The following is a 114,392-nucleotide window of genomic DNA, read 5'->3' on the forward strand; positions in this document are numbered from 1 at the left end:
CGCAAGCCAGCAGCCACGCTCGGGTGGGTTTGCGGCTGATGGGAGACCCGAGCTCACTGCAGCCATTCCAAACAAGGCTCTATCCTGAAAGCAGCCTGTTTCTTTACTGCCCTGCCTGCACATAATCGAGGTGTTTTTACCCCCATCTCATCTCTATCTCTTTGCATCACCACCCTACAGCTATTATGAACTTCTTCAGTTATTTATATCGTTCAAATTTACTGACACTGCCTAAAAAAATCCTCAGGGCAGAGTTTTAGGAAATTGGTCAGAAATCTCAGAAACTGAGTCATTCGGGATGGGTTGAACTTTGCTTTTTTTTCTCCAGCTGCCTGCTGTGTGTTTGTCAGATAGGGATTGAACTGAGGAAGGGTCTTGGAGTTCAAACGCCTTCCCTGCTGCAGCGAGGTGGAGCATGGCACAGGATGCAGCTTATCACAGAGAGCAGCTGTGTGTATCAGGGGTCTCCGCTTCCCTCTCCCATGCTGTTTGCTCGGCTCCCTGCCTCTCCCGTGCACGCTGAGTGAGAGGCTGGGGTAGGGGATGAATTTCAGACCCATTAACAGCTTTCCAGACAGCTAAAGTCAGTGTCACGGGGCACATCCTGCTGATTCAGCAGCGGGGCAGTTCCTATCTCAGGGGGAAGGAGAATAAAAAAGAAATAAATCTGCTTTGCCTCAGGAGCCATGAGTTGCACCTTTCAACCCTGTCTGGGTGAAATGTGGACTTAGATTACAAAACTATACTGCTTCTCTTGCATAGCTAAACCAGTGTAATTTCTAAGCCATTAACAAAACTGTACCAATACAAATGCAGTCCCCAGCATTTACCAACCACTGAACTTCAGCCGGAATGGACACTCCATAGAGCTGTGTCCACACCAGGATTTGGTGATTTGAAAGTCTGAGGGTTGGGGGGAGTATTCAGGTACTCAGATCAAAACCATTAATAACTGCTTCTGGGGTGGGGGGGAAAAGGGGGTTTGCAAAGGCCATTTCTGAAGGTTTGAAATCAATCCACCATTGTTTTGTTATTCCCACTCCTCCCAAATACTCTTTCTAAATCTTAGCAAAAACATTATCCCAGGATTATTAAAACACCAATGACATACCAAATAATATTTTGATAATAAAACTGCAGTAAAAGGCACAATGCTCTCAATGAACATCCTCTTATTGCATGAGTTGACAAAATTCCTGAATTTTGTTTTTAACTTCTCCAGGAAAATAAAGGATGATTTTTACATAAGGAATGTTTATGTTTAAAAACCGTCCCAGGAGCCTGGTGGCCTCTGTTTGCCTGTCCTGAATCACCTCCCTGTTGTGCCTGTGACCCTTGGGGGCAGGGAGAAGGGCTCTGTATTTTTGGCACAGTGCTGATATCCTTCAGGGAACCGTTGGCTGAAGTGTCAGAATTGTATGAGAGCTGCATAGGTTAAGGAGGATGTTGCAGGAACACGGAGATGTGTGTGCACTGAGAGGGAAAAGGAGCTGGAAAGTAATGCAGAAGGCAAAAAAAATGGTTTGTGGATACTTTTCAACCCCAGGCACTCAGGAGGAGGATTAGAAGGGAAGGAAATAAGAAAAGCAGCATATCGTGAACTGAAGGGAGCAGTGACATTTTACAGCAGCCGAAGATCCCCTCCACAGTGTTTGTACCCCTTTCATGTGCTGTTATCAGAGCTCTTTGGAAGAGTTTATTATCGTATTCCCTCAGACAGCAAGCAGACAGCCATCCTGTGACCCACATCCTGAGTTTTACAGCCCTCCTTGTCCTGTGCCATCTGGGGTATTTATAGTGTGACCCACCACTGGGAGAGCAGAGGACTTCCTTTATACTCTAAACATTACGCTACAATAATAACGAGAAAATGGGACAAATGACAAGCTTTCCTGCCCAAAAAATGTCATAACCCCCTGCCACTTCAAATGACGTGAGCTGGCCAGGTCACCACGCTCATGGCTCTGTGGGTGTCAGGGTACTGGTGGTGTGACTATGCTGAAAGGCGGAAGGCTGTACCTGCGGCAGTACGTGGAAGGAAAGTCTAAATATGCTGCAGACTAAATCATGTAGGGGAGCGTTAAGATGAGAAGCTGAAGCTCCCTGGTTAGGGCAACATCTGCCCACCCCTTCCCAAGGACTGGCTGTGAGCCATGGACATGGCAAAGTGAGCTACAGCTGGCCTGTAAATACACTGCTTCAGAGCATGGTATAGCACCTCAAAGAGGTTTTAGAGCTTTTTCCATTTTTTTTTTTTTTTTTTCCCCAGGAATTTGCCTTGATCTTAATTATTGTTACAATAAGTGATCTTCTTTTAAGGGATAAAAGGAAGGTGTTGGCTTCCTTCCTTTCTGCATCATCTCCTGAGGTATCACACTTCTGCAGGCTGGTGCTAGCACCTCACTGCATAAATGGTGCAAAGGGAATCCCCAGGGGGGTGTTTTTCTTTCCCCCAAGAAAGGGACGATTTTGAGAGACAAAATAGCTTTAACTGAATGTGGTAACATACCATTGTTGCCCAGAAAGGTCAAACAAAGGGGCTGTGAGAGGTCAGTGGGAGAGATAAAGAAGATGAGGTGTGTGGAGAGTAAGATAAGAGCTGAGGGTCTTACATGATTATCAAGGGTCAGGCATGTGTGGGCTAGAGTGGCAAAGGGCGAGTGAGCTTGTGGCTCTCCCAATTAGAGCTGGAGAGGGGGTGAAGGGAAGCCTTGCATCTGGGAGGGTTTTTGATTGACTTAGCAAGGAAACTTCTGAGTGAGAGCTGAACAACCTCTGCCCATCCTTAGCCATCACTACACTTTCCCACTGATGTGCTTTGCAGGCCAGGGTGGGGCTGAGCACCGGCAGATTTGCTTGGCGAGAGCGCAGAATGTGTTGGCCAGCCCCAGTCCCTGTCTGGTAGCAGCAAGCAGAACATGTGCCCCCTGAAGCATGCCATGAGAGTGCTGGCCAGGTGACATCCAAGAGAAAAAGTGAGAAATGGCTCCCTTCTGGAGGGACTGGCATCAGCCTTTATACAGCTGAGAGGGGGGGTGGTAGCAAGTGCAGAAATGGCTCTGCTCTTATGCTTTCACCTTTCCTATGGGGCTGTGTGTGGGTTCCCCAATATATGGCCAGCCTCTTTCTTCAAAATGTTGGGTCTCAATGGAACAGGAAAGTTTGGACCCTGGGCTTCTGCCTTTTGGAGCTGATAGCAAATGGGCCCATTCTGTTAGGTACATCTGCAAAAAGTAATGAACAACATGCTTGGATTGATTCAGGGATCAAAACTAAGGTAAAGAGTAAAAACAAAAACTCCCATATATCAGCAGTGGAAAAGAACTGCAAGCATTCTCCTAGCAGCAGAAAAAAAAGTAGGAAAATTGGTTTCTAGACTTGAATTGGGTGGAAGGTGGGATTATGCTGGACTAGAGATTCTTATAGTTCAAGCAGGTGGGGAAGGAGGGGGTATAGTGAGATCAGGTTGGCTGGATGATGAAGAGGACAGCAAAACTGCCACAATGATTTCTATCTCCAGCCTCCCCAGATGGGTTGGGTCTTTTTTTCCACAGGTTGGTTGGTGACACATGAGAGGTACTGGGATGAATCCACTGCTTCTACACAGCAATACATGTGAGTGTGACAGTGAGGTCTAACCTGCTAATGAGCCAGTGACAAAAGACAGAGCTGCACGTTCTAGCCATGAGCAACCTACAGGTTTGCCTGGGGGAAAAAAAAATTGTATTAACTTGATAACTTAGCTCTCTTGAAGTCCTATCAGCACAGATACAGAACATGCCATTCTTTACTGCAACACAGCCAAAGTAAACTATCCCAGTGCCATATCAACTTTTGCAAAGGGAGGCGAAAACACTGACATGGAGTGGAAAATGCTCTGCTGGTGTAGGTTTGGCTGGTGCACATGGCTGGTTGCCAGGCAGTAAAGGAGGAATCCGCCCTTGCACAGAGGCAGAACATACCCTACAGGTAGCAAACAAACAGAACCCGACCTGGAAATGAATGTCTGTGCTGGTCTGAGACAGTGTGGATGTAGAAAGAAATTCTTAAAAAAAAAAATAAATAAAAATCTGTACCTCATTCTGCAGACACCAGGTTTGGAAGTAGCAGACCCCTGGAGAATATTGCAGCCTTTTAACACTTCACCAATACATTTATCTTTCTTGAAGGCAGTACAAACATCAGAGCACATGCTCATGATAACAACATCAACAACATCACTGAGTAGTGTACTCATGCAAAATCTTTATTTGGAAAATGTTTTGTCTTGAATAAAAGCACTCCTCTTGTTTACTTTTAAGCCCAGAAACAGTATTTGCATTGTGCAGGAAAAAAAATTACTAAGAAAATTCTTAAAACACATTCATCTTCTGATATCATATAAATAGTGTCATAATTGCTTACATCTATTTCCTCAATTTTTATCCCACTAAATCTTCTTGTGGACTAGTGAGAGAAGAAAACCAAGGCAATGACATAGTATCAGTTTTGGAGAAAGGCCACAGTATCTTAAAGACAGAGTGGAGAATTATCTGTATTGTATAAGGACAAAGACACATGGATACTGATTCACTGTCTAGCACACATGTCTCCTTGTTTTCCTTCCAGGTCAGGAATGGCTTTCAGAATGGTTCTGATTATGTTCTCTGCTGATCCAGAGCTCTAAAGAAAGCTGAAATTATGGCTGTAAAGGGTAGAAAGTTCCTCCTTCATTTTATAATTTGTATGTTATTGTGGTTTCTCTTGGCTGGGAAATTTCATTTCTATTTCTAATCTCAGCCATGTGTCGGTCAATTCTGATTTAAGTTCCCTTCACCCTCTCCCTGCTGAGCAGCTCTGCATGCCATATTGCAAACATATTTTTCAGCATGGGTGGGAGGCAGCACTGTGGTTTGGGCTTTGCTATTGGTATTAGGATTTCCCTTTCTCTTTGTTTGATTTTTTTTTTTCTTTGAAAATAGAATTGATGGTAAACAGGTTTCATTTAGTCCACAGGGGAGGGACAGTGAGCATTTTCATGCAAATTTGAATAAGAAATCACAATTTTCCAATTTTTCTAATTAATTCAGTGATATATTAATCATCTCATAAAATCTTCAGCTTGAACCTTTATTTGGATTATGTAGAAGAATAGAAGTCTAAATTTTGTAGACTCCACTTGTAATTAAAACCCACTCCAGTAAATTAGGGCTCCTGCACTGTGGCTTATTGCCAGTGGAAGGAAATTAGGGGATTGTTTGATCCTCAACCAAAAAAATACCAATGTCTTCCAAAAGGACAGCTTCACACAAAACATTCAAAAGTCTAACAAGCTGTCAGTTCTCTCCATTCCTTTTAGCACTGTTTTGTCTGTCTTCTTTGAGCTGAAGGCTCCTGCCAAGTAAAGATTCATTTCTCACATATACTTGCCTATCAGATTTTGAAATTGGACAAAAGGACTCACTTAGCAATTGCAAGAACTTTCATCATTTAAAATGCAAGAACATTGGATTTCTGCATTTCTCCCAATCACTCCACTGTTGTTGTTTTTTTTTCTCCTTTGAAAAGAGACAGTAAAGAACATATCAATCTTTTAACCCAAACAAAAGGTCGAGCACTATAAAACTAATCTTCAGCTGGCTGTCCCTGTGGCAGAGGCAATACAATGTTGACTCTGGATCTTTATATTGATTTCTGATACTAAACAGAAATATTTTGCAAAATTCCAGTATTTATCCTTAAATAAGCTTCGATAGGAATGATTATTTTCTAAGAGTTAGAGGTTACTTCCGTTACTTTACCAATTTAAGCATTGCTGTCCTTCCTGTCTTCCCGGAGGCATTGGATGTTTCAGTACAAAGACTTGCTCCCCACATCAGGAGCTGAGTCAAGGAAACTTGATGGTTTTGATACATGATGCTGGTGTTTTCAATAAAGACAAACCTGTGGTATGAAATACAACAGCCCTTCTTATGCCTGGAGAAGGTTTCTTGAGTTAATATCTGATGAGTGATGCTTGGTCAGGTGCACTGTATCACTGGGCATTTCTGTCACCGGAGGTCTCAAGTCATTCAGAGGCATTTCTCTCCTTTGCCTTCCCATCCCCTCCTTTAGCTGCGGTGGTGGTGGCATTTCAAACACTGAAGAGCTCTGCTCAGACCGCACTTTGTCTAGCTCCAGGCGACTCTACCGAGGAGGATGGCGTGGGGCCCGCCAACAGCGGTTCTTCAGGGAAAGCAGCTTCCTGCTGGCTCTCGGGAACCGCAGGAGGGAGCGCGCTGCCCTCCCCAGCCGCGCCGGCCCCGGGCACAGCCCGCCCGCTCCCCGCTCCCCGTCCCAGTCCCGATCCCAGTCCCGCTCCCCGATGCCAGTCCCGCTCCCCCTGCCTCTGCCGCACCGGGAGAGGCCGTCCTGCCCCGTCCGAGGGCTCGGGCCGTTCGGCAGCCCCGGAGTTCACGGGTGGCTTCTCTTCCTCGTACAGGAGACAGGAGCCTGGAACGTCGTGTTCGTTTTTATCTCCCTGCCACCAGCCTCTGTTACTGGTACCAGCCCTCAGGATGTGACTGTCCCTTCTGGATTTCAACAGAGTAAAGGGAAGGAGATGACAGGCCCTCTTTAGCCAGCCAGGTCCCGAGTGTCCCCATTAAACATTGTTTTAAATGTGCGGATCAGTCATACATTTAAATTCATTTTTGCATGAATTTCTGAGAATGCTCATGAAACCAGTATCTTCCCCTCACCTCAGCTTCCTCAGCTATAACAGCATAGCAGCAGCATGAGCTGGATACACAGCACGTTGTAAAAACATTTTTGAGGTCTAGCTCTGCTCTTCCCCTAGAATAAAGGCAGAGTTCCTCACTTTTCGCTGTGCTTGCATTGTGGAAGCAGCCTGCTGCATCCTCCAGCCCTGCACCCGCTCAGCCCTGAGCTCCTGCTGCTGCCATTGCCAGTGACAGCTGTTGCCAAGAGAGTTTTGTGTACCTATTGAGACAGGCACCGGCAATCCCCAATTAATGCTTTTTAACCATGTCTGGTGTAAAAGGAGCTCTCTGGTGACTGCAAACTGACAAAAGGCTTCTGGAAAGGTGGTTTAGCTATGGTACAATACAGTCCATTCCAAAACCTGACCCCTGGCATTGACACTGTAGAAACACTGAGGCAAAATTGTTGAGAAAACTGTACCCTATGGATTTCTAAGTTGTCTGTATCATAGTACCAAATGAAGCTACCAATGTTGTTAGAGGAATACACCATTTCTAAAAGAGTACTAACTCTGCTCCTTTGTCCACTGGTCAGTCACATACTACTGCAAAACAAAGCTTACCCACACTTTTTAGGTTTTCATTTTTTGGTAAATAAAACTTTTTCTACAATATTGTTGCCTTTTTTTCTTCTTCTTCTTTTTTTTTTTTTAACATCTTTGATGTTTATGTGCTTTGGAAAAGTAATTACTTGACATGACTGATGAAACAGGCACATTGCAGAATGAATAAACCTATTCCTATCAGAAGAAAATAAAATGCACAGAAAACTTCTGTTCCGTCTAGACATAAAGAGAAGGCAATAGGAATGCTTATATGGGACAAGTTACAGTTCTTCTGCAATCAAGGTTAAACTAAAACTTTATATTAATTGCTGTGTATCTCAGCTTCACTGGTGAGTGGGAGGATGAGAGTTGATGAAGTTCTTTCAGAACTGTTTTTTATGGGCAGGATTCAGGTGGGGAGGCACCGGGGAGAAAAACATGTGTTGTAGCTATTTACAAGTCCCCGGATGTCCTAGATGGTGATGAAGAGAGGTGAATATAGTAAGAATGGTAGGAACAGTTTGTCAACAAGTATTGCTACACAGCATGTGCAAGAGTTAATAAAATAAATTATACACCACATTTTCTTTTCAAGCAAGCTTTAAATAGTCCATATGTAACAGAATCATGTGTTACAGACAAGAAACTCTTGCTGCCAAAACACAGGATGAGTGTTTTTCCCGATCGTTCTTTCCAAATTACAGACTTAGGAAAAAATATTTCAAGAAATTACAAGATTTTAAAAAATAAAATTATGCTAAAACCCAGAAAAGGCCAATAGAATAGACTGGTGAAATACAAGAACAAGTCATCAGAAAAATGTTAGTACACAGGTACTTACAAAAAACTTACAGGAATGGACATAAAGGCTTTTAAGACACAGATACTTAGCAGGCTAATTCAGGATCAAAGGGCAAAATGCATAGGCTTTATTATAAATTCTGTAATTCATGCATTTGTGTGTGCAGATAAAATATATTTAAAGCCATGTATTTAAATGCCATTAAAAGGACACCTGAACTTCTCCCCAGCAACACCTGGTGACTTCAGGGAAGAAGAACCCAGTTTTGCTTACTTTTGTGCACTGGCCCAATCAAAACTCGTAATCTGTAAAAGGGAACAAAGTATAAGAAAGCAAGCAGGTATTTTATCGGAGCCACTTGGCAACACTGGGACAAAGATCCAAACCCACTTTTTGGTAATCAGCGTCCCTGGAATGGAATGGCAGCAGCACCAGCCTGGAGAGTTCTCAGTGTGTTTCAGAAGGTGGCTCCAAGAAGAACGATCCAAGGGTTGAGTGGGAAAAATTAGAAATCAATTCTGTGGTAAATAGATAGATGGATAGATAGATAGATAGATAGATAGATAGATAGATAGATAGATAGATAGATAGATGGATGGATTTTTTTCAGAGCAAAATAAGGTAGCACTACCGAGTAAGTGGCAATATGGTGTGTGCATTAAGATATACAAGTGAAATCTGCTTGGGGCACCTTCACTCAGAGGAATAAGTCTTCTTAAAATATAATAATAATAATAATAATAATAATAATAATAATAATAATAATAATAATAATACTTCTTTATACTTGCCACTTGTTAGCAATTGTTTACATCGTAGAAAAATAGATAGTATTCTGTAACAAGAAATATAGTTACTTTGTTAAAATGGGCTATTTTAAACCAGCTACTATTCTTTCATATAAAGAATTTCTAAACAGCAAAACAAAAACAGGTAATACTGAGTGCAAAACAGCCAGTGGTATACTTTGCATTGGTTTGAAACATAGTTGCCAGCTACTATAATTACACGTTCTGTACACTGTACTACAAAAGTCTTCCATCTTTTAGAAGCTTTTGGGTTTTGTTTTTCTTCTTTATAGGTGGCAAGTAAGTATTTAATCCAAGTAAATTCAAACTCTGGAAGTTAGAGAGAATTTCACAATCAGTCTTTGCTACAATTCTTTCACATTCCTTCCCCCACACAGTGCAGCAGCACTTTCTACTTATGGCCAAAAATCCCTTAAGATAAACAAAGTTTAGAATGTAGATATTTAGAAGTTTAGCTTATAGATTCACATTCTTTTAAAAATAATTTCACAAATTCCCCATGTTTACATTTACACCAATGTAACACCTCACTTGATGCATTTCATTATCCTTGCTAAAGACTGAAAAAAAGTTCAGATGAAAACTCTTTGCCAATGGTAGGTATTGTCCTAAACACTACAGAGCCAGATGGTTCCAATGCAGAAGTCATTTTTCTGTGGTCTCCGCAACAGTTTCAGACATGAATAGCTAATTCCTAGTGGCAGTGGTAAAGGCATTATCAGTACACTATGAACATCACAAATGGAGACAATTTCCAAATGTTAAAGAAAAAAAAACCAAACAAAAAGCACCCAGAAAAAAAAATCAGTGAAACATTCTTAGTAGAGCAGAAATTTCTCTATTCTCCTCTTCATTAATTTCACACCTTTTCAACTTTGGTGGGGTCATATGTATCTGAAAAAAAACCAAGAAAACACTATTAATAATGTATTATGAAATCTATTCAATATTTCTAGCTGTGGAAATGACACATCCTTTCACTAGTTTTTTATTTAAAAAAAAGAGAAGCTGATAAAGCTTGCCGCATTAAAGATACATATCGCATTCCTGACCCAAATTCTGTGTTTTTACCAATATAATTCAGGAACAACTCTGACCAAATGCATGAAGATAGAATTTGGGAAGGCCTTGGGTAGGCAGGAACAAGTACACTGAATCCTAAGTGATTACTTCCAGTTTTCAGGTACTTTGACAGGAAGAAAAAGACATAAGATTTGCTCCCCCTTGTACTGAACACTAAGGACCAGTAAATGCTTTAAGCATCCTAGCAGGGTGTGTAAGGCTGGCTGAAGGAGTGATTATGCCATGCAGTCATCAGGGTCTTTTCATTTGATTGCAAATCCTTCATTTCAGATTAATTCAATAGAAAACAGGAAAGCACAGCTGCATTGCATCACTGTGGTTAGTCTGTCTTGCTTCAGTCTGCAAAACTGCAGCTCACGTTTCAGCCTTATTCACTAAAGCACTGGAATGGCTTGCTAACACTCTTCTTCACTTCCAGCCTCCCTCCTGCCAGTTCACAGGACACACCACAGGTTGGTTTTCCTTTCCCAAATCCCTGAGGTCACTCTTCTATCAGATTTCTTAACTGGATTTATCCCACTGCTGGTCACAAAGAGAGCAGACATGAGCCTTTTCCTTCACCCTTGTCACTCTGGGACAGGATTGCAATGAAAAGGCTTTGTCCTGTGAGGTCTGCCTGCCCAGTGCCATCATGCAGACACCTGACTTGCCCTTGATGTGCATGGTCATGGCATGTAGGAGCCAGGGCTACCTAGGGAGGACTCTGCAGGCGCAGAGGGGCCCAGACAAACCGGCACTGCAGCCGCGCTGCCGCGTGCTGCTTCTGCTCTTACACAACCTGAGTATCTGCGCTAACCTTAAACGTCCCTCCCGTAGGCTGTACTCCCACTGTGCGCACATTTAAACAGCTGAGCATGAAAGTAATTCCACACACAAATATCACACTTTGGAGTAAAACATTCATCCTCAGGACTTTCGTGTTGATGTGAGTGAATGTCTTCATTCAAACATAAAAAGCATAAAAATCCTCCAGGGAAATTTTTGCTCCTATGTGCAAGTGTCCATCTGCTACATCCACACTCACGTCAAGGGGGAACCAGCTAAAAAAGAACTTCTGTATTTGGCCCCAGTGGGTGGATTTGTGTTGCAGAATCTTTTATCACTTCTCTTGCCCACCCTCCTTGAGCTGCTAGTCCAGCCAAGAAAGGAGTCTGTGCCAGCAACACCTATGATTTCTGCTAAGCCTTTTCTGGTATTTCCAAACAGACACCACATGAATGCAGAAAATCAACAGGAATAAAGTTTTTGAGGGCTAGTGTGCTCTAGGATAATGCTGTATCTTTTTAAGCTTAATGCACTGATGGTGTATGAAGATGCCTCTAATGCAGTAACACTTTTTGATTGTAAATATTTTGCCTTCTAAACTGTTACAACATAAAATTTTGAAGTGTTCTGTGACAGGTTGACCTAAGAATAAAAATGGATTTGCATTTCAGAAACCTGATTTTCCTAAGGCCACACACATTCACATTAACAGAATTCCCCACAAAATTTCAGGTGCTCACTGTTTCAGGGAGTGGCAGGACAGGGGTGGGGAGGAAGGGAGAAAACCAGGCCACAAGACATGGAGCTTCTGCATCGCTCAGTATATTCCCTGAAAGCTTCCCCATGCCCTCAGCACCTAAACCAAGGATACAAAAGTGCCAGAGTGACAGGCCAGGTCATCCTTTTGAGGGGGACAGACACTGAAGTTCTAGCACTGATACAGAAATGCTTATTCAACCTTTGGTTAAACTCATTTGAAATGCTCTCTACAGAAACAAAGCCAGATTAGCAGAGTCATGTCTTCAAACAGCAAAGGAGAAAAGACATCCAATGCATTTGGGAACGCTTAGAGATGTTCTTCTAATGGCAGTATTTGCATAGTAAGATGAGCTTCTTGCACTCAGTTTTGGCAGGGCTCTTACAGATGATGACTGTTCGTCTGCCAAGCTACATTATACATGTGAAAGCCTGTTTCTGCTAAGGGCTGCAGCCTCTGTGACAGGCCCAGTCTGTAATTATAAGACTAACATCACCCTACCTTGCTCCAAATAGAGTGGTCTTTTAGAATGGAATATTTGCTCGTTGGAAGCAACAAATATAATGGTTTTCCTGGATTAATTCTCATTTGGGCTTTCAATGGCACCAATGAGCTCTTGTGAAAATTTGAGTGAGATTTAAAAGAGGAAGACACAGTATCAGGCCTTTTTACAAACATGAATCTACAGTTCCTCTGTAAGGTGAGGCTTTTGGGGCCAGCAACAAATCAAAGTCTCTTTGGATGGGAAGAGGCCAGAAGCCACCTGCCCACCCCATGTGTGTCACCCTGGACCTGCACAGAAGGAAGGGACATTCATGCCATCTAAATACGGGGAGAGCTGTTATGGCTGTGAGGGAGCTGCTGCAGAGGGAACACACTGCAGAACATAAGCCTGGCATTGTCAGCAAGAGGGATAAATTTAGACCTAATTTACTGCAGAATAACTCTCCAATAAAACGCACACGCAATCTGTTTTGATACATCCCTGAAGTCATGTCACCACAACAGTTATTTTCCTCACTCCAGCAGAAACCCCAAGGGAGGAAAGCATATGAAATGCATGTGGGGCAGACTAGACCTGATAGGTACAAGAAAGCTGAATCAGTCTGTTTGAAAAATCTGGTCTGGAGAAATACAGTTCAGAGTAGAAATAGACAAAGATGTGGGATACAGAAAAAGACATGGAGAAAAAGGCTTCAAGACTGCAGGAGTCAATACTTAGAACTCATACAAGCATTTGTTTTCAGTTGGAATTGCATAAATCCAGTTTAAGTATACCTCATTTAATTTCAGTCCCTCTGTACTGGGAAACTGTGAATAGATTTTTATCCATAAGGTTAAATGAATAACCTGTGCAGATTTCAAGGCAAAGTGTCAGCTGTAACAGAAAGGATGGAAAAAGGAAGGAGGAGGTTAATACTAATTTAACAGCTTTCACACTGTATGTTTGCTCACTCCAATTTATTTAATGGACTAGGCAGGTGGCCTGGGAGATTTATCCCTTTGCACAGGTCTATAGCAACAACTGATTTTCAGTTGTTAAAAAAATGCTAAAATGCTAAATGCTGTTTCAGAGAGAGAACTGCTCATGTTACTTTGTTACTTTGGGGATGCATGTGGACTACACAAGTTTATATGTTTCAGAGAGAGATCAGAAACACCAAAAAATAGTAAAAAAAAAAAAAAAAAAAAAGTGTTCACTGAAAAAGTCAACTTTCCATTTGTCCTGGGGTTAATAGTTATTCTCAATATCTGATCTGGAAAATAATCATGAGAGAGAGAGAATTTCCAGGCCCCTATATGCAGCCATTTCCCAGAGGCTTCATAGAAGAACATCAGATTTTTATTTTTAGTTTCTTCTGAACTATGATATAGTATGTGTCTACTCAAGTATTAGAGAAGGAAAAAAAAATTGGCATTCAAGGAACAGCTATGATTAAATCACCACATGTTCCCAAACACTGGCATTAGAGTCTTTGAACTCCACTGTTTTAGCCTGGCCATTCCCTGAAACAATTAGACAGAGATAAGACCTTAGGGAACACTCCAGCCTCTGAATGAATTTCTTTATAACAAGTGAGTTTTACAGTAACAATTCCTAAAATGGGACCAGAGAACACTCATCTTTTCCACAAGGAGAGCAAAGTGGGTGGCTCCCAGATGAGGATAGTACCACCTACAGCTTGTTACTATTTGAGCAGCATTACGTGGGCATAAGCAAACTGATCATGCCCATTACATAAGAAACGAGTACCCATCTGGATCTCCCATAACAGGGTCTTACCTAATGAAAAATCTCTGTCGATCTTCTTCTTGTCCATTCCACCTAAACATCCATTTTCACTGAGAGAGATAACACGCTTGGAAACAGCCCCTGAGCTTGCCAGTTTGCTTCCTCTCTCCTCTGGTACCTTCGACAGCTTCTCCTCATCCACCTCCTCTCCCGAGTCTGCGCTCTTAATGCTCAGACGTCTCATGCGCGACACAGAGTCAACTTCTTTCATTCGCACCAAGCGATCCATGGCAGTCCGGCTGGGTGGAGACGTGAGCTTGCCTTGGAGCGTCTCTATCACTTTTGAGGTGCTTCTCACTCTCTTTTCTGAATGCTGATAAGCAGATGACTTACAAACCAAGTTTTGGTCCTCGCCTTGGCTGGGACTCACAGGTTGTTCAAGAACTTGCTCAGTTACCACTGGTTTAGCACTGGCTTCCTGGTGAGTGGCCTGGCTTTCAACAGGGCATAAAGATCGCCCCCCTGCTTTGACAAAGAGAGCACTCTCTGTCCAGCCACACTTTCGTCTGCCTTCATAAGAATCTTCTTTTTTTCCTTCTTTGTTACTTACTGTGCTCCCTATATGAGCTGATGACTCAAAGTCCTGAGCACCGTTTGAAGGGCCAGTGCCCGTGTGGGGCCCAACATGGTCATCTGGAAGGAGAGACTCCACTGCTATATCTATACCTAAAATTCTTGCAGCTCTTGCCTGCAATGACTCATTCACAGGGATTTCCACTGCATTTGCATCTGAAGAGTGATCAGAGTTGTTAGCACCAGGTTCTGGGGCCACATCAAGTCCCACTGACCTCAAATCTGGCTCAGAGCACCTATGGTTCCTCTTTGTTAGTGACAAGCGCACTACTGACCCTCTCTCTAATACCCTATCATTTGTGGGAGTTGCACCTTTGCTCAGTTTAACAAAGTCTAGGTAATTTTGGTCTTCACTCATCTCCTGCAAGACAGGGTTATTGAAAGGATTACTGTGACATGAACTACTTGGGCTACTGGACAAAACTCTTTTGACAGGGCCCACATAAACTGGCTGTTTGCTTGTTCTGCTCTTGGCTTCCCCCATTCCCATTTCTGTTATCAGTCTTCCATCTGCTGGCCTGACTCCTTCACTGCTCCCTCCTGGCTTTGAGGAGCCTTGAGAGCCACCACATCTTAGCTCGCCACCATGCTCTGTCCCCATGCTCCAACTTTCAGACTTACTTTTTACCCTTCCTGACCTAATTACAGGCACCTCTGGCACAACCATTTCTAATTTCCCACCATGTTTTGGCTCCTGGCTTGATTTCTCATTTCTGGACTCCCTCCTCTGCATAAAGGCACCTGCCTGCAGAGGAGCTCCAGCACTTTCCAAATCTTCTTCACTGCTTGTGCTCTCCTCCTGCCCTTGCAGCTCCTTGTTAAAACTTTCTAGCTCACTTATTGCATCCCAGGGACGGCGACTTACAGGTTTCAACAGGAACTGCCCAAACGGTTCTGTACTGTTGCAGGGAGCACCTGGTTCTCCCTTAATTACATCTCCCTTGGAAAGAAGGCCATTTTCCCTCTCTTGGACAGGCACAGGCTGGCTCTGATGGGCTTTCGGGGAGGGAGACTGAAGGACTGAGGTGGCAGTCCTAGAAAATGCACTGTTGCTAGACTGGCTGAGGTGAGTCTGGCCCTTCATACTGTAACTGCTCTGTCTGCAACCTCTCTCGTCAGAAGGTGACCCTGTCTGTTTTGCCCCCACTGTGGATGTTGTACATCCCGGGAGTTTTGGAGATAGGAGTTTGCTACTATCAGGCTTCCCAGGCTTTGTACCATGGAAAAATTCTGGGCTCTCGGGTTCTTCAGAGAAACTTGTCTGTGTCTGCTGGTCTTTGTACTGATCACCTGGCCAGGAGCCAGAATATTTGAGCTCTCTGTGTTTTGTAGGCTGAATAAATCTGAGGTCATTCATTTGTTTGAACTCTTCTGGTCTCCACAGCTCTTGTTTTTCTAACTCATTTTTATTGGTCATGCTTCCTGTAAGCGCTTGTAACTCCAAGTCTGTTGAAGACATACTTAAGAGACTTTGTTCTTGCAAAGCCCCATTGTTATCAAACCTATTCTTATCAGGGCTCTGAGTTATGTTGTTGTTCCTATCTGTATCTGGCAGATTGGATTCTGATTTAACTGGGATGGAGACCAAACAAAATATAGTTTCATTCATTTTTTTCTTTGAACTTTTTTTGCTCTGCATCCCAGTTCCAGGTTCAAACTTTTTCACTTTTGTAACAGTCTCACAGGTGTTGTCCATATGTGAATTTCTTACAGAAAGTTTGCCTTTCGTGTACTCTGTGCTGGCTTCGTTATGGGGGCTGTGATTAGTTGCTCTACAATTGTCTCTTTGGTCCGGCAAGGCACAGTTTTCCTGATCTCGGATGGATGGTGCCAACCATCTGTTGCTATGGGTGGAGCTGTCGGAAGTTCTTTCTCCCTTTCCAGAACTGGACAAGTTTGATGCATCCACAAAGGCACTGTTGTACTGTAGTTCAAGATTTCTCTCTTGCAAAGCACCAGAACTGGGACTACATGCGTTTTCAGTGTGGTTAGAGTTGCCCTGCAGACCTTCCAGTGGTGCAATTTTAATGTGTCGTATCCGAGGATCATCAAAGGGAATATACTGAACGGAACGCAGGTGGTCAGCAGGGCGCCTTGCATGGCTTTGCTTCCCATGAGGAAAATGGTTGTCTTTGCAAGGGTCACCCCCCACTTCAAATGTATTCACTGCTGGTCGTTGGCAGGGGACAACCCGCTCTGCAGGACCCTGTGGATCACTGCTGGCGCACGTGTTGGTGTTAGGCACTTCACTGGGGGAATGTGGGGTCGCGTGTTGGTGAGGTGGGGATTTGTAAGAAGGAGGAGGTACGTACACTGGGGGCTCCAAACCAGAGTCTGGAATGCCAGCATCTTGCCTTGGCTCATTGACTTTGGCTAAGTAGGAGACAGGTTCCTCTTTCTGGTAGTGGTCCTGGAAACCCACGGTTTCTGCAGGTGCCCTAGTCTGCCGCTGCAGTTCATAGGATGGAGGCTTGACAGGTCTCCCATACTTGGGCTTTACCAGGGGAAGGAAATTGCCTCCTGTTCCATGGTGCTTGGCTGGTTCCACACTCGGTCTGTTTGGGGGATAGGAGGGGGTTTTAGTGACGCTGAGCGAGTGGTTACTGTTGGTCAGGGAGGGCATTTCCACGCACCTCATGCTCTCAGGTGAAAGGACCCTTGGCAACGACTGCGATTTTCCCCTGCTCTGGGTGCTGAGTACATTGTCTCCCAGGGTCAGCGAATACAGCTCTTGAAGCAGCTTCTCCCTGTCACCCTCTGACATTTGCCTCCCTACCTTTTTTGGCTGGTTCCAGCTCTCTACTTCCAGACTTTTCCATTTGCAGTCACTGGGCACTTCACAGCTTTCCTGCAAGCCGCTTCTTCTGACATACCCTGCACCTGTCCCCACCTTCAGCTGATTCTCCTTGGGGTGCCGGGGTGCCCCTGGGGCTGCAGCCAGGCCTTTCATCTCCACACTGGCCTTCTGGGAATAGCCCACTAGCACACTGAAGTCCTGTCCTCGTCTTCTCCAGTAGGCGAGATCTTTATCAGTCTTGGGCTGGGGAGACCATGCTAAATGAGGCCTGTCATAAACCCTGGAAAAAAAAGCAGTGTCAGAGGCAGTGTGCACAGGTGCTTGTCCTTTCTACCATGGGTAAGGCCATTAGGAGGTCAAATGATGAGTTATGCCGATGGGGTTTTGTGTAATCTATTTGCAACCAGATGGCAATTTGAATGAAAGGATTTAAAAGTCAGTCAATTAACATGGGTAAAGGAAGGGAAAGAAGCTCTTCTGACATGTTGTTAGCTATGCAAAGATGTTAGAAAGAGAGACAAATGCACACAGTTACCTGCTGTGCAAACATGCACAGCCCTCCTTGATGGACATTAGAAAATTCCCTGCCCACAGCAGGGGGCTTGGAACTAGATGATCTTGAAGGTCCCTTCCAATCCAGACCAGCCTCTGATTCTAAGATGCCATTTTAAAACCAGAAGTGACTGTCTTAAATTAACTTCTGTATCCTGCTAAATCAAAATCTATAGATATCAAGGAGACTGTGGTATTCAAGTGGTATTCAAGTTTAATAGGACTGCAAGAAGGAAAGGTAGGGAGAACAGGTAGGTGTCTATATCGTAAGATTTCATAAGATATAGTCTGTAAGAAACATGATTTGCATCCTGGTAAAAGTGCTGAAATTAAACATGTCAGTTCCTGAATTGATTCTTGTTCATCTTTCTGAGGGAACAAATTTCTTCAGGGTGCTTTGGAATAAGTGACACATGTCACAACAATGGTGATGTATCAACACAGTTCTGAATAAGATGGAATCAATATTTAAAATGTAAAATACTTCAAAAGAAGTATAAAATTCTTAAATAAAAGAATCTATCAGTGAAATATGAAAGACATTAGACATTGCAGATTAGAAATTTAGAACACAGATTTACATTAACAGAATAGGTTCATTGTCTGTTCTGAACAGTGTGTAAACTGTTTTATACATTTCTGCAGAGCAAAATTGGTACCCTTCTATATAAATAATTAATTTTCTACTTGAATTGCATTCTGCTATTCTTGTACCTAAGGTGTCCAACAATATAACTGCCTTTACACTATGTGGCTGCCACCAGCATAAGACTGGAAAGAAAAATCAAAATTGACAGAAATAGGACAAGTATGTAGATAGAACCCAAGAATTTCTTCCTCCTCCCTCCACCCCAAGGTATATAAACAGTGTCATCTGTCTCTTTTTTAGTAAAAAACATGATCTATTTAAATGATCTATTTAAATAGGACTTTGTGAAGACATAATACAAGTCAAAATTCAGAATGAAAATTAAGTCATGCAGATCCACAGCAATTTTTCTTTTATGTATATTACTTTCATCCTATGAGTCTAAAAGTTTAAAAACCAGACTGGGATAAGGAGCATCTTGTTCATATTAATTCAATTGGATTAAGACTGAACTTCTGAACAAAATGTTCTGCCTCTGAAGCATGAAATACAGTTTGATTGCTGAACCCCAAGAAGGAACAGACATCTCCATTAATCAATGAAATGTAACAGGACACCTCCTATATCAGAAGCTGACTGTAGTAACAACCAAAACTTCCATGTGGAAAAATACAGCTGAACAAATGCTGTTTTCTACCTTTTCATCTCATTCCCACACTGCTGTGGCACCATTTGTATCTGTATTTACAAAATGAGGTGAGAAACAGGGTCCAGCAAGAGTGAGGAGAAAATGAACAGGTTGCTCTTTCTGATTGATTTTATCCATCATTGTAAAAGGGTCTACAGAAATTGCAGGAAGTACAGTTGTAGATTCCAAGATCAGAAGAGACCATTAGAATTATTTAGTTTGCCATCTTGCTCAGCACAGGCCATCAGACTTCTTTGAGATGATTCCTGCTTAAGTGGTAGCATCTCTTAGAAAAGCACCTAAAAATTCTGATTTTTAAACTTCCTGTGATGTTGCAAAGCTTAAGTCACCATTAAAAAAAACCCATAAAGCAACCCAGAATCCTTTTCAACAGAAAGAGAGAAAGCCCCTCCATTTATTAAAAGCTGTTTAAATTTATTTTTAAAGGTTAATAACTAGGATCCAGTAAAGAACTTCAGAACATGATACAAACCATCATGTAACCTGTACTATGTCATCATTGCAACAAGACTGTAAAAAAGATACTTAAAAGGAGGCATTTAGAGCATTTTAACCCTGATCCTTTCTAAGATCTACTCATAGGACAGGCAGTATCTGTCTCTTTAAGTCCTGGCTAAAGCACCAGAAGTGGTTACACAGCCAGCCTCTACCAGGGACCCTGTAAACTTCTGAAGATGACACTGCACTGTGCGGTGGGAAGAGGATGCTCCAAGGACCCTCCAGTGCAGCTCCATCCTGAAGTCTCCTCTGCTGTCAGTGGTGGAGAGCAGCTCCTGCACACCTGCATGCAGGCATGGTAGGCAGGCAGGAGGCAGTGGGGCAGCACAGCACAACCACACTGCTTGTGGCTGCAGCTGCAGCACAGAGTGCCTCCCTCCTGGACACGTGGCACTTCTGGGTCTTGGTGGAAGGGGAAACTTCCAAGAGCCACTCCAAGTTTAAAATGCTTCACTGCAGCCTCACCAAAGGTGAGGTGGTGCACATCACCAAAGAGAAGATTTCACAGCCCCTCTGTGCAGCAGCTCATCTCTGACTCTGCCACTACACAATTCTGTGTCTCTCCAGGATGTGCTGGTGCTGCTGCACAAAGAAATGCACACCCGGACACAGCAGCTTCCACGTGCCTGACAGCTGGAGGAGGATGGAGCCAAGGATGGAGCAGTCTCATGGGGCCAACTGTGGAGATTTAAGTTCCAGGGACAGAGTGGTCCCAAGGGATCAAGGAGGTGGGTTTTAACATTATGAACTCTTTTCTAACAGGCTTGCTTCTAACAAGTACCACATTTGCTCTCATAAAATGCTTTGAATTGATTCTATATAAAGTTAGTTTAGTTAAAATGGTTTAAAACCCCCAAAACTTTTCTAGCTTTCTGTGAATTTTAGGCCTTTAGAAGAAATGAGGCCGTAATTCTACGCTGCACTGGCTGTATGACCACATTTCACTGAGCTGTCTTGCTCAGAGCCATGGATTGAAGCTGCCTTTTTCCCCTAGGGTGACGCGGGACCAGCAGGACCTCACATGATGCAGATAATGGGGCCAAAAGTGAAGCAGCATGGCGCAGGCATCGAAGTCCAAACCCTGCAGAATTAGGCCACTGCAGGGCTATGTAGGGAATGTCTGTCCCTGTTGCTGGCTGCCAGCGTGCAAGTGGAAGGTGTTGGGCACTCAGTAACTCATCCTGCATGAACTGTAGGCACTGGCACAGACTTTGTGCCCCACAAAGAGCACTGTAAAGAAAGTCAGCAAGGTGGAAAATTTTTCAGAGGGCTGTTCTGGACACTGGCAGCTTCTGTTCTATTTTGAGATCCTATCCTCACATACACTCTTCTGAGACCCAGCATTGGAAAACACCAATATACTTTTCTAATTGTTCCAGCAGGTGATCTCATTAATGATATCTATTTATCACTAAATTTGCTAGCTGCTGACAGTTCCTCCCACACACACAACTAAGCAAAGCGCCTCTTTTCTCTACTTAGAACAGAATCAGAAGGGAGTTCTCCTGGGAAGAGAATTCTCATCTATATCCATAGGATCAGCTTTCCCATTTGTTTTGACTTGTCTCCTCTTCCAAACCTTTACTGTGTGGCCTCCAAATGCTCAGTTAAGCAAGGACAGTCAGGAGAGCCCTCCCACCATCTGCTCCCTCACACTTTACCTGAAGGATAGGATGGAGCCACACATCCCTTCCCCATTCCACCAGGGCATCACTCTCCCCTCACAAGCAGCAGGAGCAGTGGCTATGAAGCATCTACCCTCCTCAACAAGGTTTGATTAGCAGAACAACCTTAATAAGCAGAGACAACAGCATCATCCCCTGCCATCACAAAACACCACAAGCCCTGCAAACCTGCCTGCAAAGGCAGCCACAAGACTGGCAACATCACCCACTTCCATGGTGTATGGGAGATGGTTAGTTCTTTAAACAAGAGTATGGTGCAGATAATTGCCTGGACAAGGAGCCTAAGCCATGCTCAGAGTTGCTGTGGAACTGTCACCATCTCTGAAGGACAGACACAGCCTGCTCAGCCTTCTCCTGCTCTGTGCAAACAGAGCAGCACCAAGGGAAAGCAGCACCAAGAAATGGTGGCAGGAAGCCTGCGATGCCCAGAGAGTAACTTGCTGCGTGGTCACCTTCTCTTTGGGCCCAAATTGTCCCCAGGTCTCTGCAGTGTGCAGCACTTTCCCAGCCTGGGAACCAGAAGCTGATTTCCCAGAGCAGTCCAGAAACCAAGCAGCAATATCAAAACGTCTGCTGGAGTTCACCACAGCCCGCCTGTCACTGGCCTGAGCACGCCCAGCTGGGCCACCACAGGTATCTTCTCTCCAGCTTTGGAGCAGCTCCCACGACACGGCAGCCTTGTGACTTGGGAGTGGACCTGGAAGGGCTCAGGAGCTGACATGAGGCACTGCAGTGCTGTGGCTTCCCTGGATCCAGCCTGGAGAGCTCCCTCCTCCCTTCCCAGACCAGCTGGCCATGGCTGTGTTAAGCTCCACACCGGAGGCACTCCACACTCCTAGGCATGGCAAGGAAGGGATGATACAAAGGTTTGTCCAGCTGCTAGTGCCTTGTGAGAGTTCCCAGTAGGCTCACTGGGAATCAGAGTTTGCTGTAAAAGCAAGAAAATATTTCTATTTTTATGAAAGTGTGACAAAGCCATTTCCAGGGTTGTGTTCCCTATGTTATGTGGAAAAGCCACTTTTAAAAACCAGGATTAATATTTAACTATGCTGTAGACTGGCAGGTCCCACCCCTTGCATTTAGAAAGATATGTTTAAACTGTTAGAGAACATTATTTGATGTTTAGCCAAGGCCAGCAATTACATATATCTATTCTGTATCCAAGATGTGGGGCAGATGTATGAGCCCCTGCAGATGCACCCAGAGGAATGGGAAGCAGGGAGGCAGCAGCCCCCCCAAACTCCTGTGCATCCACACAGCTCTTACAAACAGGATGCAGGAGCAGCAGTGTTGTGGTAGCTTCCAGCCTCGCCCAGCCAGATCTTCTTCACAACAGTATTTCTCTACACTAAACTGAGCATCAGCTTCAGCACCACTGCACACTCTCTTCCCCTGCTTCAAAACCTTTTTCCCTTTCATTCTTTTTCAGTATCTTTCCTCACTTTTTTTTGTTGTCGAGTTTACTTCATCCAAGACACACCAGAAAGGATCCTAGCAATTACCCTTACCTGTGTGTTCTGTCCTTCCTCTAGAATGGATGGTTCCACCTGGAGACCTTCACCAGGACTTGCTGTCCTATGACTGCTTTAGAGAGCTCACATCTCTTCCTGCCCATTATCCTAACTGGCAACCAGCAGCCATTCCTGCTCCAGGCAAACAGACTTGCAAGGGGAAAAAGATGTGAAGGGAAAGAGCAGGTGAGCCCAGGAGTAAGGGGACACATGGCTTTGCCACATGTTACTGAAGGTCTTTGTAAGAGGACAAGCTCCCCAGGTGACAGTGTTTTGCCCTGCTTTCAGTTTCAAGCCCGCTCGGCAGGAGGAAGGGGCTTTTCCTTGTGAACCATCGTCATACTTGGGCTGGCTTCCAGTCCTGCTCAAGCCCCTTTCCTTTGTTCATCTGCAGCACTCAAATAGCTGCAGAACAATGGCCGAGTGTCGGTGTGTACACACAGCTCTTCCTGCCCAGCCGGCCCCAGCCCCGCTGCGCACGTACTCGGCGTTGAGCAAGCCATGGTTGTACAAGCACGTTTTCTGGAGCTACAACAAGAGCTTCCACTGGCTTGGAGTTGTTTATAAAAGAAGTGCACGGGCACCTTCTCATGTTTACTCCACAAGAGCAGCCTTAGGAGAACAAGCAAGTCTTCAATGAATGTAGGATCACCCACCAAGAGCTGCATGTGGCTGAGTCCACAGTAAAACCTGGGTGTGTAAGTGGCAGAAGAAGCTGGGTGCAGATTTAAAACTGAAGAAAAGGATGACCTTTTTTCCTTTTCTTTTCCCCTGTGCTGGAACTAAGCTTTCCTAAGTCCATCAGAAAGGCCTTTCTCATTAGTAAAACATATTTTCCCACACTCAGCCACTTCCCATTATCTCAGTATTCCCAAAGGCCTTTCTCTAGCAGAAGGTGAATGGATGTGTCACTGGATGTGGACATCCAGTGAACGGAAATGGTTACTAGGATGGGAGCAGGAAAGGATCACAGGAAGATGGTGTTAAGGGTTAGAGTCATGATTAGTTATCTGTCAAGACCAAAAGAAAGAGAAAGCAAAGCCATGGCATGATGCTGAAACTTACCCCCCTTCTGAAGTATGAAAAGTGGACAAACCCTGAAGGTCATGGTGGTAACCAGGACCTGCTTGCCTCCCTTGGCTCCCATGGCTGCTTGAGCTGGTTTTCACCAGAGGTTTCTTGCTGTAGGCCCCAGCTCTGGCTTCTGCTTCAATCCCATTCAGTGCTGTTCTCTGAGCAGATCTGTTCCCCGTGACTTCATGCCGGTATCCATCATATCTGTTCTCGTATGAAACAGGGGGATTTCTCGACAATTTGTATCCATGAGAAATCAGAAGGTCTTCGACACTGAACATGTTGTGCTGGATTCACTCACAGCTGTGCCATCAAAAAGCTCCTTCCAGCTGGACCCATCACTACAAAACATAACAAAAAACAATCAGAAGGCCACTTTAGACAAGAAGAGATACCTTTGATCAGCTGGTAGGCTCAGGAAGCTAGAAGTCTCATCCCCTCTACTCAGTTTTTCACCCTCTTAATAAAATAGAAGAAGCAAAGTGCATGCAGATGCTGATGAATCATGTGCTATCCTTCCCTAGACAATACACCTCCCTGCACTCAGCCAAGCAGCAGATGCTGTGCTGCTACTGCTGACTCAGTCCCTTTCACTCAAGAATTCACTGGTGATTGCAGCTTTCAGGTTTCACTAATGCGACCTCAAAATAAAAACTTTGCACTGGAGGTAAGCCCACAGCTTGAGCAGGCATTGCCTTGAACAACTATTTTTCTCCAGTCATGGGGAGGTGTGCTCTGTATTATGTTTTAAGTTGCTGCAGGAGGAGGGGGTGGATTACAGAGCAATAAGCCTCTCTCTACAGCTCTGCATATTCCAATTTAAAAAAAGTTCACATGAACAAGGACAAAATATGCTTAAGAACAAAAACGAATTATGCAACCACTGGTATGAGAAACCCAGGTAATATCATGCAATACCCCAGCTAAACAGTCCTTTTTACAGATTACTTTCTTTTCTCCTTGCATTGGTCTGCTGCAATCCTCAGCTAGAATAACACAAAACCTAAGATTTCAAGTATGCTGTTTTTACAGCACACTTCCATTGTGTAACATGACTATAAACAACACGTGATGTCCATGTGTATTGTATCTCAATGATCTGCAAGACACAGGATGGTCAAGATTTTTCTTCCCCAGTGACAGCCCTGAATTCTGCACTGACTAGAGCAAAGATCCAGCAAACTGAATTAGTTGGCTGAAAACAGTCTCTATTGTCTATACCACTCTCACAGCTTATAACGGCAATGATAGAATACCCATTCTTCCAGAGTTTTAAAATGTGTGGAAGGTAATGTTCTGTTCTGAAAGTTGTACAAAACAATGGACCCATCCTGATACATTCCTCCCTGTTTGAACTGTGTTAACAAAAGAAAGAAATTTTTTAAAGGTGGATAAAAAGCTAAAACACACAAAACACACAGAAATAGATTTATGTAAAATATAACCACAAGATTCTTTTCCCTGCATGAAGAGTTCATTCAACACATCTAGTGAGTACTGTGTGTCCTTAGTAGCAGCAGGTCCTCCTGAGGATCATGAGCCCTGCACTGGCAGCTGCTAAAAAGGAGACTGTCTCTGCAAAGATCACAACACAAAAGTGCATTTCATACACTGCCTCTAATGCTCTTCCTGGGCATGAAGAAAGGGAGAAGTCTGTTCACTATTGTTCACAAGGATTTACCTGAAATGGAGCAAATACTGAGATGGCTGTTGCATGTTTATTAGTACTAAATCTCTCAGGCTACATGTACACAGAAGTGGATGGGTTGGCATGCTATATAAACCAGTTTCTGTGCTGCAGCACTCCATGTTTTATGGCCACTTTTTGCCTATCCAGTGCCCCATCTATTTTCTGTCCCACCATGACTCCTGGATGCTGTGCCAGCTGTGGAGCCAGTCTGGCCAGCTGCTCTGGGCCAGCCTGGTGTGCAGCTCCAGGCACCCAGGAACCTTCCAGTTACTGCTGCACTGCCCACAGTGGCCATGGCACTCGCTCAAGGAGAACTCACAGCGTAGAAAAACAGGCACAGTTGCACAGTTGTTATGCAGAGCCACAATTTAACCAGGAACACTGCAAAAGTGGCTTTCCACCCTAAGAGCCTCCTGAACACCTAAACCGGTTTGTCCCTAGAGGTTAATGAATCTCCTCCCTTTTAACACATGCAACACTACACACCCTTTAAAAACAGAGAAATAAAGCTCTGTGCTGAAGATATTAGACCCTGCTAGAACAGAACTCCAAATTCCCAGTAAGAGCTCTGAGCAGATAAGCCAGCAGAAAGTACAAGCAGGCAGAAAGCAGGGAGGAGTGGGACCCTTCGCTCATGGAAGGAAGGGAAGGCTTTGTGGGTTATTTTTGAATGCTGACCTAAAAAGCTGATTTTCCATCCACCCCCTGCCCGGACTGCGCAAGGAGCCAGGTACGAGCAGAGCAGAGGGAACAGCTGGCTGCTAGAGCTGTTCAGCTTCTAACAGGAGAAAGATCCAATGTGACTACCATAAACAGCAGAAAGCCCATCCAAGCGCTCACAGGTGCAAGGAAAAAATGTGCTTTTCCTGCTGTTAGAGGGCTGGTTTGGAGAAGAGTTTAACCCCCTCTCTGCCACCCACTGCAGGCATCAGAGAGGCAAAGGTGCGTGGGTGAGAAACCTCCAGCCCGTGGGGTTTACTCTAATCCTTCTTTTGGCACCAGTGGTGAGGAACAACAAGTGGAAGTGTGCCACGAGGAACTGGTATGACCGTCTCTTCCTGCTCTGCAAACTCACCATGTGTGAAAGGGGAAACCCCATGGTGGTGTTATGTGTGCTGGGGAGGCCCATCTGGGAGAAGGATGCTATCACTATGCCCATAGCAGCACCACAATGGGAACAACCAAGGCAGAGGAGAATCCTGCTCCGTGCTCATGGCACAAGCTCCAAGGAGCCAGTAGCAGCGGTGGCAGGTGGCCACTAGTTGGGACATTGTCAGGACACCAACTCAAAGGGCTGTGCAGAAGTCATGGGGAAGTAGCATCTCCTGCACTGGACCTGATCAGGGACAGAGAAGCCAGAAGTCCTGCATGATCAAAGCTTGCAGGACATCAACCATGTCAGCACTCATCATCTGCAAGGATGCTGGCCAGCTTTCTGAATCTGGCTAGAGTTCTGGGACGCTCACCCCACCCTCCCTTAGATAAATAAACCTAAAAAATAAATCAAAGGAATTGGATTGGCAGGAGTAACAAAACCATTGCTGCAGCATTCCATGTAAATAATCTGTCAGTCTGGACCGCAGAGTAAAGGCTGTGCAGAGCTTCTAATTTGAGGGAAGATCAACAACGCTGCAAAACAGTTTGTTTTTCCAGCCCTCATTTGTTTTGTTTGCCAATGACATCAGTGCTTTCTGATAGGGTTTGCTTCCTGAGGATGCCTGCTATCTTGCCAGTGTTTCCGACTTGTCCCCGGCAGCCGGTACAACTCTGCAGTACATTGGAAACAGGGGCCAAGCTTTTCTCTGGAAACTTCTCAGCAGCGCTCTCAGATGCAAAGAAACAAGTGTGAAGGGCGGAAATCAGCATCAGCCCCCATGTAGACAGACACAATGGAGACCCACAGCCTGGGCGAGCGGAACACAATGGGATTACCAGATGGAAACGTCATCAGAGCACCTCACCTTGGGGTGCTCATTGCATGAGCACGCATCTCACCTCCGGCCTGAGAAAAGCCCAACGCACTCCTGAAAAACACCCTGAAGAAATTTGGTGCTAGTTTCCTCTGAGCTGCTTCTGGAACTCATTCTCAGTGGGGGAAACACATTGTTTTCTATTTATGATCTGCCTTTGTCTGTAGTTGTTTTCAGTGGCAGGGGTTCCCAAGCCTTGTTATTGCCAGGGGGACCACCACCATCTGTATGATGACCAGTACCAGTGATGATGAATGCCAATATCTGCAGCAATGGCAGAAGCAGGTTGTACCTCCGTGCTCTGAAATTACTTGCATGGCATTGAACGCTCCCTTCATGATGCTCTGAGCAGCCCCTTGGCAGGCTCCTTCCTCCACCCCAAGTTCCACAGAGTGCCTTGGCACAGCAGCCTCATATTGGGTGGGAGACCAGAAGTGCCAGAGGATTTGGTCCTGGCTGCCCTCTGTAACATCTCTCTTGCCCTCCACTACTTGAAACGTAGGGGAAGGTGATAACCCTTTAACTGGCTGAATACAACCCCTGAAGTCCTTCTTGAACATGATTTGCCCTCCCACCTCTGCAGAACTATTTACAACAGTAATATAAATGATTTTGTACAACTTTCAAGAAAATAAAACATTGAAGGAACATGATCCATACTGCAAACTGAAGCATTCAACATCAAGAATTGCCAAAAATCAAGGACATACAATTTGCTGCAGTCTCTAATTACATGACTTGAGGCTACTGAATTCTGCAGGACTCTGGCCTCGACTGGTGTGCAGGCTAGGTGGTGGTAGTTCTTCCTGGGCTGTCTCTACAGCAGCTATTTAAACACTGCTTTGAAGATATAGTTACTAACAGGCATCTGAATTACAAAGACTATTATCTAGATGGGTCACACATTAAACTAGCTTATCTTCACTCACGTCTGGGTGACATTATTCCCATTTCATATCAGACATGTGCCAGACAGAATATTTATGCAGACAGACTAAAGTGAAACAATCCTCTCCACTCTAGGCACCCAGTCTGAAGTAATTACAACCTGATTTTTGAAGGACTTAGCTTTAAAAGTGAATTAGGCACATTCAAAGCAACTGCTGCAAGAACCAGAGCCTCTGCACGTGAACCTAAGTATGGCAAACAGCTGTCCACACAATGAATGGGATGAGCCAAAAAAAATGGTTGCAGTAATTTGTGTACTGTGCTTTCCTCCATCCCTCTGTCCACCTAATCCAACACCAACACTTTTGTCCAGGAAGCTCCATATCCCCCCACCCCTGTTAACTCCTCACCACCATGTAACCCAGTGCCTTCATTTCCCCCTTCCCACACTCACCAATCCTTCTTGCTGTCCTCCCCCTCTCCCCTAGGATCCCTTCTGTGCCCTCCTGTCTCCTGGTACCACCAGCTGAGCCACTCTTCCCACATAGCCCACCACTGTGGCAGTCAGCCCGTCCTTCCTCCTGCACCCCTCACAGCTTCTGCTGGCCAGTCCTCAGTTTGAATCCATCACCCCAATTTCTTCCTTCCCCATCTGATGAACACCTACTGTCCTGTCTACACTTCCAGCAGAAGAACTTCTGTGCCTGCTCTCTACTCCCAGATTTGAGACCCCATCTCACCTATACCTGGAAGAAGCAGGAGCTGTCATTACAGGGATGATCCCACTCCAGCAGCACAGCCCTACACAGGCATGCTCTGCTGGCACATCCCTTGGAGCAGTGAGGGCACGAGCACAGGACTGGGTCACCAGTGGGCTGCTCAGCACCAGAGGCTGGGGTGTGCTGATGGATGGGGAGAAAAGCCTTCAGAAAATGGAGTAACTCAAAGCAGAGATGAGTCTGCCAAGAACACGCACGGATGTCTCGAAGCCTTGTCACCACAGATCCTGTTCTTGAACACGATGGCACTGCAGCTCTTAATCAAAAGCTGAAAGATTTATTTACTTTCCCCTTTCTAATGTGGGCAAAACAACATTCCTTCTCTCCTCCCCTCTAGTTTTTCTTGGAAATGGTTGAATTGGTTTAGCTGACAATATTAAAATAAACCTAGCCTGAGAGAGAGAGACACAACCTGAAAGTCTCAGATCAAGTGATAAAAGCCTGACAGACTAGAGCAATGGAAAACAGGTTCTTAGGGTTGTTTCAATACTAGATGATGCTACTTGCTCTGTCTAAATATAACCCTGAGCTATATCCCAGGAGAATATCTAAGGCTTTGGACATTTTAATTGCTCCTGTTTTCTCACTCTGGCTTTGCATGTGTGCACATAAAACAGCCTATCAAAAGCACATTAAACAAGGTTTTTACCTTGCTAATTTCATCTTTTGCAGGACAATAAAGTCTGATGGCACTGTAACCAGCAGGCTGCAGTGGTGCTGTGCATGCAGCCACCCCAGAATGCCATGCCCCTGCCCTCTGCTATGGAAACAGCCAGCACCACATCCACTGACTTGCAGACACACGCTCCATCAGGAAAGACAAAATTAATGTGCTTAAAGTGTCTTCAACAATAATGTTCACTATGATCAAATGTTAGCTATTTAATGCAAAGATACTCTAGAATACAGGAGAAAGAGATTGGAGAACCTTAATGCAAGTTGGATGTATCCAACTCAGTGGGGCTTAATTAAGCATAGGCTAGGAGTAAGGAAGGAGTAGGGAAATAGTCAGGCCTGTCTGCCTTCTAGCCATGAGTAAATACCTTCTAGAAATTCTCAAAGGATGAGTGAAGGGCAAACATATTATCTAACTTCAAACAAAACGGGGAAGGAGACAGATCTGGGGTATCATAGACCAAACAGCCTTGCTTTGATATCAAATCAGACAAATTATTATTCAATTCCCTTGTAAATACTTATAACAAGTGTTGATTTATCGTGGAGCAGGAGGGAGCAAGTGTGTGATCCAAGAAGAATTTCCATCTCCCTGCTTGCCACCTTACACTGCAGCTGCATCCACTCCCACATGATAAAGCCATGAGAAAACAGAAAATACAGACTTGTCAAGAACAAATTAAGCCTAATCTATTTCATTTTCTCCTTTGACAGAGCTGGGAGCATAGTGACTAGGGAGGAAAAAACAGCACAAGTCACACGTTGGAATGAGGAAAGCCTTGATGAATGCATGTGATAGCCTCATATGCAAAGCAGGTGAATACAACTGAAGTATAAGTTACTATGGGCAGGCATACAAATGCTTTAAATATGTACTCAAGGAACAGTAGCAAGTCCAATGGCAACTTGAAAAGACACATAAGGGCTGTGCCTGGGGTCTTGTTCTACTCAGTATTTCCATTAATGACTTGTAAATTAGGAGGAAGATTACAATTACAAATCTGTAGGGAATGCTGTGAGCATTTTCAGGGATTAAAATTAGAATAAAATCTTAATAAATCAAAGACCCAGTCTGAAATGAATGATTGAGATTCAATACAGGCAGGTGTAAAAAAACATGTTGAAGAAGAAGGATGTCATGCAAAACAAAAAGGAGCAGTACAGCAAAAGTCTCTGAGGCTACAGTGACAAAGAGGGATGACAGGATTTAACTCAATGATCTTAGAGACCTTTTCCAAGTTTAACAATTCTGTGGTTTCATGATAAGAGCAGTGCAGGTCTTGGTAGGCACAGGTTAATAAGCGTGGAGACACATCAAGAGGAGCATCATACATCAGGCTCTTTACTCCTCTCAGCCCTATATCCAGTTTGTGTCCTACCCCAAACAAGAGGTAGGAATGATAAAAAATTTAGCCAAGTGTGAGCCCTGGAGAAGAGAGTACAAGAAGTGGGCTTGTTTAGTTGGAAGAAAAGTGTGGAGGAATGAGGGTGAGAGAATGAGAGATGATAACAAGTTTTAAATATGTCAGGCTGCTAAAAGGCTGCAATAATCTTGTCCTACTCCCTGCAGATGAGGATAACCAAAGGGACTGACTTAGGAAGCAGCATGAGTGATTTAGATTAGATATTAAAAGGAACTGTCTAGCCATAATGATAGTTATTGACTGTTTATGCTGGCAGGCTGTGAATCAATACAGGTTTTCAAGAAGAGACTGAATGAACATCTATCAAAAGGGGTGCAGATGAAGCAATCCTGCCTCAGAAACAAGTTTAGTTTCCTGCGATAGAAACTAAACTTTGTAATATTCTTCCTCTATCTTTCCCCACAAAAATGTCTTGCTTTGTTGGCATGCCCCACACATATCGAAGAAAATCAAAACTCTTTCTCACAAATCTCTCAGTGCTACAAATAGCCACCTCACCTCAAATACAATGTGACTTTCCCCTCTATCCCTAGCCCCCTGCTACAGCTCTCCTTGCACCCTCCTTTCCTGACACCTCTGCATTGCACGGAAGAGTGAGGGGGTTGCTCTGGAGCAGGGGAGCAGGTCTGGAGCAGGGGTAGGGGGAGTAGGTCTGGCACAGGGGTAGGAAAAGAAACTTTGCTTCTCCTCCAGGGATGGAAGGGCCAGGGAGGCTGAGACACAAAAACATACACCATGGATTGAAGACTCCTGAGCAGAGAAGAAGCAGCAGATGAGCGGAGGCACCAGAATGGGGTCCTTACCAAAGGAATCTGATCACATCACAGATACACACCAGGCAAAGCTTCAAGAAAGTTCCCATTGCAGTCAATACTGTACTGAAGGCTTCAAAGCTGCTAGTGCTACATGCATAATCATCTCTGCAGACTACATGGGAGGAAGACGTGCCAAAGTCTTTGCTGGAAGATAAGCCAACTTTATGTTGGTTCTGCATGTCTTCCCAGGTCAGTCCCTCCCATCCACCTCAAAGAAATTAAAAAGAAATATGTGAATTTTTGTGTTCAACTCTCATTACCTGCGGGCAGGAGAGTTCACATTTTTCCTCAAACACAGAGATTCACAGACAGCGAAAATTACAGCTCACATCCTCTTTGCATTCTTTGAGCAAAAAGACCTCACTGAAATCCTGGAGGAACTGTGCCAGAGAACAAATTAATGATACAATGTGTCTCCAATAAAATTAGGAAGTGGGAAGGATGAGAGGAACAAGTCTTAAAGAGTTTATTTAACTCTCAGAAGGTAGTTATTCCTGTCTTGTATCTCACCAGTGCAGATGCATCTGCAAACCCACCATGGCATGAGAGAGAGTGCACAGCATCTCCTGGGGCAGATCTTGATGAGTGACAGCTGCTCTTCAGGTGCTGCTGTTTGTTAGGAGGTTTCAGACTCTGCTTTCTCACACTCACCAAGAAAGAATGGTAGAGAGAGAGATGATTTTTTTAAGTAATGTTGGTGTTTGAGTATTGGGGTCGCACAATGCTGAAAAACATGCCTGACTATGCATGGATGGGAGTCGGTATCCAAAGTAAGTTTGATTTTTAAATTTGCCATGGACCAATCCAGGCCTGACTGAGTACTGATAGGCTGAAGCTCTTAAGCATCCAAATAGATGTAAACGCCTAACAGGGAGAGAGGATATGCCCAAGCATGCACAGATACCACTGTTTGTATTAGCTGCTTTTCAAAATGTCAACAGCTGGCTGTCACTGATGATAGACCAGCACATTAGTCCACTGAAATTGGCCCAGATTTTTTTCAGAAAAGGAGCAATTGTTAAAGGGCACTCACTGATAATCTGTGCTCCAGATAAAACCAGTCCTTACACCAATTGGCAGCATATGGTGTATTTCCTCCAATGACAGCTTTTGTCTGTCACAACAGGAGAGCAAAATCGTACATTTATTACACAAAGCGTAACTAGTCAACTATTTGCCTCCCAGAAAGGAACTGCAGAAGAGGATGTTTTTTAGGACTCAGATGAATATTTCCATGCTGTTTGCAGTTTTGTATGGAGCAGTTCACTCTGGTAGAACAAAGCACAGGTAATCATATTTGTTGCTCATATCTTAAAATCAAGATATTACGGGCTAATCATCTCACCTAAAATACCTATGGGCAAAGTCTTAATAAGCTACTCCCACATTAGAAATTCCTGAATAAGCATTATTTTTTTTGTATTTTTTAATAGAAAAGGTCTCCATCTGTACAAGACAAAAGAAAAAAAAAGTAAAAAAGGATCTCAAAAATAAGTGTATTAACTCTGTCAAAGCAAAAATTTTTAATAAAGGATCTATCACACGGCTGAACTTCTTTGAGGTGACAGTGACATGACTTATAGAGCCTGGGCTCTGTGATCAAAAGGATTACACACATTAGCATCCTACTAATCACAGCAGGACAGGCCGGCCCATCAGGCCAGGACTCACGGAGGAGGGATCCATAAACAAACACTTTCTCCTGCTCACAAATGTGGCTGGGAGCAGAAGCGTTCCAAGGTTGGTGTGGTCTTCTCTTCTTTCAAAGAGATAAGGATTGTGTCTTCTGGAGTAAATAAATTCTCAGCATAGTCTTACACATCTGTTTGTTTACTCATTTTCAGACACTACCATCCTCTCCTGTGTGTTATCCCCTTTATATTACCCTTGTACGTATAATCAAATGCCCTCTCTTCCGGACTGACCCTCTGCTTCTTCCTGTATTACAGACGCCTTTGATCTTTCTTTCTTGGATCTGTGTGTCCTGACTGGTAGTCTCAGCAGGATTTCCCCCTGACCCCTCGCTCCACCAGAAAATAAATGCCAAAGTAGCATTTTATGTACTAGCATAGAAAAAAAACTAGACAGATGCTTGGGAAGGCTACACACGATCGATGTTGTGCTGCTGAAGAACTGTGTCTGCTGGGCAGGGCTGCCCACCAGTAAGGTAAGCCCAGGCTGGTGAAGGGTGACCCACTTCCTGAGCACAGATAAGCCCCCTGGACCAACAAGGTGAGCAGTCATCATCACAAGGGACCGTCCTGAAATTTCAGAAACAGCTGTTCATTTTTCCCCCCTTCATCATGCTCTTAGTGACTTGCAGGGTGCTATTTTGCTTGCAGGGTGCTACTTTACTTGCAGGGTGAACACTTTCAAAAGGCAGAACCCAGCCTTTAACTTTTTTTCCTTTTTTCAGCTATCTCAGATTTTTTCCCTTGCCTCACCATTTGAGACGGTCCAAGTTATGGCTGACAAATTCCATTAATATCCTAACTGTAATACTCTTGGGCAAAGATGCTCCTGAAGCTTTTCGTTCCCTGCAGGCACTGCCAGTACCAGAGGAACTGAGGGTTATTTCTAGGTAGATGTGAAAAGATGCCATCAGTTCACAGAGAGACCTTAACAATCGCGTCAGGACTGCTGAAAGGCTGACCAACCCCTTCCTTCACAGCTGGAACTGGTGAGTAAGTTTCCCCAGCAAGCCCAAGCTCACTTGCCCTTGCAACAAAGCACAATAACAAGATTGCAGAAAGCAAGATAACCCTTCCACTCAAGGATTAGAAAATAACATCTGTTAAAAAACAAATAAACTGGTGTAATGGTTTCAGCAAGAGACCCAGAGGACTTTAGAGATGTAGCTCGTAGCTTGGTCAACACATTGTGAACGGCAAATTACAAGAGAACAATTGTTTCATACCAAGCTCTCCCACCCCTGAACTCCCTCAAGGTTAATTAGGATGGCCTCTGGCCAAATTAATTAGAGGAGAAGATTTGGGCAGGACTTTGCTATGCACTCTTAACTAGTTCCAAGGTGACCAAGAAGTTCAGAAATGCCTCACCTTCCAAGTAGAGTTTGCTTGGCAAAAAACAAGCTCACATGTGCCATGTCATTCTTCTGACAATCAGGAGAAACACTTAAAAGTTGTGTTTCCCGAGCTAACAGCTAACGTAGAAGAACTTTCTGCATCCTTCCCACTGAACAATATGCCCTTGTTTATTTTCTGTGTGCTTTTTAGGTCATAAGAGGCCAGTGAAGTTATGCATCTAAAGAACAATATAGTACTGTAATATGCCAGTTGATACACACAGCCTGGCAGACCCTGAAAGATCCGTCTTTTCCAAGAGCTGGCAAATACATGTTGCAGCGTGGAGAAATACTTAACATCATCATAGGAAGGGAGGATGCAGAAGGGCCCAGCCTTTGAAATGATAGACTAAATTAGTGTTTTAGTTGGTATTCTAATGTGCCCCTGATGGTGCAGCTTAGAGATGATCCTGCCTTGAGGGGCACAGCCATGCTCAGCTTCTCTATCCCACGGCAGCAGTCTGCCTCAACTTCCTCCTGCTCCTGCTGCCCAAAGCATCCTTGGAAAAGGGAATAGCTGGCAGGAATACACTTTTTCCTCCAAATGGTACCATAGTGAGCGGTAGAACTGCACAGCATAGAAGGGTAGAGCAGATCTAGCCCCTGTGATTACAAACCAAGTGCTGGCACAAATTAAGGCTCTGCAAGTGACTGCATCTCTGATCTGTAGAGCCCTTCTCTGTCATTAATCTGATATTGTTTAGTTTGAAGCCGGAAGGTTGCTGTTTTCCATGTGTCTGTTACCCACAAAAAGCAACAGCCATTCTGGGCAGAATCGGAACTTCTGAAGTAACAATGAGAAACTGCTTCAGCTCACGCAAAGAAGTGCAGCTGAATACTTTTCAGCAGGACACAATTCTCATTGTCACTAGCCAAGATTTAATGTCTTGACTCTGTGAATCAGACTGACTACTTAGAACGGTTACATTGTGTGTTCACTTAAAGACATGGGCTGGAGTAACTTAACGTGTAGAGCCCATGCCAATAAAAAGCCATCATTCTCAACTCTTGACCAAAAAAGAAAAGAAAAAAAAGAAAAGGAAAAAAAAAAAAAGAGAAAAGAACCCAAACAACCACCCATCCTTAACAGATGCAAGAGTCCTTTGGCACAGATCCAGTGGCAGACTAAGGCCATGATTTGCAATTCTGAGGCAATTATGAAATGACATAACAGCACAGATCTCCTTCTGACAGAACAGCTGGGGTTTTGTCTCCTTTGCAACAGGACACGGTTTAAAACAACCACCAGAAAGTAAAATAACCCAAAGAGCCATTTAACTACTGCGTAAATACCGGAGCGCAGATAAACACCAAGAGGGACGGCACTTGGTGTTTCAGACCCTGGTGCCACATCCTCTCGGCTCGGTGAGAGCCGGCACCGAGCCACAGCGGAGCCCCGGTCCCGGGCGCAGGGGACCGCAGCGACCGCTGGTGAATGAAGGGGAGCGGCTCCAGCGAGCGGCACCGACCAACTTCCCCGGGACCTCGGCTCAGGGCGAGCTCCCGGGGCACGCCGGCAGAGAGCCCCGCCAGAGACGGCGGTCACGGGGGGAGAGAAGACCCAGCAGGTGCAAAGGATGGGAACCCGAGGGATGTGCCCCCCGCTGCCGCGAACCGCCGCCCGCTCCGGGACACCTCCGAGCGCCGCCGTCCTCCCCGTCCCCTCCCCGCCTCCTCCAGCCGCCCGCCGCCCGCTCCCGGCCCGCCGCACTCACCGCTCGGGGCGGCCGCGCAGGACCCGCGGGGGCGGAGGGGCCGCCGCGCTCAGCGGCCGCGGCTGCGGGAGGCGCCGAGCCCGCGGCGGGCGGGGCGGGCCGGGAGGGACGGAGGGAGGGACGGTGCCGGCGCCCCGCCCGTCCCCCCGCGGCCCGGCCCGCCCCGGCCCGCCCCGGGCGGCTCCGCGGGGCAGCGACGCCCCGGGCGCTGCGGGAGGCGGCGTGTTTGCTCCGCAAAGTTGAACGGGCGGCTGCTGCCCTCCCTCTCTCTCCACAGATGAGCACAGCTCATGGCTCAGCTGAGATGAGCGACATCAACTTTCTTAGCACAGGGAAAATCTGCAGAAGGGAAGACGGGTCTATCAAGGATGGAGAGGGACACGAGCAGACCTTTCCAAAACTTGCTGTTCCTGCTGGCACCCGGCCATGCGCCCAAAGGGCTTGTCTTCAACATGGTCTTCAAACTTTTTTGAAGCATTGTCGGTTGCTTGCTTTCCCACCTTTCCCCTCCACATGATCTATTCAGCCTCTAGAAACAGGTGAATAATTTGCAAATCTCTTTTGGTTTAATGACACTCTCCAAAAAAAAAGTATGTTTGTGAATCATTTACTTTAGTAATTGGTTGGGCCCATCAGCTGCTTGCCCTGTCTTAATTGACTTTTACCCCAGGCTGTCAAAGCGCTTTTACACATGTTCATAAATTGAGTCCTATTCAATATGTGCTCTAGTTAATAGTGAGAAAACAAGGGCAGTAAAGTTACGTGATGAGTCCAAGGTCACAGCAGAAGTCTGCAGGAGAGCCCAGAACTGAATACAGGTTTCCTGGTGCCCCGGTTTCCCAGGGCTCTGGGAGTAATTGTCATTGACCTGCTTTTCTATGGACATCTCCTTTTGTCTTCCAGCAGTGACGGTGTGAGCCTGCAGCTGCTGACACATGATGCAGCCACCAAACACAATGCCACTGGCAGCTGGGGGACCTTGAGCAAGACCCCTTGCACCCTGTCCCTGCAGGGTACCTGTGAAGTTCTTTGTGGCTTTGCTGGTTGGGAAACCCCTGTATTCTCCTGTGGTGAAGTCTTGTAGCTGACACAGTAGTCAGTCAGTAGAAGGTTTAAGTTTTGTCACAGAGCAGCTTCATGTGGATGTGACAATAGCAAGGGTCTCCATCAAGGAAGCCGTTCTGCCACAACTTACAGTTTATTATTTAAATATCTTGACTCTGCCGGGCAAATTGGGAGTTCTGGGTTCTTTAAATACTTGTCTCCTCTGTGTTGTTAGAAAAATTTCCAGAATGATTTTCTCATCTGCATGGCTGCAGCTCTGAGCTGTTTGTTCTCCTTGGTTGTAGAAGACAGTCCTGTTTAAATCACTTCTTCCCAAGACAAAAGTTTTTGCTGTGGTTGTGTAGTCATGGTGTGCCACACGGAGCAGGTCCTTGTTCCTGGAGCTCACAGCTCTCTGTTGGGAAAGCTGCTTTGGCCCCGGATTTAAGGGATGGGAAGAGGTGGGGAGGGGGGGAAACAGGCTGGACCATTCTATTGGACCATTTAAAATGGGACCATTTACTGAACAGTGTCAGAGTGAAGGGACATCTTTTTGTCTTCATGATGTCACAGCATGTAGAGATCATGATAAAAGCACAGAGGACAGCACATCTCAGGCCTGCCTCTCTGCACCTGGGGCTAATTTTTGCTACATCTCTTCTGAGACACTTTGTGGGCTGTAAAGGGAGGTGCAGACCTTGGAAAGAGGCACTCCTGTAGATTTGTCTGGAGTCCTGCAGTCACTGAAGATTTCCCCCAAGTGAAGTCAAAGGACCTTGAAGTTAAAAAAAACAGAGGAAAAGATCCTAAAAAAAGAAAACAGTGCAGTGCCCATGCTCCTAGGTCTCCTGTTACAGAGAAAAAACTGAAAACATGAGCTGAACATAGCTGCACAGTCAGACACCAGAAAGCAAACATGATTTTTGGGACAATGGGAGGGATGCCTTGGGCTGGATTCACAATTAACAACAAATGATGGCTGGCAGCCCCAATTAATGTCCAAGGGGGATTGCCCAGAGGGTTGGTGTAACAAGTTAGTCTGTGATTTGGGAAGTCTGAGGGCTGAGCTTCTCAGCATCAGTGCAGCTGTCAGGGACTCCTTTGCTCCTGCATCACCTTGCCCTCTGCCTGTTAGAGAGCAAGTTCTTTGGGCAGATGTTGCTTCTTGCTGTGCCTTTGCCTGGTGCTCGGATCAGTGGGGTTGTGGGCTCAGGTTGCTACTGCAGTGCAGACTGTGACTGCCGGAAGGGCAAAGATGAAGGAAAGCAGAGGAGGCAGGAAAGCAATTCTGCCTTTTGATGGTCAATATGCACAACTGATGGAGGGAGCATTGCTCCCCTGCAAAGCCCACAGTCCTGCAGCTGCCTGAGGAGATCTCCCTCTCCTGGCTCTTTCCAGAGAAGCAGACCATAGTCAGACATTCTTGAGTTTAGAGCTTCATCCTTAAAAGGCTAAAAGAATTAAATGTGGCTGAGAGAGAAGCATACAAATGGAGTTTGCAGAAGAGAAAAGAGCACTAAAGCCACTCACTGTCCTGCCATGTAGGACTCCTGAGGTGGGTAAAAATCAGTGTGATGGGGCAGGATGACTCAATGAGGCAACAGAGGCAACAGAGGAGAGAACCATTATTGGCCCCCTGCAAGGAGAAGGGCAAAGAAACCACGGATCAAAAGCTGCTGATGGCTGTGTGTGCAAAGTTGGGTATCTGGACAGGAGCACAGTGGGGCTGCAGGAACCCAGCAAGCAGTAGAGCATCCCTGTGTCACAGCAGGCAGGCTCAGATCAGGATCCTGTGGGACATGGTAGAGCAGGTCTGCGTGCCTGGGCAAGCCGGGAACCAGAACTTGGCTCTTCAGGAGATGAAGAGCAGCGCCTGCAAGTCTGGCCTGCAAGTGGCCATTATGGACAGAAAGTGTGGAAAACAGAAACACACAAACATGAGCAAGACAGGCCAGATGGGGGAAATACAGATGAATTAATTTAGAGGGAAGGGAAAAGGAAAAACACAGAGACATGCTGCACACCAGCCAACTCTTCAGCAACAGCACTGCAGCGTGTCATCACTGTGCCAAGTGAATGGGAAGTTGTGCTCTGCTCAGTGCAAGTTATTGCTGCTTTATGCCTTTATAATTCTCCCTGGCCTCAAAAACTCCCTGACTGGGAGGTTTTATGTTTATGCTTTATGTCCCATCAGCAGTGTCACAGCTCAGGATTAGAACTTTCCTGCCATTCCTACAGAACTTGTCGTGGGCTTGGAGCCTCATTTCTGGAGGTGATCATTCATCAGTGCTTTTTACAGTGAAATCAAGCACACTTTTTCATAATTTGGTGGGGTTTCAAGTGATTAGGTGCATTAATTACTCCCCAGAAGACTGTAACAGGTTTAGTCTTAGATCCAGTTGCTGGGAAAATATTTAGGAACATATGCTGAAATCACCGCGTACCTGAAGTTTACCATAACTAACTAGCCACAGATGTGCTATTAAACCCCCAGTTATTTTTTCCTCCTGTCCATCCTATATGGCATGTTACAGCCATAAGATGTTAAACTTACTTAGAACAGCTGCTAGTCAAAATCAAAATAGCTATTACCTTCTTGCAAGAAAAATTCACATTGCCCATCCCCACAGTAATCCCTTGTTTATACAATTGGCGCCTCTTTTTAGCTTGGAACAGAGAAACTTCAGATATTTTATTGCTACATCAAGGGAAACACTAAGCATTGCTGTGGAAAAGGGAGGTTTTCATTTGCCAGTTCTCTGGTGCTTCTTTAGCTGTATTTTGACTTGGTATTCAGGGATCCTTTTCTTGAACTGCTTTATTGCTTCCTACACATCCCAAAAGAGCAGGAGGGGTGGGTGTGTACTGAATAGAGTGAAATAGTTCATGATGTCAGGTGGTGACCATTCAGCAAAGATTATTTAGTTCACAGCAACTGAGCAGTTGCTGTCTGTGCAAGGTGTTGTGCCACAGTCTGCTGGGGAGCAGAAATGATGGAGAGTATTTTCCTTTAAGTGTAAGGACTAAGCTATCAGGTCTGTCAGATATACCTTGATGTCCTAAAGTATGACACATGAAAGTGTGCTGGAGAGAGGAAAAAAATAGGGGGTGAAAAAGCTAAAAATAAACGTCTGTTTAACACGGAGGAAGGGTACACCCATATCATGTGAGTTCCTGAACCTTGTGAAGACTGACGAAAAGACTGAGGGGTGTGGCACACAAATTACCCTGCAGAATTTAGCTAGTTTACATTTGGGAAAATTAGGTAGTGCTTCCAAAACTTTTGAAGTGCTAAATATTGTTAAAACAATCCTTACAGCTCTTTCATTCAAGGACTTGGCTCAGGGTACTCAGAAAATAACTAATGAGTTTCTCATCATAACACCCAAGAGAAATGGGAAGGTATCACAGTAATTACCCCTGTCACCCAGCTGGGGAACAGAACAGCTAAGCCTTGTTTTTCAGGGGTGTTTCTTGACTGAAATATTTGTGCAGTCATTCAGCTGAAAGGCTCTTGAGAAGGATTAGAAGCTCCAGCTGGCCTCTCAGCAAGGTGATGAGGGGAGGAAGAGTCATCCCCCAAAGGTGGGGGAAGATAAAAGGAGAAAAGTTATGCAGTAGCAAGGCGTGTTGGTGTTGGATCTATCCTGCTTTTCTTAGCTCAAAATTTGAATGCTTTTTACTTCAGAGAAGACTAATTCCTGCATTTCCTCAATAATGTACTATAGATTTGATAGTGTATGCATTATGTACCAGGGTACAGAGTGGTACAATGCAGATGTTATGGCAGCTCCATCCATCTCCATGAAGCTACACATGGAGGCTCAGCTGTGACTGCCACATTGGCATTCCTGCAAGAGATGTGAGCTTCAGGGAAGCTCAGAGGGAAGACCCACAGACACTGGGAAGTGAGACATGTGCAGTTGGGAAAAGGTCTTTTTCCAGGTACAGGTTTTAGCTTGATTTCTGTAATAAGAAGAAATTAGTAGGAGCTGTGGGTCTCATTAAAATCATTGTGCAGACTAGAGCATGAGGAAAACAGACTTCAAATAGGATGAAGGAAGAGCAGCCTTTGGTCAGATCTCATGAGTTACCACAACGCGTTGGTGATGTCTGTGGAAATGCCCACCTCACATTTAGTTGTGACTGCTCAGCAGCCACCAGGTCATGTCTGATGTCCAGTGTAAGTGTAGTCAAGCTGTGGGTTCCACCCTGTCCTTCCATCAAATGTCTGGCTACAGCTCAGCACCATCCTGCTGTGACTGCACATTTACTGTGTCAAGTTCAGATACTGTCCTGTTGGAGTTACTGTGAAGGCTGAAAACAAACTGAGGTTACCCACAGGCTTTAGCTAAAAATTCTTTGCCTTTTTCATTAAATAAATTTCAAATTTACTTGAGGGAAAAAGAAAAGAATCAACTTCATCTTCGAAACAGCTGCAATCATATTCTTACTAATACAGATAATTTAACTTGCAAATACATAATGGGTGCTGACCAGGTCTATATTTGGGAGAATAGACTCTGAAACAGTGGAGAACCTGGGGGAAGAGAAGCACAAGGGCCAGAGTGATAAAGGTATGTGAAGTAATATAGAAACCAGAGAGGATTTTTGGGAATGTCTCCTCCCTTTCCTGAACATATATGTATAAACAATAAACTGGAAGATGGCAAATAGAGTACAGATAAAATCATTCTTATTTATTTACACTGGTATGTCTAGGCAGTGAAATCACTGCTATTAAGAGGCAACTGAAGCCCTGGGGTTTATTAGAAGTAAAAGAAAATATATACTGATGGCAGGAGAACCTTTAGCTACAGCAGTAAATATCAAGAAATAGTCTGGAAAGGCTTTAGTCTTCAAAACTTTGGTCAGACTGCAATTGTTGGGAAGATAAAGGAAAGCTGCCCTGGAGCAGGTTACTCCCTTCTCCCGAGCCCAGTCACTGCCATACTGAGAGGCTCAGGGTGCTGAGGCACCTGTGTGCAGCTGGCAAGGACATGCAGGGAGGGGGCAGCTGGATCAGTGGCCATGGGCTGTGGGCCTGCCATTGCCATGATAGTCCTCCTGCTTGCCCCCAGGAGGCTGGAGATAAACACTGCGAGTGACTGTCCTTCCCCCAGCACTTGCCATACTTTGGGTACCAGTCATGGTGGAGCCTCTGCAGTGAGCCCTTCCTTGGGGAGGCAGATTCCCTCAGGGAGAGGAGATCATCATTGAAACTATTGTGTTTTAATACACAATAAAAACTCTCTTTTTATCAGTGCTTTATGTCATAGTTTCTATTAGGTCCATAAGGACTGAATTAATAGCTATTTGACTGATTTCAGCTTTTAGCTGTGGTAATATAAGTTTTCAAATCTTAAGTTTCAAAAGGCAGCACTGCCCTTTCTGAAATACTGCCTCGCTCCAGTGGATCTGCATGAGCTGGTTTTATGACATCAAGGAGAGAAAGCTATTTACAGTAGGTTGTTTGGGTTTTTAAAATAAGAGAATTTGAGCACAGTAGCAAGGACAGAGAGTGAAGAAAGGCTTGATTGTAATGGGAGCACTCAAAAAGTTCAACAAGAGTTTGCAAGACCCCTTCATGTCAGCACATTCCCAGAGAGCCTCACCCAAAAAAGCTGAAATTACAGTCTTTCTTGGTTAAATAAAAAAAATGGGAGAATGGCTTGTAATTTTGGAACCAGGAAAGCTATGTTTATCTTCCAAGAAACAGCCCCTTGAAGACGTGACTGTCATGCAGGGTTAAAGAGCAGGCAGAGAGCGCACAGACAGACGGGCCTTGGCCGCTCAACACCCAGCACCAGGCATCTGTCTCCTGGGGCGAGGGGATGCTCCTGTTATCTATCTGATACAGAACAGTGGCGCGCTTCCCGTATCCAAACACATCTTGACACTGGAGATTGCACAGATCCCAGGGCTCTGGAGGGAGGCCAGGGACATGCCCCACCCTGAGCAGCTCACCGCTGCGGGAGCAGAGAGGCGGCGTGGGAGTCGCTATCAGCGAGCAGCGACATGTCACGGCCCTCTCGGATGGGCCACGGGGTCAAAGGATTATGACTCAAATCCATTCTTCATAGAAAAATCTTTTCCAAATGCCTGGCTACGCTATGAAATCACACAGGGAGTGTCCTGTTATCTGTGGGGGTGGTACGAACCCACCTCTGCTTCATGCAGAAAACCAGAAAAAGAAAAATACAGCTGTGCAGAGCATCCCTGCTGTACAGAGTCAGCTTTCCAAGCTGCTTCCTTCCTTTCTACCTTCTCCTAGACAGGTTTAGCACAGTGAGTGGGGATATGTTTCAGCCCCACAGTAATAAACTTGCCCTGTGCATGTATATTTTAGTCTTGAATTGAACTCTTATTTGCTCCCCTATTCTTTTACACGCATTTCTGCAGATACCAATGTCATCCCCATTTCTTATCTACTGTCCTCTGGAATTGCTTTTTTAAGAGATAGGAAAGGAGATACTTTTTTGGAAAAGTACTGGTACCGAGAACTTATCTAAGCAGCATTATGGAAACACAGTTTTGCTTGACAACCTTTTAAGTTACAGCAACTGTGCAAAGGATTGCAGCACCAGAATGTCAGCATGTACCGGGCTTCATTTGGATTTTAAAGTCCTTGAAATCTGTTAGTTGTGTTGTTGAAATTTATACTGAAATTACAAGGAAATCTTTCTTGGAAGGCAGAGAAATGCAAACTCTTACCAGAAGACTTTCCTGATCAAGCTATGAATTGTTTTATTTCCTTCCTTCCTTCCTTCCTTCCTTCCTTCCTTCCTTCCTTCCTTCCTTCCTTCCTTCCTTCCTTCCTTCCTTCCTTCCTTCCTTCCTTCCTTCCTTCCTTCCTTCCTTCCTTCCTTCCTTCCTTCCTTCCTTCCTTCCCCAGAGAGAAAATGGAACTAAGCACCAAAATAATAGAAGATTATTTTTAGCAAAGCCTCATTCAGATTAATCAAAAGGCATCCATGTGCATTTTACTAGGTGGGTTTGTTCTGAGGTCACCTTATACACAATTTATGCAGCCTCCAATGCACTGCAGGACTTCCAGACTCATCTGTGGAAATTACACCTCTACTTCACCATATTTTCTCTACTTCAGATGAGAAACAGACACCACTGAAGCCTTATTTATCACATCCTCTCCTTCCCTGGATCAAGCTTCATCCCTGCCATTTGGGCTCATAGCAGCACTGTGATACAGAAGCATCATGCAGGCATCCCTTAGAGGAGACAGGCTGTTTAAAGACCAGGGTGCTGGGGGACATTTACACCACACACACACTTTAATTGCATTGCCACTGTGCCCAAACCTAGTCACCCCCTCAGGCAAGTCCCTGCTGTGGGGGTCCCACATTCCCCTGTCTAGATGGGAGACCTCATAAGTTCTGCCTTCCCCTAACAAAGATCTGAACCTGGAAGGAGAGCCTTTGTTCAAGCTGTTTTGGAGTGCTCTGGGAGAAAAGCAGCCAGCCAGCCTCTGAATGAATGGCTGTTTGAAAGGAGATTAAACCCTCCCCTGCATGTGCAACTTACAGCCAGGCAGCCTACATCAGAGAAGTCAAGCTGCATCCACTCCAAGGGGAAAGTTAAAATAGAACTGAATCTTCTTACTTCAGCTCCATCTTTTGTTGTGCCCTGCAGGCAGCATTCACCTGAATGTCTACCATCCAAAATCAGAATATGCTTGCCTAAAGTGAAAAAATGGCACACACAGCCCTATCTTTTTCATTCCCATCAGCCTCTGTTGTCCTTCTATTGAGAATGAACTGAGTGGTCATGAGCAGCACCACTAACCATGTAGTAGCCGTGTTACTTACATATTTCAGAAGGGAAGCTGAAGAGTGAGTTGCAAAAGTTGTGGGGTCCTTACGCATGGCCACTGCATGTTTGAAAACAGAGGCAAACAAATCCCTACAGAACTAACAATACTGCTTTAAGATGCTGTTCTCTGCCTGCCAGGATCCACCTTCCCCTCTAACAGAGTCAGATGTATGGATAGTGGGACCTGCACGTCCATTGCAACACCAAGTCAGTGGTTCCAGCCTGGATGGATTTCTGGACTGCACGGGGCTGAAGGTTTTGCAGTGAAGGAAGTTCTGCTGAGGGGTGTTTCCTTGTACAAGTGAAGGAAACAGCTTGGGGCAATGACACCATAACCCAGTACAGCTGTTTTTGCAGCCATCATTTGTTTGCATTCTAGGATGCATTGAAATAGCAGCTTGGAGCATTTCTGTTGCTGCTTATCCTCTGACTGGGCTGTTGCTAATGCAACACTCACTCAATGAAGTGTTTGGGATGAAGTCCAAAAAACCACTTAGGTGCCTAAATCCAAGACAGTGATTCACAGCTGCCTAAGGACTTAGGTTCCCCCCTTTGTATGCCCCTTCCCTGAACCTCTTTAAAAACCTGGACTTCTGCAGAAGGTTGACTCTAGGTGCTGTCATTTTGACTGGGCTTGGCCACCAGAGCCTGCGTGCTGTGTCTGTGTTGTCCAGCCCTGCAGATGAGGTGGCTGTGTTTGGGATACCCAGACACTCTGTGGATGTGACAGAGCTCTAAATTCAGCAGCCACAGCTGCTCTTGCTCAACCTGTGGCTGATGCTGTTTTTTTTCCAGCTGATGTAGCCACCGTGGGGCTCTTTGCAGCCAGAGGGTCATGAAGAGAACAGCACAAAGGTGATTTTATGCTGACGAGGGAGGAGACAGTCACTAGCCTGGCTTGAGTATGTTTTCCACCATCTAACACTCTCCTCCTCCCACTCTCTAACTCAACAGTAGAAGTGATAAAGATGCCTTTCACTGAAAATGGATTTTTTCTCCTCCACTGTTCTTGCTACTGGTGGCCTGATAGGGAATGGTGGAGTGAGGTCTGGCATCTGCTGCTTGTGTGGAAACTGGGTGGGTCATGGGATGCCAGGCTCAAATCCACTCATACTGCCACCTACCAATAGAAATCTATACAAGAATAGCTTAAAGGCATTCCTAACAAAGTACAAAATTCCTCCAATAACCAATTCCTCCATTATATTGCAGAGTGTGTATGTCCATGTGCCTCTTTTCTCAAGATAGAGCTCAAAATAGTTGCAGAAAAGGGGTTTACAAATTGCAGTGACTTACAGGGAGTGAGAAAGAGCATAGTTGCTCTTCTACTACAGCTTATTCATGTTGCTCTTAAAAAAAACACTTACTTCCAAGAAAGCTCTGAGTAGATGACAAACTGAGGCACACAGTTCCCAGTGCTGGGAACTGGTTATTTGGGATGGCAGCATCCCTTGCTGCACTATGTTTGGGTGCTCTGACATCCTGACTACATTCACATGTCTTGCCATGAGACCATTACACTTTGCCAGGTCTCTCCCCTTGTCTGATAAAGCAGTTAGGGCTCCGTGTGACAGAAACTTGCACTTTTCAAATATAAATCTCAGGTAGAGCTCTACATGCACAGGCTGTTTTCCTCATTAAGCCCTTCAGTTACTGCTCTTTACCTAAATCCAAGCTGGGCTGTAAAAGGCTTAATCGATGCAACACATTCACTCCTGATGATGTCAGGGAGCCACTATACCCATCTAACAGATGAGCTGATCTGCTAGCCAGTAAATTTGGGATGACAAGAAAAGTTTATCATGTTAAACCAGATGCCATCAGCACCCCTCAGTCCTGCAAAAATGCTCGAGTTCTTCAAAAAGCTATTACTGAGATGTGTAAGGAAAACATGAGATCTGAGCCACTTCCTGCTCCAGCCTTCTGCAGTTGGCAGCTCTTCCCACAATCAGGAGAAGAGCCCAATGTGGAAGCATGTTTCTGAAAAGATTTCAAGGATGAGATTTGGTGTCTTCTCTGCCTACATGTGTCCTAAGCTGGAAAACTGCAGAGCAGCAGAAGAGGGAAGATGAGAGCTACTGTGGGACAGAAAATGAATCTCCTGTAGATCTGTCCATCCATGTGTGTCTGTCTGGGCCCCATCCTCTGGCCCTGCTGTGATCCATATTTCAAAGAGGCCATGATTCCGTCTCAAATTACTGCTGCTGGCAGAACAGCAGAGCTGGCAAGTGAGCTTTCAGGAATGTCTTTATCCTTCACGATCCATATGAAATAGGTCCAAGTAGTAATATTTTTGGAGAGCCAGATATACAGACTTTGCAAAGGTTGGGAGCGGCAAAGCACACTATTAATAAAACAATCACACTGCTCTTGGTTTTGGTCTCATTGTGATAATTATAAGCAGAAGTTTTCTTTTGTCTGGTCAAAGATTCTGCTGCTTCAAATTCAGAGCTGTCAGAGAGAGCTGAGCAAGAGGGCTTCGTTCAATGGATGGCATTATCTGCTTCAGCGAGTGCCATCATTCTGCTTTGGTAAGATCAGTGGAAGAATAAAGAGGAGCTTGTCTGAGGACCCACTCTCCCATCCACTATTAACACTACTGTAGCTCAGAGTAGCCTACCAATGGTGTCTTGGCTTAGAGAAAAAATAGATTTTTAAATAATATATATAAACATATCCATCACTGTATACAGTGATGAAAGTTAGAACTACTTTAATTGTCATATTTTTTTTATTAATGCTGACTTATTTTAATGTGGCACCTTCAACAGGAAGAAAAAAAAAGGACATACTCTCAAAATACTGGTAATTAGATAAAAAAAAGAAGCTGCTCATAATTGTCTTTTTTTATGCTCAGCCAAACATGAAAAAAGTGCCTTTTGGCAGCATGAACCTGTCTAGGAGTGGAAATTCTGTTCTGATGGTCAATAATTTTCTCTTCACATTTTCAACTGGTAAGTCTCAACAGCTACTATTAAGAATCAAAGTCTTGATGCTCCAGAGGCCAAAGCACCCACCATTTCACCTCATTTGTAATTTAACAGGTTTATCATTTACACTATGATGTCTCTTTTAAAGGAAATCCCAGTGGAATTAACCGGTACTCAAGTTCAGGTGCAGGAGGAAAATGTGCAGTGGAGCATATTTATGCTAGAGACAGACTTTTGTGCCTGGGTACACTACAGTGGATATTGCTGAAAAGGGCAGCTTTTCTGCAAAGTTCTGTTATATCCCTTCAGCAGGAAACAATTATCTGTAATACCAATTTCCCGCAGAATTTTGCAAATCCTTCCCTACAGGGATTTCACCTTTCTTTGTTTCCCCTGCACAGCACAGAAAGTCTGACTGCAGTGGTACAAAATCAGATCTGACTCATTTTTATTTTCAGCCTCTGGCAGCTGAAGGGAATAATCTCATTTTTGACTAGAAGGAGATGAGCAAACAGGGTAAGGGCTGGTGATCTGAATCCCCAGAGGACCTCCAGCAGTGCCTTCCCACTGTGTCCATTTTGTGATGAGATGCCCAAAAGGAGGGTGCAGTGGGATGGTCCCTGCTCTAGGGGCACCCATGCCTTGGAAGGAGAAGGGGTCCAAATCCAAGCATGCCAGGGCCCCTAAACATCTGTGGGAAGGGGCACTGTCATAACCAGTGTGTGCCTGGAGTCACCCCTTGCAACACCTGCTGTCACCCCATATGTTGTCTGAAGACCATGAAATCCCCGTGGCAGAGCCCATGGCTGCCTTGAACCACTTTTCTTTCAGCTGCAGCATAGAGGTGTTGTGAGGAGGATTACAGCCATGGTAACCAGGAGTCACATATTCAGCAGTTTTCTGCATTTTTTGTCTTTATCCCCTCTTCCAAAGCAAGATATCTCCCTGCACAGCTTCCTGACAGTGTGGGCACAGCCCTGCCTGTGCAAGCAGTCCTAGAACCAACCCACAGCACATGGGAGGAGTCTGCCTTTTTCATTCCACCCTGGAAAGAAGCTCTGAGCTCAGTGTAGGGGTGCTCAGATTCCATACTGGGCAGGTCATGCCCAGGGAAAGAAGATGTGTGGGGTTCACAGGGGAGGTGGGCATACAGAGTAGGAACGCTCTCCTCAAGCAGTGCAGCATGTTTAGAGCTACTGTATAGAAGGGTTTCCTTGCATAATCCACTTCGTTCCACCTCTATGAACATTTTTAGAGGGCCTTGGCTATGTGGTTAGGGATGCAGGCATGGTGAGCCTGAGACAGTTTTCTGTCCCCAGAGTCTGGAATCCCAGCAGCAGTGGGGCCTGGCCCACTGACAGGCAGGGACAAGTAACAGGTTGGGTTATTTAGCTGCATTTCCCACCAAGAGAAGGCCTGTGACGTTGTGCTGTCAGTCCATCTGCACCAGGCAGCGTGTGGCTCTGCTATAGCCAGAGGTGCGGCAAGGCCATGAAGTCCCCATGGGTTTGGGACATGTGAGGAGCTGGCTCTGTCCAGCACCATCTGCCCTTGGCCATGCGAGCGCTGGCTGCTGCCAGGGCAGGGGGGCTCAAGGCAACAGCTGAGGCAGCACCGAAGGCCAGACCCTGCAGGAAACCAATGTGACAGGCTCCCAGAAGCCACTCCATCACTGTTTGTCCCTCTTCATCCCCAGCTGTTTATTAACTGCAGCTCAGCTGACCTGACATTCAGGTAAGCCAAATCTGATTTTCTGGCTGAGGGAGCCCTCAGATCTTCGCTGCTTCTAAAGAGATTTCATCAAGGAAAGCAGCATGCACAGCTGCCAGCTAGAAGAAACTCAGACCTTTGCGAAGCTCTGGCTGAGAAACAGGGAGGAGAAGGAGCACAGGAGCAGCCCTGGATACAGCATAAGACTGAGGGTCTCACCTGGAATGTCCCATCAGGTCCTGTGGGTGGCCCAGGGTGCAGCTCCTCCCCTGCACAGTGGGCAGGGGGGATGTTCACCCCTCTCCAAAATGCAGAGTGCACCAGTGATGGTGGTGTTGAGGTCCTGGGGCCACTCTGGTGAACAGGTTTGGTAAGGAAGGAAAGGGAGGAGTGGCCCAGCCTTTGGGGGTATGGACAAACAAGGTGAAGAGACCCCTAAAATACAAAGAATACCCTTTGAAATTTCTTGAATTGTTATGCACCAGGTACTAAAGATGGACAAATGACATTCAAATTTCTTAAGGTATTTTGTTTTTCAAAAACTGTAGACCTAAATTACAGCTGTCTTTTTAAAATATACTGCAAAATATACCACAAAAGTAACCTTTTTGTGCAACAAGTGACTTAAAGAAAAACAGTGACAAAATTCTAGTTCTGGGAAGAAAATTTTTCAGTCACTAAAGTCTGAGTAGCTCTGGTCTCCACTGCAGATGCTTTCAGACCTGTTCAAAGAATGTACATGTGCATATGGAGCTGTGATTTGCCATTCTTTGGGATGTCTTTGTTGTTGGCCTTGAAACTGCCGGAGAGCTACCTTGTTTCCACAGTAGAAGTGAGTACAGAGTAGGCTGCCATTGTCCAAGAAGTGTGAGTAATTCCATGGAGACACACAAACCCACAGCACAGAAATTTAAAGCTATGGAGCACTTCTGCAGGGCTGTTAATATAATCTGATATTCAGCCCTCATCATGCATTTTTATTCATGGTCTTTTTACTTGTTATACCTCTCTAGCAATCTTTAATTTAAAAAATTCCTTTTCCTCCTGAGATCTCAGATGAATGGGGTAAAGATGTCATTTGCATGATAATCAAGGTTTCCTTCAAGGAAAGGGTAGGATCTGGATAAATTAGCTACAACTTGGCAAGAGTGGGAATATCCGTCAAAAGTTTGTCTTTTTAATTCCAGAGTCCAGGTGATCACAGCTTTTTGTAGGAGCTGAGAGAGCAACAGCCAAGTAAAAAAGCCCCAGCTTGCTCTTCTTGCCCTCACTCTGCTGAAGTCTGTAAAAGGGGTTGGTGGCACCAGATCTTGGCATCTTTGTAAAGGATTTATATTTTTGAGTCTCAGGGTTTAGTTGTTATTTGAATTGGAACATTTTTCATTCAGTTGTAGCATAGTTGCGATATCCCGTGATGTGCCACGACATTTACAAAAATCAACAACAGTCCAAGTCCTTTGTTGACTCGGAACACTCCTGGCTATTTCTGAGTGCCATGGGAGAAGCAGGGATTACAGCCTTCCTCCACAGCACATCCTTGAGGTGGATGTCATTACTGAATTGGGTTTTCTGCTGGGCGTTCTCTGACTGACAGCCGGAGCCCACCCAGCCCATGACAGCTTCGTAATAGTGGAAGCTTATCTGCCAGCAGTGCCAAAAAAAATAAATCACCTACTTGCCTTATGCTCTGAGTAGATGAAAACAGAGTCATCAATGGTCTTGTGTACTTGTACACTAACTCAACGCCCACAGCACTCCTTTTTTAAAATCAAATTGCAGGATTTGAGAAGGCTACTATGTACTGGAGTACAGAGCCGAGGTTCAGTGGGTATGAATTATGAGGTTACAATACATTCTTTGTTTGTTTAAATACTGTTTTTTCAAATTAGGTTTGCATGTATGAGTGTAATGTTCTCATTGACTAGAGCAATGCACAATAGACCACCCACAATTTGGGAGGGTGCCACGAGTTTGTCCCTCTGTGGGCAGACATCGCTTAGTTTTTCATCCCCATTCTGTCTATATATCTTCAGCCTGGCCTTACTTGTTCCTTCTAGATGAGCTGGAGGCATATGCGGATCACGTAATTTTCTGTGGTGACCTCATATACAGCAAAAAGTTGATTTTAAATTGAAAGTCCTCAAAGCCTGTAGAGTTGAGACCTGTACCACTGATCCAAAATTCAGCTTTAGCATTTCCCACTCATTCAGTGTGGGAGTAAATCAAAATTTATTCCTCTGAAGTCAGAGATTTACATAACTTTAAGGCAGGGATGAGTGAGCATACCTCTTCTGTCAAGGGGGAGTCACATAGCAGTTTAATTTTTATGATATACTGGGGTCTCAGCTGCTTTGCTGTAGTTTTGTCATCGTCCCTATTACCGGTCCTCCTACATTCATAAAAAAGTAAGTGAGCAGGCAGCCAAATACGATGGATGCACTGTGTGGAGGAATCGCTTCCTCTCACGTTGCATTGAGATAAAATTACATAACTGAAAGCCACCAAGGGCACAACCCCTGGTTGTATTTCCATCGGGAACATATGTCCTTGCCCCTTCCCCCAGCCCTTGCAGGGCTGATGCTTGGACAGGTTGTTATTTATGTCGGCACAAACTGGTGGTACCAGGCATGTCTCTGTGGTGGTGCAGGAAAGCATTAGCTCCAGCATCATTGTGAAGCATATGTATGTGATGAGATAACAGACATCTGGCAGTGAGTAGCTACTGGAGCTCTGTAAATCCCTTGGCTTGCAGTTTTGTGCAGAAAAGCTACCCCCAGCACAGTATATGACTGTATAGGCTTGAGTACCAAATTAAAGATTGTGTTGGTCCTCACAAAGCACGGAGCTGTGTGGTGCTGCTTTTGGGTCCCCAGCTTGGCCCTTGTGCCCAGATGCTCCCGAGGACACTGTTGCCTGAAGAGAGAGACAGGGAACCCTCAGGTGACTCAGGACTTCCTTGTAAATCTCTGGGGTTTGCTTTGCTGCTTCACATGCCAGGATTTTAGTTGGGCCAAGCAGCTCAGCATCTGCCCTTGGGCTGTGTATCCCACCTGAGACCCTGCCCATGATGTGTGCTGCCTGCATGAGTCTTCCCCAGGAGAGCCCACAGCCACAGCCCAGACACCCCACACCACAGCCCCGCCACACATCGCTGCCAGCACCTCGCTGTCCAGGACGTGTCTGCCACGTTTTGGGCCTGAACAGATGTGAATGCCACATTTCCCACTTCTGGGACATGTGAAATGAGTGTTCAGGTTCCTGCTCCAGGTGCAGGCTGAGCATTGCATCCAACTGTTGTTTAGGATATGCAGCCTAAACCCCTGTGCTATTAACTCAAGGTTAACATATAGTTATTCCAAATCATGAGATTACAAACACCATTAATATTCACCACCAGTGAGAAGCCTGAGAGAGGCAAACCTGCTGTGGAACACACAGCACATTCAATTCAGTGATGGGTCATTGCCAGCACAAGATCCCTTGGGATGGGTGCCGGACGAAATTCAATTCTCTCTTGTATTGCCCTACAGCTAAACTGACTTCAGTTTGCATCCTCATGGCTTTATGTGGTAAATTGGTGGGATATTTCATCTCCAGTACCAAGAATAGGAATGAAGTGTCTGATTCCAGTGCATGATATTCTGCAAATATCTATTTGAGTAGCTAGGTCTGAGTAAAAGAAAAGAAATCAAACAGAGGGATATGGAAAAATCTTTTTATGCCTATAAAAGGATCACTTCAAAACCAGAGGATTTTGTATAGGAACCTTTTTCCTTAAATAGTAGAAACAGTCACTGGGTGCATTCCATCAGTGTAAAATATGGGGGTTAGAAAAGAGCTGCTGTGTACAATAGCAGTTTCCTCTCCTTCCATCTCTTCCTTTCCTCCCCACACCACACATGTACCTTGTCTTATCCCCTGAAACCGTGCTTGTAAAAAACATGAAAACAGTACAATTACTACATATATATATATATATACATACACATATATACTTATATATATGTATTTATACACATAGATGGAATCAAACCCATACCCATACACATAATATATGTATATGCTGTGTAGTTAAAGATGAACTCCATGGTAGGATTTTTTTGCATTCTTCATGCAAAACACCTTTCCCACAAAGATGTACAAAACTTGGCAGTAAATCTTGCTGGGTATCTAAAACCAGCTCAGGCTCCTCCTGCAGGTTCACACCTGCAGCCTCTTCCTGCCACCAGCAGCCAGAGCCAGGACTATGAAACCCAGAGCTCTTTGGCCATGGGCCAAATCCTGCCAGGCAAAACCCTGCTGACATCACAGGGATTAGATGGGTGGCTAATCAGGACAGTGGGATTTGTGTCAATCTTTTACTTAGGTTGCAATGCTGGGTCCCCCTGTGGTCAGTGGGGGTGGTCAGGGGCTGTGAAGTCCCTTGGTGTCCTCGGGGGTGAGCAGCTGTGGGGTGGCACTGGGCTTTGGAGCATCCTGTATGTGCTGCCGTGGGAAGGATCAGGAATGTGGGAATGGCTCTCCCAGGGCACAAGACTCCAGCACCACTTGGAACAAGGGTCCTTCCCCTGCCCTTTCCATCTCGGGGATCCCAGGCTAGCAGAGGACAGGAGGGGAGAGAAGGTTTCTGTGACTCTGGGGTTCACTGGCCCCTTTGTCATAGAGTGGGTTGGGGAAAGGAGTCAAAGCATTCCCATCTCCAAACTGGAGACAGGCTCAGTGGAGACTGAAGCCTTTTTGGAGGGATTTGTGAAAAACCAGGGTGGTGTCTTTAGTATTCTATAAGAAGGGTCTTGTGTTCACATTAATGTGATGAAAATTTCATGCAAAGGGTCCCCAGGAACTCAGGCTGGCTCCGGTCCATCATTCCATCCCATGCCTCGGTGAATCCTTACAGATGTCTGTATAACCTGTTCTGAAAAATCTTTAATAACAAAACCTTCATGGTCCCCTGAGACAAAGTATTTCAGTGTTTTACTACACTCACTATTAAAAACATTCCTTAAATCTGTATTAAGTTTTTCTTAACTCCCTCCTAGCCAGACCCAGTCACATCCAGACTGAAATTTTAGCATGCGGCTGATATCTGCAGCAGGGACAGAGACCAGTTTATTAATTTTCTTGTTGGTCACCCCTTTATGTGCTTGAAAGCTTTTTTTTTTTCTTAATCTCTTTAGATTTCTGTTCTTCAATCAAACCCAGTTTCTTTTGCCTACCTTCCTGTACATACCTGCATACACCCTTTTTGAGGAATATTATCTCCTTCCATAAGAAAAATCTCTAGGTGAAGTCTCACATTATCAAGGGGAGCTGAACTGCAGGAAGAGAGATGTCTTACAGGCTGTGTTTCTATCTGTGTAGTTTACAGTGATATTTGGGGGTTTGCTTGCAACAGTATGACATTATAGGTAGACATTAGGGGCAGCCCATGACCCATCACAACCCGTGGGCCTTTGGGGCTGAGCAGCAGCCCACACAGTCAGTGCCAGCCTGTCTCAGGGACACTGGGGGAAGCTGTGCACTCATCCCCCCCCAAACTGCATCTTTGGGGTTTTCAATCCCTACCTCCAATTGTCATTCTGGCAACCTACAATCAGCGCACCAGCCATAGCTGCAACAGGCATGTCACTAATTTCCACATTGCCTAAGCTGTCACTGAAAATGCTGGTTAGTTCTGTTGTTAGTTCTGGGATGAAGGGAGACCCTCCCAGTCCCATTCTGGGCACTCCCTCAGTCAGCAAGGAACTATTGACACCTTTCACATACAACTTTTTAGTGGCTTCACCCTTCCCACAACATTTTCACTCAAATTTTTCATTTCTGCTCATTTCTGCTGCTTGCTTGTGAAAGAGCTGACACTGTCATGGTTGCTAGAAACCAGGAGGGAAGTGTGCTGTGGTGAGAGTGCACACCCTTGCTCCGGCTCCGTGTTCTGATCTAGAAAACACCTCCTGAACATGTTTTAATGTGACCTGGCAGCAGACCAGGGTAAATGGCATGTTCTTTTCCCAGTGCTTTGGCCCAAAGTGTGTTTCAGAGGCTTAAAAGAATAGTCACTCAATTAAATGTGATAAACGAGGCCATTTGTCACCAGCATTTTCGCTTTTCTTTAAAGTATAAAACGAGATAATGAGCAGGGCTTGAAGAAATCCTTTGTGGAGTTGCAAGCCAAGGTCACATGATATACAGAACGGATTTTCTGCCTCTCCCATCATGAGAATGCGATCTGACAATACTCCCCCTCATGACACAGAAATCAGAGACAATGTTAAGAGAGAGGGGGAAAAATCACTAATGGTTGAAAAAACAGTGATATGTTGCAATGAAGATAGGAAAAGAAATGCACTTATTTAAGGGCAAATTTACCCCCACTGCAAACTTCCTGTTGTAGGTGCTGGTCGATAGGAACACTGCACAGTTGCACAGTACCTTCATCTTACAGCAAAGCCTTGAGCAGCAGCGTTACCAACACATCCCCCCCTCAGAAGACAGCAGGGCACGTACCCAGGGCTGGCAGAGTTTGGTGGAACAGATGGATCACCCATAGTCCCAGCAGAGGGGAAGGGACAGAGCTGAGATGGGCTGTGGGAACTGTGGGGTCCCGCAGAGGGTGAGTGAGTCCCAGGGCCTTGGGGCTCCAGGTGTGGGAGGGTATTCCTCCTGTAATGCCCACAGGTACATCCAGCACACTGGGACACCCCACTCAGGGACAATCGTGGAAGCAATGCCACACAGCTATGTGTGGCACACAGCCCACAAGAGTGGTGGCTCTTTGGCAGTGTCTGCATTAGTGCAGGTTCGTATTTGTGGCTGGAGGCTAGAGCTGGATATGAATCCCAAACTGGAGTGTCTCCAGCTCTCTTTTGAAAAATATCACCTTTCTTTCTGGCAGGTTACCAGAATATGTTTCCTTCTGCATGCCGTTCTTTTCTATCATGTGTGTCTAGGAATTAGGAAACATTTACTCCAATGTGTGAAACCTCTCTGCACCTGTGGGACATGAACATATTGACTGTATTGACAGCATTTCACGCTGCCCTGTATGCCACCAGGTCAGTGTTACCTCTGCACCCTTTTCCCATCTCCCCTCCACATGCACCCACTTGTGTAAGAAATTACTCTTTTGGGTTTTTTTTCCTTTTTCTTAACCTGTTTTCTCAATCAATCATCAGTTTGTACTGAATATGTTGAGGCAGGAGTGCCAGTAAGTATGGCTGTGCACAAACAGAAATGGATATTTGAGGAGCTGAGAACCACTGACAGTTGGTCTCTACAACCTATGTTTTATTTATGTCTGCACTGTGCTGTGTTGGCAGCATTTGACTTAGCCCTGGGATGAAACCCCTGAGTTTTTGCAAACATGGACAGCCTCACACATGCCTCTGACATTAAATAAGTGATACACACAGTGCAAGGAAACATATATTTTAAGAAAACTACCCAGATGCACCAGCAAAGGAGGTGTTGAAGTATCTCAAAAGACTAAGAATTAAAATCTAGTTAGAGAAAATGCAGGCCAGGAGGTGCCAGTCAGGCACCAAACAAGTAAATGCCAAACACACAGCTGAGTCACTGATTCAGCACCAGGTTAGACTCAAGTTCATGAGTCTTCATCTGATAATGGACTGTGTGCCTGGCCTTTGGCAGGGGGCCGTGCAGACAAGTGCCCTCCTCAGCACCCCAGTGACCCAACAGCAGCAGCCTAGAGCCAGCTTCACCCAGCTGAAGCTTTCCTACATCGTAGTGGCTGCCACAGTTGGGCTCAGTGATCTTTGGGGGCCCCTCTCACCTCAGGATATTCTGTGATTCTATGATTACATCAGTGAGGTCTGTGCCTGAGGGGATTTTTCAGATGAGGTTTCAAGAGACATGACTGGATTAAACTGCTGGTAAGAGCAGTTTGTCTGTCCCTACCCCCACTAGAAGCAGGCTCAGCCCCAGCTCATGAGTTGCCCTGGCTGTAGCTTCCTGAAAGGGTGGGATAATCCTGCTGAAGCCCTTGGTGGGCTGCCCGTTTCCTCTCCTTCCAACTCGCTTGCTTCCAAAACAAATTCCTGTTGCAAAAATTCAGGTCCTTTCAACTCCACATTCCTGCATATGACACAATCCCTTTGAAAAGGAGGCGAACTAGTACAACTCAGTGAACTCAAAAGGAAAAAGATCCCAAATAATTGTTGGAAATGATTTGAAACAAATATCTCATGGAGCAACATGTTTCCGAGTGTTTCCGATAGCAGCAGATAGCTGTGGTCTGTTTGCAAAAGCACAGAGACACCATGGGCAGGCAATGGAACTGTGGGAGTCAGTGCCAACACCATTCCCCTTCTGACAGCCAAAGCCTCTGGGATGGCTGCCTGCAAGAAGAGGTGGTTGTGTGAAGGTGCTGCCACCATCCATTCCACCAACAGCAAGAGAAATCCCCCCTAAAATCTCCAGCTATGGCCCAAGGAATGAACCCTCAACCCCTTCTGCTGCAGAGACTTTTTGGCATCCATTTAATTTGTTCGTGTTTAAAGAGGAGGAACTGGAGAAGGAGGGGGAGGGTCTGACTCCCACAAGTTCAAATTTACTGCTTCAGGAAGATAGTTTCTTTGCAAACTCTTTCCACATTCTTCTTCCTGTTATCTCTACAGAAGGTTGAGCATCTTTAAAACTGCATAAGCTTCCCTTAGGGAGGCTTGTTTTCAGATCCCTTCTCAGCCCAATTTGGAGCAAGGACATCAAAGGCAAGGCAAATATGGTCCCCGGTTAACTTGGATCCATTTGGGGCTGGTCTGGGCAGTTCTAGCTTGCCACAATGTTCAGTCTTTCGAAATATTTACTTATCTGACCAACAAGAGAGTTATTTAATAAGTTATGATGTCTGCAGTTTTGTGTAAACAATTTACAGTGCTGTGATTGATGCTGGATGCTGTTTGGAGAGAGGCAAGATGGACTGTATATACTGGGCTTCAGTTTGGAGAGTTCAGGCTCAGGACTGGGCAGTATTCTACCTAATAAATAACACTAGTTAAACATTGGGACTCTTGCTGCTTCAGTGCTCACAAAGCCACACAAACAGGGCTGAATTAAACCAGAGCAGACACTGGCCATGCAAACATCTGAGATCTTTGCAGGGGTGCCTGGTACAGTGGTCGCAGTTCCTGATTCTGCTTTTGCCCCTTGCCTAGGTTGTCTCCAACCCTCCAACATTCACTGGGCAGAAGGAAACAGCTGGTTTTGTGGGTAGGACAGCCAGAACAGATGTAGAGCATCAGACTTCAAGCTGCTTCTCCAGATTTAGGAGGGTGAAAGTTGGGACGTGAGTATCACCACGTCCAAGAGGCAGCTCCAGTCCTTGCGAGAGCACAGTGAAATTAGTGGGCTTGCTTCTTTTGGCACAGCTTCAGGTCATGCTACATGGTTGGTTTCCTCAGTTGTGCATTTTACAGGGTCTTACATCAGGTTCCCAGGAGCGAGATGAGATTCCTGCTGCAGTCCTTTGGGTCACGTTTCCAAAGTCCCTTTTCTGGGTGTCCCTTTCCATTACAGGTGTGTATGATCTTGAGAAAATTGGTGAAAGGGGCATTCCCCTCTCCAGTGGAGCCACACAGGAGTGTGATTGCTGTGAGTTAGGCGGATGTGCAGCTCAGCCTGTCAGACACAGCTACAGGCAAGCAAGAGCCCTCATGAGACACCACAGAACAAGAGAGAGGGCATGGGCTAACATCAAAGTGAGAGGAACTCAGAGGCTTTCATTCAGTTCAAACTAGAAACAAGTTGTTTCAGTTCTGAATCATCAAAGTCTTTTGTTTCTGGAATTAAGCAACCTGGACATGTCTGAAACAAAAGTTTCAGGACCATGCAGTTCCCTAAAATTTTCTGTAATTTCACTTTCTGACCTGATTGTGGACAAAGGTATGATTCTCAGATCCCCTGAAGTGGAACTGCCAGGCCCAGTGTCTATGCAAGAGCTGAAGGGCAAAAGTTTGGAAAGAGAGGAAAAAAACCCTCTCTAGCAACCAAGAAGCTGTTCAGATTGACTGGTACAGGCAAAAAGCTTTAAAAACCCCTTTATTCTGGAAGTCCTATTTCAGACACATTCACTGTCAAAGGCTGACTCCAGGCGCTGTAAGGAAATAATGGCAGGAAACTAAAAGGAGGAAATTAACCCTAAAACTGACACAAGATGTCTGGGTGGTTGAGAGCTGGATAAAGGCTCTATGTACCCATGGAGAGAAAATGTGCTTCCTCTGAACAGAGACAAGTAACAAAGTATTGATTTGAAGTTATTGAACTGTGGTATTTCATCCATGTTGCTGACCATGGACTTGTCTAATGGAGAGAAAAGTACAAGGAGGCCTTTGCCATTCAGACTGGAAAGAGGAAAGGATGTCTGAGGCACACGTTCCACATATTGCATTCACCATGAGAGGAAAGTAATGCTCAATACCCTCCTGATGTTCAGAACTGTTTCTGCAATCATCTTCAGCTGAGAAAAGGCTGATTGATCTCCCAGCTTCACCTCTAGTGTGAGTGCTAAAAAGTCTGTATCTTTTTATTTAGTCTGTTGAAATCTGCACTCAGAACAAGAAGAATCTCAAGCAAAATGCAGCCTGACTCTTCCTCCCAAGGGACCGTCCAAAGACACATTGCACTTAGCAAAAGAAGTGAAGATTTTCGGGGGACCTAAGCGGCAGCAGGCTGATGGCACCACTCTTTGTCTCCTTGGAGATATGTCTTGATGTAATTAATGATAAAGAACTAGGGCAAGAATAAAAATTATTCAGAGAAGCTTTGGTATTTTTCCCCAGTTCAGCTCTATGATTAAACCCACACAGAGCCTCAAATGAGGAGATAAGCTTCAATTATAGCTAAGGAGCAGCATAATGAATTATCTTCTTTGCACTTACTTTAGCTGGTGACTAACTCAATTTCCACCCAAATCCATGTTGACTATGAAGATTTTGCCAATAACTGATTCATCAAGATGCTGGAAGAATGTGGAATTAGAAATGCAGAAGCAGGGCTGTAGATCTTCTCCACTTCAACATTGCTAATCTAGTGCAAAATTTTTAACAGATAACTTTAATGCTACCTACACTTCTATGTAAGTCCACCTTTAACAAAAGTTAAATACAAAAAAAATGGCCTGTTAAACAAAGAGTTTGAATCCTCTCCTTTATATATAATAAAAATATTTTTATTTGGGATAGTGAGTCCTTATATTTGCAGACTCCAGCCAAATAGTAGAGAAGTATGTTGTGTGGTTTATGTGTTTTTAGGGTCTTTTGCTCCGAAAAATCCCAGAACTGCAGGTTATGAAATTGTAATTTAAATATTATTGAAAAATATCAGCAGCCTCACCTTCCTCATGCTCCCCAGCTGTTGTGAGCTGCATAGGGTTGGCATTGCCGTGTTTTCAGCCTCAGCCATGGCGTGTGGGTACCAGCAGGAAGAGATGGCTCTCAGAGCAGTTTTCCTGCATCCAGGAAAGGAGCCTATTCCTGGAAGTTACAGGATATTTGAGTTCCTGGAGCAAAATCAATATGACTTCTGAAACTCTGCTCTGCAACTCTGGGAGCGGCTGGAAAATTTGAGGGCTGGGTCCTTGAGTCCTGTGGAGCAGGAGCTGGCTTTCAGAGCTGCAGGATCTTCAGCTCTGGTAGAAGGATGTGCTGGCCCACAGCACTGTGCTCAGACAGAAAACCAGTTTAATTAAATTTTTAAAATAGTGTTTGGGGTTAATTTTGTACAGCAATTTACAAAGAACTCAAGGGATGTTATTGTTTAAATAAATATTTAAGCAAGATCCCTCTCAATTTAAACACAGTGAACTGCGTGTGAAAAGCAGCAGCATTTGATTACACATATGCAAGATGCCAAAACAATCCATTATGAGCAAAGGTGTTGGAGGTGGATCAAACATCATTTTGTTTGATTCTGTTTCTCTGAGGGAAGTTATTGATAAGGGGATTTCTGCCTTGTGCCAATATGTAGCAGGGGTGCAAACCCTGGCACTGCTATACAGTCGATGTGAATTTGTGTCTGGGTAGGGGTTTCCCAAATTCACCAGTGCAAAAGGCTGAAATGCTCATCTTCCTCACCCTGTGCTAGCCTCCTTATTTGGAAAAAGGTAAGGCCTTTTTGCCTTATCAGAAATGAGTATCTCTTTCCTGATGACAGTGTATTCACTCCCCTTCTGCATCTGAGTTGCAAGGCAATAGAGCACATAATAAGTCACTTTTCCAAAGTGTCCCTGAAATTGGAGGATTCTGTAAACATCACGCAACCCAAGTGACACATTTCACGGATGCATTTGAAGACTTGGCAGATCCCCTGTATTGAGCAGGACTTGATTTATACAAGAGAACACTTTGGATTACCAAGATGGTCACTACAAGAGTATTCAGAAAGGGCTATGTCTTGATAGCAGACAAAATCTGTACATCCAGTCATAAGCAGATTTTTGGATGTTTCACCCTAACACACATCGCTGCACAGCAGAATAAAATGAAGACATATTTATATTGAAATGAAATTGCAGGAAAGTAGCAACCTTCTCTCAGGTCTTGGATCAATTTGATTCTCAAAAGCCACAGGATCTGAAGACCTCAATCTTACTCTATAATTACATTCAGAAACCCAAGATTCTGGCATGGATCAGGACAGAAAACTTGGCTCAAACAATCTGTGGAAACATCGAGGTATGCAAAGTAGGTAAAAACTGATGATTTGGGAAAAAAATAGCATTAATTTCTGAGACAAAACAATTCACAATTCATAACTAATTGGAAGCAAATGAGTAATAGTATTACACAAAAGACCCATTTTGTTCATTGAAGAACCACACAATTAATTGCATGTACTTTAGTTTCCAGCAGAGGCAAAGTCCCAAGGCACAGTGTTGTGATTGTTGAACTAGTCATGTTGTACATACTGGTTCATACTGGTTTAATTCAGACCAAAACTGTAGGAAGAGCATAGGATTCTTTGAGTGGAGTCTGAGCCTCAAGTAGGTCAAACAATTCATCAAGCAGTGAAGGTTTTGGGTTAGCACTCATGAGGTGACCTGACTCTTGCCCTGGGCTGTGTGCAGTGCAATGAGCTGGCTGGACCAGCTGGGGTGCCAGATGAGAAGGCAGCAGCTCTTTTAGACCTGTGCAAGAAACCTTATGCCCAGACTTGACTGCTTCATTCATGGTGCTGCTCCCTACTTGTGATCATCTCATCAAAGCTGTAAGAGCAACATCCTCTTGGATTTATTTACTTTGTGACAGCTTCCACAAGGACATCCCAATAAGTATCTCTGGTCCTTCAACTGTCAGTCTCTAATCCACTCCATGCTTATTCAGCAACAAACTTTAGGGATGTCCATTTTCTACCTTGACCCTTGGAGCAGAAGCCCGTAAGTATCCACCACCCCTTTTCCTTTTCTGTTTCAGTTCTCCTGCAAATCCGTGCTTAAAACTCCTGGTTGTGACATCCTTGACTAAGGCAAGGCTGTTAGTGCACAGCAAGCACTGCCTGCAGCCCTGGCCAACAATGTCTCACAGCTTCTTAGGGCTCCTTCCCCCCTCCACAGTTGGCTGTAGGCAGCTCTGATCTCACACTGTTCTCACAGCTCCTGTCCTTCTGCTCTTTTTTTCTGCACAGCCTCACAGTCCTGATGTGCACAGTCCTGATGTGCACATGGGGCTCACAGGAGCTGATGAAGATGACAAAACTTCACTGCCTGTCTCTGTGGAAGAAGGGGCTGTCCAGGTTGCTCCATAGTCTATAGTCATAAAAGAAGTGAGGAAAACCACCTTTCCCTGCCACTCCAGCAGGAGTGGAAACAAGCAGGCTGCAGCTCCCTACCTTTCGATGTGGAAATCAAGTCACAATGAGCACTGAGATTTTGCCATCTGTCTCCAATGTTGCATATGCATTGCATGCAAAAATAGGCTGTAAGAATACTGCTATGACTGAAAAATCCATGAGGTAAGAGATGTCAGAATTAGGCCTCCTTTGTGCTATGTGTTATGGTACAATTGTTAATTAGATGAACACACAATATTTTGCTAGAAGTCTCAGCTTTGTCCCATGGTACTGGATGGACTTTTTTCATTGGAAATATTATATAGAATTTTGTTTTATTCCCTTAGAGTTCAGTGTACTCCTAGGCTTTATTTTCTTCCCAAGTTCTCCTCCATAAAAATGACTGATTTCCCCAAAACTTGGAACTATAATGACACATTTCCCTGTAGTACCTGGGTTCTTCTAGTACCTCTAGAAGTCAAGGGTGGTGGTTCTTTAGCCATTTGAATAAAATGAAAACAGAGACAGGCATGTAAGCAACAGCTTGACTGCACCAGGCACTATTTTATCAGGATCTTGGTCACTCATCCCAGCTGTCCCCAGAGGGTGACCCACAGGCATGGGGCTGTGGAGGAGTGTTCATTATCAAGCATACTGGACATTCTGGAGGCAGAGCTCCTACCAACCCCCATCCCAGCAGTGGACATCAGGAGCAGGGTCTTGTGGCACATGCAGACAGTGGGGCACCCCACAGCCACTGGCTGCAGACTGGGGAGAGCCTCAGCAAAACCTGGCACAGAAGACCCTGCAGGGCGAGTGGGACTGAAGCCAGTTCTGAGGTAGCACTCATAGTCTCAAAGAGGGACCGAGCATGTGGCAGCTGAGGTTTCATATCAAACTCTAGTGTGCCTGGACTCTCCCTATGGTTCACACCTTGACACACACCTTCCTGACCTGCTCCCAAGCCCCCTGACTCCTCATTTGTGCCAGGTACTCCTCAAACCATTCCCATGCAACCCTCCAGCTTTAGCATCCAAGTACCATGTCTTTGCTTAGCCCAGCATTGCCTGGGTCTCTGTCTGCCACCAGGCTGTGACAGGAAAGAATCAAACTGTTGTTCCCTGCCTGCCTTTCCACTGACCATCAACTCTGCCCTGAGCAGCATTACACAAAGAGCCCATCTTCATTCTGCTCCTCGAGCTGTGATGACACTTGAATTGCAGAGAGAGGACCTGGGTCCCTGTCATGCTGTGGGGAAGAACCAGGATCTTCAGGAACTTGGTAGCACTGACTGTTTGCACAGGAGCACTGGGGTCAGCACTGGGAGCTCCTGGGATGCTGGGCTGAGCTCACTCATGTGGGAAGGAATCTCAGTGGATTTTGACTGCTCAGCCTTAGCACATCCCTAAGAAGTCGCTATTTTCTCCCTTCAAAGGCTATCACTAAGCCAAATTGGAGGAGATTTACAAAGTTTAAAAAAAAATCACATTCCTAACAGAAAGCTGCCAAATTTCAGATCTCAACTCCAGAGCACAGAGGGATAAGAGCTATCCAAAAAAAGGATCACCAGATTCCCCCCTCCTGTTTCTTCCTTTCTTTTTTTTCCAGTTGGACAACAATTCCTTTTTCCCTATGCTCATTCTTGGAATGGACAAAACTGGCTGGACAGTTTTGGCTGAAATTATCCAGAAAAGAACTTATCCCAAGGCAGACAATCAAGTTGGAAGAGCTCTGTCAGACTTGAAAAGTTTAGAAGTTACAAGCAACAGCGAAGGCGGTCCTGTAGCAGAACAGAGATGAGTAACCTTTATCACAGGAGCTGCACGCAATCCCACCTCTGACGCACTCAGAATTATAATAGCTGATGATGCTGCTCCATTCAGGTGCATCTGATCACGATTCAGATATGTCACCAGGAAAAAAGCTTTAAGTCAGTCATCCCACAGAGCCTTCCCACACCCCTTCCTACTTGAGCAGCTCTTTCCATCTAACAACTGATCATACAGGAAAACACAGCTCCCTCGCCTCCAGGATTTGCGAGCTGTGTATGTGAGCTTCAGCTTCTTGGATAGAGGCAGCTGATGCTAAAATGGGATTGCTCTCTGAACTAATGTATTCAAAATTAATAAAAGAAATAAAACAACACACTCCTCTGGCATGTTCCCATGCATATTTTCCATAAAAGTTAATTTTTCCACAAGAACAACTTGTGAGTTTGTGGGGGTTTTGCACTGAATCTTGATACAGAGCTTAGAATTCTTGGCACTGCTTAGGACGTTAAAATGACATCAGCTCCACTTTCTATACTGGAATTTTATAGTTCCTGCCTGACCGCATTTCTTTATTTTGCACATGTTCTCTCTCTGAGCTGCCTCTCTGCTGCGGTGTGCTCAGAGAATCAGGAAAAGCCTTGTGTTTGTATTCCTTGTAGCCCTGCTCGTCCCTCCCTGAGCCGGGCACCCAAGTGATAAAGCTGCATTTCTCCCCCAGGACAGAACAGCACTGTTGGCTTAAGGGACGAGGGCACCTTTTCCAGTCAAAAAGCATCCCCACAGCGTGGCAGCTCCATGCCAAGAGGACCTGGCATGTCCCCCTCTTTCCTCTGGCCAAGCAGGAGTGGAGAGCATACTGCCATGGGGACTGACATGGCTGTGGGACAGTAGGGACCGGGGTGGCCAGTGACTGCACAGAGGACAATGGGAAACCAGCCTGTCTTGCTTAGGAAAGGGAAAAAGCAGTAGAAAGCAGAGGAAGGGGAAAGTGAGCATCTCTGTGTGCAAAACAAGGCTTTCTCCAGTACTGGAAAGGTAGCACCTGGAGCAGCATTTGTTTGTGCTAACCCGATGGAAGGAGAGAGTAAGTGCCCCCACAATGCAATCATACTATCCCGCACCTTGGGGCAGAGAGGGGCAGCATTATTTTAAATTAAGCAAAAATGTGAATAACCGTGTTTCCATATTCCCCCCAGCAGTGCCACCCTCTGCCTTTGAACATCATGGTGCAGGAGGACTGATGTGGTACTCGGAATCCCCTGTGAAAAACAGCACAGGGCTGGGAGAGTTAACAGACCCTGGCACTGGGAGTACAGTTCCACGGGCATTAGCACAGACATCATGCTTGTTTCCTGGATTTCAAATAAAATAGGGATTCAAGGAAAGATGATGCTTTTCTACATCCCCTGTGACTTGGAAAGCAGTAAGAGCAAAGAAAGGCAGTTAATTATCTGGCACGCCGCATCCAAACATTCCTGAAAGCATGGTTCCATTCCTGTAAGAGTCACGCTGGAGCAGCATTAGCATATACACAGTAAACAGACTCAGTGCCATCCTCCAGCACAGCCTCAGCCTCCCAAACGGGATTACAGCAGCTGGGCAAACCCAGGAGGGACTGTACCTGGCAGTCAGCAAAATGCCAGTTCTGCTGTAGTCTGGCTAGATCACAGCAGTACCCAGGTTTGGCATTTCCTACATGCTCAGCTTCTCTGATGTGTGATGGAGAATCACTGCTCCTTGCTTCTCTGTGCAAGATTTATCATTTTATCTTTCACTGTCGTGTAGAAATAGCCAGAAGACCAGACTTACATTTCAAGACTGTGAAGCCATTTGCCAAACACTTCTTGCTCTATAACAGCAACATTTTTACCATTGCTTTTGCAACAGCCCTTTTGCAATCATGTTTATAAGCTCCTTTACAAGCACATGCAACCATATACAGAATGCAGAAAATCTTTACCTTGCTTGCCCAGAGGAGAGAGCCTGGCTTCCTCTCATGGATCAAAAGTAGGATGAAAAACAAACCCGAGAAAGACCCGTGAACAGACTCATCTGCTGAGAGTTGTTTAAATCCCAAGCCTGCTCCTGCTCGCAGCTCTAAGTTTGTGCTCTGAATAGAGGCTGTGTTATTTTAACCACAGGATTTCTAGTCATGGGGGAGGAGAGATGGATTAGGTACGTTTGCAATCTAATGCTTCACATTTACCTCAACTGAAATGAACTACTTTTAGCCTGATGTAAATAAGTATAGCTAAGATACAGATTTCAAGAGCCCACTAACCAATTATGCTTAAACTAACATTCTAAATAACTGTGGAAAATTCCAGAGGAATAAGATAACATACTTTTGTGTTCTTTCCTAAATAAAAGGCATGTGTGGAATTTCATGCTAGATACTATGACAAGTGAGGGGCAGCAGATAAACTCCACAAACTAACCTATGCAAGGTGTTGTACCTCATAAAAGAATATTCCTAACACCTGTTAGCATGGATTTCAGCAGGCATCCCAGAAATTTGCATTTTCATGGTTTGTAAAAAGTACAGACATGAGGGATTTGATTCCAATATTTCAAAAGAGCAAGTAAAGCTCTCTAAGTTAATAATGCATGATTTTAAAAGGTCACAGGGTCTGTAGTTCTGCGGGAGCACAAACATTAACCCACTGAACTAGTGCCACCTCCAACAGGGATATAAGCTGGATACCCTCCTGCGCTCATGGATTGCTACAGAGAGTCTTAAATGCAGGCAAAATATTGTGCCTAGGACAATTATTTGTAGTTTTGTTGTTTAACCCAGCTCAAACTCTGCCTTCCTTTCCTGGTTTATGGTACTTTAGTGTCACAGCTGATGTGATTGCAAAGCTCAGCTATGGCCCAGGCTTCCATGGCCACTGCCCAGGCTCACATGGTCACCACAGAGCTGATGGAAAAAAGATTTCCTCACTTTCTGAGATGTATAATTTGTAAATAAAACACATTCTTAAAGTTTGGGATGAACTGAGAAAAACAATTTGAATGCAAAACACTTGAGGCTAGTGGACAAATTCCAATTTGTCTTTGACAGCAGAAGCTTCAGGAACACAAGTTTAATTCCATTTTGGATAAAACCTGGCTCTATAAATAACCTTATCTTACACTTACATAACGCTCTTCATCCCGGGTGCTTTGCAGATGTAATCATCCTTCCTGAAAAATGCGGGCAGACCTCCCAGCCAGGCCCGCAGGATCGGGAGGATGGGGAGGATGGGGGCCGTGCTGTGCAGGAGGAAGGCAGCAGAGCATCCAGCAGCAGCCTGGCTGGCTCCTGTCCCTCAGCAGTCAATCTAGCAGAAGCTGGTTGGAATCACAGGGACTCAGCTTGTTGGGTCACCCAGAAAGAGCTGAGAGAGCTTTCTGTGCAGCTCTGGTGTCTGTAACTAGCAGCAGAGGCTCAGAGCCTGTCACCCAGCTCAACCTGCAGGCTCCCCAAGGGACTGAGGCATCTCCAGAGATGCCAGCCTACTTCTCAGAGCTTAGACTGAGCTCTCTGAGCTTCCCCTGATGCATGGCTCACCCTGGCTCCCCTGAGCTTGGGGTTTTGTGGGCAAATTGGTAACCTGTTGGAGTTTAGCCCCAACCAACAACTGAGTACTAAGCTCTCACTCCCTGCCCCAAGCCTCTCCAGTGGGATGGGGAGAAGAATCAGAAAAGAGCAAGATCTGTGAGTTAAGGCCAGTCTAATCACTGAAATAAATTTTTCTTTTAAAAAATAGCAATAATAGGGAAAATGCCCAATACAATTGTTCACCACCTGCTGGTGATTGACCCCTGCCAGCCAACTCTCTGCAGTTTATATACTGAGCATGACATCCTATGGCCTGGAACATCCCTTTGGCCAGTTAGGGTCTGCTGTCCCAGCCATGGCTCCCCAGCTTCTCGTGCACAAGAAACTGAAAAGTCCTTGACTTAGTACTGCTCAGCAACTACTAACATCAGTGTGTTACATACTTTGTTCTCATACTAAATCCAAAACATGACACTCCGTTAGGAAGAAAACGAATTCTATCCCAGCTGAAACCAGAACAGATCTCAAGCATTAGTGCCACAGGCACACAGAGATGTGCACCCGAGCTAGACACAAAATGTCCCCAAACCTCCCATCAGCTTACCTCTGGATCATGAACTATCTCCTCCCTCCACCACTTGAGCAGCTCACTCCACTGAAGGTGGCTTTCCTTGGCTGTAATTGTCATAACATCCATTCCACTGATGTTTTCCAGCTACAGGTTCTACCTCACCCTTGCATGGGACCCCACAAGGAAAGCAGGCATGAGAGATGCTCACAGGGCAGGGGCAGGGAGGAAGCTCCAGCAGGAAGAGTTCAGGTCTCTCAGGTGCATCAGGGACCAGACCACTGCACCACAATGCTGCAGACTGCCAGAGAGGACTTCTCTTATGGTCCATGTGGCACCTGGATGGGGGATTTTGTGTGTACAAAGAAAGTTTCTGTGCTGCAGATGGGTATATTTTTCATTTTCATTTAGCTGTTTCAATAGGAAACAGCAGGAGGAAGAGAGGCCAGCAGACTTTGCTCTGCAGGTTGACCTGAAAAAGAGTCCATTTTTCCAGAGAAACTAAAAACACAAAACTGGGAGGAGGGAAAGCAAAAATAATTTTGAATTAAGTGAAAGCTTTTGATCCCAATGCACGGTTTGGTATTTCTAGCTTATCTCTTAGGTCAGCCTGTGCTCAATTTACAAAGAAACAGCACTTTAAAAACAAACATAGAGGAAATTTAGAATTTCATTTCTGAGATGTCAAGGCAAGACATTTCAGCATTCCACATAACTCCTGTTTCTTTGGGGTGCGGACAAAAGTACTTACAGTGGGATGGGTTTGGTGTTTCCTTTGTTCTCCTAGACAAGTCAACAAGCTGAACACAAATTCACCACCAGTTCCTTCAAGTTCACATTATTTTGCAAAAAAAAACCCCAATACTTCAGTCTGAAACCTTTGCCAGAGTTAGACTCTGACACAGCATCCAGCATCTGGAAGTCAAACACCTACTTATTGACGATGTTTTTTTATTTTGCCCCTGTGCCTTGAGGCAGCTCAGACCTGCTCCCTTGCCTGATGTATCCTCCTGCAGTACAGACCACGAACACTCTGCCTCCAAAACAAAGGCAGCTCTGCAGTTCCCTCTCTCTTGCAACCAGCCATGGTTCCAAGCTGGCACGGCTGTTTCCCAAGCACGAACAGCAACAACCCATTGCTGGCCTGTGAGAGGAGCATTCCCTTTCAGCAGCCTCATGCAATGCTGGGTATTTCTGTAATCACTGGCTGAGGTCTGCAAGCTGCAGTGCTCACCTGCCTCCCATTAAAGCCTGCAGAATAAAACGCATCCCTATTTAGGGATTCAGTTTTGCACTTCAGTCAGCATTTGTATGAATTGGGCGACAAAGGAAAGGAAATGTGAAGCACAATGAACTGTACAATGAAGTACAATTTTGCAGCATCAAGAACTCCTACACTGGCCACTCCTTCTGAGATAATGGGATGAAGACTTTGTAATGGAATTGTCGACAGGAAATTACATGTTAAAGGAACTTGAGTAGTTGCTCATTGATTTTGCAAGTTTTCTCCCTTTTTTTATATAGTGAAAACTGGAGGCAAAAAGTTTCTATTTCTTTTGAATTGGGAACATCTTCTAGAAGTGATATTGCCAACCTACACTGTTAAAAGATGTTCCATTAGGATTCACACAAAACTTCATGTTTAATCTAGAAAACATAACTGACCACAGTTTGCACAGTTCTGCTCTACAGTTTTGACATCTGTTACTTCTGTTGTAAAAGAAAGCAAATGTTTTCTTTAGTCAAAGTGCTCCATGGACTGAGGCCCTGAACCAGCACCTCACCATATCAAGCACAATAAGACACAAAACTGTGATAGCTGTCAAACCAAAAGAAAAAAAAAGAAAAAACAGGGGAAAAAAGTGAATTTAAATTCATGCATCCGAATGATTTTCTTTCTAGATTGCAGTGCTTCCTTCTGTTCTGTTCTATTTCTAAAATTACACCAATCATGACCATCAGTGAACATAAAACACCAAATGACATGACAAGCTAAAATCACACATTTACAGTTAATTTCAGGTTAATTCCACCAAAGAGCTTCCCCTTAAATGAAGTGTGTGCACCTTTGTTACAAGCCCAAGGGAAAAAGGGTGGGTTCCAGGCCCTGTTGACTGGCACTGGAGGGCTCTGGCAGCCACTGACCCTACGTGGGCATTGTTTCCCCTTTCCAAACCCAGCAGGTCTTCCCCCTACCACGAGGAAGTTGCTCCCAACCCATGAAGAAGGATCTCCCAGTTAATGGCATTCAGACTCTGACCCTCATTCAGGGTTGTGTGGGAGACAGCTCATTGTGCACAGCCCCAGGCACCCATGGGAGGTGTCAGCCCAGGGTACTTGGAGGGGGAACACCCCCCAGCCTGGCCCCAGGAGGTTCAGGTGTGCTGAGGAAGGACAGGGACATGCTGGTGTGGGCTGAGCCCCACAGCCAGGCCCTGCAAGCTTTGCTGTGACTCTAGCATGATGAACAACTTCAAATCCATCTCATTCTGGAATGAATACTTGTGGAGGAAGGTTTAAGTTTCATATCTTAGCCCTGCTTCAGCAATCAGCTTCATTTCACAAGGCAGAAACCTCTGAAGCTGTGCTGAGTGTTGGTATGGGAGTACTGGACAAAGCCTAAAGTATATCATAAACTACCTGTAATGGTGCAGTGCTGGGTCACAGGGAACTGCAGGACTCTGCAAAGGAGCAAAGGATTAAATGACTCCAGGACAGACCTGCCACTGGCCATGGACCCATCAGTGACAATGGGTAGTGCCTCTGGGATAACACTATTTAAGAAGGGGGAAAACTGCCTGGAATAACAGAGGAGAGAGGAGTGAGAGAGTATGTGAAAGGAACAACTCTGCAGACACCAAGGGCAGCGAAGAAGGAGGGGGAGGAGGTGCTGCAGGCATTGGAGCAGATTCTCTGCAGCCTGTGGTGCAGACCATGGTGAGGCAGCTGTGTCCCTACAGCTCCACACTGGGGCCCAGCTGGAGAGCCCCACACTGTGGTCCAGCTGCAGGATGTCAGGATGAAGTCCCTGGTTTAGCTGGTGCATTCAATGAGACAGAATTATAAAGAGATAAATAACAGAGGTCAGAGCTCCTTGCTCAGATGGAGGTGTCTGGGCACATTGTGGAGAAAACAGAGAAAACGTAGGCTGAAAGGAAAGGAACATAGGGTTTCAGAGGTCCTGGAAATAGAGGCTAATGAGGAAAACAGCTGAGCTCTCTCCTAAACTTAAGAAAATACTGGTATTCAGAGAAAGGTGTGATGGTTCTTGTTAGGTAATGACAGTGGTTTTCTTGTTTCTCTCACACCCCTGATTGCAGGAGCCCAGGGACCTCTGCCAGGCCCCAGTACCATGGACTGCAAAATGAGCCATGTTAATTGGAAGATGCCATGCCACAGCCAATGTCTGGTGGTCATTTTGGTTCTTTACTCTATGCTATGAAAGAAAATTGCAAAACCAGCCACCTGGAAGGGAGTGGGTCTGGCCTGATGGCTGCTCCCCTGGGAAAAGGAGTAATTGCTGTTCCTGAAAACAGGAGTGGGTCTGACAGAAATTGCAGTCCTGTGCCATGGCCTCAGTGGCTCCTTGGCTATTTTCATGTGACAGCTCTTGACAATTTCAGCAAGGCAGGGTGTGTTCATGTGGCAAGGAGGGGAAAACGTCTCTTTTTAGTGTATTCAGAACTGCAGCTTTGCCCTCAGGTACTCACCTGCAATTATTTCTGTCACAGCTAGCCAAGTGGCTGTCCAGGATGCAGTGGGAAAGCCTGTCTGAAGGAAATGCTGAGCCAGAGATATTTCTGAATAAAAAGGCAGAAGGTGTGGCTCCACCCCAGTGCTCAAGCTTTGTGTTTGTTTTCCACAGGAAAAGTTACGTGACACTACAAGACTTGAGGTAAGATGCTTCACTGACCTGCTCACGGGCATTCTCCAAGCCTTCATCTCACCTAGCAGCCCCAAGGAATTTGCTCAAAAATTATGAAATGTGCATGGAAGTTCTAAAACTGTACTGAGCCCTGAAGCCCTTTGCTTTGTCCAGGGTGGGTAGGGTGATGTGGGGCAGTCATATCAGCCCTGTCAACATTTTCTCTTAGAGAGACTCATAGAACCATAGATTGGTTTGGGTTGGAAGGGGGCTTAAAAATCATCTAGTCCCAAAGCCCTTGCAATGGGCAGTGACACCATCACTAGCCCAGGTTGCTCAGAGCCCCATCCAACCTGGTCACAGAGCTCACCCTGGGAAGCATCAATAGGCCACAAAGGATCTGCACAATCTCACAATCTGCTTTGAGCTGCCTTTTTTTTTTTTTTTCTGATGTTCTAAAGCAAGACAGCTAAGCCAGAGCTAAATCTTGTCCTTCCCAAACAAGTAAGAGGCCTGAATAATGTACTTTGTTTCAGACATGAGGATTTGGTCCCCAGATGTATCACAGACTCCCTGCATCACTTTTGGCAAATCACCTTTGATGGATTTTCATACACTCAGCACTAAAGCCAAGTCGTTATAGTAACTATATGAGGCAAGATCCCCAAAAGATCTCATTTCCCCTTGTCCAGAGTTCTTTGGATAAATTAGCCCATTATTTTACTTACTAATGGAATCTCAGCTCTTCTGAAAACCTGCCTGCCCTTGGCAGCCCCAAGTTCTTAGGAAATTTTATCCCCACACCTCTCTGTCTCCATTCCCATCTGTATACTGAAATAAACCATCTTTCCTTGCAGCCCTTGGTCTGGCTTTTCTGTTCCAACCACAAAGGCAGGTGGTGAGATCTCCCTCATGTAAGTTATCCTAACCTGTCTTTCATGGCAGGGCACAAACCTCTGGCACACATCTGCCTGTCCCTGTTACACAAATACACACTGCTGGCAACAGGAATTGAACTTAAAAAAGTAAACTGCTCAGAAGAAGGACTCTGGAAAGGGAAATAATTCCTCTTTGATGCACTTTAATCAGTTTTCTCTTGTAAGATCCTCAGTGTTTGGGACTTATTTCTGCTGTGTACACTTGGAGGATTAGAAGGCACATTTTTTGCAAAAGGCAGTGCAAATCTTTGGGTTTTTGATAATGAAGATGAATAAGGATGAGCATGCTTTTTCTAGGTATTGACTCAGAGGGAGCAAAACACCAGGAGTTCCCAGGAAGTAGAGAGAAACTGCACTTCAGGTCAGAGCAAATGGAATTTTCCAATTTTATGGCCTTACCAAGCCTTTTTTTTTTTTTTTCCCCTAAAACTCATGTTAACATAGGATTTCTCAGGTGCTGGAACTGCTTCTTTGAGCTCTGGAAACTTACTCACAACCTAAGGTGCAAAGGTCATTGTACTCAAATTATGCACTGCCCCTAGCAGACCAATCCCTTCCTGTTTGCATTCTAGAAAGTCAAGCCTCACACTGTGGGTGTGCACTGACTGGCCATGTACAAGTGTTTAGAGACAAAGGAGAAAAATAAAGCAAAGAACTTTTTGGCAAAGTTCTGATAATCAGACTCAGATGTGCACTAAGACCAGAAAGCTCATAGTAACAATTCCCAACAAAAGTTACAAGAAAGCAAGGTAAAATTAAGGAGAATAATGCAGGGGCTGGCAGATGAGTTCCCAGCTCCATCCTTCAGAGACACAATTTGCAGCCCTGACAGGGTGGTATTTTTGAAATGTTGAGGGCATTGTAGAAAGTTGTGAGTGCCAGTAGCTTCTTCCAAAGCCAGGGCATTTGGCACTTTATGGGCCAAACCCTGCTCTGAGGCTGGGCTGTGGATGCACTGGCACCGTCTGTCCAGGGAGCTCATCACAAGGCAGCTGCTGATGGAATCAGGGCCAGCCCTTTGTCATGGTCTGCTCTGCTTCCACCTGACTGCTGCAAGTCAGAAAACTCACAGAAGGCCAGCAGTCTTAATCTGGGCACTCATACTTCATACTTGTCCATTCAGTATGGAGGAGGCATCCCAAAAAGATTGACAACTGCATCCATGTTCCATGGGTGATGGAGCCACACTCCTGTGCTTGCCCCCTTACTGCCACTGCAACCCCAGTTTTCAGTGCCAAATTACCATGCCAGACGTACTCAGGGAGGACCCCTGCACAAGGACAGTGATGCGGTGACATTTCCCATCACATAGAAGTGTCTCTGAAGACAGAAGTGTGAACATTTACCTGAGTAACACCAAGGTGCAAATCTCTTAGTTTCGTGTGTTACCCCTTTGTACAGATGCTCCTGAGTTTGAAGCTGGGTGCTTTAAACTGTAAGTAACAATCCACGTGGATTTCATTCCTTACCATCCCCTTTGCAGTGCATTTCTGTTCTCTACAAAAAAGCCCTGTCAGGCTGTTCTGGGCTGTATGCAGGGAGTAGCCTGGATACAAAGTCTTTAGCTTTTAGCAAATCTCTTCAAATCAATTTAAGACAGGAACAGTTTGAAGCTTTTACCCTCTGATAACTTACTTGGCAGCTCAAATGAGATGAATTAGGCCAGGCTCCAGAAGATGTGACGTTGTCACAGCAGGGTCAGCAGCAGCCTTAGCCAGCATCCTGATCCCTGTTTGCAGATGGGGCGAAAAACCACTACACCCTGTCCTCAGCCACAAGAGGAGATGAGTGAGACATCACAGGCACTTTCTTCTCAGAGCACCACTGGCTCTCTGGGCACAAAGCCAGGCTGCTGTTCCCCACTGCTGCTTGGTGGCTCCCCTGCCCAGATGTGAGGGAGCCCTAGTCCAAGGATGTCCAAGGAGAGGAAGGCAAGGTAGTGTGCTGCAAAAATTCAGGCCCACACAACATTTTCTATTATTGTTCAGATTTGTCTCATTGGTCTCATTTTTTTTCTTTTCCATTTTGTTTTTCTTCCTTTGAAGGAGATATGGTATGAATTCTCAGAAGCAAAGCAGTTAACCATTATGATTCTCATGCATCTCTGTGTGCTGGTATTCCAGAATGACCTATAAATGGGTGGGTTTTTTTTAAAGATTCTTGTTTGAGGCAGACCACAAAAACAGCCTTCTACTATGAGAAAACTTGTAAGATTTGAAGAAGCTTAGGAAAGCTCTGTTGTGTGGAAGCAGAGATGCCTGTCTGGTTTGCTTGCAGAAGTCCAGCTTCCCTAGGAAGGTTACTTGGAGGAAAGTGGGAAGAGGACCATTAAGCAAAGCCAGATCCTGTTGTCAGCCCTGCAGGTGTGTGGGCTGGTGTTCTAGAGCCCTTTGGTGCAGAGGGGCTTTGTAGCAAGAACCCCATGACAGCATTTTAACTCCCTTGACTGCTGCAATCTGTCAAAATCGACACATTCCTGAAGAACATTCCCATTTTGGCCAACTGTTATCTTCAAATGGAAGCAAACATTCAGCTGGAAAATATCCAATCAGATCTAGGCCCCACCCTGTGCTGCACCATCACACTGTTTATGCACTGCAGGCTGGCATAGCTTTCACAAGAAAATTAATCCAAGAGGAGCCTCCACTCTGAACAGAACCAGCTTTGGAAACAGCAGAACTCTGCACATTTTTAGCCAACCAGGGAGTGCCATAAATGTGACCACAGCCAGTCCACACCAGCTCCTGTGGTGATGATGCGAACTCATCGATAACTCCAAGTCCCATGGAAACCAAACTGCCTGAAAGCAAACCTGCTCCTTCTCCTCCCATTTAGACTCAACTGATGAGCAAAATGGCAGAGAAGAAATTGCACGAATTAGTAACAGTCCCAATTTATATTTTACTGCCCCTTCATGCCTCTTAAGGAAAAGAAGCATAGTGTTGCCTGCATCAATCTGAAGATGAAATAATTTCTGAACTTAGGAAACCAAAGACCAAAGCTCCTTTTCATTTTCATTCCTAAGCATCCACAGAAATGAGACTAATCATAGCATTGCTTTACAATATGTCACCTGAACTTGAGTTTAAGGCTTTTTAACTAAAATACTTTGTTTGCTCCATTTTACAATTAAAGGAGCAGAAACCTGTGAGGTTTTAAATTGCTGTCTTTAAGACATACTGTATGTCATTGTCAGATTGATGACTCAAAGAGCAACTCTTGACCCGTGCCTGATTCATCTGCCTCTGCTACCTCAGAAGTTCACAGCAGAATGATGAGGGTGATATGGCTGGTGCTGGTGGTCCTACCAATAGCTGCTCAAAACCACTGGCAAATCCAGGTTATAGAATTTAGCATCAAACTACAGAGAATCCCTGCCACAGCCAGGATCCAAGCACTGTCCTTTCAGTGACCCTGCTCTGTTCACAGCTTCTCTTCTCCATCTGCTGCAGTCCTGTGCTGTCATGGTGTGTTGTCCTCCTCCTTCACTGCTCTCCCACCACCGGTCCCTTGAGGCTCTGATAACATTCGGGAGGGGCTGCTAAATGTTCAGGAGGCTAACTAGATCAAAATGTGAATCTTAAAAATGAAGGGTAATCCTCCCCTTGCAAAAATGTGCCTCCCATCTATCCAAGTGACAGCACCCTGATGCTCTGGGGATTCCGTGTTTGCACCTCATGTAACAGGGTCTGGCTTTCCTCTAATACTCCAGCTCCTGGAATAATCTGATTATGTGAAAATGCCTTATGTGAAAGTTTATTTAAGGAAAATATTAGTAGCTCTCTTGTTTGAAGAGAAAAGCTCAAACATATGAAACTAAGGGGATCAAAATTCAGGAGGCAAATTAAAGAGCTGTTGGATGATTTTTCTCAGCTCCTCCCTCAGCTTGCCATTGCTTGTGAGGCGCTGTCTCACTTGTGAGACCTTTGTCTGCCTGTTAGGAGGCTCTCTAACCACAGGCCATGTGCACTTCTGTGAGCCACAATTAACACCATGTATCAATCACAAGCCAGCATGAGCGGAGGTTGAAAAAGAGCATTTCACTTCCCAGTTCTGGCTCTCAGGGCATTTCCCCAGCCCTTCCTCCCTGCAGGGAGCTCTGTGAGCAGTGAGAGGTGCTCGGGGCCCTGAGGCCATGGCTGGATTTCAGCTGTTTGGCCAGGAAGAGGCAAACAGTGAAATCAGCGCAGCACAGTGAAGGTGCTGCATCCCCGTGCAGCTGACTCCCTCCACAGCTTCAAGCACTACCACAGCAACTAATTAGTGTTGTTTATTAGTGCTGCATTCCCCTAGCTGGGCATGCTGCAGACTGCAGCTGCTTTGGCCCTTACTATGGCCCCAGGAAAAGCCCTGGAAGCAAATTGCCTTGCAGTGTCCCCTGCAGGGAGGAAGGGCTGGGGAAATGCCCTGAGAGCCAGAAGTGGGATGTTCTTTTTCAACCTCCACTCGTTAGTGGTGTTCATTACCCCAGCTTCTGAGCACTTCCCAGACATGTGCTGAACATCCAGCAGGTGAGTAGCTGATGAGAGCAGAGCAAATGTGTGGTTCAAGGTCATGGTGAGGGCTGTGCCTGTACCCCTGCCTGAGCTGGGCTACCCCCGCAAGAGCAGTAAAGCTGTTCTTACTCTCTCCTGTATACCTGGAACATTATCCATGTAAATTCTTCCCCTTTCCCATCTCCTGGAGAAGTTCATTAGCAGTGATATTAACAACCAAAAAGCTCCAGAAATTGGAGCCAAAAAGTTTAGCCAGTTTAGAAGCAGATGTGGCCAGGCTGATTGGCCAGAAGAAGAGGGCCAAAAAACAAGTGGTCCCACTGGTCACATCTGCTGAGCAAAAAGGTGTTAGGCACTGCAAGAGCATCCCTTCCTGTGGATCCCCAGCCCCTTGGGGAGTGTGTCCTGGCTGGTGTCTGCTGCTGCAGCTGTACTGCAGGGTGGCTGTTTGTTTTGATGGTTATCATCCTGCACTGATGAACAGAACTGCTTCCTTTAATATTTTATTTATTGATCTTCCAGAATAACATTCATAGTTTTGAAAAATATAATTCCTCTTGTAAAGGTCAGCTTTTTAAACTACTCATGTATTTCAACATAGCATTGGAAAATATCAATATAATGAAAATATTGTGTTTGAAAGCTTATAACCACAACAACTTTTGTGAAAGAAGAGCAGCTAGGTATTTTTGGCCTGGAAGTCGCTTTCATGGGAGTGCCTTGCAGTTCTGTATCTCAGATTTGCAGAGCGACTCTACCTTTACAAGCAAGGTGCTCCTGCCAAAATGGTGAAGGGACTTATCTCCAACAAACACAGTTTCTACTTGTTCATATTGGAGGACTGACAGCAAAACAAACCAAGAAATATTTTCTTTCCCCTTTCTTTCTCCTTCTAATTTAAACAGGAGGAAGCCGTCTTAAAATGACTTCACATCAATGTAAGATGGGAAATTGCTTAAATGACTACTCTGAGGAAAAAGAACAAAATAACAGAGAGAGGACACCAGGGGAAAATGATGCAGAAAGCAAGCAACATTTTCTTTTTGCTGTTGGTGTAATGGGCAAATTACACACCTGTGTGCTATTTGTAGGGCTTCTGGAGATAGCTCCATGCAGCCAGGCTGGTAATCTCACCCTGTGGAGAGGCGGTTTTGGAAGGAGGCCTGGTGCCACAGAGGCAGGGTCACCTACTCCTCCATGACTCTTGAAAGGGGCTGCAGCAACCCCAGAAATGCAGGACATACTGAAAAGATCTTTCTGGTATGTTTTAAAGGACGCCTTCCCATTCTGAGGAGGCTGTGTCTGCAAGGTGACAGACTCTCCCCTAAAAATAATCTGGGCTTATCCATTGTTACTCAAGAGCTGAAGGGCAGCAGTGGACTGCAGCTGCCCTTGGGGCTCCTCTCTCCAGAGATGCCAAGTCTCTGCTGGTGTCTGTGTCCTTCTGGTAGCAGCGGGAGCGAGCAGCAGCAGCAGCTGATGGTGGGACCCTGGTTGCTCGTAGGTGGCCCTTGCTGGGGCGTGAGGAGGTTGGTTCAGCTGGCTGTCACCACGGTTAACCTGTGCCAGGGAGAGCTGGGAGGCCTGGTCTCCATGCCAGGAAGCCAATCCTGCAGGACCAGGAGCCATTTCCTCCTGGTGCATGTCCTGGTTTGGGTGGACACCAGATGGTGCCAAAGGCTGGAGGGGCTGAAGATGGGTCAGATGCTCAGTGAAATGTGCTGCCAGCCCCACACCCTCCTGCCTCCCCCGCTTTCCTCACCAACGTGTCACCCTGCAGAGGCTTCTCTGCCTGCCCACACACAGGAACCACAGAGAGCCAGGCAATGGCTCCCTGGCAGCATGGAATTCATGATTCAGCTGGGAGCTGGGAGTTTACCGGGATAAGGACTGAAGTGACAAGGGCCTGTTTTGGCAGGAGTGGTATTTAACAGCTGTCAAGTGTACTGCCTTGGAGTAGGAAAAGCTATTTATGTTAAGCCATTACAAAAACTGAAAACAGTTCAGCACTAATGCCTACATTTCACTTCACTCTCACTGGAAGATGCAGGAAAAAAACCTGTGCTCTCAGATTGCTGTTCAAGTGGGCAAGTTTCCCTAGGAAAAATCTCTGGCTGGCTAATAGCTAATACAGAAATTACTCCACTTTCTCCCAGCTGCTCTTCAGCTCTCATTTCTAGTTAGATATACAAGGGGAATCAAGGAATATCCAGCTACAAAATGATTGCTTAAACTTGTTGTATTTCAGGATTACAGTCTTGTCTGAAATAGATATTGCAAAAATTTTGGTTCTGGCAAAAAGATAAGTGGGAGCTCACTCACTGATACAGAGGATGGAAGTATTGTTTCACTGAAATGAAAATTGGGGTTTTTCCCTCTACAAAACAATTCAGCTAATAAATCTGAGAAATACAGGAAATCTCAGTTTAAAAAATACACAAATATGATGTTACGGTTAATCATATTTGATTCCTTCCAGGGCAGTAGGCTTCCCTGTGGTCTTGCCATCATTAGACAAACTCAACAAAACCCACAATGCCTATGTCAGGGACAGTGATGTGGAGTGCTGCAGAGATGGTGTACAAAGTGTCAGACAACCTTGGACAAGTGTCTCGAGTTGTACCAGTGGACAGAGAAGAGCAGTTCCACAAAAGCCCCCTCTGCTCATGGCCTTGGGATGAATATAAACGCTATGGAGAGGTGTTGCAGAACACACACCTGAGGATACACAGCAAATTCAAACAAAAGAGACCGGGAAAGAGTGAAGAGGCTGCAAAAACAAAGTGGATCTTGAAATAAAATGAGTGGTTGGAGTAGGAGGGATCAAGGCTACCACAACATAAGGGATCATGAAAGAAAAAAATGTATGTGGTGATTTGTGTTTGGGTGGAGGCATAGAGCATACATTAGTAAAGCAAAAGACCTGAAATTCATTTCAGAATAGAAAACATGTCCTTGGAGAGCCTGCAAATCCTCCAGAGAGCAGGGCTTGCTCTGTTCACTGCCATGACACTCTACGAGCTCCCCTGGAGAAAATCCTTATCAAGTAGGTGATTTTCAGTGTGACCTTCAACTGAAGTGTGTTAACCCTGGCCCAGAATGTGTTTCCTTCAGTTTCTGGAAGTGCTGCAATGGTAAAGTCATTGAAGCAGTCATAAGCACTCAGAAAACCCCATCAGGGGACCTGGCATCTCCAGGCTGGATCAGGACTTGGAAAACAGATTTATTTCCAGATCTGAGAGTAAACAGAAGTGTGACACTGAAGAAGGCATTCCACCCATCTCTGTTTCCCTTTCACCATATATAAAATGAGCATAATTAACATTTCTGTATTGTGCTTTCTGTTCTACTAATAAAAATAATGAATATGGGTCCAGTAATAATTATCATTGCTACTATTAAATAGAAAATTACCTAGACAGCAGGCCAGATCATTCAGTGCTTTATACTAAAGGTACTGACTGTCTTTCCCATGTGCTACATGCTTGTGATGTTGCAGAAATCCTGCTCTCCCTGGCAGTGTGGCCAGAGGGCTCATGGACCTGCTGCCTGTGAGCTGGAACCACCACCCCAAGCTGGTCTCATCAGACAGGGGATCTCTCAAGGAATGTGCCACTGTTGGTCACTTTGGACAGAGGAAGAGAAAAGCTGGTGTGTAGGGAACAGCCTCAAGCCCTAATGAAGGGCCAACCTCTAACGAGCTCTACCCAACCCACTGATTGCAGGGACAGAGCAATAATGTGTTCTTGTGCCCTGCCTGCTGCTAGGATTTCTGTATCATCCCTTTAGCATGAAAATCCTTCCTCACAAATCAGCATGCATTGTCACCTACAAGCTACCTTAGATATGGTTGTATTATTTTATGAAGGACTTATGAGGACAATCACAAACTGAAGTAACATAACTGACCTGACTCTGCTCTCAGCTGGGATTCAGCCTGAGGCTGCTGCATTATATGAGCTTGGGTTATCTGAAAAGAAAATGCCTTTGACAGCTGGGATGGATTTGAAAGGCCCTTCAATAGATGCAGTTCAATGGAAATGTGAAAGAGAGTCCTTCACCTCCTTCACCTCCTTCACCTCTGGACTCTGCCTTAGAGACAGGCAGCCACGCTCCTGGCAAAGGAACATTGTGCATATCAATATTCGAGGTTGGCTCTCAACTCCCTTGACCCACCCTTTTCTGTCTGTGCTGCTCTCTACAGCCCTCACCCAAACCATCTGCCTTGTCTCCATGTTTTGGTGCCTGCAATGAGCATGTTCATGCTCTGCACCAGGTGGTGGAGCAAAGGAGGATCTTCTAAAATGAATTGTCCTGTAGTAACAGCTTCACTCTCAATATTGTCCCCAGTTATTCCAGGAGGTGTGATGTCTTTATACAAACATACATTAAGCCTTCAGGTTTGTCTTTGAGAAAGGCACACATAACAGACTTGCGCATAACAATGCAATTTAGTTGGCAGTTATTATCCTTCTCAAGGACTGCTTTATATTTCAGGATCGATGCTAATTACACACGCAAGGAAACAGCTGGAAGAGCAAAGGCCCGGACCTACCAGATCCATATTATGAGGTGACTGTGGGAATGCCTTTCCCCAGACTTGTGCTCAGCAGCTCTTTCATTGGTGGAGATTTTCTTGGCAAAGGAAGAAGCATCACTGGTTGGGAACTTTCATTGCCTTCAAGACTTTTCTCCAGTAGGTTGTTTGATTTCCTTTTAACTTTACCTCATTAGACATGTTTTTAAAACAAAACAACCCACTATCCCATGGATCAGTGATGAATAACATATGGAAAAAAATAGCAACAAATGATTGCAGACAATGACGGTTTTGTTTACCTCTTAAAGAAATTCTTTGCTATTGAAGAACTGTGTAAAACAAAAGCTAGGACACAGCTGATGGAAATCAGTATGGGATGAACTGGTAGTAAAACTAATAGGGGAAAGTTCAATAGAAAGACAGGAATCTCTGTCAAAGCCAGGCCAGGAGGAAAAAAAAAATCAGCAGTTTTTTGACAGTGATGTTGTCTTATAGTAACATATATAATCCATTAATACTTTTGAAGCAAAATGAAAGTACAAAAGGGTTGAAGTTTCTCCTTGCCCACATGAACACAAGTGGTGGGACACAAGACAGCAGGGCTGTGCATGCTGTGTCCCATGGCAGGGCTGTGGCCTGGAGCTGGCAGGGCCAGCCCACGCGAGGTCCCTGCTACAGCAGGGGCTCTCAGCTCTGTCCTCTGCTGCTGGCTGTGGGTCAGGCTCAGCCAAGCCCCCTTTCCCCCAGGGGTGGATGTTAAACCACAGCAGCCAAGAGACCCCAAACTGGTAAAGCCAAATCATCCTCACCCCATCATGCAGGTAAAGGGAACGCTCTGGTTCCCAGCTGATCATCCTCCATCTCTCACCAGGCCTCCTTCACCTCCAGCCCAGGTAGCTGAAATGAGCCCGTCTGACAATGTGTGTCTGTACAGCACGTTTTACCCATTTAAATGGGAAAACCTAATAGACATCAGAGACAGGTTTTCAAGTGAAGTTGAGGACTAAGGGGACAGGTCTACAAGGGACAGAGCTGGAGGAGGCAGGAAGTAGGGAAATAAGGCTGGAGGGAACAGGACTGGCAGGGACAGGGCTAGCTTTCCAGGCTGGGAAAGCACATATCTCTCAGCTGGATCTGTGCTGCTTGCCCTGAAGTGCCTGAAGCTGCCTGGATAGATGGGATGTCAGCAATCTCTCCAGGTGTTCATTCCAAATATGTGAACCGTCCACTTACAGAGAATTTATTGTCTTTTTTTGTGCTCCCTCCTGCTCAGCACATTTCTCAGCTGCTTTGCAGAGGTGGCAATTCCCATCCCGCATGTAGGCACTGGATGTTTGCCTGGAGGCTGGACTAAGGTGTAGGCAGGTACTCCTGGTTGGGAAAGAAGAGAACTTCTCTTCCTTGCCTTAGCTGCCACGGGAATGGGAAGCTTTCTGGGGACTCAGCAGAGAACTAAACAAAGCCCCACAGCAAGCAAGGATTTCTCTGAATTTTCAGAAGTAATAAATAGTCCCAAGAGCTGATGAGGGGAAGGAAAATAAGACCCTCTTGTGTTGGTCTCAGTTGGTTTGCTTGCTTGCTTCTTGTTCCCAGTGTCCTGGAGAAAGGCCTAGGAGAGAACAGGCATTTTTGGATGAGGTTGAAGTATGCATAAATGGTGCAGGCAGAGGGTGTCCAGGAAGAAGGCTCTCCAGAAAGAACACCTGGAAGAGAGTGATGAGGGGAAATAACAGTCCAGGGAGAGCAGGGCAGGAGTGATACACCAGTAGTGCCCAGCAGGTCCATTGCCTGTCCTGGGGGGCAGGAGCAGTGGTCAGAACCACCACTGGTGTCACTGCAGCTGCAGATCCACCTGCCTCTGCTATGGGACACGGAGGAAACCAGATATGCATCTGCTGTGCCAGCGGGAAGATGGTGTTTCCCTGCAGAAACCATCTTTCCCAGATATTAATCTCTGCTCAGGGCTCACCCAGCCATCCACGAAGCTTTCCCTTTAGTGAGACTATTCTCTCTGAGAGAGGAGGAAACTCCCTTCTGGCCTTGACTCAATATTATCTCCCTTTTTATTTCCTGCCTTCAGTGCATCCCAGTGTTTGGGTGAGGCAGGGGGGTAGAATGGCAGAGCTGTCTTGCAGGGGATGAGGAGATGTGCCATCCCCTGGGAGCAGGCCATGCTTATTTAGGTGTCAGCATCATTGCAAACATGGAGCTGCTAAACAGACCCTGGAGCTCTCCACACAATGAAAACAACCCCTGGAAAGACAGCTACGCCACACCCTTGTCACGGGCAGGGAGCTCACTCCCCAGCTGAGACTGCTGGGCTAGTGGGATGTTGTGGGATCTTGTGAATCATAGTAGCAGCCACTGCAGGAAGGGTTTGGGAAGCTGTGAAGCACTGAGGAAGTATGATGGGCATAACTGCAAGGAGTGATAGCTGTTCTTTGTAAAACAACATTTAAAGTTCTCAGAGTGGTTTTGGAGTTTGTCAGAGATGAATTCAGAAGGCTGGGATCACTGCCTGCTTGGGTGCTTCTCATCTAAGCACAGATATTATTTAAACTTATCCTTTAGGCTCCCTTTGAAGCCAACACAGAGAAAATAAGCACTTTAGGGGTGCAATTCTCCTTCTAAAGGAGAGGTCTAAAACAGGTGACAAAAATGTATCCTCAAAGTACCTGTTTCACTCAACTGAGTATAAAGAGCCTGTGCTGACTTGCTCTGCTGGAGACATCCTCACTGCAGCTACCCAAAGGAAGGCAAGGTGAACTCCACTGTAAATGAATTTAAAGAGAATAAAAATGTAATGAAAGAGCTCATCAATCTGGAACACAAAGGGCAGCAAAATCTAGAGCTGAATGTCAGAGGATGGGAGCTGTAGATCAAAGGGAATGTGTTTTAGGAATGACATTAACCAAACATGGGAGAGGTTTAGCCTAGACTGGGATGGATTTTCAAACCTCAGAAATTTTCCTACAATGCATTTTTAAACAGAAATATTCTAGTTCAAAGGCAAATTAATTCAGGGAACCTCTGGCCTGAGCTGCCTGGGAAGTCAGAGCAAATGTGTATAAGAGTGTCTTCTGATTCTGTATTTGGCAAATCTAAATGGTAAACTGAAGACAGGTTTCACCAGCTTTAGTACATTTTAAAATTTGCAAGTTGCTGCAATACAGTGATGAGAACTGGATCTGATGGGCATTAGTAATGCTGAGCTCACCAGGGCTCCATTTGCTGTATCTGCCACTCCTTCACCAGGGCTGCTGGAAAGAAAAAACACTCCTTTGCTTGGACTGTCCAAAGCTGCATCAGGAAAGTAATTATTTTGAAAGGGAAATGACTGAAATCATTCAGGGTTTTGCTCCACAGAACAAAAAAGGAGCACAATTGAAACTGAATGTTGTGGAAAGACTGGGGAAGGCTTATTTTCTTGACTGAGCCACCCCCACCTTTTTCCCATGTAGGTACTTACTGCTCACTCAGACACAAAAATGGCACAGAGCTGTACTTGGGAAAAAGGGCTGAAATCAACTTCAAAGAAAGCCAAACAAGCATATTTTCCCAGGCCAAACACCATAAATGCATTGTTTAGGAAAGGCTGAAGTGTAAAAGGGGCTTGAGCCAGGGCAGCAGTGAAGTGCAGGGTGCCCACAGCTCTGGCCATGTTTGGCTGGTCTCTACCACGGCCGGACTCTGGGCAGTGCCCTGTGCTGCTGCCACATCACATAGCTAAGCTCTCCTAGAGGCATTTAGAGAAACAAACTGCTGGCTCTGACTGATCTGTCTTCATCTCACAGTTTCCTTGCTGAAAAGAAGAAAAAGAGAAGGGTTTGTGGCAGCATGGACATCCCTCTCTTTTAACCCTTTCAAACTGTGTATGTTGTGATTTTCCCTTTCTTCTTACATAGGGATGGAATTCCTCTTCCATGTGGAAAGGCTTTGAGAACTGGGGTTGTTCAGCTGGAGAAGGCTCCAAGAAGATCTTATTGTGGTGCTTCAATACTTGAAGGGGGTCTATAGGAAAGATGGGGACACACATTTAAGCAGGTCCTGTTGCAATAGGACAAGGGGCAGTGTTTTTAAACATTGGAAGGAAGAAATTTTTTATTAGGAGGTTGGTGAAACACTGGAACAAGCTGTCCAGAGGGGTGGTAGATGACCTAACCCTGGAAACATTTAAGACCAGGTTGGCTGGGTGCTGAGCAACCTGAAAAACTTGAAGATGTCTCTGTTCAGAGGGGTTGGACTAGATGACCTTTAAAGGTCCCTCCTACCCAAACCATACTATGATTCTGCCTTTTGAAATATTTTTTTTGTCTTCCTGAGAAACACATTTCACAAATTCTTTTTTTTAATATGGATGCATTTGTGTATATAAATATACATACCTATGGCATGGTATTTCCTGTTTGAATACACTATCTGGGGCAGGAGGGACTCCTCAGATCCTTTGGGAAGACTCCTGAGCTTCCTTGTATACAGGGACATACCACAGCAGTGTAGTAGGATGCATTGTTCGCTTGATGGCCAGCTGGGAAACCATGAGGCCACCACACCTGCATGTTACACAGCCCTTCCTCATGCACATGGTCACTTCTGCCCCATCCCTTTTGGCTGTCAGCGTTCCTCCTCCCAGGTCTCTCTGTGTGTCCCTCAGTGACACCCTCAAAACAGCTCAGCTTCCCCTGCAGACCTGCATTCTGTCCCAATGTCTGATCACTCTGCCTAATCCCCAACATGCAAATTCTTCAGTCGCTGCAGATTGCATTGTTATTTTGAGTAACTGAAGCTGGATATTAAAAAGATCTGTTTAATCTGTAAGTCTTATCCCTTTTTCATGTGTAAAGATCAAGTCCCTTTTGAGAGGCCACACTAAATATTTAATGTTATATTACACTTGATCTTCACCAGAAGCCTCTCAGAAGGTATTTGTGAAATCCTAGGCTTAATTAATAGTTGCTCTTCTTAAATTTTCCTTTTTCTCCTTTACTTTTTTTTCTTTTTCTTTTGCTTCCCCATAAGAAAGAACAAGTCACTTCTTAAGAGGAAACAAATAAGGGGAAGTATCCTGGGCAATACCCGGGAAATACCCGCCAGGGCATCCTGGCCATAGGAGAGCTGCTGTTGCTCATCACCCTCATGTGAGCTCTGTGATGTGGTCCCTGGAGGAACACTGGCACCCAGTGCATGAGGGTCCCCAGCAGAGGCCCTGCCTGTGGGTGGCCATGGGACATCAAAAAGATCAGCAAGGAGACTAAAAAATGGACTAACAGGACACAACAGGGTTCAGCCCCAGGCTGGAAAGCAGAGCATGTGCTGGGAATGGCGCTGTCCGGAGATGGGACACAACCTCTGCTGCCTGCTGGGAGAAGGAGGCTTGTGCTACCCTCAGCCTCATTCCTCATCTTGCTGCCGCTTGGGTGTTCACTCCCGTGGAGAGACAGAGCAGTGGAGAGATAGAGCAGAATCCCCACGCTGCTGCTCCTCCTCCTGCCAGGGTAAGCCTGGTAGAGGGCGATGGCCTGGCTGGGAGGCCGGGGAGAAGGGCTCTGCAGGGCAGCTGGAGCACGCTGTGCTGCCTGCTCCCTCCACAGTGCACACACCGTGCTGGTGCCAAGGGTCTGGAAAGCATTGCCACGATCCACAGTGAGGCTGGGGTGTTGGGAAAACACCTCAGAACCCCTGTGCTGTCACACACATCAGTAAGAGCTCCACTGCCAGCCTGTGAGAGGCAGCTACACCGTCCAAAGGTGCAACTAGAGATGGAATAGTAGTTCGTGGCTATGTGCTTAGAGAACTGGTCTCATTAAAGAAGTCCTGAGTTTGACCAGTCTACATAAAAAGTAAGATATCAACACAGGGAGAATTTTATATTTGAATACTGTAAGTCTGGTCCCAGTTTTCTCAGTTTCATCTTTCTTTGTGAAAAGAGGTGATTTTGCAGCTGGATGCTGCTTCTTCATGGACTGCAGCCCCAGCCAGTCCATGAAGATTTTGCTCTATGTTCTGTGCTGAGTGAACAAAAGCATAAAAATACTTTCTAACCCCTAATGAGAAACACGGCAATCCTCATAGTCAATGAACCATAGAGGTTATAGATGAGAAAGATCCGTAAAATTAGGTCAGGTTGAGCATCCCTGTGCCAGTGCCAGAAAACCTTATAGCTTAAAGGGGTAAATTTAAAGCAGAGCGGGCATACACATTTTAAAATGTGTAGAGGCTATGCAAGGGGTCTAAGTCATGCCTGAGTATTTTGGTCCTAGCCATCCTGCTGAGGTCTTTCCTCAGGTCATCCTGCTGAGTGTCTTTGGTGACAATCTGCTCAGGAGACACCAGTTTGCTGTAAGCATTCATTTGACCTTGGCCAGTCACTTGCCCTTGTGATTTTTTCACTCAGGTCTGTGGAAGGGAGAATCACTTTCAGCACTGTGAGACACTCCAGTCTTACAGTTAATGTGACTACCTGAGTAGTTCAGATACCTGCTCTTCTGACCAAGGTAGTAGGTGCAGATCAGCAAAACAAGAGCTTTGTGTGAGGCAGGCTTGGGATATGACTTCTCAGATTCTTGGATGTTTTAATATTTAACTCATAGTAACAGTTGGCTGAACTAGAGAAGTTCATCTTTGGGGAAAAAAATGCTTCCAGGGATTCTGTTCTACATGGCCCTGGAGAAGACAAGGATTTGAGGCTGTGGGCAAAGGGAATAAAAAAGGAATTAATCCCTCACTGTTTCTCTCCGCTGTTTCAAGTGTTGCCGGAAGCAGGACTGGGAGTAAAACAAACATTTTCCAGCTCGCCAACCTCTTCACCTCAAACACCAGGGTTTCACAGTTTCCAAGCCTATTAAATTCAGAAGAAAGATAATTCCTTAATGCTCTTGCTCCTTGACAGCCCAGTAGCCCTGCTGAAAAAGAGCAGAGAGAAGTTCAGCAGGGATCTGCTGGACTTGTGTGGTACCAAATTCAGGAGAGTGTTTCTGGGCCCCTACTGCAGCCTGCCTACAGCCACCATCCCAAGAGGCTTTAGAGGAACAAATTCAGAAAGCAGGATAGCTCACAGGTGTAGCACAACCCCAAACAGGTGTGAGGAGGCACTTTCAGCCCTCTCAATCTCCTGATTCTGACAAGTTTTAGGTAATTTTCAGATTTTTGGTTATTTTTTTAGGAAATAAGATCCCAGATGCTCTGAGAAATGACAAAGGAAGGAAAGGTCTGGATGCATTACCCCGGTGTTTCTGCACTGTTGCGCCAGGCTCAGAGCCAACAGCTTCCTTGCAGCTGTGAGGCAGAGAGAGAATTGATGCCTCCAGAGATGAATAGAGTAATTTGGGTGTGCTGCCTGCCTTTTCATGTGTACAGTGTATTTCTCTGTTCCTTGTGGGGCAAGGACACAGTGTTTAGGTAAGGAAATTTCTCTCCTTGCACTTGCACTGGAAAGAAGCTGTGCACCATCTCTGAGTCATAAATCAGTTGTTCTTCATGGCCCTGTGCTGTGAGATGCTGAAGGATGGGCCAAGCCCACCCCATGGCTCAAAAATTCCCTCCTGACCTTCCTCCTGCATCACTACCTGATCAGTGTATCGAGAGTGAAGCCATGAAGAGAAGTCACAGGGTTTTGTTCACAGGACACTTTCTTAGAGGTTTCCTTCTACAGTCCTTTCCTTTTTTTCCACCTTCTGATATGTCTCCATGTGTTAGAAAAGCTTCAGACTGTCCCAGGATTATGCTATCCATGCCCAGAACTGGCAGATGCTTCTGGTGGTGGCAGTCCAGCCTTCCTCCTCTCCCAGTGCTCTTGAGGGACACATTTGCCACCTGCTCCCTCCTAAGTGCAGGTTTCCACACATAGCACTGGTGCTAATGAGAGACATCAGGATCCCTTCTGCAGAAATTGTAATTATCCCCTGCAATTGGGTGATGACTTTAGTACCTTCTCAGTGGGAAATGTGTCACTGAAGAGCAGACCTAACAAGCAGTACAAAAAACAGCTGAGCCAATGTCCTCAGGTACTAACAGGGGAGAAATGCCAGATTTCCTCCTGTTTAAAGGAGGAGCTGTGCAAAGCTCATGTATGGCCCCTGCTCTTCCAGGGACAGCTTCAGAAAAGCATTCACCTGGAGAGTTGTTTGTGCCTTCTCCTGCCTGGCTGTAGTGGGGCTCAGCACCTACCCATGGGCACACATGGGCTTACTCCGAAGGGTTCTCTTTGCTGCACCTCACCCACACTCAGCGCGAGGCAGAACAGAGAAGTGAGTGTGCCCTTGCAAGAGGCATCCCTGAGGATTAGTCTGTCCAGCACTGCACAAGAAGGAAAAACATTATATCTCCATCAAATAAACAGAAAGAGTTGTTAGGCTCAAACTTGCCAATGATTGCCACTCTTACAGGAACAGAAATGTTAATGCCATACCAGTCTGGTACTCAAGGGTGAAAAAATGCAATTTTATTTTGTATTACAACATCCAGAAAGCCAAAAGCAAAACAAACAGGCAAAAAGAAACATGACAGAATGTAAGAAAACCTTGCTGGGCTGTTTCCTTCAGATTCTAAACACATGCCTATCACGTGTATTTAGATACCTTCCCTGCATGTATTTGAGATGTTTCCAGTGCTCACATGCTAGCAGCTCATTAGCTGGGAAGCCAAGACGTGTGGCCAGGTGTGAGCTGCAATTTCCCAGGGCCATGTGGGGCCCAGATGCACAGGGCAGCCTCCCACAGCCCTGCACACACACAGCATGCTGGGATGGCTCCTGCCAGCCTTGCTCTCCATCATGGAGTGGTGATGGTCAGCACCAGCATTGCTGTCACCAAAAGGGCTCTGCTTACAGAGACTTGTGCCTTTGGGCAGCAGAGCTTGTTGTGCCTCCTCTCTACTAAAGCAGACAGTCTGGTACAGGGTTTTTTGCTGGTGCTAGGGCTAGCAGATGCTGGATGCAAGGTACAAGTGTCCTCCAGGCAGGAAAGGCCACAGGAAGGTCACTTTGCAGGAGCAAAGCCCAGGTCTCTCTCTCTGGTTGAAATCTGGCTTCATTCCCAGCCAAAAGCCCCAGGGACAGAGTGACCACATGAACCTGCAGGAAGAAAAGGAAGGGGCAGATCAGCCCAGCTGGTTTCCCCTGTCTGCACCACTTGTCAAGCAGCTCAGTGGTGTCCTCTGCTCTGATGGTGTCTCTGCTCTGGCCCTTCGAAGCACCTGGCTGCCACAGTCAAGCACGGCCTTTGTGCTGTTAAAGGTGGAATTACTTCAGGATGCCTTGGTTAACAAAGGAAAACTAGCAGGAGGAGGATTTTCCCATCTGGGAGGGAGCACGGGAGGAAGCGTGGTGGGTGACTCACACAATGCCAGCCCAACAATTGCAGGAACTTGCTGGAGGAAATGACTAAAATAACCACGTGAGGCAGCCCTGGAGAGCAGGCTTCAGATAAATAACCAGAACATGAAAGATGAACTGCACTAGGTGAGGGAAAGCAAGCAGGGAGGTGAAGAGAGGAGGTCTAAGAAGAGGATGGTGGAGGAAATGGCTGCCATTGTCAGTGGCAAAGGACCCTCCATGGTGGTGGCTTGAAGGCCAGCATCAGTGCCAAGGGTTGCAGAAGGACCCTGGACTTTCACAGATTCTCTAGAACAGGCATTGCAGTTCATCCTTGGTTCCTCTTGATCTGGCCTAGGTAACAGATGTGCCAAAAAAAAAAATTAAAGCCAAGCAAAGGCTTTTTTCTCCCTCATTCACTGTTGGAAAAACATAGCCAGAGGCAAGTTATACCAGCCTGACTGCACCAGGAGGGAAGTATTTCCCATGTAACTGAGAAGAAAGGTGCAGCCCCCATCCATCCCCTGGGCAGGAGCCCAGAGAGCCCAGCTCTGTCACTGCACGTGCCTTGGCCCCAGCCTCAGGAGCACAAGTACACAAGCCTTTGCAAAGTTTAGGTTAAAATGGGAGCTCTAATAATCAATCTCCCTGCAAAACAAGTAAACAGAAGGATGACACCACACCAGCCTTTGTTTGCAAAGAGTTCTCCCTGTTGGCTATTACTGAGATGAATTTATTTCTTCATCATAGATATTTCCTACACAAAATATATAGTTTAATAGCTTTGATCTCTCCACATGCAGTGCTTGAAGCTGATTCCAAGTTTTATACAGTTAAATACTACCACATGCTTCAAGAACTCAGTTCAGCCTTCTCTATAAACTAGTGTAAATCAGAGTAAGAATGTGAACTCCTTCTTGCCAAAATAGAGGGTGTGCCTCTGGCCCACGCTAAATTCCTTTCTTCATCTCTGCTCTGCTCACAGTTAACCTGCAGGATAGCAGTCTGGATTTATGTGACACCCATTACATCCCACACAGGAGCACTACAGCCTTCCAGTGACTCCAAGAAATGCAGACCAAAGATTAACAGTCCAAATCACCAAGTCAAGAAAGTCTTTTCAATCCTGGTTAATCCCTCCAGCATCCTGGTTACATTTATTTGTCAAAACACGTGAAATCTTGGGAAAAAATAGGAAAGAGGGGGGAAATCATCTGCATGACATACAGGACAGTGAGCCTCTGGAAACTCACTCAGTCCTTCTCCATCTCACTATCCACAAGGCCATTTTAAGCACAGGGGTATCATTCATTAGCATGACAGCCCAGTTCAGTTCCAGAGCATCAAACATCCTTGTCTTTGTGGGGAAATACATCCTTCAGCATCTTCATGAGGAGACAAAGCTGAGGGCTGGCATGGGTAGCAGGGTCTTGCTGCTGCTGAAGGCAGCCAGCCTGGTAAAAATCAGATTAAAGCAGAGCCCAGTTTGGCCTTTGAGTACTTGAAGATTTGTTTCTGAAGGATGCATGCTAGGGCTAAAATAAAAAGCACATTTCCAGGAGGGCAAGGAGGGAGAGTTAAAAATCCTGCTGAAAGGGAAACTCCTGGGTAGCCTGGGGTGACCAAAAGACATGCAAACATGTAGGCAGCCAGGGGCTTAGGCTGTGGCTTTACTGGTGATAAGAGCTTGTTCCAAAGTGGTTGATGCTTTCCATGGTACTTGGCCGCTGCAGACAGGAGAGTACCATGCTGTGATATGTGCTGCAAAGCTTTGGATTTTCCTCCATCCAAACCTCCTCATAAAGCCTGGTTAGCATCAGAACCAGTGCACATGGAGCATGGCTGATGATGAAAATCAAGTGATTTTTGGAAAACTCTCTTTTTCTTTGCTTTGGGTGAAGCACTGCTGTTCAAGAGTTCGTGTGCTCACCAAAGGGCTGGTTTTCACATGAGCGCATTTTCCTCCTGCAGTGTCCAAGGGCTGTGGGGGATCAGAGCCCTGTGCTGTGGTCCCTGGATGTTGGTGGCAGCTGTGGGGGCAGGGCTCAGCTTTGAGGGCTGATCATTGCCCTGCTGCACTCAGAAGGTGACCCAGTAAGATTTGCAGACTTTTCTCTAGACCTGTCCTAGTTTGGGTCTGGATACCACCATTTTGAACCACTGAGAGGTGGGATTTTTGCTGTTCTGTCCTGTGCAGAGGCCTGGAGCACTGGAGGAGCTTGTCCTTGCCCTGGACCAATGACAAGAAAAGCAAGCACCTCAAGAGGAGAGGAGGACATGGACTGATTGATTTGATTTCAGTCTGTGCTGCTTGCACACACTGAGGGCTCTTTGCAGCTGTCTGAAAAATCCACTTGATGAGAAAATACAGAAACAATTAAGCACTTACTGCTGTTTACTTTTGCAATAGGAACAATTGATCCTTCTTCCTTCGGACTTCCACCTCTAACCCTAATTCCTTGCTCTGCACACAGCCAAGCACAGTTCAGACAGGGGAAACAGTAAGAGAGATTAAGATTCTGGACTTCAGTTAGAAACATAAATCAGCTTTGAAATAGTCACATTTTTTGGCCTAACTAAAGGAAGTCATCTGTACAAAACAGGCTATGGCCACTTTCTTTGTTGTAGCTAGAAATATGCCAACTTCCTGGCTGCTGAAAAATACTTCTTTTTGTTGTTTCTTTCATGACAGTGGGATCATGTAGCTGGCAATGCTTGAAGAGAGTCTTAGATCAGGGGGAAGAAAGAGGCACTACAAAGGCACTGCTGTGGCAGTGGCTGACAGCATGGCCAGGCACAGAACCCCTTGGTGATACACTAGAAAGGAGCTGAGTGCAGGATATAGCACAGGGTCCTGGGCTGTAAATGGAGCACATTGGAAGGAGCAAAAATGTCCAATAATGCTCCTGTTCCTTTGGGCCATTTATTTTCATGGCTTTATTCTGTATTTGCCTCACTGGGGATGGCATATTTTCCAACACTGTGTTACTGGTGCATTTTTTGGAGTTGGTGACTTCCAGCTCATCCCTTGTTAGCTGGCAGGTAGGTCCTGGCATATCCTGGGACACAGACACAGGCTCATTACCACATCAGCAGAACCAGCCCCTGTCCCAAGACCTACCTGGGAGTCTCTCAGTGGAAGTTCCAGCATTGGAGTTCCAGCATGGAACCCCTGTGCCCTGGGGCTGCACAGCTGCTGGCACAGCTAGCCCAGTGTCTCACTTCACTTCCCAGCAGAAAGTTACTATACTTCTGAAAATGGGTAAGAAAAGTAAACTATTTGCTCTGCTTGAACATATATTAAACAGATGCAGCTTTTGCCCTTTGGCTTGTTGCTTCTAAACCCAAATCATGTCACTGATTTAGTTTATGCTACAGCTCTCTAAAAGAGTTGCATTCACTCAACTGAAGTGGACAGTGGGAATGACCATGATTTCTGCTGGAACTATAAAAAAATTCAGCGCCAAGACTCCACCTCATGCATGACCAGAACAGCCTTTGGGATAATTACTTGTGTGCGAGAGACAGCAATATATTTTCTTTTTCTAGTGAAGTGAAGTGAATTTACAAAGTTATGATTTAAATACTTCAGGACTACAGCAATGGGAGGGGAAGTGCATTGGGTTATAAAACATATGAAATGTCTCATGGCAAAGAATAGCTGAGAAATGTGCAGGAATAACAGAACTTCAGCTTCACATCTGTTCTTAAATATGTAAACCAGCTAAAACTCCACTGGACACTTTCTATTGACAAATCTGGACAGGCTGACTTTATATTAAAACTATTTTCTCTCTGTAACCAGCTACAGAAACTTCAAAGCAAAATGTACTGCTCTTCACTTTGGTGTCCCACTGTCCTGTTGGTGCTTAGTGTCCCACACGACACTGATGCAAGATGAGAGGTTATTGCTCTAAAATCTCTCTTCCAAAAGAGAGCAAACATGGTGGCTACACAGCTCAGAGGCTTTGAAAACAGGGAAATGCCATCTTTTTTTCTGAAGCCTGGAATACAACCACCTTCCCACTGGCCATGTCAAGGTGGCTGCTGCCAGCTGAGGCTAAGGCTGTGTAAACAGAGCTCAGAGAGGTGGGGACGCTGCTTTGTGCTGCCAGCACTGATGTCCCCTGTGGTGGGTTACATCAGACAGGACACCAGCATGCTGACAGCACTGCTCAGGTGCCTCTGCTCACCTTGCAGCAGCACTGCTGCTCTCCAGGCATCTCTCTGGTAGCAGAAGCCTGCACAGGCACATGGGCTGCTCACAGCATCCTTCACAAACTGCTCAAACACACACAGACTCTTTGATTTTGAAGCTCTTTGTGGGCTGCTATGTTTTTATGGCATTTCTGAATGGTGATGATTTCCCACTGAGCTCTAGAAAAATGTTGTAGGGTTATGGGTGTGATCATGGTTTGTGCTGTATCATTAGGCAAGCGAAGGGATTGCACAGGGAGAAGATCAGGGAGGGCAGAACCAGGGTGATGTGAGTTACCAGGGGGCAGTTTGGCTCTGGTGGCATTTAGATTGTGACACAGACCTGAAGAGAGATTGTTTCATGGAGTAAACACAGTGTGACCTGGTTCCTGGTGCAGTTAGGTAAGGTGTCCACTCTGACCTTCCCTCCCCTCCCCAAAGCAAATGACCAATCTTTGCATATACCTGAAGAAATACAGATAAATATACTGATATATATGTCTATGGATCCCCATAAATACTCTGCTGGTCCAGTGAGGCTCTTCAGGGGCAAAAGCCTCCCAGAACAGGGCTGCAAGAAGCAGCACATACCACCATGTCTCTACCCTTCCATCTCCAATATCCACCATGGAAAAGGACAGCAGTTGTGCAACTGTCGCTGCTTATCAACATCCCAGCACTGGAGAGACACAAAGAGCACCAGAATTCACTCTAATCATCTCTATCCATTGAGTGTGGTCGCAGAAAGTCAGATGTGATCAACCTCAGAGCACAAGTGATTGCTGCAGTGCTTCTCCTTTGTCACGTCAGAGGCAAAACAGAGGCTGTGTGGATCCAATCTGTTCCTCTGGAAGCAGTGCCACAGAGCAGTCTGGCTCAGCACGGTTACGCTCCTCCAGTAGCAGGCAGCTAAATATTTAATTTGGTTTCTACCCTATCATTGTCCTCCAGAGCAGTTTCTGGTGACTCATTTAACAGGTGCTGTGCAGGGTGCACCTTGGCACTGGGTTTGTCCCACTGGGTCCAGTAGAAATTACTCGCTGGTCACATGCAGATTAATAGAGAGGGACACCAGCTAATTAAATTTTCTGTTACATGCACAAAATGAAAATGCTTTATGGGATGCATCTCATTTTCTAACCAAGCCTATTGGTAGGATTTCCCTCCCTCCAAGTTCATGCACTAGAACGTGGAATTGAAATCTTTTCAGAAGAATCCCTGGCAAAAACAAATCAAACTGGCAGGGGCATGGGCCTGAAGTCAGTTCTGTCTGTTTAGGGGCTCAGTGTGCCCATACTTGGCTGGTTTATGCCAAATGCAACCTGCTCTGGGCTCGCAAACACGATCTGGGTGTGCAGGAATAAGCTGGAGATGAAGCCTGGCTCTCCACACTCACTGTAAACAGATCTCCCAGGGTAGGAATGTAAGTTGCTACATTTTTTCTCCTTTTTTTTTTTTTTTTGTCCTGCAGCATGGGTAATGTTTTCTTGGATACCAGATCTTCTCAGCTAGCAGCGTCCAAAATCCTACTGTCACACCATGGTGGAGACTACAGAAGGATCCTGTCTCACTGAAAGAACTAAGAAGGAAAATTGTATCTGCATGGAGCAAGAGGCACGTTTTGGCATCCAGAGGAGACAGGAAGATGGGGAGCAGGCTGGGGCCAAGGCGGGTTGCTGGGGTGATGTGGGCAAATACTCAAAGAAATGGAGCAGGTCTCATCCTTTCCACAAGTCAGCTGAGGGGCTCTGCAGATGGACAGGCAAAGGCCAGGCCAAAATTTCTGAAAAGACTGCAGTGGTGTATTAATGCAGAGAGTGCTCTTCTGCTTGAGGAGGCAAACATAAAAGACAGACAAGCACTTTGGAAAAAACCTGTCATTTCAGAGTACGCCTGCTCTCTGGAAGCGTGAGGACCAGCACGCTTGACAGCAACCACCAGGAACTCTTCCCCAAGCCTGTCCAAGGCTTGTCAAGAGCACAGTCAACTCAGGCCAGGCTCACAGTGGTGGGGCAGGTGGGCTGCCGTGTCATGCTGTGCCATCCCATGCATGGGGCAGCTGGGAGAGGGTCCCCAGGGAGCAGCTCCACAGCCTGCACCACCTCTGATGGACATACAGTGCTGTTCTTGCCTGCCATTAGCACATTTTAACATCATTAATCTTTCAGGAAAATTCTGCAGTATTCTAAAGCACACTCTGGGCAGCAAGTTACATTTGTGAGTTTAAACAGAGTCTTTTCACCTTTTCACTGTGAAGATGCAGCAACAGTACTGCTTGCTGGGGATTTGATGATGTCAGTGTTGGGGACAGGATGAGGCAAATGGAAAATCTTCACCAGAGCTCGCCTCCTCTGCAAAATGAAGCTGAGATTTTCAAGCATACACCACCAGGGTTTAAGCATGCAACTCTTGTGCCCCTCAGAGCAGCCAATGTGAGTCCATGGACATGCTACACTGCTGGTGTTCTCTCATAGACAGGAGGAGGAGGATTTAGAAATAAGGTGCTGGAGGTGAGTGGGAGGAAAAGGGAGGAAAGGAAGGTAGATATAGAGGTTATAATTACATGAAAACCTGCTGTTGAGGTTTTTTTTTTTTTTTTTTCTGGCAAATACTGCAGAACTCAACAGGGAAAAAATGACAACATGCTGTGAGCACTGTAGAGAATTAAGAGAAAATTGCATCCTTACTATACAATGCTATAATTACCCTGAGATCAGAGCAAGAAAGACTTACTTTCAGTGGTCATGTTAGGGGACATTTAAACAAACTGGACATATGCAGGCCCATGAGACTTCATGGGATGTACCCATGAGCGCTGAGGGGCTAGCCAATGTCATTGCAAGGTCACTCTCTAACCTTGGCGATCAGGAGAGATACCTGAAGACTGGAAGAAAGAAAATAGTCCTCCTCTTTCAGGAAAGCCAAAAATAAGATCTGGAAAACTGGCAAAGAAGACCAATGGTGTCATGGCTGCATGAGACTGAGCTTTGCCAGCAGGTGCCCTCTCATGCTTGGAGTGCTTTGTCCAGTTTTCAGGGTTCACCAGAAGGACACTGGAGAGGACAATGGAGACACTGGAGAGAGTGTGATGAAGGATTATGAAGTTGATTACAGGACTGGAGTCGTCTCTTATAGAGGGGGAAGTTGAGAGAGCTGGGAAATAAGGTGAGCCTGAGAAGGCTCAGGGGGGATCTCACCCTTGTGTATAAACATCTGAAGAAAGGTTTACAGCAGATGGAGTCGAGTTCTTTTCAGTGATGCCCAGTGATAAGACAAGAGGAAATGAGCAGAAGTTGAAATGCAAGAAATTCTATTTAAACACAAGAAAAACATGTTCTACTGTGAAGGTGGGTCAAGTATTGCAGCAGGCTGCCCAGAGAGGTAAATGGAAAAAACTGCCTCCATCCTTGGAGACATTCAACATCAACTGGACATGACACTGGGCAATCTGTTCTAGATGACCTGCTTTGAGCAGGAGCTGGACAAGACAATTTCCAGAGGTCCTCACCAGTCTTATCCAGCCTTATCAGTCTGTGATTCCAATGTTACCTGGCTTCAATTTGTCATGATTTTTATCTCTTCATTTGGTGATTGATAGAATGACTTTTTTAGAGAATTACAGTTTTTTTGTTGGTAAGAAGCCTGTGATAAACCAGACTTTGTCAGCTCTCAGCCCAAACAGAAAAGTCAACAGCTCTTCACAGGGATTAAACACTGCAGCTACTACACGTACACAACAGGTCTTGAAAGAATTACCCTGGACTAATGAGAAATTTGCAGGAAAATGTCACAGAACAAATAGAAACATTATTCTTACATGTTCATTCTTACAGGTTCATGCTTACAGGACTGTGAACAAACCTTCTGGGGAGACTCTTTTTCAAATTCAGTTTCCTTACCAAAAAGATTCAATTAGGGCAAACCCAGGACATGGAGAAATCCATGGAGGGATGGGAAAGATTTCCCAGTTCACCTGGGGTATCAGCAAAGCCCTTTCTAGTCAATGGCCTCATGCTCCACCCTCAAGAGAGAAGTCCAAGCAAGTTGGTTCAGAGTTTGCAAGGAGTGCTTTGGTGTCCCTGATGTGTGATCCTGCAGAAGCAGCTATTTCATGCTAAAAATATGTATTTTTAGCACAGCAGCTTGCTTGCTTTCTCTCATGCTGAGAGAAAGAAGCTGAGCCAAGGGAGGGAGGACTGATGCCGCAAGGTCTGTGGCAGGCAGAACAGATGCATAATTTCATGCTGAAAGAAATCACCTCCTTATACAAGCTGCCTCCTTTATCCCTCCCACCACTATTGGTGACATTTTTCTTTCTAGAAAGTGAGCCTACCACATAGAAAAAGTAGTTTATCTTCTCCTTTTAGGAGATGTTTTTGCTGGCAGAGCCGGAGATCTTCTTTGCTTTTCATATTTCCCAAGCACTTGTGGTGGAACATTTCTAAACACCCTCAAGTGGAGCCCATCAGCTCAGTGATTGCGTGGCTGGGAGCAGATGCCTGGTGGGGAGAAGTGCTCAGCTTTGTCAGCCCCTTGCAGCTCTGCTGGTGCAGGGCCATGTACCCTGAGAGCAGGACAACCTGCACCCTGTGGTGCCACGTGGAACTCCAAGAGCAGCGACGGGAGGCTTGGCTGTGCTTCAGCTAAGCAGGAAATGTTTTTTGACAAGGAACAGCAGTGTGAAGTTTAGTCTTCTGTGCTGCACTGAAGTCATCCAAAATTATGATCTACAGCACCACCCCACCCACTGAGTTGCTACTCCTGGGAGCAGACCACCCAAACTCTCTCTCTCAGCGCTTTACAGGCTACTGCAAGGCCACGTCCATGCTGTCCCCCCACACTGGGGGATGGAGAGCTTTCCAGCAGACAATTTGCCATCACCCAGGACTGGTCATGTTTTAACTCCATGCAGATAAAAGTTTTTTTCTATTAATGCTGGGGATAAACTCAAAATCTAAACAGGAGAGGGTGTTTTGCTGCCTTCTGACTGTCAGGACCTGTCCTTTTTCCAGTTGTTGAAATGTACAGAAGAGAGAAAACATTTATCCAGAATGTGGACTTAGCACCAGAAAGGTATAAATGGTGCAGCTGTCCAGCACTGACTAGGCTGTCAGGTGAGGTAGTATAGAGACAGCAGGAATTATTTATCTCAATAAAGAGCCTACCCAGGGGTTTTCACAGCCCAAGGGAGAGAGGAAAGTAAATTTCAGAGATAGGTGTGAGCAGGCCAGAAGAGGGGGGATGGCACACGGCCCAGACCCTGACTTGTGTGATTTTAACATGATAAAAAGCATGAATCAAAAGGCAGAGAAGCACAAGAGGTCACAAGGCAGTACCTGCCCTGGGCTACAGCTGGACACCTGAGTTCCAGGGGAACTGCAGAGGGCTCACAGTGGGATGCTCTGTCCCCAGCTGCAGAGGAAGCCATGGATGCACATCACCCTTTGGTGTGTCCCTACCTCCCTGCCAGGCTCCCAGAAAATGAGAGGTGAGTATGCAGGGGTGCTGTGGGCTTGCAGTGGCACTGCCAGCTGAGGCTGGGTGACAAAGGGTGATGGGGGAGCCGACTGCTGCCATGGGCACTCACTCGGGCACACATCAGACAGGCTACATGTGCAGCAGCTGCTTGCAAGGGCACAGCACCTGCACACGCACATAGGGCAGAGCAGCTACAGCACAGGGAGAGAGCAAACCCCTGAGGATTCCAGAGATCTCCACCTAGGGGAGAATGGGGCTCCAGCTTGTGATGCACTGGTGTTTCAGATGGGTGATGGGCAAAAGGCCTGGGTTTATCCAATGTGAAGATAATTGCTTACAAATATTAAGCTTCATATTTACACACCACGGTCTCACAAACTGTTCCAAGATTCACATATCAAAAAGCATCTCTCTGAAAGGTAGAGGCAGTTTCTCTTGTGGACTTTACCACTCAAGAAGCAGCCATTTCCATGACAGGAAAAGTTCTCCTGTTTTGAATTGAAGTGGATGATGAGAAAGTTAACTCACTGGCACCTGTTTTGTCATCCAGGTGCTTATAGCAAGCTAGTTCTCACCTGAAGTCCATCAGCAGTGCCTGCTCTCAGGCTTGGTGCAGTGCAGAGCCACTCACGTGCTGACAGCAGCCATCTGCCTGCCTTTGCTCTCTGGTTGTAAAATACAAGTGAAAGTTCTTCAAGCTGTGTAAACGCCTTAAAAGGGAGAAAACAGAATTAACACAGTTTTCATGCTATGTAGAAAACGTCTTCTCCCTCCAGTGTTATATCAAGAGAAAACATGCTCTGCACTGTTGCTCTGACAGGATTGAGCAGCATGCAAACACTCCCATGGACTTTGCAGATGAGATAGGCAAAGGACGAAACCGGGCCCTTTCCATGTTAACAGATTTATTTACTTCCCTCAGCTGGAATTTCCATTTCCAGGAAGAAATAGAGCACTTTACCCAAGATTTCAGGATTGGAGCAAAACCCAGGTGTGAAGGGTTTCCTCTTTCCCTTTTTGGAAGTTCGGAGGTGATTTTCACTGCCAACAGAAGGCAGAGGAGTCATCACTCCCATCCCTAGGGACTTCAGATGATCTGGGGGATGCAACTTCCCAGGGAATCCCTGAGAAGAGGCAGTGGGGAGGATGCTGAGAAGGTCTCTGTGAGCCACACATGTACCCTAAAACTTCCCTGATTAGAGCTGCAGCTTGTTCAAGCATCGAAGCATCATTCTTCCCAGCTCCAAAATCATGTTGGATGAGGATAGAGCTTTTCATCTCACCTCTTCCACAGCTCGAGAAGCGGAAGCTGCCAGGTCCTGAGTAAAGGACTCTTTTACTCAGGGGGATTTCCCAAGGAGCGCAGCCCGGAGCGCAGCGCTGCGAGCAGCTCTGTGCGTCACGGAGGCTGTGTGGGCATGAGGCGCGGTGCGGCGCTGCTGGGGGCGGCTGCCCGAGGAACGCAGCCCACGCCAGCCTTCTTCTGATTAAACATGAAGAGAACACGAGTTGTTACGAACTGGCCTGATATTTACCGCCGGCAGGCTGCAGGCGCTCACAAAAGCGGAGGGAAACCAAGTTTGTGGCTTGCTGCGTTCATTGGGGAGGCGGAGGAGCGGGAGCGTGGGCCGTGTCCGGACACTCTGAGAGCCGCTCTTGCAGGGCCAGCGCTCCGCGGCTGAGCGGCCCCGGCACCGCCGCACGGCCGCCCCTCGGCGGCAGCCGCGGCTGGAGCTGCCGGGCTCAGCGAAAAGGCGTGCGAAACGCAGCGAAAAGGTGCGCGAAACGCAGCTAAGAGGTGTCCCAAACGCAGCTGAAAGGTGCGCGAAACTCAGCTAAAAGGTGCGCGAAACGCAGCTAAGAGGTGTCCGAAACTCAGCTAAAAGGTGCGCGAAACTCAGCTGAAGCGTGAGCAAACCTCAGCTGAAGCGTGAGCAAACCTCAGCTGAAGCGTGAGCAAACCTCAGCTGAAGCGTGAGCAAACCTCAGCTGAAGGGGTGTGCAAACCTCAGCTGAAGCGTGAGCAAACCTCAGCTGAAGGGTGTGCAAAGCTGCTGCCTTCCAGCAGCTACAGCCACAAGTGGCTCATGAAGGTGCAGCGCAAGTTTCTCTCCAGAGGCACGGGGGAATATCTGCGGTTTTTATGTCTTAGCCTGCGCTGAGCCACCACAGAACACGTGCATGTTGCTGTTGACAGGTTTCACTCGAGGGTGAAGTGGTACAGCCACAGTCACTCGCTGGTAGTGCTAGAATTGCATGGTGTTAGACCACAGCAGTTTTATTTTTTACTGATTATTGGGAAAATTTCCCTGCTCTACCTCCACTGATTAACTATTAAAAAAAAAAATCTTGTATGTAGATGTGTATAAAATGCCTCATAAATGTGAGAGAGGAACAAGACAACTTTCATGAGCAACTGAGAAATCCAGCTTTGATTTTTAACATCTTCTCTTCAGGATTTTTAACATCTTCTCAGCAGCACCTTTCCCACCAAAGGAGAAAATCAAGGGGGACTCCATTTCTCTTAATTTTTATAAGAAACAGGCCAAACCTAGCACTTCTTAAAAGTGGCCTTATTTAGATTAGTGCATTAAATAAATGAATATAAAAATAGCCTAATATAACAGCAATTATTACACCATTCAAAACTCAATACAATCTTTTTGCCTGGCAGTCAAAATGTGCGTGATAAAGATTTAGCAAAAGATGGGGGGTTTTTATCCTATTGTGCTACTTCTTACTCTGGTTTTAGAGATGTTTCTATGGAAAGATTAGAGTGTAGCACATGATCTATACTCCTTTTTTTTTTTTACTTATTTCAGCAACAAACAATAATGGCAGTGTTAAAGAAGGCTATAATAACTTATTTGCTTAAAACTATCACCATTATTTAAACATTTGAAATAGCCATCCTATGCTTTTATCACAGCAACAACACAGCTATTTGTTGGATCAGTTGGATCAAGTTTCCAGACAACTTCCCGTTCTTCCAGATATACACTGGCTCATTTACAGGAACAAAGACCAAACTGGAACAGACAACTGGCTCACCAGACCTACTGGCCATTCATCACAGCGTGATGCTTCAGCAGAGGACATGCTCCGTTTCCTCTTCCCTGCATAAACTAGTCTGTAATTGATTTTTTTAGTGCATTTTCAAAGTTGCTGAAAAGATTTGGGACTCGGCATTGGAGCCCTTTGAAAACTCAAGTTCATTTACATACAGATGCTTCTCTGTATGAGAATGTGGTGCTCTGGTCTGTGTTGGCATGCATTTCACATAAGAGTGCAGAAATAGAAATCAAGATTCCCTCCCATAATTATTCTTTCTGTCTTTCTTCATAATCAAGAACAATCAAGATCCTCAGCTAGGAGCTACTGCAGAAAGGCATTAATACTTCCACAAACACTGTCTAGGGCTTTAGCCCTCCTAGAATAGAAATCTCACCTTTGGGCAGGTATGCAGAACTTCCCTGTTAAGTTGTTTTTTGGGTTGTTTTTTATTTTGAAATAAGCCTCACCAGCAATAAAAAAATAGATTCAATCGAATTCTTTTGATGAGGCTGAAATAAAAATATCAGTTACCACCCACTTCCCTTCTGAACTGTGTTGCAAGCTCAAATTGTTGCTCATATTGTTATTTCAAACTTATTATCACCTGACTGGGTGTCCTTCCTGTATGAGACAGATTTTCATAAGATAACCAACAGAACCCCAGAGAAAGTAATTGCTATAAATGCTTAGGACTGATAGAGGGAGGAGAGCAGTTTCATAAAAGCCTACATTGTGCTAATAAACATGCCAAGACAAAGTATGATCACAGACAACATTATGTCCAGCCCTCAGGATTTATTTCCTTCTTTCAAAAAGGAAAAAAATAGTACATGGTCTGATCTCTGATCTTGCAACACTACTTCCAACTGCTTAAAACTCTATTCAGCTCTCAAGACATGTAACAAAGAGAGAATATTTTTCCTTGAATGTGTGTGGTAAAGAACCTAAAAAAAAGGTATGGTTTTGGCTGTAATGTTTGTCACATCATATATTTGAGCAACGTTGTAAGATATTTCACATTTCTCCTGCTGGTATGAGAAGAAACTGACAGTTAAGTTAAAGGAGAGGAATCACTTGGGAAAGAGTTTTTCTCCCCAAAATAGGAAGGTGCCTCAGCTTCTCCTAGCTGTAGAGCAGAATTAGCAGTAATGCTGCTGTTTTTGTAGGTGATGAACACAGAGAATCAGAGAGACAAATCTGGAGGTGACAACATGAGGTGTTTGCAAAGGCACCAGCCAGGGGACACACCTGGTCCAAAGAGTGCATGACACCATCCAGATATTCCAAACAAAAGCAGTCCCAGGACCCTCCATGGGAGGACTCACCTAGGGAAAGAGGGAAAATTTTGTTCTTCATCTTGAATAACCAGAGGCTTTCCTAGAAGAAACAGACATCAGGGGAGAGCTGGTAGACTCCCATAAAAAGGCATGTCATTTCCCTGCAAGATGTGCAATGGGGTGTGCAGCAAAGTGTTTTAATGTGTTACAAAAAATTACGTTCCCAAAGCCAGTTTTGACTGAACAAGCAAAACCCAAACTGACTGCTGAACAAGTTTCTGAAGCACAGACATTAAAAGGCACAAGGCTGAAAGAAAAGTCCTGAGCTAACCAAGTTAACTGTCAATTTCCTCTGATTTTTGAGTACATCTTGTACATGTACATCAGCTCCTGTAAGGAACTCATACTGGAACAGCAAGACTGAGTATTTCTAAAGGCTTTCTCCTTGGCACAGAGACAGACTTTAATTGCAGAGCTTGGGTAAAGAGTAAATGAGCTGCTTAGTGGGAAAAATTAAACCTCCTCATATATAGACAATGTCCAGCTCTGCTAGTTAGACAGCAAGTATTTGACAGCAAACTGTTCATAGATTACTTCCATCAGCAGAACAATTTAAGTTATATCAGAATAGGTTTTTTGCTGTCATGCTTCCCATTCCCAGACATCTTTGTAAAGTCTACAAACAGAGATGCCAACATATCCCATTCTGACCTACATAGGAAACAATTGGACTTGTGTTCCTACTGTGTTATCACCAAAATGAATCATTGTCATGTCTTCTCAAAGGCCTGGCAAGATGGAGACTTTTCTGCTGGGAAGTGTCAGCTGAATCCTGCACCTACTGCTCTCATGACACCAACTGCATACTTTGTGTTAATCACAGAAAAGAAAAACATCCAGCAGAAAAAGGCTCAGCTTTGAGTTTTACTCTTTGCCAGGAAAAACATGGGAACAAGTGAAGCACAGCTCTGAAAGCTCTAACTTATTAAACTCCAAGGACAACAAAAGCAACCAAAAAAAATTCATCAATCTTTTTTGAAAAACAGAATAAAGATGCTAGATAAAAACACACGCAAACCCATACATTGCACAAGTCTGAGGAATAGAAATGGCCATGCTGTAGCATCATTGTTCATTATTTCTGCATCTGAGAAAAAATTTCAGGGATATGTCCTGCTGTTACTAAAATCAGGAGGAAAAAAGTCTTGCTGGGAATGGGCTATGAAGATGGCAAACCATTCTTTGCATTCTTAGGCTTCAGAAGTCCATAGGTCAGCTTGGCAATTAAAGGTTGCTGTTGGCTTCGAAAGATTAACCCCAGGGGAAGTTGTCCCTACCAGGAGTGAGCAGCTGGCAGTTGTTAATATTTATGGTCTTCCGCTGCAATGGTGGGTGGGTAGGAGCTAAAAAAGTGTAGGAGATTTGGACTAGGTGTCTTTGAATCAAGCCTGCATTAATCTATGTGATCTGAAGCTTCTCTCTTACCAGCATTTGGAGCATAAAATTCTATCACTTATGCCTAACTGCCACATACTTGTAACCCTATACATGTGGGATAAAATTAAATCCAGACAAACAGAGATGCCTGTATTCCCCCTTTATAAATTATAAGGATAAAAAGCAAGTTTTTTGCCAGGACAGGGTTCAGGAACTTTAGATATCTAGCTAGAAAAAAATTCTTCTCTTCCCAGTAAGAGATATCTCACAGGGTTTGTCAGATATCCAAAGCGTTATTTCTGCTTTCTTCATTAGAAACTGTGTCTTGTAAGTGACAGAGACAGACTCTTCACATACCACCATTTACTTAAACAAATTATTAATCATAAAGCGATTCTGGAAGGCAAGAAGTGCTCCATCTCCAACCATGACTTGACAGCCTTTGGTTTGACAATTTTTCTGTTTGGAAAATCCCCAAAGTTAAAAATGTTTGTTGGGTGAGTTGAAGCTGGCTGACAATGAGATTAGCTTTTTCAGGGGTTTGTTTTCTTACTTTGTTGAGCTCTGTAGACTGGGGCATTTAGAGACCAACCCTTCAAAACCATTGCTCTTTGAAATACATCCTCATTTTGGTAATCTCTGCCTGCATCTGAGAAAGGAAAGCACCAGATATGTTATTCTCTATCTTATCAAATATTTCAACAGCACAATGGAACAGTAACTTACTGAACAAATATAGGAGACATGTTTTTCTGTATTATTTATCTCACAGAAGAATTATAAAATTAATTGCTGCAACACAGTTCAAAGATTGAAAATACTGTCTACATTAAAAATAAGGACTGAAATTGTAACAGCCTCATCGTAACAGGCAGAAGTGTTAAAGTCTTTTGCTAACTGTAAGCATTTGCATTCTTAGGATAACTGAAAATTATAATATTCCAGATTCATGAGCCAACTGCAATGCAAACCCTCTTAAACATGGGATTTTGAGCAGAACTGCAATCGCTAAGGTCTTTAATGTCTCAACAAAACAGATCATGGTCATTTCAAATGAGACCTTACTTTGCAAGCTCAGACAACAAGCAATTACAGCAAACCCTCTTTTGATTGATGTCCAAAGATAATTTTCAAAAGGAAGAACTATGAATCACCTAAAGAGTCATATAACAATTCTATATATTTTAATTTTGGAATAAAAAAAATCTCTGAATCTTATTCCAGTGTGGAGCTGGTAATGCTTCTTTTTATCTACTGCAATGGCTAAATACCCTCACATGTATTGGATACTATATTTCCGTTCAGTATGCTCTCTGAAATCCCATCCCTCTATAAAAGTAGTGCACCACCAGACTACAGAAAATTAAGGCAGGAAAACTGTTTCGAAGAGACAAGGCAGTGATACTTGTTATTGTCAGACTGTTAGATGTGTTATTGTCCCCTGTGTAATTACTTTTGATAATTAATCCAACAGTAAGTACCATTTGTCTGATTGCCTGAACTACAAAGCCTCTATGTATTCTCCCAGTTCTTTCTCTCATCCTGAAAACCTCTAGAAATCACTCCTAGAGAAGGGCTTTAGAAAACCAAACGTCAGATAAAATATTCAGAAAGAATGCTTTAGAAAACCAAACGTCAGATAAAATATTCAGAAAGAATGCAAGTACTACAGCTCTTTACCCCAACAATCCAACTTGTAACATGTTTACTTTTTCTCTGCAGGAAAGCAATGTCTTTCTTCTATCCAACATGAGAAAAAAAATACAGAGTTATGGAAATTGTTCCATCTCATGGAGTCAGCACCACAAATGAGAGGCTATGCCTTAGTAATTTCTGGGGCTTTTACCTCCCCTGTTGGGCTGTGAGCATAATACCTACAAGACATATTCTGGGAGCTGTTCCATACAAAATTCCTGTACAGGGCTGCACTGTTTACATTGACTACAAATCTGTATGCACAAGAAAGCTCAGCATGGGAACAAAAACCTATCTCTGAAGTCTGTGAAACAAATGGAACATGGTTTTCCCCATAACAACAAGGGAAAACAGAACGAATCCTGAAGGGTAGAGCGCCTCCCTGCAAAAATTTGCAGGGAACTTCTGCTTTCTAATATAACAGACTGTGTTAAACAAGTCTCTTTACTGAGGAGACTTCCCAAAAATACATGTTCAATAAAGGTGAGACCCATCAAATCCAGCTAATTAATGCCTCTACATGCCATGGGAAATGCAGTATGGAGATTCAGTCTGCACAAGAAATGAAGCAGTAAAAAAAAACAATTACATTGCAATGTGAGAGCCACCTTTTGAAAACTTCCTGTTTCAAAACAGCTGCATTGACCATCGCTTCACAAAATACTAGGGGAAGGGGAATACAATTTTTTTACAGGTCAGATACAATGAAAAGACAATGGGAAGAGTGAAAAGAAGCAGGGAGGTCCTGCAAAAGAAAGCAAACCAATCCTCTGCTTAAAGAAAGTATGAGAAACAGGTCTGCAAAAGCAGTGGATCAAGACTTTCAACTAAGAGGATTTATGGAGAAGGAGATTTTATCTCCAGGCACAGGTTAGCCTCAAATAAATCCCAACCCTTGTTTTAAACAAACTGACCCCAAGTTACCCATGATGTTTAGAATAATTTAGTACTAGAAGAGAACTTTGGTGGTAATTTTGTGATAAGCAAGGGAAAGCATTTGGAAGAGAACTTTCCAGTGAACAACATGACTTTACTTTGAAAAGCTTCCTAATTGTTGATTCATCATATCTCCAAAGCAGCCCAGGCTGGAAATCTTAAACTTTCTTCAGCTGAAAGTGGCACAGACCTTTTACTAGTTTGTTTGAAAAATTATTTAAATGGAGGTTCTTTGTCTACCTTTTCTTTCTCTAAAGGTACAAAATTTTGTTAGGCAAAAACATAGCTTGTACCTCTGGAGAGTGTAAAAAAAATTGAACTTGCGGATTTATTTCTGGGAGGGAAGACTTTCTGTTCTAAGAACACAATTCCTCAATGACCAGCACAAGCATGGAACAGAACAAGGCTGTGGCTGAGAGCCTGACTGCTCTAGACTTAGACGTGACACAGCACCACAGATGTGTCAGATCCAAGGGGGACAAGCTCTGCTGGGCAGCAGCATCCTGTACCACACTACTGCACTTGTGGAAGCAACAAGCTCCCAGAGACACAGCACTGTGCCCTAAGGTGATTCTGCACCTGCATCATTTCTGCATGGCACCATATTTTCTGGGGCTTTTCTGCCAGTGCAGTACACCAGCCTGCTACTCAAGGTCTCTTATTTTCCTGCAAAACCTTTTAGGAATTAAGTTTTCATCAGGATTTAGTGTCATGAGGACTTTGTAAGCTGGATATGCACAGTGGCCATGTCAAAGCAATCAGTTAGAACAATGAAGAGGACAACCGTAACTCCCAGTTATGCCATGCTTGTGGACATGGACTGAGAGAAAAGGATACAGGGTGACAGGAACAAAAGGGACCTCAAGAATAATATAATATTAAGAACAGGTACCCACCTAAAATGTAGATACAAATGTGTGTGGCAGCCTGGGGAACAAGCAGGAGGAGCTAGAGCTCCTTGTGGTGTTACTACTACTTGTGTTGTGGGAATAACAGCTATGGTAGGAGGGCTTGCATGCGATGGATAGATACAAGTTCCTCTGGAAAGACAGAGAAAGAAGGGAAGACTTGGTGCTTTCTATGTGAAGGAGAAGCTTAAATACTTATAGTAGACAGCATTTTGATTGAGAGCATGTTCCAGGATCAGTAAAAAAGCCACTAAGAGTGACAATGATGGAGCAGCATATTTCAGCCCAGCCCACCGCAGTAATGGAGACAGTCAAAGACTAGAACAGGCTGTGCAGTCTCCATCCTTGGAGATTTTCAAGGCCTGACTAGATAAAAAAGTCCTGGTCTGGTCTCACAGCTGATACCACTTAAGAAGGCAATTGGACTAGGTTCAGAGTTCTCTCCCAACCTGAAATACACCATGATTCCAAGTCTAAAGAACAGAACCCGAGACAGAAAATGTAGCAGTAAGTCTGTGACTGCGTCTTCACAAGCATGGCACAAGGATGCTCACGCAGGAGTCAACTGCAGGCCACGGCTGCAGCTTCCCTGGAAGTTACAGAGGAATGAGGAACAGCGGCAGTTGCAGCAGAACCTATTCCTGCAACACTTGTGAGCATCAAACATCTAGGGAAATAAAAATAAAAATCCCTGGCAACAAAGGTTAGCTTTGAAGTTAATATCCCAAAGCGTATTTTCTCAGGACAAAGAACTGCCGAATGTTTCCAGTTTCCCTTACCATTTAAGAGCCAGGAAATATGAGACTTGCACTAAAAAGTATTTCCAATGAGGGAGAGGGGCAGAGGGGCAAAACTGTCTTTAATTCACTGGTGTTTCTTACCTGTGACCTCCCAAACAGCCCCACCATACAATACAGCAGATCAGCACAAGTTTGAGAAGCTGCTAAAACTTACTGCCTTGCTCTTGCAGAGACATTGTTTAGATGTTTCTGGGGCATATGAATGAGCTCTCAAATCTAGATCATAATCATAGTCCTTTCTTGACATACATCCAGCTCTAGTTTTCAGTGACAGAACCATATTGATGGTTTCTAAATATCTTCAATGTAAGACTGCTGCCCTCAGGAAATGATAATCATACCATCTCTCTTGATCTCATAAATACACCCCCTCAAGTCTTGGTTCTCTTCCCACAGGTGGTTTCCGTTTCACTCAGCTCTTCCCCAGATCTAACTCCTACTTTAGGGAAGCTCATGGTCACCACCATGTGCTCACCACCTCCACCTCCTCCAGCTACAGCCTCTTCTCTAGGAAAGCTGCCTGCTGAGCTTATTTACCTCACCAATGAGAGCTGATCCTTGCAGCCTCTAGGCTTCAGCTCCCTGCTCACCAGCTCCCCGACTAGTAGATATCTGAAAATATAACCTGTGCATTCCACTGCTACAACTCTGCTTTTGGCTTCTTTCTCGTCTTTTCAGAAATTGGCCTGCAGTGATGACAAGGGTTCAGAGCTATTCCCAAAAGGGACAGGCAATCTAAACAGAAAAGTGATGCTGAATGGTGCTGCATGTACAGTAACCATGGTCTGCCCTGCCTTTTAAGGAATACTGAGCAGCTTGAATATCTATAACCATTTACAAATGAAGCTTGTGTTTCAGCATGGCTCAACCACATAACCAAAATACCAAATTCACTGTTATTTGTCTACTTGTCTATTTAAGTGTCCTGTACCTATGTGCCAAAATTCCTATAAAACCTTGCCTACCTATGTCAGTGGATCCCTGTGGATATGATGCAATTAGGTACACACTGCCACGGTTCTGCTGCATGCTTCTCTCCCTGGTAACCCATATTCTTGTTATTACACCCATATATAACCCATTTGGTTAATTTAAAAAAATTCCGAAGTACTCGAGTACTGCCCTAATCTTCAAAAGCTACATATTCTGTTCCTGGGCAAACTGCAGACAATGCACCTCTAGGTTCTGTAAAGATTAAGGGAACAGCAGGCTCTTTACAGAACCTGTGTCAAGCTTGCTATCAAAGCTTTTGTGTTTGCATCAATAGCAAGTTACAATGAACTTCATACCAGCCTCCAAAAAGAACTTCTAATACCAGGATTTAGGTAGAAAATTAAGTTTCGAAATCAAGGCTCAATCTTGAAGAAGTTAATATGAGAATTAATTTCAGCAACCAAGATAATGACTATGTGAGTCATTATTTAAGAAAACATTTATGAATCAGAAATGGACACATATAAG

General features: G+C 45.2%; 1 protein-coding gene and 1 long non-coding RNA gene across 5 annotated transcripts; both read right to left on the minus strand.

Moving 5' to 3' along the window:
• Positions 1-7,867: 7,867 nt before the first annotated feature.
• On the minus strand, positions 7,868-68,001 carry JCAD (junctional cadherin 5 associated). 4 transcript variants are annotated; one of them, XM_038127340.1, is made up of 4 exons: positions 36,824-36,952; positions 23,774-24,123; positions 13,786-17,444; positions 7,868-9,790 (listed from the first exon to the last, which is right to left on the minus strand). In XM_038127340.1, exons 2-4 carry the CDS (start codon positions 24,061-24,063, stop codon positions 9,756-9,758), a joined length of 3,984 nt encoding a protein of 1,327 aa, XP_037983268.1. In that variant the 5' UTR covers positions 24,064-24,123; positions 36,824-36,952; the 3' UTR covers positions 7,868-9,755. The 4 variants fall into 4 exon arrangements, with proteins under 4 accessions (XP_037983268.1, XP_037983269.1, XP_037983266.1 ...); XM_038127341.1 differs by having other exon boundaries at positions 23,805-24,123; positions 36,824-36,853; XM_038127338.1 differs by lacking the exons at positions 7,868-9,790; positions 36,824-36,952 and adding an exon at positions 67,849-68,001 and having other exon boundaries at positions 13,205-17,444.
• Positions 68,002-92,269: 24,268 nt separating this feature from the next.
• Positions 92,270-104,594, minus strand: LOC119697614. Its single transcript, XR_005255888.1, has 3 exons — positions 104,108-104,594; positions 103,400-103,534; positions 92,270-92,909 (listed from the first exon to the last, which is right to left on the minus strand). It is a non-coding gene; the product is annotated as an uncharacterized LOC119697614 (long non-coding RNA).
• Positions 104,595-114,392: the final 9,798 nt, after the last annotated feature.

The sequence above is a fragment of the Motacilla alba genome, chromosome 2 (assembly GCF_015832195.1).
Source record: "Motacilla alba alba isolate MOTALB_02 chromosome 2, Motacilla_alba_V1.0_pri, whole genome shotgun sequence".
Taxonomy (NCBI): domain Eukaryota; kingdom Metazoa; phylum Chordata; class Aves; order Passeriformes; family Motacillidae; genus Motacilla; species Motacilla alba.

Bases quoted from the DNA above. Each gene is read 5' to 3' on its own strand.
- JCAD (XM_038127338.1), bottom strand. From the start codon at position 24,063: ATGTTCAGTGTCGAAGACCTTCTGATTTCTCATGGATACAAATTGTCG. The intron at 17,445-23,773 runs GTAAGTTTCAGC...TTTTTTTTCCAG, and splicing joins TTTCATACTTCAGAAGGGGG to GGTTTATGACAGGCCTCATT.